At 39.2% G+C, this 121896-nt stretch overlaps 3 protein-coding genes across 7 annotated transcripts; 2 read left to right on the top strand and 1 right to left on the bottom strand.

Moving 5' to 3' along the window:
* Positions 1-1073: 1073 nt before the first annotated feature.
* On the bottom strand, positions 1074-22877 carry RMND1 (required for meiotic nuclear division 1 homolog). 3 transcript variants are annotated; one of them, XM_055811328.1, is made up of 12 exons: positions 22747-22877; positions 19314-19831; positions 14638-14746; positions 11599-11674; positions 11193-11232; positions 7689-7789; positions 6271-6377; positions 4198-4262; positions 3243-3319; positions 1971-2091; positions 1622-1795; positions 1074-1190 (listed from the first exon to the last, which is right to left on the bottom strand). In XM_055811328.1, the coding sequence occupies exons 2-11, from the start codon at positions 19815-19817 to the stop codon at positions 1724-1726; spliced, it is 1272 nt and encodes a 423-aa protein (XP_055667303.1). In that variant the 5' UTR covers positions 19818-19831; positions 22747-22877; the 3' UTR covers positions 1074-1190; positions 1622-1723. The 3 variants fall into 3 exon arrangements, with proteins under 3 accessions (XP_055667303.1, XP_055667305.1, XP_055667304.1); XM_055811330.1 differs by lacking the exons at positions 1074-1190; positions 1622-1795 and adding an exon at positions 2335-2980; XM_055811329.1 differs by lacking the exons at positions 1074-1190; positions 1622-1795 and having other exon boundaries at positions 2073-2186.
* ARMT1 (acidic residue methyltransferase 1) lies at positions 22846-33456 on the top strand. The gene is made up of 5 exons (XM_055811327.1): positions 22846-23005; positions 24545-24650; positions 25187-25428; positions 26871-27036; positions 28050-33456. Exons 1-5 carry the CDS (start codon positions 22956-22958, stop codon positions 28815-28817), a joined length of 1332 nt encoding a protein of 443 aa, XP_055667302.1. The 5' UTR covers positions 22846-22955; the 3' UTR covers positions 28818-33456.
* An 8015-nt stretch (positions 33457-41471) lies between these two features.
* CCDC170 (coiled-coil domain containing 170) lies at positions 41472-88452 on the top strand. 3 transcript variants are annotated; one of them, XR_008748281.1, is made up of 14 exons: positions 41473-41591; positions 45466-45493; positions 48923-49054; positions 52343-52599; positions 56811-56955; positions 58794-58979; positions 67688-68005; positions 74698-74898; positions 76658-76831; positions 78051-78293; positions 79170-79406; positions 85416-85628; positions 86302-86338; positions 87431-88447. XR_008748281.1 is itself a non-coding variant. In XM_055811325.1 (13 exons), the coding sequence occupies exons 2-12, from the start codon at positions 45479-45481 to the stop codon at positions 85593-85595; spliced, it is 2088 nt and encodes a 695-aa protein (XP_055667300.1). In that variant the 5' UTR covers positions 41473-41591; positions 45466-45478; the 3' UTR covers positions 85596-85628; positions 86302-88452. The 3 variants fall into 3 exon arrangements, 2 of the variants coding, with proteins under 2 accessions (XP_055667301.1, XP_055667300.1); XM_055811325.1 differs by having other exon boundaries at positions 86302-88452; XM_055811326.1 differs by lacking the exon at positions 79170-79406 and having other exon boundaries at positions 41472-41591; positions 85416-88452.
* Positions 88453-121896: the final 33444 nt, after the last annotated feature.

Raw genomic sequence — 121896 nt, 5'->3', positions numbered from 1 at the left:
AAGGTAGAAGAGAAATTTTGTGAACCTTACTTTAGTTTATCATTCTGATGTAGCTTCATGTGACCTCAGATAAAGTCTAACTAGTTCCCCTTTCATATAAACACTTTCTATAATAAATGTATTCCCATACAAGTATGTAAACACATTTTGTGCAACATTAAGTACACCTGCCAGGTATATTAAAGTCATGCCAGGTAACTTCAGGAGAACAAGTAATAACGTTGTTTCCAAGCTTGGGACAGTGTCACAGCTATCTAAGAAGGAGCTGGGGAAAACAAGCAGAATCTTCATCATGAAAACATCATGAATTTCATGAATTTTCATGAAAGCAGAATGCACTTCATCATTGCTCAGAAGTGCATGAAGTAGCAAAGTACTTGGCATCTTTTTAACTGTCAAGGGGACAAGGCAGTAGAGTCCTTCACCAAATGAACAGTCAGCACAGAAGGGATTCATCCTTCTGTCTTTGCTCATTATGAAGACAAAGCTACATCTCTCCCTGCATCAGTCCTGCAGACATATGGGCCTACTCACTAGAAAAACCTCCCCTAGAAATATGTCATGAGTATCTCAAGCTTTACACTAGCAAATCTGTAGATTAAGACTTCTCTAAAATCACTAGTACAGCAGCTGGTAATCATGTTCACAGACTGATTTATTGTTTTTTAATTTGAATAAGAAGGTGTACATATTTATCAAGGGACACAATTCGACTATTTTCCAGAAGCATCTGATAGACAAGAATTTTCAGGTTTTGTCAGTCTTGAGTTTCTTCTGTCATCAGAAAACAACCCTTGCAAGTTCAAACAGAACCTGTGGAATGGCAAACACATTGATACGAATTTTTATTTGATTTAATAATCCTTAGAACAGCTTATACTGTAAACAACGTAATCTGAAAAATAATTATAGCTGCAATTCTAAAGTTACTTGCAAAGAACTGAAGACTAATCCCCTTATACAGTACATTACATTAATAAAATAATCCTAATTCTCAAATTGTGAAGCATATAAATTGCACCTGTTCCAACATTTTCAGTGTGACAGTGGGGAAAAAACCCACCACTACCAACCTCTATGGTGATGAGTATGACTATCATCCACTCGAGGCGCAGAGCGTGCTTTTCATTCAGGTGATTTCGCATTAGATCTGTCAGGTCCATGCAGTGCTGAAGCTTTTCATTCATTACCTGCAAGAGATTCCAAATGTATGGCAAATCTGGATTCTGTAAGGGGAATAAGACCACTACACAAAGGAACACAATCCACAGAAGGGCTTCACTGAGCAGAACCAGAAAGGTGTTGACACCTTTCTGCGAAAGAACAGAACAGAAAGTCCTGTAAGGCAACATGCACAAGCAAAAGAAATTTCAATATAAATGAGCCTGTTATTTCAAGAAGTTCACAAAAATAATAGAAATTTAGATATGCATCTGCAGGTATTAAACTGCTTCTGGCCGATATCTACTCGTGGAAACAGGCACAAGCAAAAGATGCAGCTTATTGGAATGCCTTGAAAGTGACTAAATATTTACGGTTGCTGTACCACCGGAAGAGGTAGTTTTAGTGCTTCTTACTCTGGTTCGGCAGTAAGCATCATGTCGTCCTTCAATGAACTGACCTGAATGATCATGTCAGTAAGAAGACTGCTTCACATCTGGTTTTTTTGACTTGTTTTCTTGCACGTGTTTCAGAAGAAGAATTAAATCTCCTCTTCTTACAACTACTTAAAGCCTAATTTAGTGGCTTGGGAAATACACAATCCATTAATGTGAGGCAGCGTTGTTAACCTGAACTGGATAGAAGATGTGAGTGGGTTACAAACGTGGAAAAGGGGATAGTATATAGGATCCTATTATTCTTTATTCAGTTTCTACAATTCAAACATTCATTCCTGGAGCAGTCTGTAACTGTGCTGAGCAAAGACAGCTGATCTGAGTGGAAAATTCTCCTAACAGTAAGACACCTACCTTAACTCTGCGATTAATGTTGAGGAACTGACAAGTCTTGTCATAGAGCTCTTCCAATTTTTCTCTATCCCAGTAGAAATCAGGAGTTATTAGCAGATCTGAACTCAGATTTATACGGTGTCTAAAAAGAATGGGTACTACTGTAGTTCAAACTTCCTTTTGGTGAATATAGGAGCAAATATTTACATAGCAGTTAAAAAAAACAGAAAAAGTTTCCTGTAATTTTAAATAAAAAAAAAAGTATGAAAAGAATCTCCTTTCATCATAAAAATACAATAGTAGTCATTGTTTAAAATTGGTCACATCTGAAACTTTTATAAGAATACTGTACTGTGTAATACTTTTGAGCATAAATGACTTTTACCTGTGGCAGTGTTGCCTCCTCAACTCCTCACCTTCCTTGGCTTCTGCAGTTCGTCCTTGACTATGCTAGTAACTCACTGAAGCTGAAGTGGTACCCGAATGAAAGTTGCTGGGGAGCTCCTTAACAACTTGACTGTATCTCAGAACTCCCAAGTGTGACTAGTACTGCATGCTGGGTATGTAAGCACAGCACACCTTCCAGGACCAGGCTAAAGTTTCAACATTATAAAGGCTAAGACCTAAAATCTCCCACTTGCAACCTACTGCTCACATAAATCTTTGGACACTTAGAACATCACTGTTCATTACAGAACAGTCTTTCAAATAAGGATATAAAATCCAGTGTTTAAAACAGTAATCACTTTTTAAATTTACCTCTTCACTGATTTTTGAGTTTTGTGAAAAAGTTTATAATGCTCTGTGTTCTCAATGGCCAAACTTCACTTGAGAGGGGAAAAACCCCCAATAAATTTTTACAATGTAGCAGTGGTTTCTGACCAAGTTAAGGGAAGAACAGAACTCACAGAAAAGCTTTACTAACTCTAGTCTGTAGTTAACAGTTCTGCCTACCCCTGTCCTTCCTCCTGGTATCCTTTGCATACTCCAGTATCTACTGTAATTACTGGCGATGAGATGTGTTCCTGGACCTAGGGAGGGAAAAGGGTGCAGAATGTGGGCATTCACAATATGCTGCTTAATGTCCTTCTAACAGACACCACAGTGTGAGTGGTGAGCCAGTGGGTCCTCTGACCACCATAAACAGCACACACAGTCTCCAGCCAACAGAAGGTTGAAGGAATCCTCACCCACCCCACCGTGTTTAGTGTGTATTCTGGTCTTTGGATCATGCACAACTTAATTTTTAAGTTCTGTGTAATACAGTGTCTTGGGTGTAACCAGGAAAGTTACCTTAATGCGAAGAGTTCTCCAATTTTCTGCATTACATCTGCATGAGACAGTTTTACCTTCCTTCGTGACTTTAGTATCTGCAAAGTAACAAGTTTTTTATTGTTGGATCAAGTAGCATGTACCAGCAGTTAAGAAGTATGGAGTTTTACAGCCTGATGTATGTATATGAGTTAAAATCTGGATGCATATCGTAATAAAAAATTAATGCCTATCACAATAACATTGGAGTTTTATTTGCTTAGTGCCTTACTTATCTAGCTTTATAAGAATATCACCATGCAACTGTTCAAACAGGTTTTTCAATAAATCATTGAGTACATCATCGGTACCTATACAAAATCCTGGGGTATTTTCTATGAATCATTTCCTGAACGAGATATCATTCGGTTTTTCTTCCTACTATTGTTATTTTTAAGCCATGACGGTGCTCTTTCACCTTGCCACTACTTAGCCTTTTTACAGCCTCTTTCCTTACAACAAATAAAAAAAAAAAACCAATTATAGTTTCTCTTTTGAACTCTTATTAATCTCATTTTATATGTGACATCATGTGGGCTTTGTATTTTAATTAAGTCTCAGGAAAAACTCTTTTTAAGTCACTCAAACCTCTTCATTATATGCGAGTTAAAGCACATTACTTTCAGCGCAAGCTGCCAGACATTGTGTTTGGCCAGGTTTTTAAATGCTGCTTGTCCTGTTACGTGTACACATTCAACAGTAGCAGTGACAGTGGCGCAACATGGGAAACATTATTCCAGCAGATCCCCGCTCCCAACCCTTTAAAGACTGATGATTTCTTGTCCCACCACTATGCAAGTGTTCTGAGCTTCTCAACATTGGCTTCATCAAATGCATTAAGCATTCAGTTGCTTTTCCCATATCCTCAGCTGTATCTGGACTGATCTTTTACAAAGCACATTAGAAAAGGAGAGGAGAGCTACAAACAAGACCTCACCTCGGGAATTGACTGGATAGATTCCACGAAGTTATCCAACAATGATTCCCAAATAGCCAGCTTTACTGCAACACAGAGGTGACAAAAGCAGAACACTGAGATGCAGATATGCTTTCAAGTAACTTTGAATCTGCTGACGTGCTGCTTCAAGACATGTTGATACATACGGACATTATTTGCAGCAAGCTACCGTTAGTATTATACAATCAATGCCTGTACATGTACAAACAAATCCAGGCTGGGCACGGACACAGCACTGCACACAGCGCAGCTCTTCTCCAAATGATCAGTTCAGATCCTGGAGAGTTTTTCCTTCAGCTCAAAAGTTACATGTTTGTTAAGTGCTCTCCTGTATGTTCAAAGCTTTTGCAAAGTACGTTCCAAGGAGGCTGGCGATAATGAGCCATCATGCTCACTTCATGTGGTGCCACTCAAAGAGTCCCTGCTGCATTTCTAGTGTCCCCCAGAACCCTCACTCTCCATTTGTCCAGTGTTTGATGCAGCATGCTCAAACCAAGTTGGCTTGCGTAGATACACCACCTGTACTTGCTGAAGTTCAGTTCAAACTTAACTCCCATTTTGTTTTTTGGTGAATACACTGTTCACTGAAGATGTTAACATCTATAGAAGCTGTTCAGCGCAGGCCATGGCAACATAAATTCTACTATGCCTCAGCTTGAGCCTGGAAAGATGTTTCTACAGGAAGATGATACAACTCAGGCCTTTGTTCTTTAGTCCACAGATTCCCAGACAAGAATAAGGTAGCAACAGATCAAACGTTAACCCTATTCACTCAGAAAAATTAATCAGGAATGATTTAATTGTCAAAATGAACTCCATTGTGGTAGTAATCAATATTATCATCTAGTCAGGACACTGATAGTAAATCCAATGCCAAGCATTTTTCACAATCATCTTTTGAACAGAGAGGCCTAATTCAAGCCAGTGACTTAACTGACATTTAATTTAGCCCCTGACAAAAAGCCAATAGGCATTTCAGCTATCACTGATTATTTGACAGAGGCTGTTTTCCGCTGTGTCATGAATTTGACTTCAACTATACTTGCATCCTTTATTTTTATTGAACATTATTGAACTGTTTTCCTTCATGTGCATGTTTCACACTAACATAAACTGGTACCAATTATATCCCGGAAATAAATCACTTGCTCAGTTATGTGGCACTACTCTTCCATGCATTTGCTTTATGAATAGGAAAGCTATAGAGAACATAAGTTTTTTTCTCAGTAGCTTTTCCTTTGACAGTCAAGAACCATTTAGTTATGCTGTACTCCTTGATCAAGTGGCGTATCAGTTCAAAAATATGCATTCTGTGTTTAAAGGTGCACTTCCCAAACACTGCAAGAATCTTGTAATTTACCCTAAAAGCAGTAGGGGTGGACAGAACTGATGTCCTTTAAAGGTCTTTTCAAAGACAGCCTTACTGCTGCTAGATTGTACTGCCACTTTCTACCTCATTTGCAGTCTGAAGCAGCAGAGAGGGCATTTCCTCAAGCAGCAGCACTGCTGCTGAGCCTGGCTTCTTCCCAGTGCCCCTTGCTATCTCCTGCCATGGCTAGTAAGCCTGGAAAACACTATCTGTGGCTCTGGTCCACACCTGTATACCAGTACACCTCCCCAGCTGGGAATCACTGCTCTACATTACTTCTTCAGCTGACATCTTGCTTTTTCTGTTAGAGGAGATGATGTCAGGATTAATTACCTAAGATTATTGACAGGTTTCAAGTACTGAACTTTATGCTCATTGCTGTCCTAGAATAGTTCTCAAGGGTGGGGAACAGAATGTTCAGCGGAATGAGTATCTTTTGCAAAGTATGTTTCTTAATGTGCTTTGTTCATCTTTAAGGTGATTTCCATTGAATAATTCCAATTTATAGAAAACAAGGTAAAAACTTTGAAAATGAATCCTCCCACTGAATCACAATCAATCTTTGCAGTTTGCCTAAATCAGACACTGAGCCTTCTCCAATCTGTCACTGTACAGGTCCCACTTACAATGACATTTCACAAGATCTGTAGCATAGGCTGATATTACAAACAATATTAACTTACCAGAAAGGCAAAGGGCATTTGAAAAGGCAAATTTCTGCAGAACAACTTCATCACTATCCAGCTCAGAATTTAATAAGATTTCTCCTTTATGAAGCTTTGACTGACCTCTGTTAAAATAGGATTGAAACATCTTCATTGACTAAGCCACCACCAAAGGAACACTTAAAGAACAATCAACAACGCAAGAAAGGTTGTTTGTTTATATAAAGTATGCCATATCTTTATGGATGTCATCCCCATCCTTGCGTTTTACTCACATTCAACCTGACAGTAACCAAAATAAATCACTAAAAATTAGTTACTCAGTCTAGTATCATGACCAGGTTTTCTAGGTTTAAATGAAACTGCAGCACGCTATGATGGTAACTACAGCATGACTATATACACAGTTAATTTAGAGTAAGCAGGATGCTGGCCTCTCTCTTGCTCTCAAGCTCCTGTATTATCTTTCTGTTTCTGTTTGCCTTTTCTTCTGCTACTTTTATGAATGTCGCTCCCTCCCTGCTATGATGTTACTTTCCCCAAAACCTCTATTTTGCATAGTGGGCCAGGAGCAAAGAAAAAGAGGCATGAGAGTCCTTCTATTTATCATGTCAGCCTCACTATGAAACTTGCATTAACACAATGGAATATATCAGGAATCACAAATTACACAATTGGATAGTACATGCAGTTTTCAAATGGCCAGGAAGAAAAACCTGCCCTCATATCAGGTTACCTTAAATAAGATCAACCTCATTAGCTCAGCTCCTAGCGTTATAGTGTCCTGTCTACGAGATGTTTCTTGGTGCTGTTGGAAAGTGACAGAATTTATATAATCACTTACATAGAGAAATATTTCCATACAGATTATTTGCTCCTCATGATGAAAAAACACTATTTTACAAGGCAGGACAACTTGCCAGGTTTATTGTTCCACAGTATTCAAGTTATGGTTTTCCTAGGAAGTGAAGTGATGTGCTGAGTTACATCCTTTATATGGACCTAGAGGCCACTGAGGAAAAGCTTACACAGAGAATCCTCTTTAAAATCAGGCTTGTCTCAATAATCCTTATTTGTTTTTTTGGTTTGGTTTTTTTTTTTTTTTTAAGGTACATAGTTTCTGTTTGGGACTGCTGTAGAATGTTCAGGTGTATGGGCAGGGAGCTTTGTAATTTACAAAATCTACTATATAACCAAGTCACAAAGGCCACTGCATAAATGCAAGTTTAGCAGTACAGCAAAATTTGTCAATTTGGACATATTGTTTTCTCCTTTCCTTATTTTAATCATTCGGGGTGGGGGGGGTGGTGGTGGGGTGGGGCGGGAGGGGAAAGAGTAAGAACACGTATATTCTTACTAGATGCTTTCATGCTTTCACTTGAATTTGTCTTAGGTGTCTATTAGCTTTTATATAAAGAGTGCCTGAAGATACTTACTCTCCTATTCTATAGTTCATCTCTTCATTCTCCCAGTAGACTAGTGCAACTTCGTACGGCTGGATTTCATGCTGTTCTAGTACTTGCATGATATTCTTCATCTATGAAAAAAAGACCACTGCGTGCACAGGAACAGTTACCACGCACTATACTATCACTCTACAAAGATCTCGTGTCTAATAGGTTGATGATAACTCTTCATGCTGAAGTTATTTAAATAACAATTAATAGGTTTGCTAAGGAATTAAGTGATAATTAACAGTTTACTTCTGAAGCTATCTGTAGCTGCGTGGAAGAATTTGTGGCTATGAACACGGAATCTGTAAAGACTAAGATGTCATTTAACAATGAGCTGTTCAAGATTTTGGCAGATATCCTAAAGATTCATTCCCACACTCGGATAAGTACATCAGGTGGCTGTCTCTGCCGAAATTACTAGTTTGCTGATAAAATCAATAGTTTGGTTTCAGCTACCAGAGGTTGGGTTGTTTTACAGAAATCCTTTACTGCTACAGAAATCTGTAAAAATGCTTTCAGCTGCCCACAATCAACCCTGTAAACAGTTAAATGTGCAATTTTACTTGGAGAAGTAATCTCATTGTCATTTTATTCTCAAGCACACTAAAACCTGATGCAGGAAGAAAGAACTCTTTTCCTTCACAAAACTTTCTCCTCTGACATCTGTCTTAGGATCCCTCATCCTTGTTTTTTTCTATGTGCTACAAGGCTCCTCTCATAAAAATCATTCTGCAATTAGCTCAAATTCTGAACCAAAAAATAAAAGCACTCACCTACAGGTTTGTAAAGGCATTTAGTTACATAACAGTCAAAAAAACCCCTCACTACCACAATACACTTCTGATACATAAATTCTTTAAAGAGGTAAATCTTCTACTAAGTCATACCTAAAACACTGTCTTCAAAACAACAGATAATAGTTTACCTTTTAGTGCAAAACTGTATGCTAGTAAATTGTTCATAAAGTGTATTCTCCAGTTAAATACTCTAAAAAAAATCTGTTGGATCACCTGCAAGAAGGATTTTCTTCGCAGTGCTAGCTTTCTTACTTGCTTTCAAGAAATTTGGCTATACTGGCTATGTAAGACACGTTAACATTTTTCACTAACCCCCCTCCCCAACCCTACAGCTGCAACTGCTTGTTTCATAATCCTGAATTTAATATTAGTGTGACTAGTACCTGCCATATATTTCAAGTCTTGTGATAAAAAAGGGTATGAAAAATTGTTTTGATTTTTTAAGCAAGGAAGGGTCTGCTGTTAGACCAGTCAGTTTGGCCAACCAGCTATGCTGTGTCCAGGGACAGTTCAGCAATGCAAACCCCGCTAAAATAATGCCAGAGTTAATAGCCAAACCATAATGCAGCATGCCAAACTTCAAGAGTGTGTTCAATTGAACTGAGGTGCTCTAGCTGGCTTTGTGAAATCATTACTAATACAGTAGTAATTACGCTGTTAATAGACTAACATTCCCTTCCAGAACTACAACCAGCTCAGGCTTCCCAGGGCCAGTACAGAGCAAGATTTAACAAAGCTTTACAGACCGCAATCAATTCTGTGAAATTCATGTGTCTTGTAATATGCGTACTTCCAAAGTTCTCCCATTGCTCTGGATAACGAGAAATTGTATTTCAGTGGCAGCTTTCTTTTATCTAGTTAAAAGTAATACAAAGGCTTCCACTAACTTGAGTTTCTTCTAGGCCCAGCCTAATTTTACAGAAGGGACTACCTGTCACACAGCACACTTAATGAGAAGAGATGTTCTGGATTCACTAAATACAAACTCTTGCTATTGCAGGCAATCACGTCACACAATTTCCTTTTAAGAAGAAGATGAAACTCCACCTCAAAGCTAGTTTTGCTTTTTGCCTGTGTTATTTTTGGTGGGGAAGCTGTTGCTGTACAACCTCCCTATTCAGATATTTTAAAGCACTATTTTACATTTTGAATTTCTATTAATGATCAGTCTGTATCTGCTAGTTTGAAGTGTTTTTTCTTCTCCTAACAGTCATTCTGGAGTACTTTTAAAAAGCAAGTTTGTCCACTCACAGCAATTCTCTAAGTTTTGTTTTACTGAACTACTTTCAGTTTCTGTTCTACAGTTTGATTTTCTTTTTTGCTTCAGTTCATTAAAACATGTGCATAACACCTCTATTTGAGCAAGTCATTTGGAAGTTAAAACTTTGACTATGATTTCAACGAGCAGAAAACGGCAGTTTTCCTCCGCTTTTATAGATAAAGCTAGCAAGGGACCAACTAAAGGTACTAGCACTGACAGGAAAAACGTGGTATCAAATTTTCAAAGGTACTTAAGCGTGTACAACAAACCAAGATTTTTTCAGAGTACTCCAGTGGTAGAGGTGCCCAGCTCACAAAAATCAACAGGAGTTAGTCAGCTAGTCTTCAGTAATACCTATGGATCAGTACTGTAGTTACGGCCATAGCATCCCAAGTGTGCTACAGGCAAGATTTGAAGGGAGAACTAGTATCTTTTTGTAGGCCAGCTGTCATACTGACCCGCCCCAAAACAGACAGGAAATGAGGAACATTTCAGGTCTGAAACAGAAAAAGCAAACTTGAATCCAGAAATTGTTCACATCTGGAAACAAATGTTCTGTGTTTTCATTTACTTTAATGAAAATCCTCCTGTGAACTCCTGTGAATCTTAGTATCATCTATTCAATAGACCATTTAATTTCACATATTCTGCCTACTGATAAGATTAAGACTTTTCCTCTTTGTATCTGGACTCCATTTTTATTTAACCACAGTACTAAAAATACATCACAAAACCTGTTAAATAACTATAAATATATTCATAAAAAAAGATATGCCTGTGGCATACCCCTCTTGGTCAGCAAAGAGCACCCAACTATTATAACAGGTTTGTCATTTCAATTATCAACATATTTTAGCAATTAAATCAATCAATATACATCTTTCTTCAGGAAAATTGCTAGCTGCTAGAAACAACAAAGCATTAAAAAGTTGCTTACAAATCTTGCCTCTTGCAAAGTTCTGCAAACATAGGTTTTGAATAGTTTTGACTTGAATGGACTAGAACAGAATGATACTTTTTTCCTAACACATTTTCTGTTATATTAGTGCCTTTCAAACAACCATTCACAGGTTGATTTTTCTGATCTACTTCCTCCAGATGTAGAGCTGCAAGAATTTTCTTATTGTCAATCTCACTAGATTAAGCTTTCAAATTCTTGGCCTTAAGTAGAAAATGTTACCCACTTTGTGTTACACATAATCTTTGCTCATTTTCTGCAGAAATTCAAGTTTCAAAGCTGATACATCAGCAACCCACACACTCAAGGGCAGCAGCAGGCAAGCACCTGCACTCCTTAGGAGAGGAATCGGTCCTTTTCTTTCACAGAATGATCCAAGCTCCCAAACAAAGCCCAAGCATGCTGAGCTTTGTGGGACTGATAAAACACCTGCTTACGAAGTTTTTGACAAACAGTTTTGCTTTACTTACACTCTTCTCTTCCACATTCCAAAACACAACAGCCCCTTCCCTGTGAATTCAAGGAAAAAACTGATGTGTAATCATACTGTTTTAAATGTATTTCAATGAAATTGTCAGATTGTACTGGGCAATTTTTGTCATTCTGAATCATGAAACTTAATACTATCTTTGCAAAAACAACATAATAGTTGTTTTTTAACAATACCTTAATTAAAAGAAAAACAAACCACAAGGTAAGTTATTTTTTAACTGTTGAAATAATTCTGATTTCCCCCCCACCAATCATTCTGATTGGGCAGTTATTCCTCCTTGAATTTCATGAGGTAATATAACGCAGATATCTAACAAGCTGCACTACTTCTTTCACACCATTGCTATTAACAAAATGACACTTTGGGCATGATTTATAGCTTACCTGAAAAAAAAAATTATGCCAGAATCATCACCTTTTGCAGAGTGCTCAGTACCAACCACCAAAACATTTGCAGCATCTAGTTTGAAATACATGAAAAAAATTGAATTAGTCAAACTTTTAAACATGATAGCTATTAAGCATATAATTCCAGTTTAACAGTTACATGCTAACATGTCAGTCAGTCCCAGATTTTATTTTTCTGATGAAAATGTTTTCAAGGGAACAACTACAATATGAAACTACACCGCTTCTCTGAAGTGTCACGCTCTAGACAGACTCAGCTACAATGCTGAACTTCACTGCAATCTTTCATTAATGAAATGTGAGTTTTGAAGAAAAAAAAAATACTTAAGGGAAAACTGATGCAGGGCATAGTAAATAACCAGGAACAGAACACAGCAGTGGATGTGCAACCTGAGTGGACTGTGGAAGTTGCCCACAGGTGCAGTGATACTACCATTCAAATCTGCTTGCCCAGATCTCTCTCTTTTCTATATAGTAAGGGACTAATCTACACTCAAATTCTGCTGACTTTGCTTTCACAGAAACACGAAAGAGCACACCCTCAAGACAGGAGAGGGTACACCTGCATTTTCCTCCAGAACAGAAGCATGCTTTTGAAACAAATCTTCCAGCCACCATCATTTACCACACTTCTGATGTGTTAAACTGGATTTTTTTTTTCCACTAAATTAAAATGAAAGAGGAGCTCAAAAAATGCACCTGTGGTACTCCAGCCACAAGGTTTGTGTTTTTTTTCAAATTGTTACATTTGTTACATGCATTTATTACAAAGGACCAGACTTGTGCCAAGGTAGGGACAATGTCCCAAAACTTACAAAATGTGCATGATGGATTCTCAAAACAGGGTTTTGTTTTTTTTCCTACAGGTCTGCTCCACTGTTCTACTTGCTAATATAGACAAAGTTTTATAAGTCCTGATGTGGCTTTGACAAAAAAACATTACTTTCCAGCATTACTCATGTTGTTTCAGAACTAGTGGAAGATAGACCAGCAAAACTCCCTATCTTCTATTATAAAGTGAGACTCCGCAAACAGGAATTTGCAGGGCCTAACACCTAAGCCTTGAAAAGTTCAACCTCTTTGCAGAAAGATCACAGGTCAAGTGACAAGGCATCAAATTCAGCCCATGTACAAATTCCACCCTCTGCTTTACTGCTCAAGCCATACAGGCCAGGTAGACTGAGGCCGCAGCGAAAGATGCCTAAATATTGCACGCTCTTTTGCCAATACCTGAACTGAGACCACACACTTGGTCTGCATGAACTCTTTTAAAGACTTCTCTTCCACTTGCTGTTCCAGTTCAGAAACGCATCATTTGATGAATCAATAGAGCAAGTTTTGGGTGTGGAGTTTGAGTTCACCATGGATTTGCCTGCGTTTTCTCATTTGCCTTTTCAAATATCACCCTTATCTATTTATCCACTCAAGATGAAACACAATTGAAGAGAATTTGGTCCATTTTGGTCCATTCTAAGCGGAGGTACAGGATCTGCCTCCAAAATGTCTTTAAAGAGGTTGAAAACAAGAATAATGCTTAAGAAGAACACTACAAAGCAACAAATCCACACAATAATTGCTAATTTGGATTTCTGTGTGATAATATTTTTTTATTTTCCAAGATTCAGTGTTTGAGCTGCTAACCAACCAGTCCTACACACACAAGCCAACTACCACAACACATCAGATCTGCTGGCATAATCCAACATCCTTTCACCATTACTTCCTCCAAACTTTTGATAAATAGAGTACCTATTGTGAGAAGTCAAAAACCACACCATGAAGAAATGAAAAAACTGTCAAACCCACACTCCCAGGGTAAAATACCAGCAACAGCAACATTTGCCTTACAGTAATTCACAGTCATACTAGGGATTGTACGAAGTTTCTAACCCAAAGCTGTGAAACCACTGTTGGTTTTAATACAAAGGAACATGAAGCCTATATGCTAAAGCCCCTTGTCTTTTTGCCATGTTCAACTTTCTGAGCAAGATGATCGTTGGTAAATCTTGTCTTTGAAAGAGACCCACTAGAGCATTCTTGCACTTGGATTATTAAGAGTTTGAGAGACAGCCAGATATTTGATAACCTCTACTGAAGTGCCCATAAACACTACCTGTCATTCTCTTGGTTTCATATAATCTGTTTATTTAAAAAAAAAAAAAAAAAAAAGATTCTACTGCCAACATATGAAAATCACAGCTGTTCTAGGGCATAAGGTTCCTTAAGCTATAAAAAGCTCCATTTGTTTTTCTCTTGTAGTATATATACTTCAACTAGTTCCAAGCCATACTTTCCTAAGTCTTCAGGGATACTCTGAGCGGAAATCAGAACCAATTATTTTGCTGAAGCCTAGCTAAGTGAAGCATTCAACAATTGCTAGGATATATTTGACTCAGTAAAAAAACCCAACAAAACAACCAAAACCCAAACAAACTATCAACTGCATTCTCTTTACTAGAACTAAGCATTTATGTGTATATCTTTTCCATTTCACTTAGTCAGCAAGATTCTCTCTCGCATGCCTTCCCCTCCAACCCTCAGTGATTTACATTAATAGAACTGTGGGTATGGAAAGAAGATGCAACTTCAAATTACAAAATTTTTTTGACAGCTGAAGCACTACGGTGTCACATTACTGGAAGATTAATTAAAATAAAGAAAACTTTCAAAATCTTTTCAGTTAGCAAATTTCCATAGAAATTCTTTGTACCAGAAAAATTTCCAAATTTATTTTCCTGCATGCATCTAATTTTTCAATAACTCTAGTGTAATACTAATTTTGAGAAAAATTATCATAAGATTAACAGCAAGTGCTGGTTATACTGCTATTCTGTAAGGTTTAGTTATTTTTTTTTAGGCAAATGGAATTTTTAAGCAAAGCAATATTTTAATAGGCAGTATGATATATTCCTCGGTATTAGCAGAATAAGAATACACAGTTATAAAAATTATATCCTCATCCATATTTAATTTCCCAAGGTATAACATTACTTTTAATATGTTTCAAAAATCTACCTCTAGGCAAACTTGTTATTTCAACATATCCATGTGAAGTCAGGTCATGACACAGATTACCAAGATGATATTCATCTGCTGTTGCAAAGGCTGTGCACTGCATCAGATTCTGCACCAAAGGAATAAAGATTTGAGTTAGGGCAAGGCTGAAGCAAGATGTCTGTAAACAACTGTTTGCCTCAAATTTATCATGTGAGTGACATTTTTAATTTATTAACTCTTTTCCACAGTATCATTGCCATGCTGTCCACCTAGTGCACAAATACTAATGAGATTACTTGCTCCCTGTTAAGTGGCAAAGCAAATCACAGACTGAGATCAAACCAGGTGACATGAACAAGTCACACCAAAAACTTCGTTACAGAGCCACAAAGTGAACCTTTCTTCCCTGAGTGCCAACCAAATGCTTTAACAGTAGAGCTACACTTGCTACTCCTGTCCCATCCTACAGCTTATGCCATACTTGGCTGACCACTGAAATAAAAAACAAGATACCCCCAAAATCAGCTTTAATTTTACAGACAAATGGGTGTTCAACTATCCTAGCTTGTTTATCAAGCAGAAGCTCCAACTGCAATCATGATGTTCTTCCATGCACAAAGCTCACTGCCCAGCTAACTCCCAGGGTATGAGCTGCTGCAATACTGCAGCACAAAGTCATGAATCTCCTGGGCCAGTTGTAGGTGCTGCAGATCTACAATGTCCCCGCCTTGAGCTGAATCTTGCACTAACAACATAGTCTCAACTGGCACCACAGTCCAACAACAGCCAGTTTCCCTCAATATTCCACAGCCTTAAATAACTAAAATGCCATATTCAAACAAGTAACTGGAAAAATGATGCTAACTTGCAACAAGACTGACTCATGCATGGCAAAGAAATCAGAAGTCATCCGTGCAAAGATTTTCTTGATTAATCAAACAAATCACAATAAACCGATTTACAAATTCCACTAATTTTAAGTGGATTTCTTTGTTCTGATACTGTGTATGTCCCATGATGATGTTTTTCAGTACAATGTAGTGGAAGATATCCAGAAAGCAATGTGTCTCATTGTGGATCAGTCACTTCCCAGCTTTTTGTAACTAATACAAATGGGGATGTAACTAACAACAAATGAACAAAAGAACAGTACTCATCTGCAAGCATTTATACCCACAATACACTTCAACTTAAAATCCAAATTGTATTCTCACAGCACTCCTGCAGCATCAAACAGCAAGGCTTAAAAAGGTGTTGTACTCCTTGGGAGGCCTGTTACCAGTCATCACATTCACAACCACACATTTAAACTTCTTTTTTAATGTTAATATTCTGTTACCACTTCCAAAGCTTTGCTTACACATCATCTTAATCCAGTAATCGCTAACAGAAAATATGTTTTAAAATTACAATATTCATTGTAATTTTATAGGCCTATTTCCATGACTGTACTGTGAGGCTGAGTTAACAGGGGAACAGAACTGTTTTCAGTTCCCTCGCTGCAATACCTTTGAAAAGTTGCAATATCACAATTTTGTCTGTATAAATCCATTTTCAATCTCTAAACTGCAATGCGAATTATATATTTCAGATTCTCCCAGACAGCTCTGGTTACTAGAAGTATACATGTCCTGCCATGAAACCCTTCTGTCAAGAATTAAGGGCGCAAACTCTTATCTAGCTAGTGTATAATCTGAAAATATCTATCTTGCTCTATGCTTCCCATAGTTTATTACTTGTGCTATTGGCTATTGTTCACTCCAAAGCAGGTACACTAAAGGACAGACCTTATGGCTGCAATTTTAGTTTCAATGTAAAGATGACACTGAGTTAGAACCAGAAGTTTTCTGCTAGACTACATGCCCGAAATAGCATTTTGGATATGCACTAGTTTGTTTGGTTTGGGGTGGGTTTTTTTTTTGTTTGGTTTTTCACACTGTACTGTTTTACTTGTACTTTTAATAAAATCTCCAATGTTACCCATCAGATGAATTGGGTGTAATTTGAGGTTAAGATATCTAAAATACATGTGCCCACAGGCATGCTAGATACCTAAGCTTCCATGATAGCTGGAGAAGATAGAGCCAGGAAGTCTATACTGTAACGAGTGATTGAGCTAATCCTAAAATAGACCTGCTTACTGGCTGATTAACCTTAATGCCATGCTTTCACCTGCACATTTCAAAAAACCAGAATACAAAATCTGTACTGGCGCTAGAAAGAAACTCACCACCCTCCTCCTCTCTGCCTACAGCTGGGGCTTCATTGAGATTCTATTCAGAGCACCGCAACAGCTATCCTTAGGAGTAGCTATCCCAAGTACCTTAAGAACTCCTTTTCTGTACCATCACACCCCCAACAACTGTACAGGCTCATGGAACCGTCATTCTCCTTACCTCATCCCTTCCACTTTAAGCATACACAATTTTATAGAAAGAAAACCTGTAGGATGAGCGTAAATCCTGATATCACCATAGGAATTAGTCTTTATCTTAAGTGTAGTAAATACTATATCTTTACTTAATTTCAAGCTCTTTCTATACTATATGTCTGTAGCATTAAAAATTAGCTCTGAGGCTTTTCAGGCCATCAGACCTTACGATTTTAAGTAAGCTGAGTAGTGGTACTCACTGTCAGACTGACTAAACCAGTTAACTGCTTTCAAGTAACTCCTCCACCTATCCTGAAAAACTGGTCTTACCACCATTTATCACTGCTGGGGCTCAGCACTCTGCCTGTAAACAACACATGAAGACCAGGAGTGAGGAAGACCTCATTCACAGACTGTTCTGCAAAAGAAAGGTGTCAGCTGTCAGGCCCTCCCAGACAGAAAACACCAGAGATCCTCGGGGTTCATCTAACCGAGAACCTTTGGAGCAGGTCTAGGAGCTAACGTTCCAAGGGGCAGAGCGGTAAGGAGAAGAGGCAGCAGCCTGCCCCTGGGTACCTGCCCTGGCAATAAGCCCTACGTTACTGCAGGGTTCTTGGCTGCCTCCACACGTGCGCAGAAAGGCAAGAGCAGCTTTTTTGTGACACCAGGATTTAGAGAAAACTGACTGTGTGGTGAAAAAAACCCCTCAAGAACCCTCCATTTGTGCTACTTCTATTAGTCATCTTGCAGAAATCAGCCACATCTGTAAGTTCTTTCTCTATACATATCTATAATGAAGTACACAAACAGGTAAAAAAATATGTTTATTCCAAAATACTGTCAGCCTGCGGTCAAAGTGACAGTCTGTCTGTACCCCTGCAGATAGGGCTGTATCTCTGACCAAACCATAAGGGGTTTATTCAAAAATATCTTTCTGTTATGTCTGAATTTATGTGATTTCTGGCACAGCATTTTGCCCTGTGGAAGCTTCCCCAGAAAGCATATTATTATTTCAGTGTATCAGCAAGTATTTTCTCCATTTCTTCACAATGGAAGAAAGTAAAAATAGAAGTGCATATTACTTGCATACATATATATGAAAATGTCAAACAAAGAAAGTACTTGTATTCTATGCTGCCACTTAAAAGCCTCGAGAATCTGAGAAAATTGTCACTTCAATTCACCCAACAACAAAAAGAGGAAATTTCTGAATGTAAATGTCATAGTATGAATAACAAACTTGAAACATTACATCATGTTTCAGGACTAATATTATTCACTTTCTTTTTTCAAAGCAATGGGAAAATACAAGTGGGAACTAAACTGTCTATAATGAAGTCTTTATGTTACATTAAAGCATATCCCTGGTCATCATACGGAATATTAAACAGAAGCATAGATAATGAGAAGGCAAGCATTAAAACTTCAGTTTCTGCGCTCACGTTCAGTACATCATGTAATATGACATATTGTGCAATGTGGAAACTATTTCTGAAAGCACAATACTTGTTGCAGTCTCATCTATAATACTATTTTATTAACAATACCCTGGAACTCAGCTGTTTTTGCAGCTTGAGGCCAACAGCAACACTTCTTACACCAGGATTTTCCTTGGAGATTTTCCTTGGAGATCTTGTATTCAAATGATCTTGGGTATTGAGGCTTGCAAAGAACTATCTTAGGGAGAAACAGCCACAAATGCACTGTTCCACTTACTTGTACCCAAAACAGTTTGTTGCTGCAGATACTCTGTATACCTAGGAGTCTGGAGATCAAGGTGCTATTTCTACACATGGACTAATTTTCCTCAAGGAACACTGGCTACATCTGCACCTCTGTTTCCCATCTGAAACTTAATCTGAATGTGAACTTAAACTATTTACTTTCATCATCATTTCTGTTCGAGTGAAGCCTTAAAACTGGGTAAATTGGACAAGCAAGGATACCTAGGGCAACTTAAATTATTCTGAAAGCTAGACTTTGTTTCTCAATATTAAAAGTGAGAAGCACTGTGACAGCACTGGTTAAAAATTATTTTTCATGGACTTCATCTTCTCTCTTTAATAACTACTTATCTTCCCTCCAGTTTTGTTTACACATTGACATTAAATCTCTATTTTATCTTGAAAATACCAGACACACTAGTTTCTACCAAGCTTGTTTCTGTCTGCAGCATTCCAACACTAGGGTAAATAATTAAATCCTCCATCACTAAATAAACATGTTCATTTTACTAAAACATTACTCTAAACCCAAATTTGAATCTAAATTAAATTGATGAAGTTCCCTTAACGTTATACAGACTATAAATTTTATACTTTACCTCCATGTCTGATGGTAGTGGCTGGTTAGCTCTGGATGGCTGCTTGGTCCTTGGTGCCTTTGGTGGCCTCTTAACTGGCTGGTTACTGTGTTTTGGAATAATTTTTCCAGCTGATACAACCGAGTAAAATCTTGATGATATGTTGCTAAATTTTTTAATATGCTCTGCATTGAGCTTGTAGTTTTCCGTTATGGCCACACCAAAATGTTTCCAGGATGGAAAAAAACCTTCCCCACTCTGATAATAAACATTTTTTCCCAAAGCTGATCCATTTCCTTGGAGCAGCTGCCAATTCTTGATTTGTACACATCGACTTGTCAAATAAGGGGAAGTGCTTCTCACAGCATACACATTCCAAGATTTTGCTGTTCTGTGAGCTGTTCCGTCAACTTCATTATTCTGCTTCAATAGCAGACGTCCAGTTTTCTTAAAGGTTTGGCATTGGCATACTGTTGTTAAAGTGTGGAAAGATCTAGCTGGAAAGTGCAGAAGTTTCAGTCTCATAGCTTCCCTCAGACCTGTATTTAAAACAAACAAAATCACCCATCAACCTTTTGGAAAAAATGAAAAACAGCATTATTTTTCCCTTATCTAAAAGGTCAGCCATACTCCTTCTGCACGTGTTAGTACTCCTAAGCACATACATATTGGTGGGATTAAAGAGCTTTTTTTCAATGCTGTGGAAATAGTCTAATTAAAATCAATACACAGTATTGAGCTGCGTGCTTGCAACACATGGTGAAAAAATAGAATTGGCTGCTACATCAATATATAAACAGGCATCTTTCTGTTGCTCAGTCTGCGTAGCTGTCTGCACTCCCAGTAACTCTGCCGACAAAATTACTCATGAGCAAGCACACACCTTAAAGAGGACATCACATTCTGTGAATCATTAGTTTATACGTAACAAAACCAACAATTAGATTACTGTGTGGTTATATGGGAATGTCACCTATGGAACACACACACTGATCAACATCAGCTCATAGTGCCTTATCATAAACGGCCAAGCATGGATCCAGCTCCATTCATCTGTCTCGACTAGAGTGAGAGCCGAGTCAATCAGGTTACGGTCTCGATCCTGCTAGTATACACTGGTGCAACAGGGACCTGGCTTGCAGATCTACCCATGCTGACAGAAACGCGACAGTGTCCTTACTCTGTTATTCCAGACTAAGAGTAGGTTTATTATATTTACACTACATTGCATGAGCTGATCAAATAAACTTAGTATCCACAGGCCACAGACTGAACACCTCAGTGGCTGTTTCACTTGCTGAAAAATCACAGTGTCAAATCCCTGCCCCCACCAGCTTTTATTAGCCAAGAACATTTCCCTTGTGACATAAAATCCATCTTCAGCAAGTTATTAATAAAAAAAGTCATTAAGTTGTGTAGTTTGAAAAAACTGCCGGTTTCAGATTATTTTTCAAAACTGTGTAAAGAAAGATCTTCAATACTACCCATACACTACCTAACGTAATAGTTCAAACAAGCATTTCCTTAAGAACAAATCATTGTGTGCTGACTGGAACAAGCCCTCCATCCTGACAAGGGTACCTAGATGCTAGCACAATATACACTTAACTTGAAAAAACCCCAAATCTCACCCTGACATAACTTAACGGAAGGGTAGTACACCAACTCTGGTGAACGATATACAATTCTAAAAAATAAATAAATAAATAAATAAATATATAAACCACCTTTAGGCTATCACAGAGTAATTAACATCTGTCATAATTTTATATACTCTTCACTTGTAGCTTTTTGCCAATTTAGTAAGCCTCTTATTTGCATACTTATTAAAATAAGCTGTTGCTTTTATTTTAAACTTGTCCTGTATTTAAAAAGCAACCCAAAAGACTCTGCCTGGGACAAGGTGCTGTTTTTAAAGGGCCTGTTACACCTGGATAATAGAGAGCTGGCAAACTCAGCAAATACAACCCAAGGTGGTGGAAATCCAGGACGAGGCAGTAAGTCTCTGGTGGTGCGGGGTAACTAGCAGAAAGAGACTGACAAATGCCAGGTAGATCCATACTTTCCCAGCCAACAAAACCTTGTGTCAAATCACAGCGATCCCAGGGGCGATTTTTCGACAGCACAGGCTAGTAACAAGGAAGCAGTGATCATACATAACGAATCCCATCGAGGAGCCCCAACGCCACATTTGCAGCAGCAGAGGCACCCAGCCAGCTAGTGCGGAACCGAGCAAGCCAGGAAACAAGCAGGACAAAGCGCTACCACAGGGCAGCGGGCGCCATCTCCGAGCAGCAGCCACAAATCTGCACTTGACTTTCCAACGTCCCTTTAATACAAGACACACTTTATTCACCCCCGTTGCCTTTCAAGGCCGGGAGCCCAAGCTTACTGCGGCAGAGCCAGCAAGATGGACAAATAAGCCGGGCCCGCTCCACGGCGGACAGACCGGCCCGGCCCAGCCCAGCCCCGCCAGGTGCTGCGGACCCCGCAGCGGCGAGACGCCCGGGCCTCATCTGCCGCCGCCAACCGGGCGCTGCTCTCCTGCGCCTCGCCGCCGGCACGCTCGGCTCCGTCCCTGCCCCCACCCGGCGGCGGCGGGCCCCTCACCGCCCCCGGCGGTATGCGCGGAGGAAAGGGAGCGGCCTCGCTCCCATTGGCTGCCAGCCGGGGAAGCGGGAAGGAGGCGGCCGGGCAGCCAATCGGGAGGAGAAGGCGTCTCGCCTCCGCAGGAAGAGCGAGGCCGGCCCCGCCCCTGCCCCAGGCGGCGGCCGAGGTGCTCAGGCCCCGCCGCGCCGTGCGGCTCCCGGGCGCCCCTAGCGGGCCCGGAGAGGCACCACCCGCTAGGCCGAGCGTCACCCCGCGGGGGGCCCGGCCCCCCCTGTTCCGTAACGCTCGGCTTCCGCCGCTGCTGCGCCACCGCCGAGCCCTCCTCAGCGGAGCGGCCGCGCGGCTGCGGCGCCACAGTACCCGAGTACGGGGCGAGGTAGGCAGGAGAGCGGCCCGGCAGCCGGCCTCAGCCCTGGCCCCGGAAGGGGCATTGCGGGGGCGAGGGAGGGGACGGGGCAGAAAACCACCGGCCGCCCTCCCGCGGGTAGGGTCTCCTCAGCCCCGAAACCGCCTCCCCTCGTTCGCCCTACGGCCGTGCCCGTGGGGCCCTCCCACCCGCGGCAGGATCGGAGTCCGCGGGTGGGGCGGGCGAGACCGCCCCTAGTCGCCACGGCCCCCTGCGGGCGCTGCGGCGGGCCCAGCCCGCAGGCGTCCACGCCGTCGCCCTCCGCCGCTCCGGGGGGCGCCGGCAGGGGCCACGCCACCCCCTGGCCCAGCACGAGCTCCCACCGGCGGCGGGAACCCGCCAAGGGCAGCCGCGCCGCCGTCCCGCCCCTCCCCACGGCGCCCGCCCGCCGCCGCCGCGGGAGGGGCGAGGCGGTTCCCGCCGCGCGCCAGCACTGACCTGGGGGAGGGGGCGAGCCGCTCTCCGCCGCGCGAGCCGCGGCCCCGCCCACCGCCCGCCGAGCTCCGCCAGGGCGCGCGGGCCGCCAGGCCCCGCCCGCCGGCCCGTCGCCGTGCCGCGCGGCGGGCGCGGCCGCCTCGCCAATAACGTCCGGCCTGCCGCACCCCACTTCCGGGGGGCGGCCCGTCGGCTCGCGGGGGCGGAGCAAGATGGCGGTGGTGCCGGCGCTACCGGTTTCCCTCTCGGGCAGGTTTAAAGGGTCCGTCACGGCCTGGCGCGCTCGCCCCTGGCAGCGGGGTGGGGGACAGGCGGGAGCTGCGGGGCTGGCCGGTGCCCGCTGCCCGGCGGCGGGCTGCTCTTGAGCGCTGGGCCCCCTCGGTCGGGGCCCTGGCCTAGCGGTGGGTGCCGGGGGCGGGCGCTCGGCCCGTGCGGGCGGGCGGGGGCGGTGGCAGCAGCGCTGCGTCGTGGGCGGGCCCGCTGGGTTGGGGCTGTGCGGCCGGTAGGGGGCGCTGTGGGCGCGGCGGTGCCGGCGCCTCCTGGGGCCGGTGCTGCTTCGCCGCGCCCTCTCGGGGCGCTGCCGTTGTCCCTGGCCGGAGCGGGCCGTGCGGGGGGACGGGGACAGGGACAGGGACAGGGATAGGGCCAGATTGCGTTTTTGTTGTCAGGCTGTTCTGGGTTCCCCGCGCAGCAGCGGTACCGGTCCGGTTCCGAGGCGGGGACTCGCGGGGTAGTGGTTTCCGGGTAAAGTCATCCCTCACGCCGGTCCGAGCTCGCTGTAAGGGTGGTCGCGTTTTGCCCCTTGTCCTTCTATAAACAGTGTTCGTGGAAAACGCAAATCAAGTATATAGCAGAGAGCAAGTAGCGTGGATTTTCTTGTCGGTACAAAACATGCTACAACTTTAAACAAACCTCTTTTAATTCTAAATTTCCTTGACTTTACACCTGGGTAACTGTGCAATCAGTGAATTTGTTTTGCCTAGAATTAACTGCAGTTTTCACTCTTTTGGCAGGGCCAGTCATTTAGCCCTTTCCTCTTTGAAAAGACTGGCGACCAATTTGAGATTTTGTTTGGTTTTTTTATTAGTGTCCACTGGTTTAGCACATAAACATACTTTCAAGACTGTGGTGGTTTAACCCCAGCAAGCAACTAAGCATGGGACAGCTGCTTGCTCAGTGTCCCCACCCCCAGTCCCACTGGGGGTGGGGGAGAGAATTGAAAGGGTCAAAGTGAAGAAAATGCATGGGTTGAGATAAGAACAGTGTAATAATTGAAATAATATACTACTAATAATAAATTGTCATGAAAAAGAAAATAACAAGGAGAGAGAGAAATAAAACCCAAGAAAAACAAGTGATGAAAGCGCTTTACCACTAACTGACTGATGCCCAGCCAGTTCCTGGGCAGTGGTCCCCCCAGCCAACCTTTGCCCCAGCTTTATGTGCTGAGTATGATGCCATATAGTATGGAATATTCCTTTGGTCAGTTGGAGTCAGCTGTCCTGGCTGTGTCCCCTCCCAGCTTCGTGTGCACCCCCAGCCTATTTGCTGGCGAGGTGCTGTGCGAAGCAGAAAAGGCCTTGGTTCTGTGTGAGCCCTGCTCAGCAATAACAAAAACATCCCTGTGTTATCAACAGTGTTTTCAGCACAAATCCAAAACATAGCCCCATACTAGCTACTATGAAGAAAACTAACTCTATCCAAGCCAAAGCCAGCACAAAGACCTTACATTTATTTTAAAAAATGGAAGATATTTCATCATTCCCTCTCAATAATAAAATTTTGATCCTCTCCTTTTTAGATCCTTTGCATATTTTACGATTAAAGACAGACTGCCCCAGATCCTTACAAGAGTTATTGATACTCTGCATCGACATAAAAATGAATTTTTTGAAGAACATGGTGAGGTAAGAGTAACATCTCTTCTTGCCTGAGATCCCCACCCCGACCCCTGAGACCCTTTCTCTGCCTTGTTTTTACTGGTTTCTTACTGCAAACATTATTTGTCTGTCTTAATCTTTTTTTCTGTTGTATTTTTTTCTTTATCATCTCTTTCTTGTATCTGTTTTTCATTAATTTTTTCACTCACCTTTTTCTGATCTATCTGTTCTGCAACTGCTTCACTGTCTCAAGGTTTTTGTGTTGGTGCAGTGTTCAGTAGACTGTAGCATCTTCTGAACATGGCAATGTTTCGGTACTCTTCTGCCCTCTAATAAGCAAAAAGTCCAATATAATAAGAAGTCCCATGAGTGATTCGTTTTAGGATGTCAGGTGTAAAATGAGCTTCATTTACCAAAATGTGTTTTGGATTTAAGCTCTGATTTGTTGGAGACTCGTATTTGGCAATTAAAACTTATCACTTACATCTTTCACGAAAAATTGATCTGTGTCTCTACAGGAATAAATATTCAGAGTAGGAACTTTTGTTCTCCACTTATTTCAGAAGGGTGTTGAGGCAGAGAAGAGAGCTATATCTTTCCTCTCCAAACTGCGGAATGAACTGCAAACAGACAAACCAGTGACCCCTTTAGAAGATGAGCTGCCTGATGCTGCGCTGTGGAACCACTACTTAGACTACCAACGAAATTTATCAAATGGAAATGGAGAACCGAGCTGGTTTCAGTCCCCTTGGTTATATGTAGAGTGTTACCTGTATCGAAGAATTCATGCAGCATTAGCACAAAAGTGAGTATTCAGTTGCTTGGTATATTGCTCTGCAAAACATTATTCTTTCCCATTTTTATGGGAAATTTAATTTAATTTAATTAATTTAAAATTAACACTTTTTCTTCTTCCGTGCAGCAGCATTTGAAGCTTATTAGGTTTCTTAATTCTTTGGTTTCAGCTTGGTCTACATGAAAGCTCTTAAGCTTGACTGTATAGCTTGACTTTCTTGCAGACTAATGTGCATTGTAATATGAAAGTTATTTAGCATTTCTAATAGGTTTGTTAGTCTAGAATTATCTCTTAAGACATATGTTAGTCTAAAACACAAGACTGCCGAGAGCCAGTAATCTGTTGGGCATTCTGACTTGTTTTCCTGCTTGAAATCTGAAGTTACCATTTGAGAATGGTTTCTTAAAGCAGTAGACCCAGCTTAATCGGCCCCTGTTGTTCATTCTACACCATCTTCTTAGTTACAGCAGTGTTTGCAGACCATATGTTGCATCAAACTTTGGGAGCTGATCCTGGTTAAAAATAACTTGGCAGGAAAATCTTCTGCTGGTACTGTGGAGGGGTGCCAGTACAATGTAATGGGGTAGGAATGATCAGCTTAAGTTCCCGCTCCTGCCAAAATACTTGAAAGCTCCATACGTGCTGGATTTGCCCATAGTATTACAGAGGTGCAAACACAGTAATGGGACTCTGTTTCTACTGCTGTGTTGCATAATTTGAACACTTGTAGCAAAAACTTCAATATGAGATGGATCTGCTGGGTTGTGTTAAAAAAACTCAGCAGATATTTTCATTCCTAAGTTTTAAGTTTCTTGACCTTCGTTGTTTAGCTGCTCTTAAGCATATGCTTGGATGAAAGTTCAATCATTTGTCAAAAGGTGTACATTCAAATATGTTTCATAATAGATGAGGCTATTTTTGACATATTACAAGAACTGAATAGTTTTGTCATCTTTGTCATGTTAATTTTCTGAAATCCTACTTAAAAACTTCCCTAAGAATAACTTCATATCACTGTAAGAGATTTTGGTATGGAACATACACTTCAGCGTGCACAAATGTGCTTAAAATTGGGCAAGCAAATTCACTACATTAGTTCACTTGTATGTTACAGTTTTAATTCTCTGTGTCTGAAGACTGGAGTTCGAAATTGTTACTGTGTGTGCAGTTCCCAGAATTGTGCAACTGAACACTTGTTCACTTTCAGAATATGTTGGTAGAAATATAAAGATGTATTGTATACTGTCTGTTTCAGTGAGATATGGTATCAGGCTGTTACTGAGATGTGTGAAAGTCTAGTATGACAAATTAGAAGTTTAAAACCTTAACTAGGGCCCATAGTATGGCCTAAAAAAGTTGAGCTTTGAGCTTGCATTTTGAGGTGCATTTGGTGTGCTGCCATGGAAAATGTGGCAAATGTGTTAATATATTTGTTCTCCTTCTACATTTAGCCCGCCTATTGACAACTTTGATGTATTTAAGGAAGGAAAAGCTCAAAATTTCTTTGAATCCCAAGAGGCTGTTATTGCCTTATGCACTTACTTTCAGGAACTTCTTAAAAATATCAAGGATCTAGATGAAAAGCAACTTCAGGAGGAACTTTTTAAACTGCTGCAGGTAAACTAGTAGTGCTTAACATATGAATTTAAAACATCTCTCCTATGTAACAAAAACTTGAGGTTATAAAGAACCTGAACTTCACCTGGAAATTAAAATATAGGCCTTTTGTATGTAAAAATATGAAGAAATTCTGACAGCTATACTGTATTGCTGCTGCTCTGGAAATACTTAGATTTTGGTTGCTTGTATTAAATGTGACATTTTCATTATACTGCTGGTCTTCATTTTGTATTTGAAAACTCCTTCAAAACCAGTATCTCTAAAACATTTTAAGACAAGTTCCAGGTAGCCTTTTTGTTGTTTAACTATTAAATTGCAAAGCACTTCATTTTATTGATGCTCAGAAAATTTTTAGGCTTCTTTGGAAAAAAATGTTAGAATTCAATCTGAGCCAAAAGTAGTTTAAAAGCTTTTAAACTTTTATAATACATATATATACACATATCCAATATAATAAACTTTTATAATATAATGGAAAATAATACCTTTGGGTAGAATACAAAATATCATGATTACAAAAAAGTCCCTTAGCTAGCAACAATGCATACCAAGTGTTTGATGAATCTTTATAAAGACCCCATCAGTGTGTACTTAAAATAAAAGTTCTTACTTGACTGCATGTAATAAAAAAGTAAACATGCTTTTATTACTCCTTTCTTCGTGTACCCACTGATATTTTCTGGAATTACAGTATGGAGAGTATTTGTGTTTTAAGCTTTGTGATCAGTGTATTTATGCTGATCTAAATCTCCCACCTTTGCCAATTCTGATGCATTTTTCTGATGCATGCATAAATGTACAACATTGTTTGGTTTCTTCCACAAAATCTTGTCTATATTAAGATTTCTGCGCAAGAAGTTGAATTTTATTAAGGCTTGGAGGGAAATGTGGAGTTAGTGCCTGCATGTCTCTAAAATGAAAACAAAGAAACAAAATTTTTAGTGTATGTGAAGTTTAAAATATAACTACAGTGAGACTTAGCAAATGTTTCTTTTTTTCCCTCCTTCTAGGTGTCATTGTGGGGCAATAAGTGTGACCTTTCTTTTTCAGCTGGTGAAGGCAGATCTCAGAAATCTAGTCCTTTACAGTCCCTGGAAAACATGATACCTTACATCTTAGTGAATGATATGGAAAAACTTTGGTCACTGCTTGTAAACACCAAAAAAAGAAATACAGAAAAAAGTAATGTTAGAGTTGACATAATCCTGGATAATGCTGGATTTGAACTTGTAAGTGATCTTGTGTTGGCTGACTTCCTGTTATCATCAAAGCTAGCCGATGAGGTCCATTTTCATGGAAAAAGTATTCCATGGTATGTGTCAGATACCACAAAGCATGATTTTAACTGGACTGTTAAACAACTGCAGTCAGCTAATCATATGTGGATGTCTAGATGTGGGATAAACTGGGAGGGGAATTTGAAAAAGGGAGTTTGGGTTTACCATGATCACATGTTTTGGACTTTGCCACATGACTTTTCCAGTATGGCTGAAGTTGCTCCTGACTTGTATGCTGATCTACAGAAGTCAAACTTGCTTCTTTTCAAAGGTGATTTAAACTATAGAAAATTAACAGGAGACAGAAAATGGGAATATACTGTTCCGTTTTGTCAAGCCTTGAACAAGTTTCATCCTGCACCTCTCTGTAGTTTGAGAACACTAAAATCTGACACTCAGGTTGGCCTAAAACCTGGACAGGGTGAACAAATTCAGGCTTCTGAACCTGAATGGATGGTAAGTGGAAAATATGGGGTGGTTCAGTTTGATGCTGCTCTCTAAATGGTTCCTAATACTCTGAAAGAGATTCCGTCTGAATTTTAACTACTTTCTCTGTTCCGTGCTTCACTTCAGCAAAGATTCTTTGTTTGCGCTTTTTCCTCCAAAATGATTTGTTGGTTTTGTTCAACAAAAGACTTTGTTGTACAAAAGTTTACAAACTGTCTTTGTATACATAAATCAGTCTGCATTTCAATATATTTTGTTTTCCTAATGTCCTGTGTCAGCAAATGTTTAAGATAAACATTTATTTGTCCATAATATTTTTTTTTTCTTCATCAGTGGGTATGAGAGTTCATGGCTAACAAGTGAAAAATCTGCTTCAGAAACCAGTTCCTCAATCCCACATTAGCATGTATTTACTTATTTCAGGATAATTTGTGCTCCATATGCCATGTATTGCATGAAAGTTAATATTTTAGAGAATGCAGAAATCAATTCCAGATAGGTTTTTTGGAACTCATTGTAGGATCATATTTTAAAATTGTTGAAAATTGAGTTGACTTCTACCAAGATTTTATTACATAATTTGGTTTTTGCTTGCTTCATGTCTCCATGGACAGGTAACTTTTGATGTTTTTTATATAGTTGACGGTATGTTGAGAGAAAAGTTCGTGGGTGATACCTTATAAATACTGATTTCAAATTTGAAAATTAAATTTTAATTTTAAAATACAAGTAGATGTTGCTAGCTCGTTGCCTGTAGGAGGGGAGTTGTCCCACCTGGTGGGAAGATCAATGGCAGAAAGGACAATCTCACATTAAGAATATGGAAGATATTGTTTATCTAAGAACCTCTACCAAAAAAAAGCACACAAAAAATCCCACCAGACAAACCAACCAGCCAACCCAACCGGTTACATTGATTAGATTTTAAATTTAATACAGATTTGAATTAGAGGTGGCCTGTCTGCAGTGTTTGTGTTTCAAGCACTACTGCCCCTTTCTGTTGTGATAATTCTCTGTCAAAAGTATTTTGTTGTTTTTTTTTTTAAGAAGGATGCTGTCATTTGCATGGGGGAAATACAACCCCAGTTGCACTGAGAAGTATATGCTAGAGAAGTGTACACCATACAGGTTGCTGCTAATTGGAACTGTTAGATGCCCATTTCTTCTCTCCTACCTTGGTCTCAAATTCTTCAGAATTTTTGGGAAAATTTAGGGATGGTTTAGTGAGTGGCATGAAATGAAAGTGGAAATGCATTATCCATTTATAAAGGAAAAACTGAAATTGAGTCTGTCAAGTCTTAAAGTACTTCTGAGGTTTGAAATAAGACCTCTGATAGGGGACTGATGTAATGCCAGTGATAACCACAGGTTTGTTAGAAAACAGTGACAGCATAGAGTCTGACTGGGTTATGTCCTTGTCTAGAGCTGCTAAAATGCAGTGAGCTTGCCCCTGGTAGCCAAGGTGGCTGTGTTGTAGAGATCAGGAGTAGACAGCAGGAAAACTTCTATCTCACATATGTCTTGCACAGTGAAAAGGAGAGCTCAGAAGTGGCCCTATCTGAATACATTCTGGAAGTGGTGCTATGGCAAGGGAGCTGGAATGACTGTGTGGTTGGTAGAAAGTGGATTTAGAAAGACTTTTGCACTTATGGTTAACCTAAGACAAGAATAAGCTTTGGCAGGCCTAAAGAAGTGGGAGAGGGGGAAGTATTTGATACCTATTTCAGGCTTTGAAAATGAAGCTGGATTCCTCTTCTGGTCAGTGAAATCACTGAAAAAGCATGTCTTCCAAAGTGGAGAGAATCAGCTGCTGCTTATTGTGTTCATACAATAAAGATCTGTACAGTGAATAAATAAGCTCCAGCTGCTGATGACTTTGGTTATTTTTGGTTGTGTTCTTCTTACATCTGAAAGTATATTAATATTTCAAAGTTGCAAAGTCAAGTAAGTATTCAAAAACAAAGATGCTAGGAATTTCAGGAGGCAATGTGATATTGTAGGTAGGGTTCTACTTTTGAGACCTGGGTTTGGTGTTCTCATATCTGTCGTATCTCTGGCTTAGTACTCCTAAAGTATGAATTCATGCTCATCCTTAGGCACCTGATTAAACTGCGTAAGTTAGAAACCCAGTCAAGAGCTGAAGGTCCGAGTGCTGAGGGTCTCTGACTGGAGAGAGCTCAGGGGGCTCCTGTGAATCTGGGCACTGGAGCCTGTTTCTCGTCTGTGAAAATGCTGTTAACTTGTTTCAAATGCACTTTGAAGCAACAACTTTGGGTCAAGAGCAGAGGGATGGAAGTTGTTGAACACATGCAATGCAAACTTCCCGCATTGTTCAGAGAGACAAAATGATTACAGGAAGAAATCTGCATTGCCTGCGGACAGATTGTTTGTAAGATTTTTGCTGTGTGCTGGCTTAATTTGCTGGGGAGGTTTAAAAGTGTGTAATGGCCAAGAAGAGAAAGGATTATTTCACTATTGAGGCCACCCTTGAACAGTAGATTTGTCTTCTACACAATCTTTACACAAACTGAGAAACTTGGTTTCATTTTTCACTGGTGTTTAATGTGTGTCTCTGCCCAGGTTGCTTTCGAGCTGTTATTTCTGGGAATTCACGATGCAGATCAGTGCAAATGAATATTCCGAAGTTATGATAAATAGAATCCTACAAAATGCTAAATCACCTAGGAGATGCAGCAGTAATCACTCAGTATTACTGAATCATCTTATTGGAGATTGTTGCATTAATGTTTGTGAGGAAGTAGGGTGATTTCATGAGTACTGTAAAACGTAGTTTAACTTAGATCAGCATTTGAATGCTAATGTAAGATATAATGTCATGCTGAAAAAAAAAGGAAATACATCAAGTTAGTTCTGTTCTCCAGTTCATTAAGTGACCACTTTTGATCTTTTGCCCCTCACAAAGAGAGGTTTATGTGGTAATATACTGTGTGGCTACATAGTTACGTGAGGAAAGTACAGCCATAACTGCAATTACAGCTATAGAAGTCAAACAAGTATTTGGAAATATTTGCTATATATAGACAGAACTGAAGGGGCAGCATACTTTTCTGTTTCTTGGGTTGGCTATGTTTTTGCAAGAATTGGATTGATTCTATGATATAAAAATAAATGGTGCTGTAATGCCAGTGTTACATTCTCCCATGCCACAAAGAAGTAGTGAAGACATATTCCAATGAGGCACTGTGCTCTGCTGTTGCGTTCGCTACAGTTTAGTAGGAGATGCTTTTGTAGATACTCAATTACTTGTGGAATACAGCTTCATAAAATGGCAGCATGTGCCTACTGCATTTGCGTGGAATTTGCTGTTATACAACATAAAGCATATGTTATAACAATAGCACATGCTATAATACAACTTTTTTTCTTCTTGAGTATTCAAGAAAGTTGCTTCTGTACATCTGTGTTACAACTGATTACCCAAAACACTTACACAGCATAACTCAGGAGCTGCCTGTTTGTGTACCCAAATTCTTGAGATTTTATTCATTTCATGTGCCATTTGAGTATTTGTAGCAAAAACATGGGCATTTTCAGTAATTCTGAGGACCACAATAGACCAACATCTTTTGACTTACATTTTTTTGTTCTACCTTTTGAGAAACTCTACTTGTAAATCAGTTTTTGATAGCAATGATTTGATTTGTGATGAAACAGGAGGAAAAGTAATGTCACAGGCACAGTGAAAGCCACTATACACAAGTCTGAATACCTGATAATTCATTAAAGAAGATATGATAATTCTGTATGTATATAAGGCTTCTTAAAATAAATAGATGTGGAAAGTAAGTTGATTGTATGACTGGAAATGGTTGCAAGAATATTGAAATAAGATACACAATTTTGTGCAAAAGTCAAACATCGTTATAATATTTTGGGGGCTGGGAAAGCCAACTTAAAATTATTCAGGTCTTGGTTCCTGAAGTTGTTTTCTCTGATACAGATGTTATACAAAAACCTGTAAACCATACTTATCTAATGAGGTGCAGGAGATGGGTATCATAAAATGTTCCTCCTCATCAAGATTAGGGCAGTATTAAGGAATTTCCTACCTTGTTACTTTATCAATATTCTTGTCCAAATTTCAAGACTTTAAAGCATTGATTGAGTCTCTTACAATGTATCTGGTAATTACGTAAGGTTGGTGCAGCTGATGGTGTTGTTATCAGGATCACTTCCCAAACTGATAGGTGTTCCATATGTTGTCAACAAAAATGGAAATTTTTTAGTGTTACGCTTGCTGTAACTAAAATATTTCCAAATCACTTTTTTTTTACACACCTTACTGATGTCCCATGAACCCTAACTATTGTTGAAATAGTTCCTTTAAAGTTCATAGTGCACTTCCATTCATGGTTGAACTACTTAACTACTTGGTCCACGTGAAGCATGTTTATCTCCTGTACTCTCAGTCAGTGTAGGAAAAATGTTCACTCTATTGCATGATAATTATCACATGAAATATTTTTAATCTAAAACCCCTGAAATCATGTCTAAAATGGAATTTTGTATGGAACTTAGTTTTTTTCATTAAACTGTTTGTTTGCTTACAAGCATTCTGTTTACTCAGAATTACGGAACATAAGTTTGGGATTATTTTTATTTAATGTCAGTTCAAAATCACCTAAGACTTACCTAAGAATTTTAAAATAAAACTGAAAATGTGCTCGTTTAAGATGGTCCTTTTATTTCTTTCCAATATGGTAGTTGCAGAAAGCACGTGGGAAAAAATTTCCTCTACCATGTTTTCTTTTTTGTTTGCGTTTTTTTTTCTTTAAGTTTTCTTTTTTGGTGTGATTTTTTTTTTTTTTTGCAGAACAGGTTTTCAAAATTCCAGTGAATTTTTATTGTGGCTGATACAGATATATTTCTATTTCTATTATACCTAGGAGGCCACTTACATAGATTTATATGAATAAATTAATCCACATTCTGTCTCAGCTTTACAATTGTGAATCCTGCAGATACATTGTGAGAAGGGTTTTAATTTTAACTGCTTTTTGAGGTTTGCCTCATTTGGCTTTGTTTACACTGGTAAATATAAAATGTCACATTATGATCATATACAGTGAAAGAAAATATTCAGTGCTTGTAGGCTGCTTTTGGTTTATCACTTTTCAGTAAGCTAAATAATCATAGTCTTTCAAACTTACTGTGAACAACAATTTTCATGTTTTTAGGAATTTCTTTTATCTTTCTTAGTATTCCACTTACTTCTTCCAAGTCTTTAATGAAGTAAAAGATTAAGAGCTGAGCAGAATAAGGTAAGATATATCAAGGTATATATTACGGGCTTTTTTGTTTGCTTCCTTAATGTTAGCTACCTGATTACTGTGGTACTATCATGGTAAGACTGATGCTTTCTAAGTGACTGTAATTGATAAAGGGTCTGATGATACCATTAGGTGCATCTTTCCATGTGCATTTCACACTGAGTTTTGCCTGCAATTGTGGTATATCATTCAGTGATTAATTTTAAAGGAGGACTTGGTTGTTACCGAATGTGGAGATACAGTGCCTGATACCTGGGCACACTGATGATGGGAGGCGGAAGGCGTCCAGGCCTCCTGTTCCCTGTATGGAAGTGGCTGTACAGAAACCCTGTGTCGTCAGTGCAGTGCTGCTTAACCCCGACACCAGGTGCAGGAGCATCTCACCCCTGAAGTTCAGGTACCTGCAGAGAAAGGGTTTCTGCCCTGTTACCTGTTAATGTAGTGAGTACTGGGTTAGAGGTAATCACACAGAGATTCCTTGAAATAGCTGAGCAAGGCTCAATCTTTAAAATGCTTGTGTGTATTAAAATAACACAGCAGAGAAGGACCTGCAAGCTGGTGAATCCATGCTTTCCTTCAATGGTGTGTATAGAAAAGTTGTTCAGGAAAATGAGACCTGGCTTTTAACAGCCATTCATGGCCTGAAATAGGTTATCTGCCACTTCCCAAGAAAACTGGCTGTCATAGATTGGGAAATGTACTGGGTTCTACTCCTAGATGGCTTATATACATCTATAATTATTATTTTGGTCTAGGGTCTATGTAAAATACAAAACAACTCTGGAAAAAGGCTTAGGGTCCAGGAGTGACTCCCTTTTAGCTAGCTGAAGGATCCATCCTTCACCTGCTCTTCCTCCTGTCTGGTGACTCTTGTGTTACGTGCCTAATGGCCCTATTTCAGCCCAGGGAGTAGGTGTCTCCATGGCCTAAGGTTAGGGAATTAGGAGATGGATAAAGTTCAAATTCCTCCATGCAGAGAAGGGCCTACAACTTGCTGTGAGAGCTCTGGTATCTTTACATGAATTAAAAAGTATCCCTATTTCTACGTAATCGGCCATGTTCTTGCTTTCAAGCAGTCCTGAACTAGAGCTACACTGGGATGCCTTTGGGATGTGTTGGATATGCAGCTTTGACTGCATCAGGGGCATTAGATTTGGCCCTTAGAAGCTTTGCTGCTACTTTTCTGGATTCTTAGATCCAGATGGGACATTAGCAGGAGCAAGTTGCCCAGCGCAAATCAGGGAGTTTCCATACATATGTGGAAACGTAAGTTCCACATACAGAGAATTTCCAAAATAACTGCATTAATGGAGTTTAGACTTTCAAAGCCTTTATATCTGGTTTAACTTCCCCAAACTGAAAACCACCTAATATTGTCATCAGCAGCTTTTGAAGAAGGAACTCTTAGATTTTCGAAGAAAGTAATTTGTCATAAATTGTCTGGATTTTTTTTTTTTTGTTACCATACTTGTGTTTCAATAGCTGCAAGTATCATTCAACGGATTTTTTTGCCTTTGCTTTTGTTTAATGTTGTGCACTTACTGCTGATGTCCTGAGCTGGAAAGCAGCTGTGCAAAGTGTTTTATTCTGTGTCCTCTCCTTTGTCTCCACACAGAGATAGAGATATGTCTGTGCATAAATAATTTTTAACCAAATATTTGCTTATATGGACATTACCTTAGCACTCATCTTGTTTCTCCCTCACTAAAATGTAGCTTTTGCTTTGGATATAACACTTGAATGTACAAGTAAAAAAGTTTGACTAATTTCTAAAACTTGAGGATATATTATTTTGAAAGAGTAAGTACAGTGTTTTTACACCATGAAGCTTAGCATTTTCATTATTTCTGTTTGCCTTGTGTTTCAGAATTGAACTTTTTGGTTTTAGTCCATGGTTATTCTGCCCTTACAAGATAAGAAGGCATCTAGCAATGCTATCATAAAAATGTTTGGTTACTGTTTTGTCATCCAAAGATATTAAATATCTGCTCGTGGGCAGGCTAAACTGTTTTTTTGCTGCATAGGAGATCTTGAGGAAAACCTCTCCAGAAGTGACTTCTTTTTCCCTGACAGATGGGAAACGACTTCCTCAGACTGAAACAGAACAAGGTCTCAAAAATAATACATTAGTCAGGATGAGTTTGGTACAGTGCCCTGGGTGATGCTCTCTTTGTGTTGAGAAAGGAATGTACTCTGAATAATTAGAAAAGATAAGGTGGGCACCTGAGGAAGATAAGCTGAACAAAGAAAATTGAAAGGTCTACTCCACCTAGATCCCACCTATTGTGAATGGAATGATTGGGTGTCAAAATATACCTTATGTATATTATATATATATATATATATATGTAAAGATGTTGTGTAACCTCTCACAAAAACTGTATAAAATACCTAACTTTTCCCTGCATAGTTTGGAGCTAGTTTGTCCGGTGCGAATCGGCTAGCTCCCCGACGTTGCACGAAATAAATACCTTTGCTGCTTAAAGACAAAATTAGTCTCTGAGCAGTTACTCAGTGCCATTTTGGCATCAAGGCCTGAAATGGGAGGAATCATGCCTAAACAGATTCTGTGTTAAAATCTCACTTCTTTCCCAAGTCTGATTAGTTCCACCATATGCAGGCATATTGCATTTTTACTACTTCTCTTTGTCCCCGTGGGGGATTCCAGGGTTGTAAAACCAGCTGATTTATCTCTTACCAGAAGATTTACTGACCCCACAAGATGTCTCCATTGGTTTAGCTGAGCTGTGCAAATTGACTTAGGATGAGGACAGTGTTAAACTCGAGGTTTCAGGGGAAAAAAGGGACTCCCGTGTTGGTTAGGCAGAGAAACTGCTGCACTCAGGCTTAAGCTTGTCCACTATGAGATTTACAGTAGTAACTGGTAACAGACACAATTTACACACATACAACTTACACATCTTGATAAGTTCATGATACCGTCTCTCCAGTTTCCCATATGAGCCTATTTTTTCCTGATAATACAATTGGATTAATACCTTTCCCACCTCGAAGTCTGTAAATGTGTTACGAAGTTACCTCCAGGGAGGCAGTTATCTCCCTTTGTTGACGGAAGTTGTATTTTCAGCCATATGTTTAGGATCTCTACATCAAATTGTCTGTCACTGGTCAGGAGCCAGACTTCTGTGTCAGCTGGCAAAAAAGAAATGAGAGTAAGTCCTGTCTTGACTTCTTTATTATTTTTGAAGTAGGTAAGCTGAGAATAAGACACACTTCAAGAAAACTTTCTTTACCACATGATGTGATATTAGTGATTTGAGGGGGTGGAGGAGGAGCACAGCTTGGTGTTGGGACATTCTGTGCTTTTGGAGTTGATACTTTCTGGAAGGCAAGCAAATGTGAACCTTGGCAAGTTATGCCCATGACTTTCATGCAAAGAATATGAGAAAATGTGGCTGTTTTAGTTATTCTAGCTAAATTTGTAGATAATGAAATCCTGTGGACTAAATTTCCCCTGATTCTCTTATGGAGAAATAAATTTCATCTTTTTTAAATGTTGCTAGTGTACAATACTTTTCTCTCGGCTACAGCTGCTCTTAGGTAATAGGTGTCTGAAATGCGTATATGCATTCAGGAAATAATTTCAAATTTGTGTGCATGATAAAACACAAATACTTTACTTTCTCAATACTGTGTTGATGTCAATGGATTAAGGTTAATAACAAAGCTTTTTTGATAGTGTTAGTAAAAAAAGAAATTTTGTTTTCAAAGCTAATATTAAATGCTTTTATTCAGTCTTTTAATCAATTGTTATGATGTATTTAAATTACAAGATCTGTGAACACTAGAATTAATGAAGCAAAAGTTTATTTTTCCCCTGGATTCTGTCCCATGACTACCTGAACAAAAACACCTGTAGTAGTTTGTCTCATTTTCTGATGAGGCATTTTGAAAAAAAATAATAACAAACCCCCCCAAACCAAATCAACAAATGAACTTCAGTACAGGTTGTAATAATACACAGACCTGTACTGCAGGCTTTGCATACAATTGGGGCATCTCAGAGTTCATTCTGTGCTTGGCTGTCTGTGTTTCACAATATTTGCAGGAAATTCAGCATCATTCTGACTTAACCTCTGTCAGATTTGCTTGAGATTTGTTAAGAACTTGGAAAAAAAATTGTTAAAAAATTGTCTGCATGCTTGAACACTGTGATTGCACTTGGTTCTTTTGAAATTGGTTTAAAAATACAGTGCCAAAAGATGCATTTTTTGGTAGTGTTTTTGATTTCTTTAACAAAAATATTTAAAAGCAATTCAAATAATAAAAATAAGATCTCATTAAGGAGTTAAGAATTCCATTCTTAAGAATGAGTTTGGCTCTGAGACCTTTGTGAATTCTTTCTTGAGGAAATAGTGCTGCAGGGACCTCTCTCCTACATCAGGTCAGTCTCTTACAATGTCTGTGCATCTGTACATATCACATAAGTGGGGCTCTAATGTTACTTATTTCAGTTTTCTTTTTATTAAGTTCTCAGAAGTCCACAAACTGATTTGCTAGCAAAATACAGATACTGACATGTCATTTTAGCCTGTGGCATGCTACATGCTTTGAAAGACAATCTAAGCTGACTTGTGTCACTTGCTAGGGAATCTCTGGGTCAAGCGTCCAGAAACATGGAACTGTTTGGGGTCCTCAGAACAATTGCTCTCCATCCATCCATATCCCACAAGATACAAAGGATGTCTCCTTCACTGAGTGAGGAGCAAGCTATCCACATCATCATGTGACTTTTAGCTTGGAAATTATTTTGATATGTCCGTTCTCATTTACTTACAGAAAATCTAATTAGGAGCAGATATTTAGGAACCTGCAAAACTATCTCAATTGTTAGATTTTTGAGTGTAACAGGCACTGGAATTGGGGTTTCATATCCTAGATCAGTTTTAGCATAATTCCTCAACACTGAGCTCTTTCACAGAAGTGAAAGATTGTAGTAATTTTTAAAATTATTTTCTGATTTAAAAATTACAGTGACTTTACTAGGTACATACGTTCAAGAGATTCTGCATCATTCTTTGCTCAAAAAGGCTAACATCCCATCCATGTATTTTCTCTAACACAACATGAAGAATCTGATTCATGAAAAGGACTCCTTGAAATTATTTTAACTAAAAATTGTGAAGTAATCTTTCCTAGGTCATTATTTCCTGCCCCTGTTAAGAAAAAAGAAACATGGGGTCTTTTTGAGAACTCTACCTGTAGTATTTAGTAAACAAGCCTAAAGCATTTTAAAGTGTGTCATCCTGTAATAAGATACTTTCTTCTTAGTTGTAGCTTGAGGAGTGGATATTGCACCCCCTCAAACTGACCCATTCTTTTTTCTGCTTTTCTTCATCCTTTTTTTCTTGCCTCTTTTGTTACTCTTGCTACAGTTCATCAGATTCATTGGGGTTTTTTTAAAGCCAAATAACTGTAGATCTGCAGTAAGATACAGCTGCGTAAGTGTTCTCTCCCCATCGCCAAGGGCATAGAAGTGGCTGAAGTATAGCTCTTGAACCAGCTGTGGCACTGCAGGACTAGTGATGGGGAAGTGCACTCAAGCACATGCTTGAGCAAGTTAGGACAAAGTTTCACAATCATTTAATCCTGCATCTGCATGCTACTCCATTAGTGGGACAGGTTAGGCTGTAGTCAGATACTGTACAAATACAGGATGTTATTTTTGTCCAAATGTACAGAGAACATTAAAACTTATGCCAGATTTAGGTCGGCTTTATGTAAGACCACCACTGCAAATTTAACCTGTCAAATAGATTTGAATTGTAGAATGCTGGATTGGCATTTTGCACCGTGTGGTGGTAGCAGCTTTGATCCACCACGTTTGAAATTATAAAACCTTTTGATTGGGCTCCCTAGCCAGCAGCATTTTTAGGTACCTCACATAGTAGAACAGTTGGAGACATAGAAGGGAGGGGGGAGATCAGGAAATCATAAAAATATTAAGGCTTTGTGTAAATTGAAATTTGTACCACTTTGGGATACACTTTGGCTCGTTAACTGAATGCATTTTATCTGGGACTAGGGATTCTCTGGGTATTTTTGAGCCGTACGGAGGCAGCCTGGGTGCACAGCTCCCCTCCTGCCAAGGTCCCTGCTCTTCTCGCCGCTTTCTTGCCTGGCTCCTTTGAGAGTTCAGCACTGCAGAACGAGGGTCCGTCCTCCCAGGCTGCAGTCACTGGGTTCAGGGGATGTCTCACACGCTGCTCACAGCTACCTTCTCTGCACCCCATCCGCTCTGGCAGCCCTGGATAATTTTGATTCAGAAACACCTTACTGGTTTCGCTCTACCACAGCAACACTGAGAGAGAGTGTTCATGTAGACGGTCCGCCACAGCAAGGAGCAAGTCCCCCCTGGTTTTTGTAATACATTTTATGTACCCCTGTGCCACCCTGTGTTGCTGTTAGCTCACCCTTTGCCTGTGAGGATGAACTGGAAACACGCCACCAGGTAACTGTCATCACCTCATGCACTGATGGCAACTGTGCCGTTCCCCAGGTGTTTGCTGAGGGGAGGCAGGTGGCTCCTGCCGGCCCTGCTGCCCTGTCTCTGCCAGCCCGGCTTCCTTCCATGAAGCCATTTTTTTTCCCCTCCTGTATGAGCTGACTGGCAGATTTCAGCCGAGGGATGGCATAGTCTAGCTCTGTGTTTTAAGCAATGTAGCACTTGAAGTAGGGTGATGAGCCACACCGGCGCCCCTCGGCTTGGGCAGGGGTCTTCCCTGCCCTTGGCAGGAGCAGTGAAATGGCATCAGGCACACAGACAGGACCGCCCCCCCCCCCCCCCCCCCCCCCCGAAACTAGCCCCAGTTTTTCCATTTTGTTCTCTGGAAAACATGAATAAGTCAGTGTTCCCAAGAAAGGTGAGATGCTTCCTGACTTGTGGGTGAGTGCGGAAGCGGTGCGAGATGGCGCTTGTCGCCGGCGGCACCGGGGCAGGTGGCCGAGCAGCTCTCACAGGGCCTGCAAAGCAGTGTGCAGCACCGGTACGCCTGAGGGTTTAATGTTCTTTTTCTGCCAGCTGCGGTTCCTCTCTCCCCATGTTTATCTGCGGTGTTTGGAAGGGAGGCGAGGAGGCCGAGGCCCCGTTGCGGTGACCAGGGCTGCTTCGCGGGCTGCGGGAGGGAAGGGGGAAGCGCGGCCCAAGCAGGAACGCGCTGCTGTGCGCGTTTCTGCTCTGCCGGCCGCTGTTCTGACGTTTTTGAGGGAAGTTTTGAGGCAGTTTTCTCAGGTCTGTGGAGTTTTGTTGTGTCATGTCTGTCTGATGTGGGAAAAACGTTCCTGTGGGCACCGCGCTCCCCTCCGGGCGACCAGCGCTGCCCCCCGCCTCCCCCAGCAGGAGGCCCCGCTGCCGCCCCCCGCTGGAAGCCCCGCGGCCGGCCCGCCCGGGCGGAGAAGGGCGCCGCCCGCTCCGCGTTGCCAGGGGGACGGCGGCACCGCGGCGGCCGCCTTGAGCGGCGGCAGGGCCGGCAGCGGCGGGTCCCCGGCCGGCTGAGCGGGCGGCAGCGCGGCGGAGGTACCGCTCCGCGGGGGGGCGGCTCGGTCCTGCGGGGGCGGCGGCGGTGCCTGCGGGCGGGCGGTCGGCCGCGGCCCGCCCTGGCACCGCGTCCCCGGGGAAGAACGAGGGGGCAGGCGGCCCGGCGCGGGGGAGGGCGGCCCCGGCGGCCGGGCCTGGCGGGCTGGGCCGCTGCACGGCGCCCCCGGGCTCCCCTGAGAGCCCCGCGGCTGGCGCGCCCCGCCGTCCGGCGCAGGGCAGGGCGGGGCGGTGGCGGCGGGGAAGGCAGGCGGGGTGGAAGAGGGTTTTGATGTGTCTGGGGTGGTTTTTCGCAGTTCCCTATCAGAGAACGAAGCCCTGACTTTGGGAAAATCTCCAGCTCCCTCCCCCTCGGTCTCCCAACAGCTTTCTGCCGGCTGTTCCGTGGGAGCTGACTGAGGCTGAGTCTGGCTGGAAAGCCGCCTTGCAAGTTATCGTTTCAATTTAAAATTTAATTTCGCTTTTTTTAGGAAAAACAGCTTCTGCAGCCGCAGAGCTGTACCTGGCGGTAGACTCGGTTGTAGTTCAGTGAGCTTTGGCTGATGGTTACAGCTTATCTTCACAATTTCAAGGGCAAAACTTTTTTCTTATTAAGTGTTGCAGAAGGGAGTATCTTTCATGCAGTAGGAATTTATAGTTATCTAAGAATTTCTTCTTTGCTTCTTACTTTGAAACAGGTTTGCTGGCTTTGATGTGAATTTAAAGGAGATGCTTGAGGATATTGCTTTGAAGGATCAAACTCTTTTACTAAAGATATAGTAGAAAACTTGTAACAGTTTCGTATTTCAAAGGATAGACAATTTATCAGTGCATGAATAGCTAAGTATATCCATAAAAATTAAACATCAATTTTCTAATTGTGCTACATTGTTCTGAGACAAAAAATACAGAATTTTTGTAGACTGTCATAGCAAAATCAGCTGCCTGCATATTAAATTGAACAGTTTGGACCCAATTACTAAATTATTGTTAGTGCTGCTTAGTTACAGAGTTGACAGTAATCTGCTCCACAACCTACCCAACCTGAAGTCAAATGGTTTGTCAACGTTACTTTTGTGACTCAGAAGCACATTAGTAACTAGATATTTATAAGTTGTGGGTTATAATTAGCAAAACACACTATAGCACTGGTCTGTCTTAATTGTGTATATACCAACACACTTAAATATATCTAAAATATTTGCCTTTCATTGTAGTAAAGTATAGAAGGTGTTGTAGGAAAACTGCAAGTGTTGGCATTGCGTGGTGGTCTGTTTTTTAACTCTCTCATTTCAGCTATTCCCTAAAAACGTTACTTAACTCTATTCAGCACTGATAAAGTAGAAACAGTAGAACAGCAAGTGGTTTGCAAAAATCCCTGCATAAGTGCTTAATTTTGTCACATTTTTCTCCCAAATTTTGCCTTAGCAGTTACCCTTTTTATTATTTTGATATTAAACACACCAACTCCTTCTTGTTACTCATTTCAAAAAAGCTATGAGATAAAGTGTCAGGGGAGATCCAAATTCGTTAATGTAGCCATATAGGCAAAGAACGAAGTAAAACAAAACATGTTAATTAATACATTTGGTAGGTGATACGTCTATGTAATTCCCTTAAAATAACTGTTGTCTTTCATCACATTAAATGCCTTTATTATGTTTAGATGCAAATTCACCTCATGCTAACAGAGAGGAAAATGAAAGATGAAAACACTTTAACTGCTGCTTGTAGTAGTAGAGGGTAAGACTAAAATTTTGATAGTCATTAAACTTGCATTTAAGCCCATTAGTCAAGCTTGAAATTGGCCTCTTCAGTAGACGAACAATACCAGAGAGTGATTTTTATCTTTCAATAATACCTTTTAATGATTACTGCAAAGGGAGGAGGGCAGAGCAAAGCAGTACCCTTCTGAAAGGAATTTAGAAAATCTCTTTGGTAATTTTTTGAGCTGTTGGGAGCACTTAGTTTTATCTGTTTCTGGAACAGTACACTACTAATACATGAAACCTCCTTAGGCATGTAACAGCAACAAATAAAGAATTTTTCAGAACTGCACACACAAACTGCGAGCAGTAAGTCGGGCCTAGTTACAGGCAGAAATCAGAGAGGGGGAAGAGGACTTCGCTGAGCAGGAAGCGAGCAAAAGTGATTGGGTATTTTGGCATTTCATAATGTGAAAGAGAAACTGACAGAACAGATATAGCTTTGAAATGTAACTTACAAAGTTTGATTTATGTTAATAAAGCATTAACAATACAAATATTTTGAGATCTGTTAGGCAAATTAGGCAAAGCATTATCTAGAAAGAAGTCAACTTTACCCAAAATGTACATAGAAAGTGGTTAATTTGTGAACAGTGTTTTTCCCCTAAGTGACTCCAGTTCATTTTAGTCTGTTTTCACATGTGTTAATGAAATCTGACTCGCTCTGTAATAGTGGCTCACCCTTCTCACGCTCATTGTGTGTAGCTGGTGTGGCTATTTTGAAGCAACACACATGCTGGCTGGCTGGCGCTACTAAGAAAAATCTGCAATAGCCAAGTGCTACCTACCTGCCTTCCCTCCATTTCACTCAGAAATGAATTCTCTAAAAGTTGCCCAGTGCCTGATTTTCACGTAACTTGCATACGATTTGCTTTTAATCCTTCAAATTTTATGAAGAGGTATATGCTAAAACTTGTCTGTCTTTATACTATGATAAATTATTTTGTAAAATAAACTAAAATAAAATATTCCCAGCATGCTGAAATAGAATCTTCTTTTATTTTAGATCAGTTTGTACAAGACAATTTTGAACATGGCCTTGTAGAACATGTTTTGATTGTTTAATCAGAAAATTAATCTAGTTAGGTTACGCATGGCAACAAACTTAATAAGATTCTAGCTGAAGTTAGAATAGTTACAATCAAAACGTAATGGGTAAGCTCCTTTTTTTCAGCAGTTTAGCCCATAAACAAATAATTCCTTTTGATCCCCATTGTCCTGAAGGGCACCTTAGCCTACCATAGATCCAATAGCAAATCTGGGGACTAACATTTGCTTGTGATTTCTTAGAGAGAGAAATTCTGCTTGGAAATTTTTCAACTGCACGTTCTTCTCAGTACTACATGTTGGATGTTATCTTCATTCTGGCTGCAGCAAATAATATTAACAAACTGTGTTGCTGCATTGAATAATAATAATAAACTGTGTTGCTGCATCATATTTTCAAAAATTAGAACAAGTTTTATGCATGTATACAGCCATGAATCTTAATTTGTCTTAGGAAGACGTATTACAGATTCATGATATCTCATTTTGTTTGTTTTCAGAATATGAACTGTTATGACACTGGTATTTGTAGAAATTATTGAATAGCCCGCTGAGTCCAACTAGTGTATTAAGTCCCATATAAAGAGGTACGTAAAAAGGGCCCACTAGTCATCTTAACACCTGAAGAGAAAAATGTTGTAGTTCAGTTAAGATGTATCATGTGCTTATTGCTCAGATTTTTAAAAAAATAATTATCAGTGTAAATGAGAGCTGAGGGATAAAAGGAGACATGAAATAAAAACTTGGAGCACATGAAAAGCAGCGGCAAAAGGAAGTGATCACTACACAAAGTGTGACTGTGCAGCTGAACCAGTGAATGTAACCTAGAGAAGTCAAAGATGTGTGTTTTAGTTAGATGTGCTTTTGAATACTGTGGAGGCCATCAGTGCTCCTAGGTGACTAGAGAAACTTTCCCATAGCATTCTGCTTTTATGCCCTACTTTGCTGAGGTACCTGACAGAGTTTAGTGAAGCAGGTCTGTGAAAAATTAATGTCATGTGTTATCATATTGCAAATCTATTTAATTTTCAACCTCTCTTCCCTTCTCCCCGTTTGTTCTCTAGACGCAAAAGAAGAATGGAGTCAACAAAGGTTTGTGAATCATTGTTTTTCGTATGCCAACCCCAGCGTGCTTAGGTGCTTTGGAAATGGGAAAAAATCCTTGCCCTGAGTAGTGTCCATCTACTATGGGCAAGAGGCAATGCATTGGCAAGTTACTCAGGGTGGTGCTCAGTGCTTACTTAAATACTTACTGAGGGCTTTCTGTTTCAATAGAGATTTTAAAAAATATAAGGTTGTTGTTGGTTTTTTGGGTTTGTTTTTTTTTTTTTGGGGGGGGGGGGGGGGAAGGGCAGTGGCAGTGGTAGCAGCATTTGCCAGGGTTGCAATGAGAAATGTAGCAGGGAACAGAGGAAAAGCTGACAAAAGCAGAATGGGAGTGATCTGAATGGTTGGCCAGCATCAAAGTACATGGTGAGGTATAACACTACTGAATGTTGTTGAAGTGCTGTTTTTTCTGAATCAGGTGAAGTTTGCCAACTACAGGACAGATTCCAGGGAGGTGAAAGCAGTTATTTGGTAAAAATAAAACAAAACCCCCACAATAATGACCTTATGTTGTTGATCTAAAGAACACCTATTGCTAATAAAGCCAAAGTTGCAAGTAGATACTAGTCTTAAGTATTGTAAATATAGGTTTAAGCTCTGTTTAGCATTTGAAGTGAAATGAAAATTTATTTTCTTGCAGGTAAGTGGAAAGGGATCAAAAAAGTTAGCATGAATGGGAGAGACACCCAAACCCTAGACTATTTAGTGCTGATTGAGTGATAATATATTAAGGCTTCTCCTGTCTACTGCCTCTTATAACACTTTATTAATTCCATTTTCTTAACAGTAATCAGTATAAACTACATAGTACTCATGAAACATTACAAAACTGATTTTTTCCAGAGATACATAAGTGCCACATCTGCATTACAAATTTTACCCTGATAGTAGTCACCCCAAATTAATTTTATTGTTATAGTATGATTAATGCTCAGATTTGTGAATGGCTGCTGGAAAAACAAAGGAAACTATTTACTTAAATATTAAAGCACGCATATTCCCTGCTAGAAGTATGATAATCATACCAACTACCCTAGCATGGTGTCACCATATATGATGAGCTTTGTGTTTACTAAGGCACTGGAGGATGCAGAGATCTGTTTCTGTAAATCTCACTAAGACTGTAAATGAGTAGTATGGTAATTCCCATTGAGTTTTGCACCTGGCTTCATTTAAATGTCTTTTAAATTGTTCTGGATGTGTATCTGTCTCTTTAAAGTAGTAAAGTAGTAGAGTCGTCATTTTAAAATCTAGATTTGTGTGATAAATGTAGGTTTCAGAAGTTCCAGCTGTAAAGGGTTTTCTTATGTTCATTATTGCTGCTGAACAGGGCTTCTTTCTTCACTGATGCTTAGAAATGTTTTTATTTCATCAGTTTTGAGATATATTCTTTCTTTCTGTGAAGTCATAAGTGGTTGTGTTTTTTTAGAGAAGTAAAAGAAAGCATATGTCAATACAGTAATATAAATATAATAACATACATAAATAAGACACACAGTTTTAATGTTTCAAGCTCCATCCATGGTTTTGGAGCCCTGCTGTCCTACAGAATGAAAAAAACCCTCTCTACATCAAAGAATTTCACACAGTTGTACAAAGTGGAAAAAAAAGTGGAGTGAAGCAAAAAGGAAGACAAAGTAGCAAAGAGATGGCACATGCCTTCCCTCACTCCCTCAGAATGGTGATAAAGTTTTGAGAAAATTAGCAGCCCTTTTTATCTTGGAGATTGTGTGCTATGTTGTACGTGGCCCTGAGCTGTGCTACATGTATCAGTCTGGTTTGATGAGAGGGGCAACTCCTTCCTGAAAGAGCACAGCTGAGCGTCTTCTTGGGGGGAGACGGATATGATTAAACTTGATGGGTCTAATCCGGTGTGTACTAGCTCACTGAAGAAAGATGAAAAGAAAAGGGTTGACAGTATTATAGAAACTAATATGAGGTAATTTATCTTCTGCTACAGTCCAGACTAGTAATTTTTGCCTTAGTCCCCAGGAATTTCTGTGCATGTTTCTTGGTAAAGTCTTAATTTACTAGCTGTTCACCTATTTAGAAAGCTGTTAATTTTTTTCTATTTAGCATGGGTGATACAAGCTGAACTTGTAATTTATTTCAGCCTGGAAACCAAGGCTGATGTAAAAAGCATGAAGTGTTGTCTCCGTCTCCACTGGAATATCTTTTTTTAGCAGCAGTCATTAGCTGGGGGGAGATTTGCATGTTGTAATGTGTATCTAAAGCTCTAGGATTGCAGTTTTGTTTCAGTCCTGTGTGGGACCTGATGGAACAAAAAAATCTCATGTTCTGTCTTCTGCCATGTGTGCTCCCAGCATCACCTAAACAAAGTTCTGTTCTGAAGATGTTATTTTTATATTTCGTTATTTTGTAGTCACTATCAACTGAAAAAAAGTTCTGTCTAATGAAACTCCTATCAAGACCTTAGGTCTGAATTTTCATATTGAAAGATTTAAGTAACAAAGGCCAAGAAATCCAACACATTTCTGCTTTACTGTAGAAGAGCAGAAGCACACAAAAATGAGAAAGCTTACTATAGTCTAAAAGGCACAGCTAAAAGAGTTGTACAAGTGGTGTGAAGGAGGTTATGCTAGAAGTACAGAACCAGTGCTTGCCCTCTACCAGAAGGGCTTGAAAAAGGGTGAAAGTCAGTCATAAGGTGATTGCTGGGCATGAGAAAGCATCATTCAGAAAGCTGAAGTTATGTCATGTCCAAGTGAAGAAGTTTGAAAGGACATTTAGCCTTAGCTGGTTAGAAACAAAAGTACAAATGGGCAAGCCAAAAAGTGACTTTGAGGAGCAAGAGGGAGTGTCTGAATGGTCTTGGCCTCTTCAACTTGGTAGAGAGACCATGGAGGGTGACATATGATAGAAATTGCAAAATTATGAGTGGCACAGAGAAGATTGATATCAATTGCTTTTTTTCCTCCCCATTTCTTCCAGAAGAAAAATGAGGGGGCATGCAATGTAACTGAATTCTAAAAACCAAAGTGGTTCTTTGTGTAAGAGACACTGAGGACTCCCTTTGGGTTAAAGTTTACATGGGCTGAAGGAGTGACTGGGTAAATTTGTAGAAGAGGGACCTTTTGAATGTTGCTAAATACATAGAAATTGCTGGAAATACTCTGAGCTGAAAACAGTGGGAGGCCATGGGATTGTTGAGGGGGAATATCTTACGTGCCTATATATGTTAGCACTGGTGTTGGTAGCTGAACTTGCAGATGAAAGTGATGACTGATAGAAAAGTGACTGTTTATCCTATTTTTTAGTAAGGGTCAGTTACTCTGGGAATAACATGTTGTAGAATGCATGTTGAGCAGCTTAATCAAAGAAAAAAGGACTAAAGCAAAAATGTTCAAAAAATGTGTTGTCTAATGTTTGGTTTTTTTTATGCTGTCTTCCCAGGAATCATATGATCATGTTCTTTTGAATATTCCTGTCACCAGAGAGCAGATGAATCAGTATCGAGCTGCAGCTGAAACTGCTCAAAGTGAACTTGCAGCACTTTCAGTGAAGTATGATTGTGCTCAGTCAGAGGTATATTTAAAAATACTTCCAAATCCTTCTCCAAACCTGAAGATTCTCTGTAGTCACTTTATGCAGAGAATAGAAAGCTTGAAGAAAGTCCAAAGCTTTTTGCTTTTGATACAAAACTTCTGTTTCACGTAATATTCTTAGAATTTCCATGTGCGCTTTATTCAGCTTGCTTCTGTGTTCAAGGACTGAGTGTGAGTTTATATTTGAAAGATTTGAAGCAATCTAGCTTTTTATCATCATCATCTAAATGCTATCGTTTTAAATTAAACCTGAATGTTGATATTTCTAAATTGTGGTTCTATGAAAGTTCTGATAGATGTCCTCCTGTTGTTGCTGATGAGTTAAGATATAGCAGCCCATCCTCACCCATTTCCCCACTATCCAAGTTACAGCTCCCCGCATTTGCTTTGCTTTTATCACCAGTGAAGTTGTGTTTGAACTAATGAAATTGATTGTAACTAGAGAGGCTGAAGAGCATGCACACATCCTTTTCTTCTGTTTCTGCTGTGCAGATGGTGTTCTCAGGAGAGAGGAGAATTTTTAGAGTTTCTGTATTTTCACATGTAATTAATTTATTTATTTATTTAACATATGACTGGCTGAGGTTGATTTGATCCAATTCAGCAATGCAGGCAGTGATCAGTATTAAAATTGAGTTGAATTTTCATTTAGGAGATATGAAATGCTTACACTTATTTACATATGTAGATTTGGGTGTGTATATTCATGAATATACATAAATACATAAAATTTGATAGAAACTTGTGAATGTTCATCCAACCAGTTGTTTAAACACATGTACATTTTACAAAAATGTATTTCTTTTGCACATTGTAAAGTGCTTTGTGATATACTTGCATAGCATCTAAACATTAAAAAAGGCTCTATCAATGAAATAAGATTTATTTAATTGTGGATAGCTGAATATGGGAAACAGGAAGAACATGTAGTATTATAAGAGAATGAATTGTTAATACAGTATATGGCCAGAAATACAGGGATAAATGTCCATCAGCTGAGCTTGAATTTGACCAGTTGATACTGAAATTACCGCTGAGTTCCCCTACGTTTAATGGCTATGCAGGATCGGTACTTTAAACTTCAATTTTAAAAAGCCAGAATCTCATGTTCTCATAGAAAGAATTTATTACTGGAAATGTTGAATGGCTTTATTGCCAGCATGACTGACTGATTTATAGATTCTTTCAGCACTGTGCTTGCAAAAGCACAGTCAAGAAAGCAGCTGTTCATGCTCTTGTTAATAAAGACCTCCCTGACCCAGCTGAGGTCAGAGCCTTGTTCTGCTGAGTGCTCTGTAAAACTGATGATATGGGATTATTCTTGCTTTTTCTGCTATTGGAACTGACCACAGAGGAAAAAATATCATATTTTGCAGATGGGGAGTTGAACCACAGAGTAATTTTAAGGTTATGACCCCTTTAAGCTACCATAGCTTGGTCCAGCTGCCAAGCAAAGCAATCCTATTGTTCCTTCAGCTGCTCATTTCCTTCCCCACACTACTCCATCCCTTCTGCTGGCACAGATGTATGTGTAGCTTTATGGTGAATGGTTTTGTTGGGGACTGATGCAATTGAAAAATAAAGCTTTTCCTTCTGGGTTTTTTTTTAGCGAGATCGGTTTCCCAATCTTGTTTCACCTTGTAGCCATGTAAGTGCTTCTGCTAGCACAAAGAAGAGGGTGGAGTATGGAAACGAAGCCCAGGAGCCTAGAAAAAAGGAGAGCTGCTTTTCTTAAAATCATTGCTGCTTTATGTCAGCTCCAAAGTGTCTGATAAACCAGTGCTTGCAGGGGAAGGTCATCAGAGACTACGCTGCTGCTGCAAAAGTGATCCTCCTACCTGACTCCTCAGTGTTAGCCTTTTCTCTGGGATGTGGCCAGCTCTCTTTCCTCATGCTCCATTGTAGAAAGTGAATTCTTCTCTGTCAGCTGCGTTAGTTACATTGTTTTTGGAGATGTCAGAGAAACACCAGAGCTGGTGCAAGGGAAAGGACAGGCATGCATGGCTTGGAGCAGGAGAAGCAGGACCTCTCTTTTCCAAGGCAGTCACCATTCAGCTGGCTCACCAGCCTCCTGGAATTTCTCTGAGTATCTTGGGTTTGGTTGCATTGGAAGCCTCTGACAGAGCAGTGGATTTCCTGAGGTCCTGAATTGCAGCTTAACGTCTTAAATATTTATTGCCTTAAAATGTTTGCCACAAGTTAAAAGACCTAGCACATCATAATCAGCAGTTCATGTGGCTTACTTATTTGCCCGTTAATTTTATGTAGTAGGAGATAAATGTTTTGGATTGCATCTTGCTGCTTATAATTGGAATTGTCAGGAAAGCTGAAACATGCCTTAACACTTCTTGTGACAAAAAAAGCCACTTTAAATTACTTCTTCCTTTTAACAAAATAAAACACACTGAAATTTTATGTGCCTGGTGTGTCTGCTTCAGGCTCAGTCTTTTAGAGAGGCTTGTAGCAGAAATAGTTCAATTGAAAACAACATTTTGAACTAAAAGAGAGAGGGGAATGTAAAGAAAAACGACTGAACTCCATGAACTGTTGGGAAGCTCTAGCATCACCTCTGGAACAGGTCCTTGATATTTGGCAGTGATGTTCCTCCTCCCATCCTTCCTTAAAAGGCTCTCTTGTTGTTTCTCTGTAAATCCAGCTACATTTGATTGGATTATCAGACCAAAAAATAACTATTTGCATAAGATGAGAAGAGGTTGCCTACAGCACAACTCTCCAAAAATGTCTTTGCCTCTGAATATGCTGCAAATCATCAAAAGGGTTCACTCTTACACAACAGAGTAACAATTCCCTGCAGCTATAGACCATCTGTGGAATTGTGCACCAGAACTAGAGGCAGGGAGGAGGCAGACAAAAGAGGGAATAGTGGTGTTAGTAACTGTACTGTAATGCAGATGCGTAAGGGAGGTGAGTTAAGGTTGTGCAGCAGAACTTAAGGTGGAGTTTTGCTAAATTCTGATTTTATAAATAAATTTATCTTCCTGTAAGAGATTACCTTGAAAAGTTGTATGTATTACACAACAGCAGATTTTGTTTTTAAAAACCTTTTTCTTGCTTTTTGCTAGTTATACAAAAATAAAATTTTGTACCCTCCACTCAGTCTTGCATGATAGAAGACTCTGAGTCTTTTGTTCCAAAACGTGTTTCTTGTCACATTGCTATACATGTAGTGCAGTCATATATTTCAGCCTGGGCAAAATTATTCTTCCTTTTTTTTTCTTTAATTGATTTTTTCCTTTTCTATCTATAGCTTCTTGAACTCAAGTCCAGAATGGTCTCCAAAGAAGCCTCTTTTCAAGAGCTGAAGGCGGAAGCTGAAAGCTACAAGGAAAACAATGCTAGACACATGTCTCGCCTCCTGTCTTTGCAAACTCGAATTCAGGAGATGGAGGAAGAGGCACGTGTGCTCACCACTTCTAAAAAACAGGCTGAGCTGACAGCTCAGGTGGCATCTAAGGAAAACTGGGAACTGAAGGAGGAGCTTCATGAGCTAAATGCCAAACTTAAGTAAGATTCATGTGAGACGAGAAACAATTTTTGTTCGGGGTGACAGAATGATACAGTTGTCAACACAGAAATATACATTGGTGGACAGACTTTATTGCAGATCTGAATTTTGTTACAATGCCTTGCACAACCGCAGTGTCTATGTGGAAGGTATTGAAATTTGAGTTTTGGTTTGAGTTGTTAGCTCATAAATCAGGTTTTGAAAGTTTTGTCCTTCAGAGGAGAAATGATGATATGAGTCAGCTTGGTGTAACCTCATTGTTTACAAAAAAGGAGCACAGAGGGCTGTTTGAACACAGTAGAAATGATAGGTATGGTTTCCTCATTCAGGTATTTCCATGTACGGCACTGAGGCAAGCCTTGTGTCTTTCATAGCACACTTGTGATAGGCAGTACCTGCAGCTATGGTCTAGTGCCCTGGTCTGTCCTTATCATGTGGCATCTTTTGCAGACATCTACCTGTCACCTGACATGCTTCATGGGCCATGCGATAGTGAGTGACTGTGCTGCTGCACCACTCTGGTCTCTTTTCCCCTCTTCTGTGTCATGGCTGGAACTGGAATTCCAGTGTCAAGTGAATTTCTTCCTTAGTGTAAAGCTGTCTGTTAGGAGCAGTATAATCAGAAAATATGGTATAGTTCCTAGTTAGTAGCATCCTGAGGGAAGCATGTTCATGTTTGGTTAATGTTTGTGCAGATTTCAGAAATGCTAGCTTTCTCTGAGTTTTCTTGTGCTTTCTTCTGGAGGATTGCTGTGTGGGGTTTGTTTGGGTTTTGGTTGTTTTTCTTAATGTGCATACTGATTCCACAAAACTTATTAAAAGATAGTATCATTAGCTATACTGTCAGCGTAGTGTGTCAGAGTACTAATCTATCAGTTCTGCCTAACTGCTAGTATTTCAGGTCTGTGGGATGGAGACTGATAGCAATGTTGATCACAAATAAAATTGATTGGTGTGAAAATATTCTGAATTCTAAAATTCCAGAATCAGTGTCAGTCATGTTATATTAATAGACACCTTGTAGACTGTTGTAATGGATCTTTTTCCACCATTACAAGGCAATATCCATGTCTCTCTCAATACAGTCTAGTTAAGAGCAAGGTGAGTGTTTACCAGATGTCTGTATTTCCCAACTCGCTATTTCACACAGCTCTTCCAGGCTTTGTGCATTAGGAGTGGATAATTAAGTTATTTTAACATTTAGAGAAATCCATTGCAGTGTACTTGTCTATTACCAGCTGATTTGCAAAAAGCCCTGTCTGGAGAGTGCTGATGTTGACCACCAAAGATTTTAGATACGATCCAAAAGTAAGTGAGGAGATAGTTAAGCCAAAAAGTATATTATGTATCCTAGCAACATAGACAACATGACAGTCTCTGACATAATGATTGTTAAGATTCTTTGAAAAGCTACTTCTGGGAGAAAAAATAAAGAAGAAAAAAAGGAAGAAAATGCTCCTATCCTGTTTGCCTAACACACTGGGAGAAAACTGCCAAAATACTAGTATCATACTCGCCTATTGTTGCAGTGATGTGATCAATTTTATGTAGCATAAAACTGTGCTGTCACTCCCAGTGCAATCCTGGCTGCTCTGTTTTGCCCATGACGCTTGTGTCAGCACTTCTGTTTGTGTTGCTGTGTAGTGATTGGGACCAGGGAACTGCTTCAAGACAGAAGTGAGCAAAATAAAAAGCTTAATTTCCAGCTCTACCAGTCCCAGGTCTGGTTCACTGTGTGCATGGAGAGTACCACTAGAGTGCTGGTAAAAGGGGAGGGACAAAGGGAAGTTGAATCTGCTTTTTGGAAGGAACAAACGTGTTGGATTGGTCATGAGCCTACAGTGTATGCTTTCAAAGCTTTTTCTCATCCTCAGCTAATGGCTACATGTGTCACTTAATGAGCTTTAGTCGCTTAGTCTGGGCACCTTAGTAGTACGTGGCACATGACTAGTCCTATATTAGGTATTTGAGAAAGATTTTCACTGAAAACCACTAATAAAAGGTAAGAGAAAGGCATGAAATGCACATTTACATTCTATACCTAGGGATATAGTAAAAAATGTGTAATGAATTTTCTGACTAGTTTCCAAGATGTACACGTCTCTGATTGAAAAGGATGTTTTCTACTCAACATGTCTATTGCCAAGGTATTTTTAGAGCTTGAACTGTGAAAAGCTTTTTTTTTTTTTCCCTTTTTTTCCTCCCCTTCTCTTTGCTCATTAGTTCTGAAGAGCTAGCAAAACTGTGAAAGAGCTGCATTCTACTTTTTTGTACCTGATTGCCTATTTTCTAGGTGCTTAGACCTTTATGGCCCCACTGGAGGTAATTATGTTATTTGCAGAGTTGCCAAGTACATGCTTTGTACTTCAGGTTGTTTATTTTTAGCAGGTATAGTTCTGTGTGTGGTGTGCCTTCATTTTTCAGAGCCACAGAACAGTTTGCAGGGTTGATGGTCAATCTCATACATATAGGCATGTATGTACGACATGTCTGGAGCCTCATGCCTTTTCACTTCTGATATATCCCTCCTCAGGACAGCAGCTCAGTAACCATCCCACAGCTTAATTTTGCTGGGGCTATAGAGGAGAGGGAAGTGCCTGGAGGTGAGGAAGCTGTAAAGCACTTGTTTCTTGAAGGCCAGTGCCTGCTGCAGAAGGCAGAGTTCTTTTGGTTTGTGCTGTGTGCTGTGCACTAGCACATGGAAATACCCTTGTCTTGTCCAGAGCAGTAATTAAGGTTTTCCATCATTCTCTGTTATTTTTCTGCTCTCTTCCACTTTGCAGTGTTGACAGCTGTGCTAATCTCCCTCCTAAGGCAACATTTTAAATTTTTTCATGGACCATCTCTTTTGCTTAGTGATTTATAACCATTTAATGCATGTGTTTGCACTCATTGTGTGTTTCCTATAAGAGTCTCATGCTGCTTTTTGATTATGGAGTGATGCTCTGTTGCCTGGAGGGAAAGAAATCAGAAATGAAAAAGAATGAGTCCAGAAATTACTAACGTGCCCACCTTGAAAACTGAGAATAGTTATATGCTCTAATAAGCAAATGAGTTTTAATAAAATATTTCCTCTAGACAGATGTTTGGTGCTACCTCATGTTTCGTTTTATTCTAGTATTCAAATCTTTGTGAGAACGCTCAGCAGTTTTGTCTCTTGCCACTCTACCACTAAGTACCTCTCTTATGGGTGTTATCTGAAAGGTATTGGAATTGATACTTGGATTATACTAATGGTCATTTTGAGCTTTATTTGGTTGGCTATTTTTGTTAATCTGTTCCTTTGTAGCTTTTCAGAAGTGATGCTCAGCATTGCAGCATCGTGAGCAAGATTTGAATCTATGTATTTGCTACCTGTGCAGACTGTGGCAATGCTTGTTTGCTGGGCTTGTCTTTGTCCCTGGCAATGGGAGGGTTGTAACCACATTTATGCTAATGAGTTAAACTGACTGCTCTGGTTGTTTGTTCTTATAAAACGTTCACAAACTGCTGGTAGGGCTGATGACAGATGTTTCACGTGGGTATGTATCTGCATGAAAGGTGCCTTCTGAAATTGATGAAATTGATGATAAAAAGCTGCCTTCATACTTTTGTGGTAGTCCCTTAATATTTTCTTTTTTAATCTATCCCTTTCATGGGTAGTGTTACACTGCAGAAGACTGTATTACAGCAAAGTTCTGTCTCCCATCTCTGCTGGTAAACACTTTGCAGGTACTTGTACTGATGTCTTATGCTTCTATTAGTCCAGTCCTATACTTCTCTTTCCCCAGAATTTGTTCATCAGCACTATTAGCTTCATTAGAGAGAGGATGTGAAGTGCTTTTAGCATATTTTACTAGAATTTTACCACTCTCTTCTCCCTTAATTTTTCTAAGCTTTTGCTTGCAGCCTCCATTTTTCAGTATCTTGAGAGCACTGTTTATTAACATCACCTAGATCTTGTGTTTTATTGAGATATTGTGCTGAGAATGAGGTTGGGATCATAGAAGATTCTTTGAAGTGCTAATCAAAAGCAAAGATGAAGAAATGTTTACACTTAAGGAAATAAAAGTTATATGTATGAACAGATATAAAGATTTATATGTAACTTTTAATATTCATTTTGTGGTATGCAGAAGCTAGCAATAATCTTGAGATAATGTCTTTTGCCTAGAATTCTGTTTCAGAGAACATTCATCCTGATGTGTGGTTTTCTTTTCTGTCCGATTAGTAAAAATTTGAATGAATGCAAAGAAAGCACGACTCAAGTTTCTAAAATCCGCAGAAAGTATGAAGAGCTCCTTACACAGCTGTCTGGATTCTTGGACACAGACATCAGAGAAAAAGAGAAACCACAGGAACATTTAATGTCAAAGGTGATTATGTGTAGGCAAGGGTTTCTGTATAGCAATTTAACAGAAGAATATTTGGTTGTTAAATAATTGTTTATTTATTAAAATAAATAATAGTTATAAATATATTATTTATTAATAAATATTTGTGGTAAATAATGATTTGCAGACAGTGCTATCATTTAAGACATTTATTTAGTTTTTTTTCCCCTGTTGGGCTGATTTTCAAAGGTGCTGAACACTAACAGACCTCAGTGAACTCGGTCTGCTCTTACTTGCATAAATATTTTATCAGCCTGTATTTTCCAAGTACAACCCTGATTAGATTCTTGTTTGAAAGCTTTTCTGAAAACCTTAACACTGGGAGTCACTAGGTGACATGTAAACTAGATCTTAACGCTTATCTTGAGCTGACATACCATTAAATAGAAACATCTGAAATGGCACACCCTAAAACTACCTTAACTATGCTCTGTAACAAATGCTGTAAATAACTGTGTGGGTTTTTTGAGACTTAGTCACAAAACTCTATTATTTCTCTTCAGAATACTTCTGAAATTTCAAAAACTAAGCTTCCATTTAGAAAAGAAAAATAATTTTTATACTCTTAACCTTTACTGATGCTGCTGAAGGAGATTTTATCCTAATTTTATGTATTCTCGTGTTCTGTCTAGTCTTTGCTGTCCTGTTATTTCTTACCTAATATGCTCCCAAGTGATGTTGGGAAATTCTGTTTCATTATATTAATATTATTATAAGAGTTCCAGCTATAAGGAAAACTTAAAAAATGAAGATTATCTAGTTATGTATCACATTGATTTCTTAAAATACTTGCCCTCGTAATAGTACAAGCATACTGAAATTGTAACAGATACTCTAACAAAACTTGGCTAGTTGTCATTAGGAGCAAAGATGTTTGTGTTAAACTGTAACTCTTACATGCTTTAAGTTGAGGAAATAACTGGATTTTAAGGGAGAAGTATATGTTGATGTATTGTTTTAGCAATGTGGTAATAAATCTAGTTGGAAAATCTAATATGTGCTGAAAAGTGTGTGCATTAGGGAAACTTAGCAGCTAATTTTTCTGTTTGGGGTCAAGGCACGTCTATTTCGCTTCATTTCCCACATTCCCCCACATCCCCATAAAACAGAATTGATCTGGCTTAGTTTTAACAAATGTCTTACCGGTAGGAGTCAGGATACAATTGTTACGTTATGCACTCTTTGAAGTGACCACATTCATGTATTCCACTTCTTGGAAATAGCATAATGTATGAAACCAGTCCTAGAATCCTCCTGGAAACAACTCCTTTTTGCAAGGTTTTAGTTGCTCAGAACAGCAGCCCACCAGGTATTTGGCCCTGCTCTTGAGCATGCTTATGAAATAGTTGTTGCTAACTCAAATCTCCCATGTCTAAAAAATTTCAAGCATAAAATGCAGCTTTTATTTTCTCATTCCAAATGAGAGGCACATATTTTAAAAAGCCAGACTGAAATGGTCTGCTTTTCACATGAAGTTAGCTACATGATCTGTTTTCATTTTCTGACCTGCTTCAGGTCGGGCACAGACATGCAGTGACAGTAGCTCTCCACCTGTTTAATAGATCATAGAGATTGTGTGGGAGTAAATCTGAACCACATTACACTAAGGTGTGGGCGTCTGGTGGGAATATGGTTCTCTTTTTAGTTTTCTTTCTACTCTTTTTAGAAAGGAGTAGTAGAATCCAATTATAAATTTGACCTAGGGGTCACCAGAAACACCATGTCTTTATTTGGATGATTAGGAGCAGTTATACTGGGATGAATATATATCGTTGTGAAGTGCTTTAAAAAAGTTACTAGTATTTTAATTGTTTCTCTAGGTCTCTGAAATCTGTAAAGAAAATCTGACACTAAAAGATCAGGTTGCTGCTCTTCAAGAAGCTATCAATACCCATGAGATGGAATCAAGAGCTAATAGAGAAACTATCATGAGGCTTGTTTCAGAGGTGACTAAGGAGCAAAAGAAGGCAGCAGGATACTATCAAGACATGGAAAAACTCAGTAAGGTACATAATTGCATGACATGTATGTTTGTCTGTTTTTCAGATGTTTTCTCAAAATTTCAAATTAATTTCCAATAGGAATTTTATGAGAAAAAATGCTTCTGAAAAACTGGTGACTAGGGTCTTTCCTAAAAAGGACATTTTTCTCAGGTTATTTTCAACTTTTTGAAAGCTTCACAATATATGGAGATTAAACGATAACATTGTGTAAAATAGATCTGGATTTAGGTTTGATGCCTTCTGGTGATGCTTGCAAACTTGTATTTTTGCTTCCTTTGTATTGTAGCCTTTTCTGTGCTTGCACAAACATGTAAAGAAACAGACTTTTATACAGTTAATGAGTATATCTGAGGCACGAGCATGGAACCGTGAAAAAATGTTCTTTTAAATATTATTTATGTGATAATACAAGTTTTCTGAGGATTCTTCTACTCAGTTTCTGTAAAAAGTCTAATGAGAAATTGAAAGGAATTGATAAGACGCTATTTTATTCTTTCTCTTAAGGAACTTGAAGTGTCTTGGCTTCCAGGTGCCCTAGATTATCTTTTCACTGAGTTATAAACTTGTGTTTCATAACTGTAAATACTCAGTTGGCTCATATCCAAGAAGTTGTAGCCAGCAGGATTGCTCTTGCAGGAAAGCACTGCTTTGCTGTGGGGAACCCATAGAGGAAACCTGTGCAGCAGGAATGGTGGGGAAATGAGAAATGTAATTTAAGCTGCAAGTCAAGTATTCACCAAACTCATCTAGGTATGATTTCGAAAGGAAAAGGATGTAATTTAAGGATTTACTTGCTCCAGAATAACTCACCATTAAGAGGTTTTGTACACAAAGGACAGGTGAACAAAGTGAGCTTCTGTAGCAGTTTTCCTTATTGCTTTGTACTTTGAGTGATAACTGTGGAAAGGGAGCAGTTTACTAAAACCATAATGAAAATTCCCTGCAAGTACTAGAGCAGTGTGGTTAAAGCTGATGGCCAGAAAAGAAATTAGGAGAAGAAACAGACTGCCACATTGCAGCTGAGTTGTGTGTAACTGAGTTTGTAGACGTTTTTGACATAAAGGCAACCTTGTGCAAGTAAGTTTTCAAATGTAATATTACACACCACCCCCACCCCCCCCACCCCGCATTACTTTTTTTCCTGAACAGAATACCACCACCATACACCTTAAAGGATATAGTGTTCTGGTTTGGTTGTAGGCAAAACGCTTAGGAAATGAGAAATAGCTGACAGTGTGCTCTGGAGAAGAAAGAATTTCTTGTAGAGAAAATAAATGTGAAGAACCACAAGGGTCATAAATTTTACTAACTGTTGAAAATACTTCTTACCAAGCTGTGTAAAATTTTCTGAGACTCAAATGGGCCTGAGAGAACCTGCACCAAAAACTTAACAGGTCCTTTTTGAGAACATTGTGTTCTCATACTTCACTTCAAACTCGGGTACGTGAGCAGAGTGTAGCTTGCTCACTAACTAAGCCAGAATCAGGAGATGTTTTAAACCAAGATGAGGGCTTCATTTGTGACTTGTTTAGCAAGTTTGCTCTGACTGCCAAAAATTTTCCAAAGTTGAGCTAGTTTATGAAAAATATTTTCCTATCGTTATTGTGGATATGCCAAATATATAATTTATTTAACCCATTTTACAGATTATTAGTATTGCCTCTCAAATGAAGTGTATGCCATCGGGGCTTATATTTAGATGCTTATATCTAGATTCTGCAGATTCCTCCAGCGCTGTTCCAGTTTATCTGCTTAAATTTGCAGATACTGAGTAAATCTGTTGAGAAGGTTTTGTGTTTCCAAAAGCCTATTAAGAAATTCAGTAATGAAAAAATAAGTAAAAACCAAAAAAATGCTTTAAATCCATATATCTAAAAACAGGCATCCCCTGTTCCCCTGATGGGTGTCTTACTAGGTTCCAAGAAGGGCATTCATGGTATAAAGCTGGTTTGACTTTGTCAGATTCTTTGCTGCACAGTTTAAGCACATGAACAGAGCTGTACGTTTGCAACATGTTCCCCTGTGATGGTGAAAAGCGTAAATCCATACTGTTCCTGTGCCAGGAGACACACACAATTTTCTATCAAAATTCTTCCTAAGTGTATAGAGGCTGTCACACTGTTCTGCCCGTCTTCTCCAGCAAGTCTCAGCCACCACTCTGTTCCCTGCCACCTCTGAATCATTGCCAGTTTTTCTTGCCAGGTAGTTCTTCAGTCCTGCTACTTGGGATTTCTGTGAACTCCCTCTCTTGACCAGGTGCCTTTCTGTATGTCTCAGGAGGAGGGAGCAATCTAATGATCAATTAAACAGATTGTAGAATCTGAAATTCTTGATGAAGAAAATGAAAGCCAGTTGGTTATGTTTTAAGGTTAATACGTGACAATAATTCAGAATGTTCTTTAGTATATTTGATACTTGAGTATTTGGTGCAGGTAGCTGGTTTTCATTTGAGGAACATTAGCAAGCGAACGGTATCTGCAGCCTCGCTGCATCACAGCAGCAAACAGCAAACAGAAACTAATGTAAGTAACAAAAGTAAGCCACTAAGCTGTTTTTGTTGTAATGTATTAGTTTGCTTTTAGAGTTCTGAACTTCTCATATTTCTGACTGAATATTCCAAGAGCTTGCTTCTGCAATTCTGTAAATATTGTGTGCACCTTTATTCTGGCAGTGCTGGATATCAACTCCACATTTGATGGAAAATAACTTTTAAATGTGGCCCAGATTTCTAGACTGAGGATCAGAAGATCTGATCTTTTTTTATGTCCAGATGGTGGTTATTAGTTATGATAATTATAATTTACAGAATTATAACATTCTATGAGAATGTCTGTAGGTCCTTGTAAAATGTCTTACTTGCTCTAACCAAGTTTCTTTCTTGTATTTAATACATCCCTATATGACACTTATTTAGAGGTACAGAATATGATGCCTGTATTCTTCTTCCAGATGAATTCTTACACCAGCTACATCTCCGGTTACCACTGCTAAACCACAAGGACTGTAAACTAACTTGCTCTTATCTCTCATCTTCTCTGATGATTCAACCTGGAAATATTTGTGATGTCTGCTGAAATCTCTCCCTAATGTGTATTTTCTTAATGATATCTTATAAACAACGACAAGCAAAACCCCCCTGTGTTCTGAGAAACTCATTACTTCATCTATTGGGACAAGAAAAACCTAAACCCATTTGGTTGTGTCTCCTACAATCAAAGTATTTGGGTATATTAAAAATGTAGGCATGTTTATAGAGTTAAATCAGTTTCCTTAAATAATAATTACATATTTTAATTAACTATATTTTCATACAATCAAATGATTGTATAATGAATTTATACTGATTACATACTACTTAGATTTTATTAATAACATAATTTACTACAAGTCAGTAGTAAATAGAACCATGGGATTGTTTAGGTTGGAGAAGACCTTTGAGACCATTGAGTCCAACTGCAAACCTAGCATTGCCAAGTCCACTGCTAAACCATGTCCCTAAGTGCCACATCTGCAGGTCTTTTAAATGCCTCCAGGGATGGTGACTCAGCCACTTCCCTGGGCAGCCTGTTCCAATGCTTGACAGCTCTTCCACTGAAGACATTTTTCCTAATATACAATGTAAACTTCCCCTGGTGCAACTTGAGGCCATTTCTCCTTGTCCCATCGCTTGTTAATTGGGGGAGAAGAAACAGACACCTACTTTGCTACAACCTCCTGTCAGGCGGCTGTAGAGAGTGACAAGGCCCCCCCTGAGCCTCCTTTTCTCCAGGCTAAACAACTCCAGTTCCCTCAGCTGCTCCCCATCAGACTTGTGCTCCAGACCCTTCCCCAGCTCCGTTGCCTGTCTCTGGGCATCACATTTGCTAACTTCCAGTTCACTGGGACCTCCCCAGTTAGCCAGGACTGCAGATAAGTGATTGGAAGTGGCTTGGTGAGCACTTCTGCCAGCTCTCAGTACCCTTGGGTGGATCCCATCACACCTCATAGACTTGTGTGTGTCTCGGTGCTGTAGCAGGTCACTGACCATTTCCCCTTGGATTATGGGGGCTTCATTCTGCTCCCTGTCACTGTCTTCCAGCTCGGGGGGCTGGGTACCTGGAGAACAACTGGACTGAGGCAAAGAAAGGCATTAAATACCTCAGCCTTTTTGTCATCATTTGTCACTGAAACAATTTGTCATGCTTTCCCCCCACATCCAGTAAAGGATTATGATATACAAGTTCAAACATCCTTCTCTAATTACCCTCTTAAATAATTTAACCTAAATACTTTGCTTTTCAAAAGTAGATGAAAGCCCAAAAGCCCAAAGTTTCCTTTGAAAGATTAACAAGGGCATTGGTTAACACACAGCTGCTCCAAGAAATAAAAGGGAGGAGATGGACTTGTGGTTGTGACAGGGGTTGTAGAGTGATAGATACTGGTGAAGGACTGCAATTATGTAAGAATCTGCTACGACAGGTGAAATAATTGTTGATTAAGCTGCGTGAGTGGCCAGTAGCTGGTCAGGCATACAGAAATACTTTTAGCCATGCATCCTTTCAGCTTCCATCAGTCTGGGACTTCTGGATTCAAAGGCTGCATCTCCACGTTAACAGCTGATGCTGCTTACTGTATGACACAGTATGAACGTTTCACATAAAATCTCATGAAAGGCCTTTAGTAAGTAGCCCTGCCATTCTTAGTGAATTTTGACTAAAAATAATCAGTATTTCCTCCAGTTCTGTACATGAGACAGCTGTATTGCCACCATCCAGGTAAGGCTGTGGACACTGTCTCTGTGTGTCTGTTGCTGTTAAAGGTCTGAACTCCCTGGGCAGAGCCTCGGATGTCTCATGAGCTTTCACGTCTGTATCCACCTTCTTACAATGTTGTATTTCTCTTTCATTGGAAGTGAAAAACTTGTGTTTCATTTCTCTGGTTTTTTTGCTTTTCCTGTAGCAAATCTTTGGTTTCATGTTTCCATAAATTCCTGATTGCATTTACTATATTTTAAAGTTCTAATTGTTCTTAAATCTGAGAAAATCCCAGTCTCTTTAAAGTAAGCATGACAATGTCACTGTTACTAAAAGTGTCTTTGAATTTCTTTTCTTTTGTTCTGTAAACACAGTAGGATCTTGACTCCGCAGAAGTCAGTGGAACTTCTGCCACCAATTTAGGTGGGCCTGGGATTTCCCCTGGAATATGTTAGGTACAAAGCTGATATTAAGTATGAAAATAGATTTCATAAGAGTAATCTGTCTTACAGTTTTTCTGTGAAAATAATAATTTTGTTTGATATTTTTTTAAAATTACATGGAGTGTGCACAATCGACACAATATATTTTAATAGCATAACGTACATATTGTTGTAATTTTGATGGATAACTAATTCAGGAAGAGCTATAGAGGCTGGTCTAGTTGATAACCTCTTCATGAAAAATTTTGCAACAGTTTAGACAGATCAGGAGAGAATGAGTTTCTCTGACATCTTTGGTGCAGCTTCCCTGTTGCTTTAGCCATGGCTGAGATGATTAGTGGAGTTCAGGAGGAGAATGTCCACATAGTTTGTCCACAGGGCTGCTGGGTGATGCAGGCTGTGTGGTTTGGTGGCTGTGGTCTATGTACAGCCTATGGGGAAACATCTCCATTTTAACCTGAACAGCAAACGATGATTCAGTTTCCCTTCCAGTGGGAAATTGTTTTAGGAGCTACTGCATCTGTAGGAATAGTGAAAGACAGAAATGGATGCTGTTGGTTCCTGAGAGATTGTTAATTAAAGCTTCACAGCTCTCCAGAGGGCTCAATGGTAGGGGAGCCTTCATACCACCCTCTCTTCTGCAGGTGTTTTGTGGGAAGACCTTTGCAGAGCTTCTGAAGCTGAACATTGCCAAACTTGCAAGAACCCGAGCTTGATTCCAACATGTAAATCACTAAGAAAATGTGATTGATTACTTTTTAGTATTGGAAGCCAACAGATTTTAAAGATTCATGTAAATAAAAATACATTTGCTCAGCAACTTAAAATGGAACAAAGCCATTCCTAGGGCCAAAAATTTCTGTACAAAAAAGAGAGTTTTTGTACCTTCTTTGCTACTTTTTTTTCCTTTAGAAGTTAAGATAAAAGCTGGTGTTGGACATAAAAACAAATATTATAATAACCTCATCTGCAAAGCCACAATAGTTGCTTTTTTAGTAGGGTGTGGCATACTTTTGTAATGTCATACATGCAAAATAATTAGAGAAAACCCATTTTTACAGCCTCTTTTAATATATTGGATTAGATCAAAATAAAGATTTTAGTTTTTGCAGTGTATGGTTAGGTAAATGAGCAATTAAATTTGTGTTTACTTACAACCATAATAAAATGCTACAGTGCTTTTGGGATGTGAACCTGTGGTGTTTTCTCTGAATCTGTTTCAGTTGTGCTGGTGAGGTTTTTTTGTTTGCTTTTTTTTGTTGTTGTTGTTGTTGCTGTATTTTTTTTCTTTAGGAAGAGAGAACTGGAAGAGGTAATTCAAAGCTCTTGAAAACTAAGTTTAACTACCTGAATCACTTTGGAGTAGGTAGTGTTCACTCAGATGTTCTAAAGATATTAAAAGGTGAAATAGATTAATTATTAGTTATAGTATGTAATCTGACACTTAAAACTGCCTCTGAAATAGTGACTAATTTGACTAGTATCCACTTGTACACTAATAATGTACAACATTATTGTTAGATTATTTTTATTATATGATTGTTATATGATTATCATTAATATCATGAATATCATTAGATCATCATCATTATAAGATGAAACAACAGGCCAACAGACCTTTTATATGTATAGGACATTCTAGTTGGAATCTTGAGAAATATGAAAGTATACAGTATAGTAAGAGTTATCACAGCTTTAAAAAAACGCATTGTAGTTATTAAGATCAATAGAGTGAGGATATGTATTAATATGTATTATTACTGAAAATATCTTATGCCTTGTTTCCTCTTTTGTCTGTCTCTTTAATGTGAATTATCTCCCTCATTTTGTTTTGCAGTGTTAAATACAGCTCCTTTAGCCATTCCCTATAAAAGAGCCCCTCCCTCTGCTTAAAAGACAGAAATAATTTTCCCCAACTTTGCAGCTTGAATGCATTTTCTGTGAATGCAGCTGACCTAATATTGAACTCATGAGGGGACCTTGCCAGTGTCTTGTGCAATGGTCTGGGTACTCTTACACCTTCACTAGTCTAGTGCAGGTAGGGTGCCACCAGGTGAGCCTGGTTAGACTGTGTCCCAGCCTGAGTGGGTAACTTTAAGTACAGCGCTATGCTGTATGAGCCCTTTTGCTCAGGTCTTGGATAGCTGAAGAACCTTTGGTTCTGCTTTCTATGTCTGCAGGTGGGCACAGCCGTGGTAGATCTGCTCCATCTCTGGTATCTAACAACTTGTCACTGACATAGTCTACCCTGCCTAAATCCACCTAATGTCTAATTCTTTTTTCTTTGAACATTAATTTCCATAGTTACTCTTGTTTTCAAAATTTACGATCTGTCAATGTTGGGTAACTTTTTGACCCTACAAGTTGCATACTGAAACATTCATATAGTTCAGAGCCATGGGACATCAGCCATGAATGCTGAGGAGCCAAAGAGAAAACACAAGCTGTTGCTGTTCCATCCTTTCAGTCTTCTGTGGTGGAAATTGTTTTATCTGTCTGCACTGATCACTTGGGGTTTGCTTCTACGTGGGATACCACTTTTACATGTCACAGTCCCTAAATTTCCTGGATAGTGTTCAACACACATGCTGACCTTGCCAAAGCCAGGCAATGTAAGTTCAAGAGAGAGGTTTCAAGGAGGATTGGTCAGAATTTTTATATTTTGAGGTTTACAGCTTTTCATTATGTAAATTGCTTGTCTTTTTTTTTTTTTTTTTAATGTTTGGGCATCAACAGGCTTGCAGTTCCTTATTTTATATCTTGATCTTTTGATTCAACTGTGTTTGCAGATACTCACAATTTGAAAAAAGATCTAAAATTTCTTCTTTGAGGTGAAATTGGTATTTGAGCACTTGCATCTTCTTTTATTCTGTCTTAATGTCATAATCTTTTTTTGTTTGACCCCTCGCTCCCCATTTCTGTGTATAAAGAAGCTCAGGAATTTTTGTCACATTCAGGTAAGTTGATCCCGAGATCACCTCTAATTCTGCTCTTAACACTATATTCAAAGAATTCGCATTCTTTTGATCAGCCCTGAACTGGTCAGGCAGTTGGACTAGATGATCATTGTAGGTCCCTTCCAACTGAAATTTTCTTTTCTGGCCTATCCTATGCCATGCCATGCCATGCCATCCCATCCCATCCTTTTCCCTCCAAGATGAAATACTTTGGCTTTATTTGTGTTATATCTTGTTCATAATTTGTTTTCTAAGTTATATTATTTGAATGAAAAAATAAGATAGCAATAGTTTTACAATAAAAAAATCGGGTTTTGTCTACCTACAAATTTTATCTATGTACTACTTCTTGCAGGCTATTGCAATAGATTAGTCTATACTGTAATTGCAGGAGGCTTTGGGCTTTCATCAGTTTCAGTGGGAGTTCTATGAAGCCCTGATGTCGAGCCCATATGAGCCATATGGGTCCTACCTTCTCTATCTGCAGTACCTGCTTCTCATTTATTCCCTGCTTTGTGTGTGGAGGGGAGGGGTTATAACAACTTTTAAAGCCTAGTTTAATCTTTCATGTATTTTAGGATCTTGATAGCGCTATAATAGGGAAACGGAGTTTGGAGATGGAGATCAGAAGCCTCCAAGATAAACTGGCTACTAACCAGAAAGATCTGGATACCTCAAAGCGGGAACTGCACAATGTGAAGAAATCTTTCAGTGAGCTGGATGGAAGCTTGAAGAGCAGCAGAGAAGAGGCCAGGACTGCTCAGAGCTCTTTAGTGGCTTTTAAAGAGCAAATTGCTACCCTGCTCAGCGGTGGATCTGCGTTAGTTAAACCTTCTGAGAAGGCCATTTTGGAAAGGATCCAAGAAATAAATTGCAAGGAGGAAAGTAAAGAAATAGTAAGTCACCAACTACTGCACTTGCCCAATGCATGTGCTTATTTGGATCCTTTTTCATTAGAGTGTTGGTTCCCTCTGCTTAGGTTTTGAAATTACAGAAACCTTTAATTTTGTTGTCTATTGATCTGAGATAATAGGTGAAAAACATCTATGTTTTATTAAGTAGGAAGAGGTCAGAAATGAAATTAATAATAGATGTTGTTAACAAGAAAAGATATGGACAAGCCTCTCAAGACAATGGAATTTGGTTTCAGTGCCACTTAGTGGACATCAAAAGTGGCTGTGTGGCTGCTATAATTTAGTGGAACATGTGAGCAAGTATGGATTTGCTGCTACAATAGTGACTTCAAGGACTCATTGACTTGTTTCTCAAGGCAGACATAATTGATGAGTTGCCCCAGGAAACTTCTTTCCCTCCAATCCTCAAAACCTGCACCTGAAAACAAAAAAATATTTTTATGTTTACAGTTAAATGTTGTTGAAACCATAACTGTTCATCATTCAGGACAAAGGCAATGGGAAGGCAATAGGAAGGCAACTGGGTATTCTAATGTTCTGGCTCAAGGTGTTCTGGCTGGTAGTGTTTGCAGAGGTATGTCTGCATGTACAGGTAGAGAAGGACCAGCTCAGGAGGAAGGTGAGCCAGAATACAGTCTCACTGATGTCAGTAGCCTGACACTGCACTGAAGTTTCTCACTTGCTTACATGGGCATAAATTAATTTTGTCAGTGAGGACTATTATACAATTAAAGGTCACACACTAAATCAAAAGCTGTTTTCACTAAGCCACCAAAAAACCTGTGTCCTTGCCACATTTTAAAATTGTAGCATCTTCTGTTGATGTGATAGTTTTTTATGTTAGTAAATGTTTTCCTATTCTGTCCAAGATTGGAAATAGCGCTTGAAAATATCCCAGTGTGTTTTGATTAAACATTTTGTTAAAAACTACAAAACAGCTCCCCTATACCAGAGAATTAGTATGCCAAATTTCAGTGAAAACAAGCTTTGTGAAAATTATTCGCATTTGAAAGTGATTCACTGAAATGGAAGCATGGCAGCAACTTTTTAATGTAGAAACTCTTTACAGTTTTGCTATATGTCATGGAGTATTTGTTTCTATAAGCAACACACTTTCAAATTGAAATCCAATGAGAATTTTATGTGTGTATGTGTCTGTACTATTTGGTGTTTTGGCATACAGTTCACATTGTTGAGATGCCGATTATTTTGAGAACTGCTGTGAAAGGGACATTTAAGTTGACTGGTAGCTACTGAGTGAAAAGGTTTTGCTCCTGGAAATGATTTCAGGGGACCTGCTGCTTTTGTAGGATTCAGTTGCAGCCAAGTCCATTTGTGTGCTACACTGAGCAGCTGTTAGTCTCTGTGGATATACTATGGTACATTCCTAGTGCATGCTGCTTAGTTCTTATTGTTCCTGATTCTTTAATGTTATCTTTACATGCTAGGTTGCCCACTTGATCATCCTGTATACTGGTAGTATTGGGGAGGATTCAAAGTCAATCTTTTCTTGCAGATACAAACTTCTCCAGCTGCTTGAGAGGAATGTGGCTGGTTCTCCAAATAACAGCATTGATTTGAGAAGTCATGTTCTGTTAGAGAACTACTGTAAAATATACAATAATCAATTCTTCTTCTTCTAAAAGCTGTGCTTATTCTTATTTTAGAGGTGAAGAAACTGATGCCCAGAAAAACAGATATTTTTCCATAACAGTGTTAAAATTCATTTATGTGGGTGCTATGCTCTAACCTCTCTCTCCCCCTCAGAAAGACTTGTTGACTTTTCCTGTTGACTTTTGCAATGGAAAACAACTCCCTTTTTTGAGGGGCGTGTGTCTGAGGATGGAGACAGATTTGGTTTTCAGAATTATTTTTATGAAAATTAAATATATGTGCTAAAAGGAAGCCTTTATTACTAAGACAGAGCATGTATCAGCTCCAGTCTGCTGCTGCCTAAACCTTTGCTTTGGAATTAAGATGCTGCTCTTACAGTTGCCAGCTTTTGTTTGTTTATTTTTGTATAGTAAAGGAGCTATGACAGGTATATCTAGAATAGCATTCTGCTTCTGCTAGCAAATGCAGCAATTGCCTTCTATACTTCTAGCAATACTCCCCACCCAGATGCCAGTCTTTTCTAAAAACAAAAACGTAATTGGAGCTCTGTTTCCTGAACCATAAATATTAGCTTTAAATTTAATATTGCTTGGTGAATTTGGTCATTGTAGTTGAATGATGAATGATGATTTTGTGGATCATTTTATTTGCTAAATATGTTAAGTGGTGAAGCTTTAATGTTTTACTGCTATGATTCGTTTGGAAAAAAATTATTTGCATGGCTCCAAAGGGAACTATAATTACTAAAGCAGTGCTGGCACATCTATTCTCAGAATTTCTGCATGAAGATTAGAGGCTTTGGAATAACAAAGCAAAAAATGCCAATATTATACACCTGTGAATCTGTTTCTAACAGGACATGGACTTTGTCATCAAAAAGTTGTTTTATAGTGAACTGTTTTTCTTTCTGTAAATCAGAATTAAAAAAAATTTTCTAAGCTTCTATTTCTAAGGAATATAAATGTTGATATATATGTGTCAATCAGATTCCTATTGCATCTCTGGGTGAATTTCTTTCCAGGATTTGGATATAACATCAGTGTTAGGCTATGTATGCTTTACTATCAGTCAATCAAGAAAAAAGTTGTTTATTCAGGTACTATTTCTTATAGACTTTTTAGTAAACTGTCTGGCCTTAAGTAAAAGACCCGCAAAAGTGAGTCATTAAACTTCTTGGCAGGCTAAATTAGCCTGTGGTGTTGCTGGTGCCCGAGCGAGCTTGTTTCAAAACAGCCTCTTTGTGGCTGCAACCCAGCAGCAATGCCGACAGCTGGGGATATGAATCCAGCAGCCAGCCAGTACCTTGCTGATGGAAACTAAAAATGTGCTAATGAATGTGATAATGTATAACAAGAGGATTACAATTAGGTCTTTCCTTTCCCTGAAGAAAGATTGTTTCATTTTTGTCAGGACATAGCTGCAAGCAACTTGCCTTTGCAAACTTCATTAGTGGGATCAGGAAAAGACAATGCAAGAATCTGGGAGAAAAAGAACCCTCCCTGTTTGAGTGTTTTGATGCCTTCTCTAAACAGGTTTTCATGGTTCATTTTTAAATCATCACTGCAGCCCCTCTGGGAGTTTTGTGTATACACTAGAGGAACTGGCAAAATGTTCATCTTTACATTCGAGCCTGATCAGCTATATCTGGTTTACCTCTGCACATGCACCTGTCAAACAGAGTTGTGAAAAGTTTAGATTTTAAAAGACTTGTGAGAAAATCATTCACTGCAACTGCTATATTTTCTGTGAAAACTGAAATGCTTTTGAAGATTATGTCTCCTAATGATGGAGATTTTGGTATCTGAAGGGCATCTGAGTGAGTCATAATCTATATACCAACCCTTAGCATTAACATCAGCAAAAAATTTTAATTTCATTTTAAAAAATATCAGCTTATACTCTGACAATGTCCAGTGATAGGTATTCTATTGCAGGATTAAGAAACTGCTTTGAATCAGTGTCCTAATGATCATTTCAGCAGTTATAGTAAGATGCGTATCGTCTGCATATGTTTGGACAGCTCTTGGGTGATACTGTCATTTATTACTTGTAACGTACCAGAGGGGTTCAGGGACACCTGGAGTCCAAGGCAAGCCAGTGTTGCAGTTCATACAGTGCTCAGCTCTGGTTATGAGGTCTCTGGGTTCAGGTCTTTTCTGTTTCACAAGTTTTGTTGCAGAACTGTAGCAGCAAACTAAATTCATAAAGTCAAGTTTCTGTTGACTACCTACAGCTGATCTGATTGTAGATGATATTAATCTTACCAGGTTTTGTCATTGCATATTGATATACCAATATCTTAAGTGCCAAAATTTATTAGACTCTACTCCAGCTCCTGTTAAGATCTCCTGTTCTTGTTTCTTAATGATTTATGGCAATGTCATAAACACATTTTTAGTTTTAGGGATTTATCGATTTTATCCTTCCGAACAAAACATTTATGTGGAAAATAATTTGGGAAATTAAATTAAACATTGATAAAAGCAGAATAATATATGTACTGACTTAGGGCTGACCAAGAAAACCTCAAACAACTAGAATGTGAGAAATCAGGAAAAAAGTTGAGAAAAAAATGAAAACCATAATTATGCCACTCTATAAATCCATGACTGCTGCATTCTGAGTAGCACACATAGCTATGATAATTTTGTTCGAAGAAAGCACCTTCAAAAAACACTGTGAAGGGGCATGAGAGTGTCTAGAGGCTTCCATGCAAGGAAAGGCTCAGCAGACATGAACTTTTCAGCTTGGAATGGTGTGTGTTATGCATAAGGCAAAATACAAGTTGTAAGTACCATGATAAGAGATGTGGCAGCTCTAATGCTTTTCAGCTGCTAGGGAAGAACATTTGTACTAGCTGCACATGTGTGTGCATATATGGGTACGTATAAAACAGTGGAACTTTAAGATAACATCTTACCAAACCAGAACAGTACAGCTGATTGTCAAGATAATACTAAGAAGATGAGAAAATTAAGTTGTTATGTTGGAAAGAGGAAAAAAAAATTGCCACTAGGATGTGAAGGACCTTCTGACTTCATCGTACATGCTGCTTTTTTGCACTCATCCTAAGTCATCCCTATGCCTGTCTCTGTGACTTTTGGGCTGTTGAGGGAAATGCCCTACTGACTGCACAGCTGTAGCCCACTTTCTGTTCTGGTGTGCTGTGGGGCTCGACCTGGTGCTTGCACATACCTTCTTAGCACAAGGAAAAGTAAAAGCTAGAGCACAAGAGAAAAATAAAAGTTCAGGAAAATTTTACTTAGGCTTATTTAGTTTTATATAGATCTGTATTATATAGATGAACCCTGCTGTCCCCAAGGTAGGAGCTACCACTGGAAATGAGTATTCTGTAACACAAGAAATAAAAGGTCTTAGTTTGAAATTATCTGGTAGCCACAATAAAACAAAAAGCAGGAGGTGTTTATTTGCAGGCTGGCTGATCAAGCTGCACAAGTCATTGGCACAGGAAATTGTGGAGATCAGAACTGCAGGACCGAGAATGTCGCTCTTTTAAGTCACTGGTACAGGCATGGGTGGGTAATAAGGGTGCAACTCTGCTTTAGCAAATCCCTGAGCTGATGATTGTCCCTAAGCCAAGGATGAAGGTGACTCCAGAAAGTTCTGGAGGATAAACAGAATTTGGTAGTTTTGTGGTCCCACCTTCTGTGGCATCCCTCCTCTTCTTCTGTTTATGGACATTTGAGGCCTGTCAATGTCACATGTGGCTGGGCTGTGCCCAGAGCAGCTCTGCAGTCTGACAAAGGGGCTCTGGGTTCTTGGGCAGCGGAGCATCTTTGCAGGCACATTACTGAAAGCTTTTTTTTCCCCTGCTGAGTGATACAGGATGCAGCAAAGCATAAAATGTGTGTGGCTTCTTGCATTTTTATTATTGTTTAGTGTTTTCTACCACTATATGAGCAGCAGCAATTTCTCATTGTTTTTTAGGCGGTTTGGGTGCAATCTATTGTTTGTAGTTAATTGCAGCCTAAGTTGGAAACCTTTCTGTGCCATTAAAATTAATTGGAGTTTTGTGTGCTTGTTATTAATTTTATATTTATATTTATAATTTTTTATATATAAATATAAATTTATATAAAATATAAACTTCTTATATTTATATATATTTATATTTATAAATATATTTATATTCATTTTATTAACAGGAAGCAAACAGATGCTTAAAATGAAGAGACTGGTTTGAGAAGAATGTCTGAACACTGAGTTACAAATGCAACATAATTAATTATGTAACCAAATAATTATATGACAGTAAGAAGAGGAGAGAGGGAAAGAGGGAAGCAAGCAACGTTTCGGCTAGAACTGTCTTTCAGTATTTGACAGTAGTATAATCAGATGCTTTCAAACATTTGATTATATAAGTAGTTTACAATTTAAAATCCATTACATTATATGTAGGTGTTGCAAAGTTAACAGTGTAGAGCTAAAAATGTTTTCATAATTGTTAGTCTGGTTTCTTGTTATGAGATTTTATCCTTTTAGCTTTGGGCTCATGCTAGATTACAGGATTATAATTTTTTTTTAAGCAAAATCTTTTAGTTAAACACTCTTTAATAGTTAACAGTTGGGAAGAACTCCTCTGAGACTTAGTTATCCATATCTACATTCTCACCTACATGTTGCATGCATTTTCTAAATAATTTACCTGTTTTTTCCACTCAGATCTTTGATAGACTAGTGATTTTATTGGCTTATTTTAAAGAATGTTCATTGACCAGGTGTTGCTGGTTTGCTAACATCTTTGGAAAGTTTGTGTCTAAATTAGTTTGTATTAATTTTTAATAATATTAGTCCCTTTTAGTCAGTTGACTCATTTTAAATACAGTTTCTGCTCTTCACTTTGGGTGTCTCACATGTCACCACTTCTGTCATTTTCTTCTGGTGGTTACAGCAGATTTTTCTGTCTTTTTAAATGCATACACTTTAAAGGTAGATATTTTACCCTCTTTTTAATAATTTGAGGATGCATCTTTCATATCTTTCTAACGTTTCTACACCTGCCTAACCCCATATGTTTTGTTGGTTTGCTTGCTTCCTAGATGGTATCTCAGCTTGAAACCCAAATAGCTAAATTGACTGAAGCTTTGGAAAATCAGACCAGATTGCACCAAGAAGCTCTGGAGAGAAGCAGGAAAGCTGAAAAATGTTCTGAGACTTTCCAGGATCAACTGAAACACTTGGAAGAGGAATTACTGTCTGTAGATCTGATGCAAGATGGTTTGAAGCTTGAGAAGCAAAAAGTAGTTCCATACATTATTTTCTTTTGCATAGAAGTCGTTAAAGACAGAGATATGACTAATTGTATTGCATTGATCAGCTGGGTATTACAGTAGTGCAACTAACGCAAATTAGCAAAGTCGGGCGTCATCTATAAAGTAGCAGTATCTTTCACCAACAATTCTAGCTGGAAAAAGTAGCTAAGCTTTTGAGTTCAAAGTCCCTTTAACACAAAAAAACCCCAAACATACCCCAAACCCCAGATTAAGTTCTCTGTAAATAGATCAGAGGTCCTCCAAGGATTCTCTGATCTCTCTTTCTCTAATATATCACCTAGTCTCCAGTCTTTCAAGACCTTGCAGTCCTTGATACTTTTATATCCTTAGACCATCAAGTCTACCAGGATATTTGTATCAATTTTGTGAATGAGCACACTGTTAGCCTATAATACATCCACATACTAAGAGTTTGAAAAATGACAGTACCTGGAAAGCTAAACCAGCCATCCAATACAGCTAAGACAAAGTTGTAGCATGTTACCAGGTCAAGATCAATGCTTAGAAAGTTGAATTTGCAAAAAATCAACAATGTGGTGCTGTCTGTTTTGCATTAGTCTATTATACAATAACTTTTATGAATGAAACATCCACCACCACATTGGAAGCAAACCAGAAAATGGAGATGTTCTTCCCCGCTCTGCTTCCTCTGCAAAGAACATGTGGCCCTAGTTCCTCAATTTCTCTCTAGATTTTGATGCAATAAAGATATTTTGTTGTGATTTTTTCCTGATAAAGAACAAGTTCAGTGCTTCTGATGCTGCTGTTTTTAACTTTTTGAACCAGAAGCATCATGAAAAAAAAAAGAGATTCTTGCCATGTTTTATTGTCTTGAGCTCAAGCCACAGTTATGGAATTGGTTTGTTGGTTGTTTTCTCTTTTTTTTTCTTCTTTATTGTTTCTTTGCAAAGATTATTGCCTGCAACAGAAGTAAGAGAAAACAAAGGCAAACATAGATTTGGCGAGGACAGCTTTGGATTTTGCAAGAGAGACTAATTGAGACCAGGAACTAACAAAATTTTTAAAGACCTAGGGAGGCAGAACAAAAGGAGAAAAAACCAGATTAAATAATAATTGCTATCTGCATGTGTCCACATCAGTAAACCAGATGGAGATGCAATTAAAATAATCTTCAAAGCAATTTATAAACCAATAACTGTTAACTGTCAAACTTGCTGTTCCAAAGAAGATCAAAAGACTGATGATGTTAACATTCCTGCATCTCCACAGACTACATTGGATCTCACCTATGGCATTCCTGGTACCAGTTTTATCTGTTTTAGAGCTCAGAGCAGTGAGCAATCATAGCACTTGCAATTAGCTGGGATGTAGCTGTCCTTTCTAACTTCTCCCTGCCAATGCATGGTTCGTGTAAAGCAGCAGAGCCACAGACAAGAACTGAAGTAAAAAACAGACACATGTACCTTATGCTGTTCTACCTGCAGATGAGCAAAAATCAGTCTGGTCTTGCTAAGAAGATAAATACAGTAGGTCCAGGGATTTATAAAAATAAATGTTGACTAAAACAGGACAAATGGAGAATTTGCAATTGTGTCAGAAGCGTGTGCAATAAACATACCCTTTCAATGCATTATTTCTTGTGGATAATGGATTTAGCTTTGTATAGTTCATTGCTGGTGTAGGGGGAATTGCTTTTAAATTGTACTTCAGGACTTTTAATGAAGTTTTACTATTCTTTTGCCCACTTTTCCACATCTTATCTTAGTATCTGAAATTTCTGGAGCAACTTAATGAGAAGATGAAGCTGGATAGCCTGGTAGTAGAAGTTGGATTTGATATGAATGCAGCTGCAATTCTAGCCCGCATAGAGCAGTTAGTGAAACTGGAAGGTGATGCAGTGATTGAAAACAAGACTATGGCATATAGCTTAAGAAGGAAGGTAGGCAAAAAAGACATATTGTTACTGTTTTTTTCAGAGATAAACATTGTTACAGCTATATTTCTGTAGTGGCTTGCTAAAGACAGCAGCTTGGAGCTTCATATATGTACAAGGAATTTCAAAGATGTCCTTTACATAAAAAGAAGATAGTAGATGTTTGCAGACTCTGCAAACAGGCTGCATATTAAAACAACTAAAACCACCAGTTGGTTAAATACGTGATACTGCTTTTCACAACTTCTTAAACAAATGCGTGAAGTTAGTGCATGTTTATATGTGTGTATGTCTGTCTACTTTTTAATACATTTATAATATACTTCTGTAAACAACTACCATCAACATTTATATCTAAAAGGGTCTGTTGAGAAGGGGAGCATCTTACACAAATTTCTCTAGAAACTAGTAGGATGTTGGTTGTACTTCGCTAAGATTTTCAATGCTTGCAAGAATAGTGCTCCTTTAGGAGCAAATCTGTTCAAATTTGTTCAGACTCCCCTCCATCATCCTGTTATGACAGAGTGAAATCTTCTGGTTTTAGCCTTATTAGAATGGTTTAGAGCTTAGAATCAGGTCTCTTTAAGGTTTAAAACAATACTGCATTTTTTCTGGAAGCAACTGCCTCTCTAGCAGGGAGTATAGCGTAGTATGTATGTTAATACTTCCCAGATGTTCTAGAATAACGCCTGGCAGCTCAGTTCAAACTGAAAACAGGTAGCTCCCTGAGCACCAAAATTACAAAACTAAGCTGGTGGACCTTGTATTGGAGCAGTGGGTGAAAGCTTTCTTATTTCTGTATGTTGATTCTCCTTCTTGCACACTAGCTTTAATTAGCTGATTAAAGGTGGAAATATCTTAAACTGCCACCACTAAACCCACTGTCTCCTTAATGAATCTCTACTACCTTTTGCATTTGACTACTGTCCTTAGACAATCTCAGAGGTTATGAAAGATGCATAAGTATTTATGTTCAAATAGGGTGCAGTCTGTATGTAAATTCATTCTAAAAGGTAGTGCACAAATTCAGAGATGGAGAAGCACAATGAATTGGTAATATAAGAGGTATCAAATATATATGTTTATACTTCTTTACAGAGTTTTCAAGAGAAGAATAGGAGTTCAAGTTAAATATGCAACACAGGGATTAAGTTTGCAAAACAATCTGTAGTACCATTGTGTTTCATATGTATTTTTTCAAATATGTTTGTGTTTGGAAAACTAGTTGAAGAGTCAAAAAGAAAAACTTGAAAGCAATGAGCTGCACATGAACCTTCTGCGGCAGAAAATAGCCCATCTGGAAGAGGAGAAGCAAGTAAGGACCGCCTTAGCTGTGGAAAGGGATGAGGCCAATCTTGCTGTCAGAAAGTTACATAAGATGATAGAGAGGTTACAAAAGCAGCTTGATCTGGCAAGGGAGAAGAATACTGATCTCAAAGCCAAGCTGTCTGAAACTAGTGAACTTAAGGTGAGTTAAAACATTATATTTGTGCTTCTATCTGTTTTTCTATTCCAGTTGGATTAAGCTGGAGTTGATTTACAATAAATGTGTTCATGGAGAACTGCTCAAATCCATCTAGGTGGGGAAAGCACATATAATATTACAATATTTTGGGTGTTTTGCAATGTGTTTTGATATACGAAGTAGCATCTGTAAAGCATCATGTAAACTTTCAGACTAGTGTAAGAAAATATGATTTATGCAACCCTTTCTTTCCTATGGATGTGATTGTAATCTTATATTTTCCCATACGTTGCTCACAGATCTATTCTGATCGGTATGGGGGAAAAAAAGGTTTTTTTTCTGCATAAACCAGGCTAAATTTTCATTGTTTCTGTGGTTTATTACATTGCAGCAGTAATAAATTACCTGCTTTAACGCAGGTAAATAGAAGTAGTTTGCAGCCTTGATAGCTTGCCACCACTGGAAGAAAGGAAGATTGATTCTATGTGAGCTTTTGTCATGTTGCTGATGGAGTGAAATAGAAAGTAGGTGCATGTTCCAACCGAACAATTTTTACCAGCAAAACATTTGGCAACTCTTTTTCATACTGTTTTCCCAGAGGTTAGCAGAGCATAAACTCTCATTATGGGCTTTTGTCTGTCCAGTTACCTCTTTTCACAAATTCTGGAGATAATTAACTGTCTTGGAACAAAACCCTTTTTTGTTAATCGAGTTGCAGTTGTCCAGTCTCCTTTAACAACTTTTCAGTTTACACATACATGTGATCAGGAACCCATAAGAAACCGCATTAAAGTGCTTACTCATGATTACTCCTAGTATTTTTATTATTTCTTTCTGTTAGGTGAAAAGGTGTGCATATTTAACGTTATGTTATTGCAGATCAAAACTTTGGAGCAGAACAGAACAATAGAAGAACTCAGTAAATCTCAAGGCAAATTGGAAAGAATGAAAGAAAAGGCTGAGAAACAACTTACCTCTGTCAAATCAGAACTTCTTTTAAAGGAGCGTAAAGCTACTGAAGATAAAGAAAAAACCAAAAATATGTTAGAAGCAGTTACCAGTGAGATGAAGGTGCTTAAAACAACCCTTGCAGAATTAGCAAAAAGAGAGAGACAGGTATGTGTATAGGTATTTGACAAGTGCTAGCTGTCACTTGGAATATAACAATGTGGTATAGGTGGAGCAGCTGAACTTTTGTGAACATTACCAAACAAGGAAATTTTAGCTCACCCTTGTGAGCCAGTGGTGGGTGTGATTCTGAGAGACAAAACTATTGTTCAAGTTATATATGGGAGTAATTAATACAGGCATTGTTTTCTTTGTTCATTGCAAAATATTATATCACCTTTTGGAGAAGTATAAAATGTTTTAAAATCCTAGTATCTTTTTAAAGGTATGTTTTCCCCATATATCTTAGGTATAAAACTTACCAACTTCTCCTGCATTTCCTTTTGTTTCTCCTCATCTGTCTCATGCACTTTCTCCTTGCCAATTGTATGAGATTCAATAAGGCTAAGGGATAGGGTAAGAGGAAATGTGCTCAAGCTGCGCCAGGGGAGGTTTAGATTGGATATTAGGAAAAATGCCTTCACCAAGAGTGTTGTCAAGCACTGGAACAGGCTGCCCAGGGAAGTGGCTGAGTCACCATCCCTGGAGGCATTTAAAAGACCTGCAGATGTGTCACTGAGGGACATAGTTTAGTGGGGGACTTGGCAGTGTTAGGTTTGCAGTTGGACTCAACGATCTTAAAGGTCTTTTCCAACCTAAATGATTCTATGATTCTGTGTTACCATGTATAGGCCATAAATTCAAAGAATGTTGGAAAAGGTCATAAAATAATAATAATAAAACACCAAACAAACCAAATCAGAATTAACAGACAATATTGAATGTAATTATTTTGGATCAATTTGTGACATTTAACTTTGTTATAGTTTAGGTAAGAAAACTTTTGGTGGTAACTCACCTCAAGGAGGGAGTAAGGAGGTTGTGGGAAACACATTAGTAAATGTATTCCATTCTAATTTCAAAAAATTGTGAAGTATATATGTAATTGCCCTGCATTTTGTGTTTTGTAGAGACGTTATAGATGGCATAATTATTGAAAGCCAGTGGGATGTTTCTTTAGAGTAAAAAATATGTAATTTTAAATTCCTTATTCCAACTGCTTAGAACTTTGTTAGTTTTTCCAGCTGAAATTTTTGTGTTACATGTAGGAATGACTGCATGAAATTTAAAGATGCTATTTCAAGAAGTCAGTCTAGAAAAACAGACTAACAACCCAGGGATCTTTCTTCCTGGAAAGATTTAGCACTGTTCTATTTTATAACGATCATTAGAAATTTGGCAGGAAAATTTAATTTCTTCATATATCTCATGAAGAAACAAAGCATCCTGCACACAGAAGAAGGTATGAATTATATTCAGGAAAGTATTCTGTGGAGCCATACATTGAAGACTTGCTTAAACCACACAAATGCTGAATTTTTACTGTCTGAACCTGAGGAGTTTCAAGCCTTTTGAATACTGTTGCAGTATTCTTTGGCCAAATTTGAAGAACATGGGAAAAGTAAGCAGGCTACAAAGTGCAGAATGCTCAAGCACAGCATAGCGCTAGTTCTCAAGCTTTCTGGGCTAGCGAAAGGAAAATGCCAGCTTATGATTCACCAGCATCCATAGTCATCTGCATCACAGGAGCATTTGGAATCCCTGCAGGTGGAACTATACTGCTAAACTGGGAGCAAAGCTGTTTGCAAAACCAGCCTGGCACTTGTGCAATGCTGATTAGCAGTAATGGCATTTTGAGAATGTGAGAATTGCCAGTAATACTCATAGCATACTCTCCTGTATCTTAACAGTTTCCTTAGCTAAAACCTGTCCTTAAAATAAAGCTACTGATGCTAAATCAAAGAATTTGTTCTAAACTCTTTCACTCATTAACGTGTGAGTTTTTGTCCTGACTTTTCCCAAACCCAAGGAGAATTCCTTCCTTATCCCCAGCTCTGCGTGGTTCTTCACCTGCTTTGGACTTGCTCATTCCTCATTCTTGGGGAAGCTAAACAAGACCAGACTTCTCTCACTCTCTGTAAAAGGTAGCAAATGCAGATGTTACATACTTGTCTGAGCACGTGTGTATGTATTTGATCTGAATATAAGCACAGTCATGTCATCTGTGTATGTATGTGTGTTAAGAAAACTACTAGAAACTGAAATTGCTGTTACCTGATGGAGTTGTTGATGTGGCCAGGCTGACTGCTTGTACATGCATTGCATGTTTTTTTCAGGCATAGTCTGCTCTCCATGGATATCACTACATGTAATGTTAAATAACATCATAATATTGCATGGCTATTTTCCATGCTATCAAAATTAAAAGTATGAAGAATTTAGTTACTGACAACTGATTAAGACATTGATTTTTCTTGATTGATTGTCATGAGGAAAGGCAGAACATACTCAAGTGAAGTCAGAAATTAAGGTCAGATTGAAACGATTTAAAATGAACTCATAATTGGGATTTAACACACTGTTTCTGATTGTTCTTTGCTCTTTAGGCTATTAATTCCTACTAAGTTTAAGAGGAAAATTTAGCTTTGGCATGTCTGTGTTTTGCTCCTTTTGTAAAAATATTTTAATATTTAAAAGAATGCACAGAATCAGAGCATTTTAATTATTAGAAGCGAAGCCCTGTAAGCAGGGTGTAATAACACTGCCAGTCTGCTTTAGGATTAACAGTCAGCCTTGGTGGCTGTAGGGAATAACAGCAAAGTGTGCCAGTTCTTGGGTAGAAGTATAAAACCATTTAAAAAAATGATGTTCAAAGCATTATTAAATCATACTGCAGAGTGAAAACCATGGAGAAGTGAAGCTATATGTGAAAAGTCAAAAAGCGGATATTACTAGAATGGATATGTATTGGCGAATTAGTCGGGTAATTGAAATTTTACAAGAGTAAATGTAAGTTAACAGATATCCATATGGGATTTTCTTTCTCTGTGGGGTGAATAGAAAACCTTCGTGACTTCATATATCATTATTTGTATTTCTGAATATAAACAAATGTCAACATAGCCCAGATTCATTTTAGTAACATTAGATAAAAGGTATGGATAATGACTGTTGACAAAAGGATGTTCACAGGAACTGATAACATCAGTATATGACCATTGAGGTCAACTACAGATTAAAATCTGAATATATTCTATTATTATATTTATTTGACTCAAGTCCTTATTTGCAGTAGTACTTGGAGTAAAAATATAAATGTCAATGTTTTGGTTGCATTTTTGGTGATTTTTTAAAGGATTTTTTCCAGTCTTAGTTTCCCTTTTTTTTTCTCTTTTCTTTCCTTCTATTGGAATAAGACCCCTTCTACTTTCTTGTAGGTACAGCATAAAAAACAAAACGTAGTGTCTGTTTTTTATTTTTCTGCTCCCCCCTCCTTGTATCTTGGGTTAATGCTCTAAATTGCATTCATTTCTTCTCTTTTACTTCATATAATTTTACTCACTATATGGAAGGTGCAAAGAAAACTTATCATGAATGTTTACTGCAGTACTAACCTTTGGTTTTGAGTCTTCAGTGATTATCTTTTATTATTTCTCTCCTTTATTCCAAATTGTGATTATCTTAGAAATATTAACTACTATTGAAGAAAGCCTTAAATAGACAGGTGCTACTTCTGTTAGCTTCTAGTATTTCAGCAGAACAGTTATGTTCTTAACGCCTCTGTTGCATTGTTTTTAAAGCTGAAATACATTTCTCGTCTAATTTTTTTCTAGGTCCTGTATGTTTTAGTGCAAGATTTTAAGAAGTTGTTCATTATGTGCTTACAGCGCTGTATTCACTTAAGAGTATAACATATAACTTGCTCCATGTGAGACGTGCAATAGCATTCTTAAGATTGTCCAGCTTCTATCATCTGTTGCTTTTGTTTGGAGTTTTTAAAGTTCAGATTGATGTCCTCTGGTGGGCCATTTTTGCATCCAGGAGTGATGGTTCTCTTTGTCAGTTTATGTGAGGAATTCCTCTTTGTTGTCAACCCTCTTTCTGCATTTTCACTGGACTACAGCTTTGTCTGCACTGTACTTTATAAGCCACAATATAATAGTCATAAAAGTTGTTTTTTGTCTAAGTATTAATCCATTAAAGTGGAAAAAAATCCTCAATTTAAAATTCACATCAATTAATGCCTTAGACTCTGTGTGCTTTTTAGTTTAGGTTATTTCCTGATGAAATTTATTGAATTCTTAACATTTTTATTGTCCATTCGGTATAGTTGTGACCTGCTTTTCCCATCAGAAATAAAGAGATGGTTGTGTATACATTTTAATTTGTATCTATTCCCTCTGGCAAAATGCTGCCAGATCAATAATCTGTGTCAGTGCATCAAATTTAATTTGATTGCATTTGATCGATGGTTGTAGTGCAACTTGGTTTACTCACAGTTGTAATTAAGTTGAACAGCTTGCAATAGCAAAGATATAAGAACAAGAAATTTCGTGCAAAGCGCAGACCCTAATGTACTCCCAGGTGATCAGTTGGATTTGCTGTGCAGGTGTCTTGTGGGGGTTTAATTCATCCAAAAACTGGATCTTTGCAGAGGGCTGCCTTGATCTTTTAACATAAAGTCTGTATGGAAACAAATTCCAGCTTTGCTGCCTGCTTGTTCTGTCTGTGATCCAGATGTTTAAAAAAATCTTCAGCTTCTGCTAAAATGTACTTGCCTAGCACACTGCCAGGGCCCCAAAACAGTGATCTTCTGACCTGGTGTTGAAGAGCGTATACGGGGATTTGTTTTTTTTAGTGTTACATTGTTGCAACATTTCATCCAAGACATTGCACTGCCTTGGTAAGACAGCTGGGACTGAATTCGCAGATCCTCCTGCCCTGTACTGTTTTGGTTTCCATATTTGTTTTTCTGAAATGATGGCAGCCCCATAGGGTTTGCATTGGGATGAAACAAACTAACTTTGGCAAAGTCTTGGAACTGAGGGTTTCAGGGTTTTTGCAGCTTGCCTCAGAGATGTTATAACTGCTTTAGAGTTCTGCACAGTATACTTGGGGTTGGGCATGTGTTTCAGGAGTGCGTTTATCTCCCTTTTACCATTAGCCGTCAGCATGCTTGGTGGTGTAACGGTGCTGCCCATCAGATCTGAGCTGGCTTCTTGGTTGTTTTGATGTTGCTGTGACATTTTGAGTCTCTGCCATGCCTGAGAATGGGGATCTTGATATTCAAATAGGTAGCAAGACAAGCATATTTCCTCAAATAGGAACATTTTCCTCTTTTAATTGTGTGTTGGTGATAAGGACTGTGTAATGTATTGCCTATTGAAAAGGCACTGAAGTTTGACTTATAATGAACCATATAATGAGTTGAGAAGAGTAAATCAGCATACATGTTCATCTGATCTTAAGTTTTTAATCTAGTTGCTGGCAGGATCACTAGTGATGACAATTCATTGTGGATATCTGTCCATTTGGAACTGCACAGAGAAAGCTGGTTTCTTTAATTACTTTACCAAATACCCTTCCTATGATATATTTTCAGCAGCTAGGCACGGAAGAAAAATGAGCTTTTGTGAGGCTGCATCTTGAATTTTGGCTGCATCTTGATTCCAAGTCAAAGCCAGACTGAAGGATGTGCCAAACCTCCACCATTCTTCTAACTTCTTTCTGCTGTAGTTTCCACAAGAAAGTGCAGAGTGGAGGGGAGAAGTGGCAGGCAGTGGTCAGGAGCTTGAGGTCAGGACCAGCACCTTAGGACATGCTGTGGGATGTACCCAGCAGAGTTTCCATTTGTCTGTATAGTTTGCAGTCATCTGGGTCAGTTTTTGCTGTTGAGTCAGCAGGGAAGATATGCCTGTGAAGGGTTCCAAAGAATACTTGAAACTCTGTTTCATGTTCACGATCATCAGCACCTCACCTATTTATTTGAAGTTTGCTCCAAAAGACTGTTTCCATCCTCTTCAGTTCTCTGTATTGAGCAACAGCAGAACTTCCTATATTTTCCACTGCTAATACAAATGCTTGTATTTGTATTATGCATATCTGTGTATGTTTTTCCTGGCATCTCCTTTGATTGCATTTGATTTATCAGTAATTCCTTTCTGTTTGCTCTTGCAGCTGGCAGATTTCCGAGAGGTGGTCTCACGGATGCTGGGCCTCAACATTGCCAGCCTGGCTCTTCCTGACTATGAAATCATCACACGTCTTGAAGGGTTGATTCATGCTCATCAGCACCACTACTTCCCTTGTGTCTGCCTCAAAGACATGGCAAGGGCCCCAGAGGAACACTCGCAGTGAAACATACAGCTGCTTCACTGAAACACACGTTTTGTAAGAAGATAGAACAAAGTGACATTTTCTTTTGTGCTTCCCTACCTGCTAGGCATGCATAGAAAATAGCTATTTATTTGTGTTCCTTACCCTACAGATACCAATTTATGCTGATTTTTAGTGTTTCAGTAGGGAGCCTGAGCTGAATAGATAGAATAAAGCCAGTAGCCTAGAAATAGCAAACAGAAAATCCCTGGGCAGCATAATACCTGTTATGAAAATGATAGGTAATATGTGAACAATGTATAGCCCTCCAGTTTCATTGCAGACATTGAAGGCATGGGCCACCCGAGGTCAGTGCAAAATTTTGGGAAGCACTTGCTAATCAGTGTCGGATTCAGTGACATCCCTTGTGCTTTACCTCTGGGTGACAGAGGTGAAATAAAGTGGGGGTTGTCCTGCTACTGTTCCTCTTACTAAATGGGACCTCTCTGCACTTTGATGCATAAAGACTTGTAGCTTCAAGACAGTTAGACAAAGGACTATCACGATTTTGAGACAATGGATTTTTTTCTTCTGTTGTTTTCCTTAGTCTGCTCTTGTGCCAAAACAAAAAGTCACACTTTTTCAGCAAAGGCTCTTTCACAGGGTCTAGTAATACGCCTGATGTAGATATATTTGGTAAAATTGCATGTTGCCCCCTGTCATGATGCCTTGAAAATTTTTCTTTCAGCTGCTGTATTCCTTGGGAAAATTAATCCATACACGAAGTAAGTGGCAGTTCTGAGTTAATAAGAAGTTATTTTAAAATGCTTATCCACTGCAGAAAATAGCTGAATTACTAGTCTCTGTTTTCAGAAAAGCAATAATGAGGTGTCCAGAACTACCTCTGAATCATAAAGGCTGCTTGTCTATCAACCTTTCCGAGTGTTGTTAAACTTCATGTTTTTCTGAAAGAAATTCGAACAATAAATCTGTTTTAATAGCACACTCAAACATAATTCTGTGTTTTCAGTGATGTACCTAGTTATATCTGACCATTTGTGGACTTTCAACAGTATCTCAGCAAATGATAACCCACTCACTAAAACTGAGCACACTATTTTAAGAAAAATGAAACTTTTTCAAGTAAGTGTGGTAATTTTAGTATCTGGCTAGGAACTCAAAGCATTATATGCTTTCATTTTACTTACCTCTGAAGAATCATTTTTCAGTGACTTGTTAGTAAAAAACCAAAACACACTCAAGCTTTTGCAAAATCAGTCATTTGAGGAGATATGGTAAATCACGTATTCTTATGCTCCAGTGGCTACCTGGATTAAAATCAATTTCCCTTCTTGTTTTTTAATGTAACATTGTTTTTCAGGTAAAGTTTAATAAATGGTATAAAGGAAAAAGCTAGTATTGAATTATATAGACTTAAACTTAGGACAACACCAGAATTTCAAAGTAAAAGATTGAGTTATAAATATTTTCTGGCATGGTAAGTTGGTTGGAATCTAAAGGTTAGAAATGGACCGTAATAATTTTCTAATTCTTCATGAGCAAATACAAGTAGTTTCAGCTTGTGTTTTGCTGCCTCTATAGGCACTTCTGCTTGAGTTATTACTAAACAACAAAACCTGTTTCCTTCATCCACATTAACTAATATTATACAAAGCATATTTTACCACATTTTGCAAGGTAAATAAATTGCATTACAAAATTAGGTCCACTTAGGCCAGATAATACATTCATAACTTTAAGAGTCTCTGAGTGTGCCAGTCTTCAAATAAGTGTGCATATTTGGACATATTTTATGGCTGTGAGGTGATTTTCTAATGTCTGCCAGAAGACTTGAAATCTCCTGCTGTGCTCTGCAGCCCTGTGTCCTGCTGCCCTGTGACCAGCCATGGCACCAGCAGTGAAGTTCCAGCCCTACAGAAGGCACCAGCAAAGTTCTCTGAATTACTTCAGAAGAGGCAGGTTTTCACATGAAGTTGGTAACAAAGCTTGGTGAATGCCTTGTGAGTTAAGTGAGCAGAAAGCAGAATAAGGGTGCTCTGATTCTTTTTTTTTTTTTTTTTTACATAGTGGATTTGTATTTATTGAAATATTAATGCTAATGTTCATCAAGGAATATGACCTCTTAGCTGGCTATCAATATTCCCTGTGTTTGCTTTGCTTTTGGAAGAGTACTGATATCTTTGTTCATTTACCCAAAGCAAATAATAATAATTAAAAAAAAAATAGCAAGGAGGAAACTTGATGTGAACAAAGTTCAGGTGATTTTTGACCTGTGTAATTTAGTTAACCCCTGAACAAAGTTTAAACTGACTTGCAATCCTTTTTTAGGGATAGTTTCACAAAGCATTGAACCTAGTATTCCTTTTGGAAAAAAAAGAAAAAAGAATTTTGAACAGGCTTATGAATGTTTTCAAAGTTTATTTCAAATGCTTTCTCCTGTTTTACACCCAGATGCATTTGACACATGATAGGTCTGATAGGAACCTGAAAGTGTGTATTAAGGCTGTGTCAGCAGACACCTCTCAGTCGATTCTTTTTACTAGGTTTGTTTGTATTAATAAAGTTATGGGATTAAGAGTTTGCTATCTGTTCATAATGACTTTTATTGTGGTAAAGGATACTTGATTTATCAACAGAATACCTTTTTTTTTTTTTTTAAAGTAACGTGAAATCACAGAATGGTACAGTTTCAGGGCTAGATTTTTTTCTCAAAATAATAGCTGAACCAACTTCAATGAAGACAACTTCATTATTCCAGAGTGACAGTGTTAAAAAAAAGGCAAAACTCAACAAATTAAAATATTGCAATTGTAGATATCGAAGTGAAATAATAATGCCATAAAACATTGTAATGACAAAGTCACAATTGTGAATAGAAAAATGAATGTTGTAACATCATGAGTGTATTAAAAAATATGCAACTGAATTTTGGTCTATATGGAATATTGTTGGTAATACATTCTTCCAAACACAGTAGAGCCATCATTAGAACATTAATGTAGTAGAACCATGATTCCTCAAAGAAATTAAGTGCAAACCCATTTAAATACTTTGCTGAATTAAGATTAGAAAACAAAGACAGATCACATTAAATTACTTTTTGATTTATATTGCTCTAGAGATTATTGTTGCTGCATAAAGCAGTTTGCTTACTTTTCTCCCATTTTCCTAGGGCTCTAAAGTTACTGGATTATTTTGTACGTTATGATGGTGGAGGGGAGGGGAAATACAGATGACCCAAGTCATAACAGTTTTTAAATAAAAAAAAGTAGATGGGGAATGAGGCACATTTCTAGAGAAAAGGACTACTGGATTACATATTCTTCCAAACATTTTTATATGAAGTATAAGTATTTTTTAAGAACACGGATGCTGACTGTTTCTGTTTACCATCAAAAAGAAAAAGGGGGAGGAATGGAACAAAATGAAGTGAAATTATCTATGAAGTTAGAGAAAAGGCATCTCTGATATTACTGAAGCACAGAAAACAAAATTAGTTAACTATGTGGAAAATAATAAAAATAATACAGTTTGCCAGAATAGAAGTTGGCAAGAATGTTCAAACATAATCCTTTTCAAATGGAAGATTTCAGATGGCTTTGGTTTTCTGTCAAAACAAGTAAGAATCTTCTACAGCAATGGGTGTTTTTTCTGGGAAAAAAAGGATAAATTTATTAGACTTTACTCATAATTAGTCAGGAATAACTGAGTCAGAAATGAAAGCTCTACAAAACAAGACAATTTGCTTGAACAAAATAGATGACTTTTCTGACAGTTTTAAAGTCAACTAATGAGCGCTGAGACAAAGAAAACCACTTATTTTCAGAAGGGATTAAATAAGAAGGTTGAGATGTTTCCTTATTTCCGCCCCCCCCCCCGCCCCCCCCCCCCCCCCCGTGATTACTTACATTTTTAATAAATAGGAGAAACAAGGAAAAGAAGATTACAGTGTGAGCAAAGGGGGTCCAAACTATTAACTTCCAAGAGGTCTTGAGTAGAGAAATCAACTGCCAGATGGCTTTTGGTAATGCCAGGGGTGGGACTGGAGAGCGGGAGGCCTAACCAAGCTGGGAGCTGAATAGGATTAGGTCCCTGGATATGTGTATGTACGCAGGTGTTTTTATGAAATGATGATTTGCGCTTTTTTCATTTGGAAATGGAATGTTAGTATGTTGGGTGGGGAAGATGTGTGCTTGGTTATAAACCAAATATTCAATGCTATTTTTAAATAGGCCATTGAATGCAATTTAATCTGAGTAAAGAACCTCGATCTACAAAATATTCCCACTACCGCACCTTAGTCGTGACAAACGCTCTTCCGCGCATTGATTAAGAAACCTGAATTCATTCCAAAAGAACAAGCTTAGTTTCCCCTTCCAAAATCAGGATGTTGCCTGCTTGGGTAATCCTTCCCACAAGGCAGCGCAGCCAAGCAGAGCACCCCGCTGCCGGGGCTGTGGCTGGTGCCCACCGCCTGGCTCCCCATCGGTCACCAAGTGCTCCCCTCAGCCACGGCCCTGCCCAGCTGGGACACTGCGCTGCTGCTCAGGCCACGCGCTGGGGGCTCTGGGTATGAAACAAATACGTGGTGGTGGCTGCGGGGTGCTGGAAGCCCTTCCCCAGTGCTGCTATAGAAGGCAGTGATGTGCCAGCAGAGCTTCCTCAGACCTTTCCCCTTCTGGTCGTGTTTTCCTACTGTGAGGAAGGGCAGGCTGTGGCAGGGCATTAGGGAGAGCCTTGCACATGGGGTGGTAAATCTGGGCAGATCAAGAAGCCCACCTCTGGTCCCAACAGGGAGCATCTGCAGCCTGTAACCTGTGCTTTGATTGATGGCCAGGCTCCTCGTGGGCTCAAGCTGGAAGAGTGAACAAGTAAGAAGCACTAAGAAAAGTATTTTAAAATGTTTCTTCTGTGAATCCTTCATACTGCAGTAACAGTGTAAAATATGCAGTATAAATTGTAAAGTGGCAATATAAATTGATATGGGCAACCACTTTGTCTGGCTTCTTGCCCTTAGGGGTGGTCAGAAACTCACGATAAACCCAACAGGCATCCCAAAGGGCAAGCAGAAGTACAGTACTGGCAGACAGCTCTCAGACCTTTGAAGTCGTCTGTTGTTTTTTCTTAGCCTCCACTGTAAAATTTGCTGTCATCAACAATGTATTTCTCACCTTGATCTCTCACAGACTGCTCCTCTGCAGCGAAATCTCTGTGGCCTACCTTGTTCTTCACCAGTGAGGTTTCAGGTCCATCCCCTGCAGGCAGCCCCAGTGTCGGCCAGGTTGTGTAGGGCTGCTGGAGAAATCTGCCCATGCTCTTGCTCTGCTGCCGATTTCTTTCCTTCAGCTCCGGCAGCCTCCCCCTGCGCCGTGCACCTCCTCTACAGCCAGGGTGCTCGGACCTCTGCACCATTGTGTGGAGTTCAGCAGACACCAAGATACAGTTCACTGTCTCGTGTAAGAGTCTTTGAGACTGCTGCAGACACCTGCAGATGCTTCATACCCCTTTTGGGTGGTTTTCTGGGGCTGCTGGGGTGGGGGCAGTAAGCATGCTCTTGTGTGGGGAGAAAGAGCAGAAAGGCTTTGGTCTACGAAACAGCGAGCCTGTGTCAGGCAAGTGACCGCAAGAGGACAGATATGAGCTGCTGGCTCGTGGCTGGGGAGGTGGAGCTGCAAGAAGGAATAATATGAGGGTAAAATGATGGCAGCAGGCAAACCAGGTGTAGGTGCAGATGCTTGTGAAACAGACTGCAATTGTTTTTATAGCAGAAGTACTATGGCCATCAGCGTAGAAGTCAAAACCTTGCAGGTCATGGCATAGAAGTCCCTTAGAGCTTTCCTTGGAGATCAGGCCAAGCCAGGCTGTGCAGAAAAGTGCTAGACTAGTGCTGAGATTATCATACTACTACCAATGTCTAATAATTTTGATATTGCTTGTATTACAGACATTTAGAATAATACTTTTACGGTCTCACATCAGCATGTGACACCTCTAGCTAGGTCTGGCTGCCTTTGAGAATATGGTTTGAGAACAGTTGAACAGAGGATACACAACGGTGTTGGAGAGTGTACAGCAGGGATGCAGAAGTAGTGGGGCTCATATAGGGACCCAAATCTGATGACACATTGATGACATTTAGCTGCCTGAGGGTTTGTGGAACGAGGTAGGGACAAGAGAGTATTTGAGATGCATCTCACAAAGCCGTGTACCTACAATTGATTGATTCAAGTGGCTAAAAATATGCTGGAAGATCACTCCCCTTTTTTACTGTTAGCAACTATTCGTCTCAACAGCTCAAGACAGCAGGCCGTGGAGAGCATAGGAATAAAAAAAAAGAATAAATATTTGAAAAAGCAACCAGTACACAGAGATTAATTTAGACTAATGACCTAAACAGAAAATAATGTCATGGGTTCAGGACTGCGCAGACTAATTCTCTGGTGGTAAATCTTACTGCAAGACTTTATAAACTTCTCTGGACTTGTGGATGAGGTTCAGGATAGAAACAAGAGGAGCTAGTGGCCCTTGGCAATCTGCTTGTGATGTAGAGGGAAAAAAAGAGGCTGGAGCAGGAGGGAGAGCTGGTGAAGTGCCTGAGGACTGCTGCCTAGCTGGTTTTTGAATCAAGGTAGATAAGCTTCCTTTCAGCCTCATGAAGGTCTACAAATGGCAACGCCTGCACCAGCAAGTGACAGAGATTCCAAATACCCCCAGTTAGGGTAACAATTTTTTACAACAGCTTTTTTATTCTTAAGCAGTGTGTTTTCAAATACTTCTAATATAGTGATAGTGGCTTCCTGGCTTGAAAGTCAAAGAAGAGGTTGTATTTCTCCAGAAATGTTCCCTTTGTGGTTTTCCTAAGAAATTCTTGACTGGTTTGGGACTTCAGTTAATATATGTGTCTGTAGCACTAGTATCATTGCCTGTGATGCAATGTGATGCTTTGCTCTTATTTACAGGAGTGAAGTCTTCCATGCCAGCTGACAGAATTTATTCATTTGAAAACTCAAGCCAAAACAGTTCAGTCCTTCCTAAGAACAAGACTAATGGAAACCCCATAATTTGCCTATATCCATAAATAAAAATCTGGCAATTCCTAGCAATTCAGGCCAGAGTGTAAAATTACCTTTCTTATAATGAGTGTTCCTGACTGCTCCGGGCTGGAGCAAAGGCTGACACATCTCTCTGCTCCCAGTGCTCTTTTCATTAGAAACAAGTGGGAGTGGAAGGAGTCGTCCAGCTCAAAGCCACAAGGGAAAAAAGACAGACTTGGGAAGGAGCTAGTTATGGCAGGTTTCACAGGGAAGGGAAGTTTCATGGGAGATATACAGGAAAGGTGGGCTGCAAGGAAAAAAGAAAAAAAGCAGAGGTGTGAATAGCTGGGTAGGGATGTGGGAATGAGTGTCTGGGAGAGGTGAAGCCTGGGAAGCGAGCAGTGGGTAGTGGTGAGGATGGGAGCAGTTTGAAACTTCCTATTCATAGACCAGGATAAAGGACCGGGGGGAAGCCAAGGAAGGGAGACTGAAGCTGAGACTGTTGGGTGCAGTAAGGGGAAAACCCAGGAACAGTGTGGGAAAATCAGCACTCACACATCCAAATGAGGGAGGAAGAGTGACAGGAAGATTATACAAAACAGTGTTTTGTTTTGCAGGGACTCCCTTGCTTTGTGTGCATCCCTGCGGTCACTACAAGTGCCTTCTAGCAGGGATGCATGTCACCAGACTACTGCTTGGCGAGTGCCTTTTGCTTCCTTGTCCACCTCTCACAGGTACTGCCTTGAGTCAAATCTCTTTGCACAGACAGCACTACTCCCAGCATTTCACTGCATTTCGCAGGAGACTGGATGTGCAGCCTTTGTGAAGTTCTTCCACTGTGTTTATGTACACGCATTCTGCATATGGGAAGGACTTTAATATCTGGGTTTGGGAGGTGCAGAGAATTCAAAATGGCTGTTGAAGATCAGTTGGAATTATGAGGGTGAGTATCCTCTGAAATGCAGGAACATGAGTTTGAAAAACAGATACAACCAAAACTAAAACAATCGGCTTCTGCCCTCCAGCAGACTTCAGCAATACTGTCAAAATGAGGGGGGTGGGTGGGTGGGATTTCTGTCACCTAGCACTTCTCAGCTTCTTGGTTACTGTAATGGCAACAGCTGTTTCATTTTGAGAATGTGAGAAATCAATGGGAAATCCCTCCCACTTTGCACTGCCACCACCAGAAGCCTTTCATCCATTACTACTCAGCAGACGACTAGGCTACAGTTTCACCTCGTGGTAGCAGGGTGCTGCGGTTTGACTCTCCCCATCAAGGCTTCTGGTCCCTGCCTGCCCTCCACCGCCTGGCCTTTGCAGGAGCCGAGTTCCTGAGGATACAGCTAAAATACTGAGGAATCTGTCTGGAAAACTGCACAATGTTCAGAAGGTGGTCTTTTAGATTAATAAGATTTATAGTGAAGAAAAGTCACTTTTCTGGCTGGTAGAGTTCCCAACCCTTCCCTTTCAGGTGGTGGGAGAAGCAAGAGTAGAAAGATGTCGCCTTTGACTTGCGGCCAGTGTCTTGGTGAGTTTGCCTAGCTCTGGCTGGGTGAAACACTCCACCGAAGGACATTATTGATCCCAGAAGGTCAGAGGAACTGCAGCTTTGGATAGCAGCTGAGAATCCTGTGACTCCTCTGTACAATAGATTAATTTGTTTTACAGTTTCTATATGAAACAGGATTTGAAACGTCTTTTCTATGTGTATTCAATGAAAGATAATTATAGTTGTACCATCACAAAGACTCCACTTAGCAAAACAAACCAGTAAATTTAATAAATTAATGCTTCTTACAAGAAGAAAAAATTGCTGGTGACTACCACACATCCTTAACAGCATCAACAGCGTAGTTCACACAGTATACAATTACTGTTTGTACTACTGTTTCAAAAAAGAAAATTTCATGAATGCCAAGTATTTTATTGTTCCATTTTACAAATCCCAGTGCTCCAGTAACTAATGTCCCCTTTGCCATCCCCAATCCTGCAAGTTTGCCAGCTGCTTAGTTACAAACATGTTTAATGGCTTAGCCTTTGTATAAATCAGACTGTGATTATCAGAATTATTCCAAATTTTAGAATATGTAAGAATATGGGGATTTTTAGTACTTTGGCCTTTATCTCTGTCATACTTAGCCCCCCAAAGTACATGTACAAGCTATTTTTTTGCCAGAGAAAAATGTATTTTTTTTTTAGTAATAGGAAAATGTTCCTTTCTGCTCTATGGTCCAAGGCTCCAGTTCTGGAAAAGTTAAGCATTGAAGTTTTTATTCTCTGTCTAAAAAGAAGGTAATTACAGTTGCCCACCAACATTTAGAAAGTTCTTTAAAATTTTCGTAGATGAAGCACTAGAGTATTACAATTTTATATTCAGTTACATAAAAGACTCCCTATAATTTATTGAACTTTTTCTTTAGAAAAACTTGGAAATATCACTCTATGTTATTCGCTTCTAGTTTTTCTTTTGGCTTAAAGAACACTGTAATGAATTTTTTTTCTAAGATGGGTTGTAATTTTCACATCCCCAAAATTGCAATCTTTTAATGTTAAAAGAATCCTTGCTTAAGCTGTTCTGAAAAGTCTCTTCTAGGTGACCACATACTTTCAGTGGTAAATTGAGCTACCTCGGAGAATAAATTTCTCATCACGGTACACTTTAAATAAGTATTTCACAAATGAGACTATGCTTGTCTTACAGTTGTAGTCAGAAGTTAACAGAAGTTTTACCATGCTGCTGTTTCTTAGCTAGGCACAGGTTAGTGACCTTTTTCTTCAATGGTAAACAAGAAAATCTTTCTCATGATAACAGTCATATGTTATCATGTGAGCGAGATACATGACAATATGTGTTCATATGATATTATATGAGTGAAAAATCACAGCAGCAGTGCAACCACCCAAACACCTGCCATTCCTTCTTGTGCTTTGGGAAGCTGGAATTACGTTCCTGGAGAATGATATAGGTTTACAAGGTACTTGAATGTGATACTAACCAATATTTCCCTTTTAACCACCTTGGTTACTTTTTGAGAACCTACTGTGAGAGCAAGTCTCTAACTAATGAATACCATAGTAACGCACTCCTTTAATCAGTGCCTATCCTGTAGACCTGTGCAGGTTTATCATCATTGCCCATATGTAAATTAAATTAACATTGCAAAGAAAAGTGTCAGAATACAAAAATACTATGATATGATGAACAGAAAATGCACAGTGTTGTCCAACAAATAATAGTCATATTGATGATGATAACAAAATGATAATGCTGACTTATTTCTAATAAACACATTTTTTTGGCAAATGTTTTAAGAATAACTTACTAATAGCTACAAAGATAATTAGACTATATTAAAATGCAGTAAAAGGAAGCATTAATAATTACTTCTGATTTATTAATTTCTAATAATAAGACTATGCTCCATCATAGTACTTTCTATGGCAGGATCTCAGATTGCGTGACAAAGGACTGCTGGCCCATTGTTTCTGCCTTTACAGACAGAGAAACTACAACAAAGAGAACTAACTTGCTGAAAAATGCAGCAAAGTGCGAGGTGGGTGGATCTCTGCGTCCTCTGATTCTTTCCTGGTGCCAGGCCACACATCTGTGTTGCATCTGGACCTGACACTTCACTGCTTTTCCTGGGCTCCTTTTTCAGCTGCATTTCCTGACATGAAATTATTACAGAGCATGGATCTTCCCGCAGTACAGTAAAACCTCCAATTTAGCTAAAGGAACTACCTGTTTGCTTCACTGAAACAAGATGCATTTCTTGATGAAAGATATGAAAAGCAGTTCAGCTCAGGTGCAGTCTGAATGCCATCGCTCAAACTCCAGTCTGTTTGTTAGATCATGTAGAAAGGAGACTGGAATTAGGCAGGGGTTGTATTTAGGAATTTTAATATTGCTTTCACCATCCCTTGTAAAATGTCTGGATATCATTATCACAAATATTTGTAAATAATCCTAAATAGAGGGTGTTTATCAACATCAGTGGGGCCAGAAGAATCAGAAATATAAACAGGATGTGATAAAATCCAGTTTATAAAAAAATTGGTATTTATGCTTTTTATACTTCTAAGAGAAGAAATCTGAAACAGGATTCACAGTTTAGTGAAAAGAGGTTTTTCTGTTTGGTTGGTTGTTTTTTTTTGTCACAGACAAGAAAATGGAGACCAAATGATAGAGAAATCTATCTTCTAAAAAAGCAAATATGTATTGGTGAGTTCCATACCATGTAAAAAAGTGACTCAGTAAGCATTTGTAAGTGTAAAGAGTCTTCAATACATCTGAAATGACTACAAGCTTATATAAGGAGTGCTCTGATAAATATGAGGAAAAAAAATACAGGCATTCTTAAATCAGAAAATCATTTTCAGAAAATTCTGGAAAGCTTCGTATTTATATGCAGAAGTGTCATTGAAGGAAGCAGAAGTTGGTTTATATTTCATAGTGGAGTTTACAAGCCATGTCCAGCAAAGAGGGGGTTAATTCAGGAAGCAATTAATGGCCAGGTGATAATGGACCAAGCAGCTGTGTGTGAAAGAACCAGATGAGGAGAGTGGGGGAATAAAAGCCAAATGCATTAGGAGAGATGGAAGGCAAGGGGGCCTGATCTTTGGAGAGAAGGGAGGGATGCTCTGGGATGTGAGGAGGGCAGCAGCGGGTTGGGCAGCACAGGTTGTCCTGCCTTGCTTCAAGACGTGCTGGCACTAGAGAGGAAACTCTCCTGTGTGGGATCATCTCAGCTGGAGCAACCTGCTTATTACCTACATTAAGGGACTTTGAATTTATAAGTAAGAGTAGTCCAAATATTAAATTTCAGATATTCTGATTACCTCAGAATATACTTGTGTTTGTTTCTCCTGGAAGCTGACATAATTTTCCAGCTGGGATGTCAGTTTTGACAGTTCCACATGAAAACCAACATAATTTTAATGTGAGCTCTGAGGAAAAATGCAGAAGGCCCAATATCTTCAATTTAAAGAGGGGTTGCATCTTTCACCCCAAAATATGCCTTAAAAAAAAAAAAGAAGAGTTGTAAAACCCCCTAAGTATCAGCAAGGAGGAGGTAAGTGAATGCTGGCTTGGTCCCTTAATAAATGCTGTAGGATGGGTGAGAATGGCTGGCCTGAGGGGTCAGGGCGCTGGCACAGAGGTGTGCAATGACGGAATAGGACCAGATTGCAAAGTGATAAAGTGATGCTGGTGCAGAATACCCACCCAAATTACTGAAGTCTCCACATGGATATAATGTATATTCCTTATATACAGCCAGTCACGTGGTGGTAATTGTTTTCTAATATATAACGATTCCCAGTCACAAGACTGTGGTGTGTGCTCATCAAATAGGATAAGGTGATGTTTGCCACATTGAGCTCACAGTCAATTCACATGTAAAATAAATCATATGGTGCTTTATTATTGTTGAAATCTGGCTAAAAATGCCTGCTTGAAACAAAGGACATCTTCCAGTCGTTTGTGGTGCCTTAAAATGCTTTCATCCTCCCACTGAAGGCATTTCATTTAGTAATGGTCAAATCTTCTTTCTCTTTAAAGACTACTAGTAAAGGAATGGTAACAACTTGCTAAAAGATTGGTAAAGAGCATACTGGTGGGCTGTAACAAACAGGCAGAAAAGGAGGGGCTTATTTACCAAAACCATCATTAGGCTGGAAAAGTCTGTCACATGAACTCGTGGTAGTGGCTGTGATCAAGATGTGACAGGACAATTGGTGGGACAGATGTGTCTGTGCCTGGAGAGAATCTGATCATTCCCACCACAAGGACAGAACTGAAGCGGATGGATTTCAGTTTTTTTTTCCCACCTGGAAGTATGTAATAATGTGTTAGAGATCTGTCTAAGGCTGGTAACATTTTCAACAATATAAATAGCTATAATGGTATTTTTCCATATTGTTTCTATCCTCAGCCTTGCAGTTAGAAGCTGTAGTTCAGTATTTTATTTGTAGTTACTTTTAAAGTCTTACACATAACAGAGTAACTCTTTAAAGAGTTTGTCTCTTTAAAGAGCCACAAGACCAGCTGAAAAATTAAAAATGAAGGGAATTATATTCTAGCACTAACTTAAATACTTTGGCTATTGTGGAATTTCTGATTTAACTGCTTCTAAGTGTTCTTTCTTCTGCTCAGAAGGCTAGGTAGTCCAAAATAAGTGAAATGTAAAATCCTTTACATTTTCAAGTGCAGTTTCTTTAACAGATTATATTACATGTGTACTTGTATGTTTTAGACTGTTAGTAAATATTAGCAGGAAACAAAAATGAGTGCTTACTGCAGATGCCATATTTTATTGGCTAGGCTAGCACGAAGAGCTATTGTGAAAGAGGGAAGTGTGCTACCAATGTAATAAATAACATAGGAAGATGAATGCCAGTGCATAATACAATTTAGGAGTTCTCTGTGTGGGGAAAAAAACTGAGAGCTTTTACCTGATATGTTTTCAGAGATGACACACACATTTGTGGGGATTTTCAGCTCAAATAGACTGGCTAACAGGTACAAAGTCAGCACGATGCTGCTGTTCAGGCAGCAGGCAGCAGCTGTCAGTTACACATTTCAAATTCAGAACAACTGATGGGAAAATATTGACTGTAAACAGTCAAAAAAATAATGAGACAAAATGCTACCAGTGCTGTGGCTATCACAAAGTGAGATCTGGAGGCTGTTGCCTAACAGTCTCATGTTGGTCCTTCCAAGGGTGCTTAGCTGGTGCTTCAAAAGGTTGAAAAACTGTTTAAATTGTTGGTCGCTATCACAGAAATACAGATTCAACATATTTTGCATGATATATCAACTAGCTGCTTTTTTCACTGCCATATGGTTTAGATCATGTATCAGATGCAAAGAAGTGTGTCCAGCTGCTTAGTGCACGTACCTCTGGAAAGAGCAACATCCTGAAAAGCTCAAGGCATTCAATCCCAAGGGTATCCACATTTGCCCTGTTAAGGCCAGGTGAATTTAACCTGGAGAAAACATTAAACTATGATATGTATCCATGAAGGCATCAAAAAGAGTTCAGTTGTAGAGTCTCGTTCCTTGTGCTAAGAAAATGTGGGAATTAATAAGAGTAGCCCAGTTATTAGTGGGATAGACATTTGCTTTGAGTAGCATGCATTTCTTAGTCCCTGTTGGAAATAGCATATAGGACTGGGTTCTACTTAATAGCTTTGGTATAAATTTTCTGAATGCAACTACTGATTTAAATTTACTTTAATTTTATTGCTAGTAATTTAGCTAAATACCAAGAAAAAGAAACTTGATTCTAGCAACAACAGCAAAAGGGTATTGAACTGGAATAGGGCCTGATATACCGTTAACCAATTAACATTTTTATTCTAGGGCCAAGAAATACACATTTGCCTTTAACAGAATGACCGACCAAATTGCTGTCGATCAGCCAATCTGATAAAGGTCAGCTACTGAAAACCCAGTCTGTCAGCACACAACCTAAATGATCTGGGTAGTCATAAGTGTATTTGTTGTTTTGAAAGGAAAATACACCATTTTCATCGATGTACCTGTAGTGCATCAATTACAAACCTTTTCGTAAAATTTTATGGTGGAAATATTAATATCAACTTTCCTAGTGATACTTCTTGTTCATCAGGGGTCTTCAGGTATCTTGACAGCACAAACTTGGTCTAAATAAAATGGTGTCTTTTAACCCCTTTAAAATGTTGTTTACTTTTAGTTTAATCAAACAACTCTTTCCAACCATTCACCTGGCTGAATAAAAATGACAGGGATGGGAAAGAGGGATATGGAGACTATTCCTAAGATAGGCAATTATTTTATGTAGAGATCTAAATTTCAGGTTGTTGAATAAAACATTAACCGCTTTATGTTTACCTAAATTTGAACAGATTTTAAACTGGTTTAACTTTCCATAGGGATCTGGCCTGGAAAACCTAACCGTGGGATGTGCTGCAGCAGAGCCGGTCAGTGCTCTCGTGGCTGGTGCTCACCAAAGGGCAGGGTCAGTGCTGGGTGCCACAGGCAGGGCACAGTTCTGGAGCAGCTTTCCTATGCAAGGAATTTTGTGCAGGAATAACTTATCCGTACAAAGAAATCCCCTTGTGTTCTTGGTGAGGGAGCTGATTTATTTGTCATGGTCTTCTTTATATCCCTTTTAAGAGAAGAATTAAAAAAATGTCATCCTCTAAATGTGATTGCCTGTGATACCATCAGCTGGACAAAGGTTTAACTCCGGAGTCAGCTTGAATAGTTGCATCACCATGCTGATCTCTATCTGTCCATGCCATGTCTGTCCGGAGGGAGTACTTTGTGTCTCTTGTAGCATCCCTCATACCAGGGAACAAACAGTATTTCAAGATGTATGTAGCTCTTGTTTTTGTAGAAGTTTCAGAAACCCACAGCCCCCAGAAAAACTATCATGCAAACCAGATGTTCTGTCTTAACAGGTAAATTATGTATTTATTCTTTTAGCATCCATTTTTCTTTTTTAAAGTACCAGAATTATTTGAAAGAGTGAAGCTGATCCCCCCTGCTATGCTGTGGGTGCCTTTAGCCATGTCTTTTGTCCTCTCGCTTTCCACGGTTCTGGCATCTGTTATCTGCAGTCACTTCTGTTATATGGACAATGGTTTTTACATCCAGCCTCTCCCTTTCAAACAAAAGTGAAAACCACTCTCATGATTTTACAAAGATCTTAAAGGACTGAAGATTTACTCTTTTCAAGATCAGATATAATCATCTTTTAATAGAGATGAGAATTTCATGTGTGGTTTCACAGAATAAATTACATAAACGCAGTGTGAAAGCACTGCACAAAAATTCTCACTAATGATGCTGAATATATCTGCTTATACAATTCCTGTAAACAAATACGGTTACTGAAAATGCCTGCTAATTCTTTCATTGCTCAAATGATGCCAGTTTCAGTAGCTTGAAAATACAAGTTTATTGTCACTTGTTAAATCCTGATTTTTATGCTTGTTTTATTTTCTACTTCTGTTCCCTTATTAAGCTGGAGATCAACAGAAGTATTTCTGGTTTATGTGCTTGTTTGTGAGCAGAATCTTCGCTAATGCCAGCATTACTGTAGAGAAGATGTTGATACCGATAGGCTGCCAAACAAGCAAGATGGTATTTTCCCCCAGTTTATACAGTGACACTGTGCTATGAATGCATACATGAGTATATATGCATGTATCAGCAGTACTTGTACATGTATGTATACATGGCACTGAGAGAACAGTGTGTGTGAAGCTATAGTTTTATCTAAGGAGATGTCAGCCTCTCTATAGTGGCTTGGCAGGAGTCAATCTGGCTGTATTTTGGAGCCTAAAGCCTACAGTTTTAGCCATCACATCAATCTCTTTCCTTCAGTGTTCTTGGAGGACACAGAGGATGTTTGTCTGGCAGCTGGAAACCCCCAGTTTTCCACTGTCTGATAGACCTTTGGGGTTTTGTGCCATCTTTCTTCCTTTCTTTCCCATCTTTGTCCTTAGCGTCACCAAAGGGATGTGGGGAGAGAAGCTGGATGTTGGCACCGTGATTCCTGTCCCATGAGGACTTTCCCCACACGCTGTGATGGAAGCGTTTGGTTACCCTGATCCATCTAGAAGAACTTTGTTCCTCAGACTAACACACCTTCCCGATTGCAATTGTATCACCCTCACCAATCCCAGAGCATGTGGCCTCTCCAAAAAATCCTGAAGTGAGTAAGATAAAACGGCAGCAGTGCAGAAGCTCCTAAAGTGTTTTTTTTTTTTTTTTTTAGCCTGGTTTCTGATTTCCTTCTAAGTGTGTGTGTGTAAGAGTGATGATGGCTGTTGCACACTTTTCTGAACCTAAAAAGGGAAAAGAAAAAAGCAGTTTTGGACTGGTGTCAGAAAATATTACTGCTGCATGTCGTGTGGAGTATGATCATTTAAAAACCCTGGACTTCTCTCCTTTTCTGTGTCATGGCCTCCATATCTTTTGTGCATATACTCTGAGCAGTTTTAAAATGTGTTTTTCATAGCTGACCTATACTTCAATACAGTTAGACATGTCAGTCTTCAGAGTGCAGCTGCTGAAGAGCAGAAAGAGCTACAGAAATGATCTAAAAAACATTAGAAAAAAAGAAACAAAAAATACACTGCCATGTGGCTGTGTTCTGCCTACTTGGTGTGTGTGTGTGTGTATATATATATATATATATATATAAAATGTGAAACTGTATAGCGGGGAGACTGATTATTAACTGCCTGCATGGCATAGTCACATTTGAAATGAGTCGAGTCTGAATACACCTACCAGTGATGCCAAAACTCAAGCCATTTGGGAAACATCAAAGTGGCTGGCAGCTGTGTCTTGGGGCAGGGACTGACATTTTTTGAAAATATTTGAGAAATCTGTTCTGCGGACTTTCCTACACTGACAAAAATGAAGGTCACTCACAGTGAGGATGTTCAATCAACACATAATTGAAAGCATGCCGCAATTCTTTATGATTTGAGTTGGTTTGAATTGTGCAAACACAATTTCTGAGCCAGAAATATCTAAAAGAAGAGTAACTGCTCAGACAACAGAACCAGAAGAAATGGGATGAAACTAAAGTCGGAAAAGTGTTTTGTGTATTGAAGCCATTAATGACAATAGAGAGCCTGACAATACTTCTCCAAGAAATGGATGGTTTTTAAGGTGGCTTTAGAAGTGATTACACAGTAGAGGGAAATTTGAGGTGCAGAAAATTTCTGAGGAAAAGGAAGCATAGTTTTACATCCATTTTGATGCGATGAAACTGCTCAAGTTGGATAAAAAATAAAATACTTGAAACTACCTGATCCAAAAGATTCATTTAAAAAAATTGGCTTGTGCTTTCTTGCCTTTTTTTTTTCCATTGTCTGTATAAAAACAATATCAGTATTTTATAAAAACAATATCAGTATTTTTCTGACTGCTTTTGTGTATCTAATACAAAGGCCTTAACTTGTGCACATCAAAGTGATGTCTGCTAACTTCCATAAGGTTGTGCTGGGTGATGTCTGATAAACAGGAGGCCATAAGTAATATTTCTCTTTTAAGGACTCTTTTTCTCATCTTTCTTCTGCATGCCTAACGTGCACTTATTTTATGTCTCAGTTCTGCCTATTACAAAAATAAATGTAGGTGATACTTTCTTTACCCGATTAAGTTGAGGCTGTGACAGTAAGAAATTGTTTAGGAATCTTCAGATGCTGGGGCACCAGAATCCAAGCTGATACATGGGCCTTAGCCCACCTGGTAGCTTCAGGTATCTGTTTTTTGAAGTTTTTGGATGATAAAAGTGTGTTCTTTGTGGGAAGGCTTGGCAGAGGAAGAAGTTAAACTACAGATTTGCAACAATAATCTTGGGGTGGTGAGCCTAGTCTGAATAGTTTTCAGGAAAGAGTTCAGAAGTGAAGGAAGATAAACTTTAGTTTTTCTTCTTCATCCTCTTCTGGACTTACCTTGCATTGAGCAGATACCAGATAATATTATTATGAGATGGAATAGGTATTTCTTGCTCTTCATCTTTTTCACAGATCTAAATCCAATGAAAATTTTTATATTTACTTCTTAATAAAGAAAGGAGGAACCAGAGTAAGGTATTAAAAATATGATTTAAAAAACTTTCTGAAAGAGATATTTACTAGGTCATTTGTGTCAACAGTAATGTCTTGATAACAGCAAAGCTTATCAAAATATTAGTGAAATAGACATGTTTCTATTAATTCTGTAAAAAAAAAAGTAGTAATTGTAGAACTGGTTTTGTCTCACATGAAAACATTTCCCCTTCACAGTAGTTTTCCCCTGAAATAGTGAAAGGCTTAATGCATCCGTTTTTATGAATTGATTGAGTGGTTGTCATCTGTAACAGCTACATTTGTTGCTCAAGAGGAGCAAAATGAAACTAGCAGACAGCAGGGAAGGCAGAAGCAAATTAGATTTTAAAAATCTACGTCAGTTCTGATCTCATTTGCACTTTGCAATACAGTTGTCAAAATCTGTTTCTTAATAAGTAAAGGAGCACAGCCTGACTTTAGAATATGCATTGCTTAAACAAGATTTGTTCTGCTTTTCTCCTTCACAGACTTCCTCTTTCTTAGAAGCAAACTTTTTCAGAAAACAGGGGGCAGAAATGGAAGCACCATGACGGTGGGGAAGGGCCCTGCTGGCAGAGGAGAGCTCATCCCTTCCAGAGTCATGTCACAGAAACCCCGTATTTCTTAGTGTTGGGATGGCAAGGGATGACAATAAAACATGTGTTTTCCAGGGGCATAGTAGTTGCCTTAAACGGTTTCAGGCCATCTCTGCCAGCTGCTGTATGTTTGCTTCCAGTATATGGTTAGGTCTCAGTAATATTTTTGTTTAACTCAAATAATGAAAAAAACCCTTGTGTGAAACTGTTTCTACACATGAAGATTTGTAGTGCTGGGAATAAAAATCATCATCTGGACTTCATTAAGATTTTCCTGGCAAGTAATAAATGCTGAAACATGTTTTGATTAAGTATCTTCAATAGCTGCAAAGGTAAGTGAGTTAAAAGCAGCTAGCATTATAGAAATAGGTCTACACGGTCTCTTAAAATTTCTACTGTTTTTTCCAGCCCTCAGCAAATGGTGGTGCTAGTACCTTATTTTTCATTCACTGTTTCCTCATTTCATGGTCATATCAGCCTCTTGGTGACTGCCAATGAGCAGATCCCATCATAGCTGAAAATTCAGGAACATGTGCAAAGAAGCCACCCAAATGGGCAAGAAATTTGAATATTCTCTCTCCTGGCTTTTTGCTTTAAAATGAGAAGACTGCAGGTATGAATCTGTCAAAGTAGGTAATTAATTTTTTTGTTTCTGTTTTGATTCACATCTGCTGTGACTTAATTGCATGTCTATATGTATATGTACAGAAAGTAAATGTACGTTTTTTCTGTGCTGCACCAATTGTGCATTTGTGTTCTAGACTATGAGAGCAGGACTCTCTCAGTCTGCTTTTGGGAGAATTGGCTTCTGGAGCAATAATCAGGAAGATGTAGGGTTCCCTTTTCCCAAAGCAGCAATGACAGTTTATTTACTGTACTTCAAGCAAAATACATTGTGTACAGCTCCTTGTGAAGTTCCATGTTGCAGAAATGCAGAAATACCCATTGGCATCAAAATAGTCTTTTACATTGTGCACTGGGTTGGGGAAGTACCGATGAGATAACTTTACCCTTAGTAATACATAATAACTATTGTCTACATTCAAAGTGTGTTTATTGAGTACATCAGAAAATGGTTTGGAGAATTTTCCAGAAATTACTGATGGCTTAGAACATTTAATGTAGCAGCAAGTGTGCAACTACTGTTAATTTCACCATTAAAAATTACAAGCTGGAAAAGCCGTTATGAGTTGTTTTGAGAGGTTTGTGTTTTATCACCAGCTTGAAATTGTGTTTCTGGCTGTTAGTCACTGGGCTGCCAAAATTCAAGTGGCTTGAAGTGTGGGAGCTACTGGATCTGCAGGGCAATAACGGGAAGGAGGTTATTTTATGGCTGATCTCCCTGCATATGTAGTGTGTTTCCCTGTGATAAAGTGCTTATATCAGCCCCACCTATTATTAAAGTTGTCTGACACTTCCCATTACAGACTTTGTTTTCAGATGCTTATAATGTAGTCAAACTATAACTGTCTGAGTTGAAATCTGACTTCTCCTTATGCTGGGCTGCATGACTGATGCAGGTCTTTGGGGAAAATTCTAGCTTAAATGCTTCGTGTAGAACTAAATCAAAATTATTCCCTTGATTTTTTTTTTTAAATAAGAATAGAGAAGTTGTTTTGCACAGTGAAGATAATCTCTTCTTTGTGGAACTCTAAATGTAGCTGTGGGATCTTTGATCTGCAGGTCATCATTTCATGATCTCATTAGTGAGAGGAGAGTCAGCGTAGGCTTTGTATTAATGTAGAAAATGTGGACCCTAATGGATTTTTCACGTATGCTGTGGGCTGCCAAAGGTATTTTCAAGTCCTGCTTGGCCCTCATTAAAGGAAACTTTCTTGCCTGAGTGCATCTGCGCTTTCTGAGTGGAGACTTGACTTGGAAGAGAAGTGGCCATTGGCTAAAGTACAGCTTTTATCTCTGTGAAATCAGCCTAAATCTGGCAAAGCTGTAAGCTGCTTAAAGAACACATAATTCAAAAACGCTCATGCTTGCTAGATGTTTTCAGCCTTATTCCCTAAAGTTTATCTCTGCATGCCTAGGCTGGGACGGTGCAGGGCTGAGAAGACATCTCCTGTCACTGAATTCCTGGGGTGCTGCTGGCTGTGCTGGCTCTGGACATCACTATGACCAGGGGCACTTTTCCTTCATTGGCTGTGTTTAATAAAGTTATAATATAAAATTATGAAATTGAAAATAATAACAGAGGAGAGCCTGACCTTGGCCAAGGGACCAAGGCGAGAGACTGCAAGGAGGGATTTAGTTGTAGAAGACCATGAAATACAGGGACTGGAGGCTTATGGGGCAGTGGAAACTGGGTATAGGGATTACTCTGCTGGGTAAAATGCCCCAGGATTTAGGAGCTGGAATCAGCTGGATAGAGATTAGGGTAAGGAATGAGGAAGGGCGTGAAGGCATAGATAGACAGAGGCTATTTTACGAAGTATGAACAGAAGAAATGGGGCCAGTGAGCCATATAGCCTAAGCAGGTATTTCTTGCAGGAGAGACTGGGAAGGTAAAAATTTTTTTCCACTCGAGTGTCTATGAGAAGATGAATTCTGATTAGAAGGCGAAGCAGTAAAGTCCAAAACTGTCTAAGAAAGGCAAAATGGGAAGAGTTATGTTGAGGATGGACCAGTCTAGGAAAGTCTGTAAGAGAAGGGACAGCAGATGGCTTTGTGGTGGATCCGTAGTTTTTAGTTCTTCACATGAATTGAGGGTGTCAGAATGCAGCACATAATTGAAATTTTGCACAAGGAAGCGTAATAGTTTTTCAAACCAAAAAACCTATACACAACATCTATTTTAAATGCATTAGCAATTCTGCAGCATCAGAGACTCAGAATGAGTAGATTGCAGAGATAAAATATCCCATGCAGCCTTGATTTTGGTCTTGTTTGTTTGCACCCTGAAAATAAAAAAAAAACCTCTTTGCCTAACACATGCACAAAATAGGAGATTGAATACTCTGTGGGAGGTCATGTCACAGTCCTTTTAATGTTATTGTAAGGCCAACAGCAAAGGATTTTAATAAATACATCGCACTGGCTGGTACTTTCACTAGAGAATTATCAAAGAGGGCACTTATTTAAAACAAGTGGAGGGGAGAAGGTGACAAAAAGCTGCTTGTTCTAACCTAAATAGTATGCCAGATTTTAGAACAAATTATGAAAGAAATAATTTTAAAAACTGAACAGTTCAGTTGGAATTAAGAGGAAAATGAAATTGATGTTAAGATGTATCCAGCAAAGTAGCAATGAAAATGTACAAATGGAAACAATGAAGGCAACTGGTTTCAGCTTTTATGTTTCTTTACTTCAAATGCCTGATTTTGCAACTCCGATAATGTTCTTTTAATTCTTGTGTTGGAGGAAATTAGTTGGTTTTCTCCTCAAGACAGTCCATTAATGTTATAGTATACATGTGGAGTGGATGACAGTGGATCAGCACTCAAGAGTGAAACTGGCAGTCACTCAGCTTTTCCTGTAGGATACTGCCTAAAGGTGTGTAAAAGCTCTGTATAGCTACCATGTCAATTTGAATTACTACCATGATGTCTGCTGAATACTTTTTTAACCACGAGACTGGTATTTAATTACAACCCACTAAAATATGGTGCTTTCCTCAGCCCCCGCCCCTCTACCTTCCCCCAGTACTGACAGGTGTGCATATAGTTTTATTTTACTTCTTGAATCTGTTGTGAAGAATGAAACGTTTTCTGTTATCTAATTTTTCACAAGTGTTTACCTCTATTCGTATTATTTCTTACTAGGTGGTTTGCATCTGTTTCTCTTAGAAGATTTTGCCTGCTTAATGAGCAGAAGACGAGCTCACTGGTAGAACAAAACCCTCATGTATTATAATATTCTTTACCTGACACTGGCAGCTTGCACTCGAAGGGGAAGGTTTATGCTTTTAAGTTAAAACACCCAGCTTAGGTGCCTATTAGGAATGGTCTCTGGTTGTCCGCTCAATGGAAAGGGTTTAGTTTGTAGTTTAGGACCCACCTCTTTCACTAATTATATAGGAAGCTAAAATGAGACATACATATCAATAATAAAGTTACATTGTCAAAAAAAAGTTCAGCAGCGTGTTATCTTTTGGTAGTCATCTGTTACTGTCTAGTGAGACAGTCTCGTTCACACTTACCACTGCAGAGCTGTCATGAGAAGGCCTTTAATGATGAGCCTTGTTTTCATTAGATGCAGCAGCCAGTGTTCATATATTTCTGCTTGTGAAATCAAATTCTGCCACAAGCAAATCGAGGGTGTGTGATTTAATAATTTATGAGGTGAAACGGTTATAATTTTGGAGAAAATGCTGAAGCTTGAGTTCCCATTCGGTCACAGTAATTGTAATGGTAAGCAGAGAGAAACAACAACTCCCAGATATGTTTTAATTAGAACAAAGTTGTGACTATGCCTATTCCTAAGAGCAAATTCTGTTTGCACTGTGCTGAGAACCCCTTGATGCACTTAGCAATTTGGAAATTTTGAATTCAGAATAAAAGCTTCAATTATGTTATTTTTGCACTTTGTGTGCCTTAAATAGAATCAGCAAAAAATGAATAGGCAAGATTTAATTTTTTTCAAACCAAGTAACATACAAATAAAACCATATGATGACAAACAATAGCTCTTGTGTCCTATTCCTGCTATTTGCAGGTCCATATAATGGTCCTTTGGCTAGCTAACAAAACTCATAAAATGCTTTTAGGCAGCTGTGTCCCATTAAAGCCACATGTTACATCAATAGGAAACCATAGAAGTGCAGAGTTGACAGGGATTTTACTTACTTATCTCCATAGACTGGGAAAGGATCAAGCATACCATCCTGGAAGATATTATGAGCCCTCAGGGAAGGAGATTCCACATCTCTTTAGACAGACTATTTTGGCACTTCCCTTCTCTGACTATTAGACAGCTCTTTGTAATATCCAGTCCAAGTTATTTTGCAAATTTTCTTTCTCATGGTGGACATGGTAAACTATTGATTACTGTCCTTTAGTAGTGCTCTATTACTTATTGCAAGATTTTTGTCATATCTGTTCCCAGCCTCCACTTCTTCAGAGAAAAGAAACCCAATTAGTAGCCTTTTTTATCTTTTCATCACCTTTTCTGTTCAAGTTCTCTAATACTGTTACAGTCCCCTGGATTCTGATCTTTTAACGCTTTTCTTGAAATTGGATGACATTAATTCTTCATCTGAGGATCCATCAGTGACAAATACAGCAAATTAATGGCTTCTATGCATATATGGGATGCTTTGACTGCCTAGCCAAATATTCTGTCTTGTGTTTGTGCGTTTGATCTGATTATATTCTATAACAGTACTTCATAGTTAAGTTTTCCATAATGTAAAAATAATATAGAACATAGACATGAATACCTGCCCCTTGGCTATGGTCAAAGTAAAAGGAACTGTAGAACACGGATACAGGTCTGACTTAAAAGAGTTATCTTTTCTTAACAGTATTTTGGTTAAAAACCTGAATTATACACCTGCGGGAAGGAACTTTGTTAGCAGTGTCTCTTAAGAGTCGAAAGTTTCTCAGTTTTCTTCATGCTTGGAGATAAAATGAGGAACAGTGAACTAGGATAAGACTCATCAGCCTGAAAATAGATTAATTGTGGGGTATTGGCTAGAAATCTGCAAAGTTGTGAGTGGCATTGACTATCATTTCTTTCAGTACACGAAATCTAACAGAAACCAGGTTCAAAACAGAGGATTTATTTTTTTTTAAATTATTTTTTATTCTTTTTTAATGTAGCAGGTGATAGACTTTGGAAGTTCCTGTCCAAGTATGTTCTGGATAATTCACACATGTGATAGTTCACATATATTCAAGGGCAAATTGATAAGTATGTGGAAAAGATTATATACATGGTTAGTAAGTGGGTAAACCAAGGTCAGTAAATGGATAAACCAGATCCATTTCAGGAAATACCGTGAGATGGGAATGGCTAGAGGGTAGTAATGTACTCAGAAGTGTCATATGTAATTGTTCACTGAGCATCTGCTTCTCATCAGTGCTGGAGATGAGACACTAGAAGAAATGGACCCTCTGTCTGAACCAATGAACCAATTTCAACGCTGTCATGCTACCAGAAACCAAGGCAGTTTCCTAACAGCATTGCCTTTTCACCAGAAGTTTGAAAGAAAATTTTCTTTTTCCCCCACCCCCACTCAAGGGGAGAAATACTATCTCCCTTCCAGTGGCACCTCTGTACATTATTTCACCAGGCTGACTTTTAACCTTTCAGGAACTATTCCAGTGTGAAAGCGTTTAGGCAAACTGGGTGGCCCAGAATGAAATGAAATGTATTAAATACCATTATGATTTGGTGGATCAGGAAAGAAAACGGTCCCTCCTTCAGTAAGTGTTAGTATTGCAGTTTAAGAGGTAACAAGAAGCATACACTAAAAATTAAAAGAAGCCGAAGAGAATAAACCCCCAAACATATCAGTTTATTCTGTGCAAGCTTCATTCAAACAAAGGACAGCATTTCAGTTAGGTGTAACTGTGATATAGATATATGTGTAGGTCCTAATCTGTTCTCCCAAATTTTCTCTGCAAAATGCAGATAGAATGACAGAGGAAAGGACGGGAAAGAAGGGAAGGCAAGGGAAAGAAGATTCTGTTTGAACTGTAAAACGCAGAGAGTTTCAAAAATGAAAAGAAAAATGTTTCCTTATTCACTAGTAGATCCTTTATAATCTGACAAGTGGCTGTGTCTTCGTGTATAAATCACTTGTTGATAAGTGAAAAAATATTAAGATAAACTCTCTAAATGAAGGCTGGAATTGAAACTAGCTTCTAAAATAAACTCACAACCCTCCCTTTACCTAGCAACTCATGTCTGGATGGTGTACCAGTGGAAGACATCAAATTTGCCGTGAGGTCAATGGCATGCAGCATTACCAAAAAGAGACATCTGTGTTTCAGACCTTGGAAAGGAGATAGCACTTTAAAGCATTTGTCTGTGCTCGTTAAGCTTGTTCATGGGTATGGAGGAGTTGCATACAAAGATTCTTTAAAAAAATCCAGAGAAAGTAATTTTTTTGTCAGTGAAAACTCAGAGAGGGCAGTAAATCGTTCAAAGGAGCAGCCTGGTTTTTTTCTGTCTGGCATAAAGGACTGACAGATTGGGCCTGCTGAACAGCACAAGGTAGAATATTCAGACAGAATTCATGGAAAAAAGTATATTTTTAAATTCAGGACAGAAGACAGAGCTCTGGATGGCTATTCCTCGGCAGTGAGATAAGAGAAAGATTGTTGGTGGCTATATGGAGGTTGTGGGAGATTTCAAATCTGGAACTTGAGGTCCTAGAAATAGCAAAGCTGCTCGCATCAGTGCAATTTACATTTTAATCCTGCCTATAACTGAATTCAAAGTATTTAATATCATAATAAGAAGTTGTTCCTAGGCCACTGTTTGATTGAGGATTAATGTAGTCCTCTTTTGAACAAAACAAAAAGTTAAGAGATGAAAAGCTATTTCAGAAGGTTTTAAGTATCTTCAGGCATATTTTCCATAGTTTTGATTATTTTTAAGTGTCTGACTTGCTCAAGAGTTGGAAATCCCAGGATATTGGCTGATGACTGCTTTGGAAGACTTCTTCAGAGTCAGGAATATTTCATTAATTGATAAGGATTATTACTACATTATGCTTCTTTTCATTATGTTAAATATATTTTCTTCTTCCTTGGTACCTTTTAAACTTCTGAACACCACTGAAGTGCTCTTAAACATCACTTAGTCAATATAGATTATGTGACTGTTTATATCTTTCCTTGTAGGTCACCCATGCTAGCACCTTTTTTTTTTTTTCTTTTCTTTTTCCTTTTTTCTTCTTTCTTTCTTTTTTTATTTTTCTTTTTTATTTCATCATTTTTTTTCCTATTTTTTTCTCTCTTTTTTTTTTTCTTCCAGTGGGGACTTTTCCTTGTCAACATCTTTATGGCAAAAAGTTCCCCCAAATTCATATAATGTCCCAAAGCCCTTAAGAGAATACTGTCCCATTGCAGATGTCTGCAATATAATGTGGTATTTCTTTGGTTTGTTGCTACATCCTACAAAAGATTGAACCCTTCCCCCTACAAGCTCACAGTTCATCAGAGGAACAATGCTTGACCTGAACAGAAGGCATCTCAGACCACGCAGTGAAAGCATCTCTTTGCTATCTGCTTCTTGATTTAGCAGTCTTGGGTTAGCTAAAATCTTATAGGCTTCGGAGTAGCATGGACTTTCAGTGAACATTATTCAGCTGGTCCAAAAGACGTACTCTCAACAAGGTATTCCCATTATGCCTCAGTGGCCAGTTCCTCCCTCCTCCCATCCCTCCATGTGCCAGGGCACCCTGTGCAGGGTGCAGCCAATGCTGTCAGGTACATACTGACCCCTCTAGAGGTAGCATAGGATGCTCTCCTGGTTTTCTTTTTCTTTTTTCTTTTCCTCTTTTTTTTTTTTTTTTTTTTTTTTTACTGGGAACATTGACAGAGTTTGTGGTGAGCAGGTGGTAACCATGGACAAGCTGGGCTGAATCATCTTTAAACCAAAAGCAAATGGAAGGTGACTGGAGAATTCAAGATGTTTTTGCCATCAAGAGGTTAGTGCATGGCTCACAGATCCAAAGAGGAGCACCACTATGCAGCAGGAAAACTGCACTGTGCAATTGAGCTATGTCCATTCACACAGGGTTTAAAGAAAAATATTTCTTTTATAAGCTTGCAAGGGCATTAATGCAATAATTAAACAAGTATGCTGTCTTCTCAGTCTTGTGGATGTTAAGTAAAATGTCTTAAAACTGACCCTATTATAGATTGCATTCTCTGTTCTTTCCAAATGTTAACTAGTCATAGCAGTGTAACTGTAGATAACTTATTTCACTGAATTTGGCAATGTTGCTATCCAGGTCAGCTGCAATTAATTTTTAAGTTATGATTTTTATAATATATCAAATGCCTTTCTTACTGTCACTCCTTTCACTAATTTTATAATTGTTTTTTTGGAAAGAGTCAGGGATTTCTGGCAAGCTTTTTCTCTTATAATTTTAATACTGTTTGATTCACATAAAGCTATTGCTAGCCAGTAAATATTTTTTTAGTGTTTGTTCCATTTGTTGTTTAATGATAAAGATAAATTTACAAGAAGTTTACCAGAAATAGTCCTTGCTTTTCTCCTTTCTTTGGAAGGAGTACTTTGCTTCTTTTTATCCTTCCTTTCAGTATCTCCCTAGATATTAATAACTTTTTGAGAAGATTGGAAGCTTTTCTCTACAGGATAATTCTCAGAATTTGCTGTGGGGTTCATTGCCTGGACTCATGTACAGATGTTATAAAATTTCCACTTACCTCCTACTTTCCAGCAGATCTTTCTTTCTAATTATACAACCAGAGAACTGAAGAGTCTGTAATCTTGGAAAAAAGTGATCCTATGCCCTTGGGGAAGCTGAGATCCAGTGTGTTTTAGAATCAATTACTGCAGTATCAGCTGCTTTGCTGGGTGCTGGGTAGAGGGTCATCATCACTGAGCTTGTAGCTAAAAGTACAGAAGCCTATGGTGTGCGTTCATGCTGTTCAGACATGGTGAGTTGGAGAGCAAGCTTGGCCACAGTAGTGCACTCTTTATTACCAGGTGCTTAGGTATGGCAGGTGACACAAATTATGCAGAGTGACTTGAACCTTTTCACAGTTGTTATTTTATGGGTTAAAGCACTCTCATCAACTGCAGTTGACCTACATTGCTAGATACTTTGCCGCGGTTTTCAACAAGTGAGAAGTATTAACATCTGTGTACAATGACCAGTCTTTAAATTCTCTGCAAATACTGTCCTCTGAGATTTTACTTCCCCATCCCTGATGAATAGGCATGATCAGGTTACTTCTGTGTGCACAGATCACTCTGGAAATTTTCCGAGAAATGCCAAGAAGTGCCAAGTGTCTTTTGGAACGGTTCTGCTGCTACATTAGCAAGCCAAAGATTGCTTTGGCTGGCTCAAACAGTGCCCTAGGGTACAATCTATCAAGTGTTTATCTCTAATAGTTGGTGTTTAACATTATCCTCAATGACTAATGGATTCGAAAATTCTTTGTTGTTACCAGTTACGCAAGCACATCATTCTGCTTTTTCTCCTAAGCTGTTCTTTTCTTCCTAATTATCAATTTTATCATCTCCAACTACATTTGGAAAGCAAACCAAAAAATGTCCTTAAATCTGGCAAAAATCCACAGATTTCCCCCTGAATTCTTCAACATTTTAGCATTTCTCTGCACTTTACCCTCCACGCAATTAATTCTTTCCTCACTGTCACTATTTTCTAGTGCTCCTGGGAGGAGTGGAAGGAAGGGGAGGAGCAAAGAACAAGCACTGATATATTTATTTTATTTTCCCCCCTATTTCAGCTCTTTCTCCTTTCAGCTTAATCTAAAATCCTGGCACACTTCTCACAGATGTTCGACCATTAGCTTAAAGTAAACAGAATTCTTGTCAGCCTTTTCATTCTTCTTCTTTTTCCTCTTCCTGTTCCCTGCACCATCCATACTTTTTTGGTCTTTTGACCACAGTGCAGAAAACTCTCATCCTTCATGTTGCTTAAGCCTGAGTATCAGCTTTGGTTTGGACATCCCTGCTGATGTTCAGTCTAAGTCTGAACCACTACTCAATATTACATACTTTAACTAAAATTAAATTAAAATTAATAAAAAGTAATTAAGTAAATTTAAATTAATATCTAATCTTATCCAGGCTCTTATACTAGACAGTAGTGCATACTTATTAGATTTTCAAGCAGATGATTTGTGTTTTCTCTCCACTGAAGGCATCTCTCCCATGCAGGAGGAGTTCCTTGTTCCCAGTGAAATCCAGAACACTCTGCTACAGAGCTTTGGGATCTGCCTTGAAATGCTCTCTCCTCTGGGACTTAACTCAAATGCACAGCACAGCAAACACTGACTCACTGTCTATGTGGTCCAGGCATAAGAAGATAAAGCTTCTCGTGGGCATCATTGGTGCAAAGGAGCTGGGCTGTCTGCCTTGATAAGGGGGCAGGATCGTAGCATCACTTAGACTGGAAAAAAGTCCAGCCATTAACCTAACACTGCCAAGTCCACCACCAAACCATGTCCCTAAGTGACACATCTGCAGGTCTTTTAAATGCCTCCAGGGATGGTGACTCAACCACTTCCCTGGGCAGCCTGTTCCAATGCTTGACAGCTCTTCCACTGAAGACATTTTTCCTAATATCCAATCTAAACCTCCCCTGGTGCAACTTGAGGCCATTTCCTCTTGTCCCATCACTTGTTACGCAGGAGAAGAGACCAACACCCACCTCACTACAACCTCCTTCCAGGTAGCTGTAGAGACCAATACAGTCCCCCATGAGCGTCCTTTTCTCCAGGCTAAACACCCCCAGTTCCCTCAGCCGCTCCCCATCAGACTTGTGCTCCAGACCCTTCCCCAGCTCCGTTGCCCGTCTCTGGACACGCTCCAGCACCTCAGTGTCTGCCTTGCAGTGAGGGGCCCCCACCTGAACACAGGGTTCCAGGTGCGGCCTCACCGGTGCCGGGTACAGGGGGGCGATCACTGCCCTCGTCCTGCTGGCCACACTGCTTCTGACACCAGCCAGGACGCTGTTGGCCACCTTGGCCACCTGGGCACGCTGCTGGCTCATGCTCATGGCTGTCACCCAGCACCCCCAGGCCCTTTCCCACCAGGCCCTTTCCAGCCGCTCTGCCCCAGCCTGTAGCGCTGTGTGGGGCTGGTGTGACCCAGGTGCAGGACCCGGCACTGAGCCCTGTTGAACCTCATGCAGTTGGCTGGGCCCATCCAGCCTGTCCAGGTCCCTCTGCAGAGCCCTCCTGCCCTCAAGCAGATCAACATTCCTGCCCAACTTGATGTCATCTGCAAACTTAGTGAGGGTGTGCTCAATTCCCTCATGCAGATCATGGATAAAGATATTAAATAGAACTGACCCCAATACTGAGCCCTGGGGAACACCACTTGTGACCAGCTGCCAACATGATTTAACTCCGATCACCACCACTCTTTGGGCTCAACCACCCAGCCAGCTTTTAACCCAGCACAGAGCGCACCCATCCAAGCCATGAGCAGCCAGTTTCTCCAGGAGAATGCTGTGGTCAATGGTGTCAGAGGCTTTACTAAAGTGTATGTAGAGAAATCACAGCCTTTCCCTCATCGGCTAAGTGGGTCACCTTGTCACAGAAGGAGATCAGGTTAGTCGGGAGGACCTGCCTTTCACAAGCCTGTGCTGACTGGTCCTGATCAGCTGGTTGTTCTGTATGTGCCCTGTGATGGCACTCAAGATGATCTGCTCCATAATGATCCCAGATAAGCCAGGAATGGCCTTTGCCTTCAGTAATGCTGGGGGTAAGGGGAGGCAGGGAGCTGGGAGTATTTAGGAATGCTGGTCAGGGGGGAGCGGGCAGCTGGAGGCAGAGGACAAGGGGTTACTGGGTGTGCTTTGCCCTCTCTTGGGTGGGGAGGGAGGCAGCTCAGGACAGGAGAGCCGTGCCATGAGCGAAGACTGACCAGTTCTTCAGACTGCTGATTCTGGAGAAAAATTGAGCCAGGGTATGGGCTGGAAGGAAACAAAAAGTGTGGGAAAGGTTAGGAAGAGGAAAGCAAGTGGCTGAGGGGCTTAAGGAGTGTGATTTGGGAATGAGCTTGCGATGGGATATGGAGGGACTTGAAGGAGGGTAGGACTTGTGACAAGTGGCAGATGTGGAGACTGCTCTGTGGTGAGCTACCTCAGACTTCTGTTGTGGGTTACACATATGGGAACTCTGTTAATTAAAAAATGGGCAGAGTCATCTGATTACATTATGTTCCTCTTTTGTTTAACATGAGCTTCTGTTCCTCACAAATGCAGAGATTAGTTAGAAAATTTTGCCGAAAAAGTAAAAAAAAGTGAAAATAAGTTAAAACCCCCCAAAAACCCTCAAACCTGGGACATACTTTTTTTGAAATAAGATATGACTTTTGGCTATTTAGGATTTGTAGCCATGTGGAATGACAATTCTGGGGGAAAAAACACCCAAAGATTGGGAACATGGAAGAATGAGGAATTTGTTTTCAGATAAGAAATATGCTTGAAGGGAAGGAAACAGGGCATAGGGGCAGAATTACGTCATCTAACTGTGCCTGCCGAGTTGCACGCACCTTGCTCTTGGTTTAGCTTTTTGGCCTGTCTGACATAAGCTATGGTAGTATTGGAGAACGAGCCTGTTACTACTACGCTAATTAAGATTTCAAAAGCGGTATTTCTGAATTCTGTATGAGTTAGAACATAAGGCTGGGCAGCTTGTTGATCTGTAGAGTAACAGTTTGTCTAAATAAGTCAGTCGTGAGCTCTGAGTTTATGTCCCAGTAACTGTAGCCTGCCTGAACTCTATACCTCACTTTTACCTGTAAGGTCACACTTAAAAAAACCAACAAACCAAAACCAAAAAAAACCCAAAACAAAAAACATTAGGGCTTACTTAGCAGTTCCCTTTTTTCTCAGTTTTCCTGTGAGTTTAATTTTTAGGCCTTTACTATCTTTTAGGTAGAATTTAGCCATAGATTTCAGTGCAGACTTGCAAGGGCAAAAGTGAATCACACTGCTTGGTTTGCCTGTGCCAGAGCCCTGCAAGAGCAAGGCAGCTGCCAACTCCACCCACCAACCCACGAGGGAAGGAATACCTGAGTGGGCAGAGGCTACTGCTGGAGGAAGGTCTTGCAGTTAGTGCTGACCAAGCTCACCTGGTTATTTTGGGCAGCTGAGGAGCAGCAAGGCTGGTTATTTAGGGCTCTACATCAGCCTCTCTTTTTGCCTTATCCTTTCCTTAACCCTCCATCTCCCTGAGTTCTGCCCGCACAGTTATCCTCCCTCTTGCAGAGCACTCATCTGTTTCTGAGAAGGCTTCAGACAATTTTGTTACAGGGTTGGGGTGAAAAACAGATAACTGAATTTGAGAAAAAAAAGATTGAAATGAAAGGGTAATGTTATGGTTCAAATGGCACACCATCAAAAGATTTGCTACCTCTGATAGAGTCCTACATAAAGATAAGTGTGTCAGGGTTGCTCTTGATTGAGTAAATTTGCCTGAACTGTGCTTCATTGGATCCATTTATCACTCAGCAGCCTGGTGGGATTGCTGCAAGGACAGAGATGTGTAACAAACTCAGAGCAAGGTGGCTGTTATGTTCATATAGTGTGAATTAACCTATCAGTATTTAATAAGGTTAATACACTTCCCCCCCACCTTCAATTCACTTTCATTTCATACACAAAGATACAAATGAAGAAAAAGGATTTTTTCTTTTCTGTCAGCAGTGACTACTTAGAGTACAAGATTCAAGGAATATTCTTGGCTTGCATATTAAAGAAGCATGCATTGCTTTGTTGCAGAGACTGCTTCCTACCACTTAAAGAGTGCAATCCCAGAAATTTAGAAGTCAGTTTGCATGTCCTTATAAATTTGTTATGTTCCTTTTTATTTTTTGTTTTTTTGGTTAATATTTTCATGGAATCTGAAAATGAAAAGATTGTAATTTTTTTTTCAAAAAAAGAGCAATAGTAAACATAAAGGCAGTTCCTTTTCTTCTATCCTTTTTTATATATAAAGAGGTGTCAGATTTTCTCCCCTATTTTTAATAGGAAAAAATGGTTTTAAGATGTATTAAAGTATAGAGTGTTTTTAAGGATAAATTTGCTGGTGGTTTCTGCCAAATGGTTCTGCAAAGCAGGACTGAGACCAGGACAGGAGAACCTCCTTTCATTTATCTTTCTTGTTTCTCTGTTAGGTTTGGGCTTTTTTTGTAGATTTTCTCGAGTGTGCTTTGTGAAAATACAGCATGTTAAGCTAGAGCTAAGAGGAAAGTCCTTGGGTTGCTGTTCTTTTTCCTCAAATAACCTTTCCCAAAGACATACATGTATTGTTGCTTATGGTTTACAGAAGCTGCATCTGGCTCAGGAAGCCTCCACAGATGAAAATAGCTGGAGGTTGGCCAAGTATGGGGGGATGTCACGGGTGCTTACCTGTTCCTGCTCTTTCCTAGATGTTTGCTTACGGGTGGCGTCGGAGACTTGCTGCTGGGTAGTTGTCTGATCCAGTACAGCCTGCCCTGGCTACTGTCTGACAGCCTTTATTTCTCTGAATATGGAGGACAAGGTTTGCTCTCCATCACTCCTTCTAGAGGTGACTCACATGTGAGGGCTTCTCAGGAGCCCTGCCTGGTGAGGAGGAGACATCCCTGGTGTCCAATTGGAAACTCACTTTCTTGGGAACCAGGCACTAAGGTGCGTGTGCATGTGAGGCTCAGCTGTTGGCAATTAATTTTGTCTGATCTTCAAAGGGAAAATGAATTTAATACCTTCAGTCTATCAAAAGGAAGAGTGTGAGAGAAGCATTTCATGGCATCACCTGACTGCTAGTATACTGGTCAAATCTAATCATTACAAATAGGGTTTGGTTCAAGCAATGAGAGCTTACTCTTAGGATTTTATGCCACAGTCTTCAACTGGCTACAGGGAAACTTGATGTCTTGTGCTTTCAGTTTTGCTCATCTGTGTCCCAAAGGTTTGGATATTGTTTGATATCCAGGGCACAGAGAGCTGGGCCTGTGGAAGCTACAGGTGGAGACTCAGAGCTTTGCTGATGTTCATGGTTTCCTGTGCTAGCAAACGGATGTGGTGCAGCTGAAGCTGGTGATTCTGTCCTGTATGAAAATTCACAAATGTGGATGTTTGCTGGTTTCTGGCTACCTATATGCATTTGGCTCCTCATCCCACTTAGGAGAAAGGCTGTTGCTTCAGCTCTGTTTCTGGGTGATAGTATTGTATTTCCTCTTTTTGCTCACAGATATCTTTGTATTCATGGACAGGGTGGGGTTTGGTTGTTTGACTTGGCAAGTTACAGGTTAACCTGTGTACTGTGCGTGAGTGTGCATCACAGTTCACCCCCTCCTTTTGAAGAGGACATAAGCAACTAGTGAGAGGCAACGAAGTCAAATTTAAATTCAGGGAATATGAACGAAGTCTTGGAAGGAGAAGAGAGAGATATTCCTTTTCACTGTTTTCTCAGTTCCTCCATTGAAAACTCAGATACCACATTTTTTTCCATGAATCCTCTAACTGTTCTTTGCCTGCAGACCCTCTCTTATCCTTTAACACTCCACTTCTATAATATAAAAATAATAGGGCTGAAAAGGGTGTGGATCTGAAGTGGAAGTATATGCCCCATGCCAATGGAAGGAGACATGGGTTGCTGTTGAAAATTCAGCCTCTCAGGAATAGAGGAAGGGTCTGGGTGGGAGAGGTGTCCCCCCTGCTGGGTGTCCTGGCTGCTGCACTCATCCTGCCCTGACTGTAAGGGCAGAAGAGCTGGTAGCAGTACCAGCAATGCTGGGAAAGAAAGAAAAGAGTTTTGGAGACTCCCCATAAGCAGGTAAATAAATGTTTTATAAATTCCTATTATTCTGTGACAATCAAAATCATTAAATCAAAAGTTTTTTTCTGCTAAGTGTTGCAGACTATGCCATGTGTTGGAGGTTGTACTGTGTGTTGGTGTATTTCTATTGGCCAAATTATTTTGGAACCTCAGATGATTGTTCATTTTAAACAGATCCTGTTCTCTAAATATTAATCTTGTAGAGGCTAAGTTAAATAATGATAGAAATAATAGAAATTCCTTTTGACCTAACTGACATTAATGACTAGTGGCAATTTCCTAAATATGCAACCTGAGTTGAATGCGCTTTACTACTAATGTGCTGCTGTATTGCTGGAGTAATTTGTGTTTATTTTCTAACTGCAAGATAGGCAACTTCTGCAAGGATTGTCTTCTTGCTGTACATTGTTCTGGGTTAACTGCATGAGTACTGAAACAGTGTGTGTAGTATGAAGTACTTTAAACCTAGAATTAGCTAGCTAGTACATTTAGAGAAGGATGAAATTCATGGCAAAAAAGCTCATTTTGCTTCTCAAAAAATGTTTATAAAATTCATTCCAGTTCCACCAATTTTTCCCCAGTTAAAATATGAAAAAAGCAGCATGAAATATCATTAACTTCCTGTTTTGTTATATTAATGGTAAAA

This window comes from Falco peregrinus, chromosome 7 (genome assembly GCF_023634155.1).
Source record: "Falco peregrinus isolate bFalPer1 chromosome 7, bFalPer1.pri, whole genome shotgun sequence".
In the NCBI taxonomy this organism is placed as follows: Eukaryota; Metazoa; Chordata; class Aves; order Falconiformes; family Falconidae; genus Falco; species Falco peregrinus.
The sequence above is the reverse complement of the archived record's forward strand: the minus strand, read 5'-3'. Positions and strand labels throughout refer to the sequence as shown.

Excerpts from the sequence above, each read along its gene's own strand:
- ARMT1 (XM_055811327.1), top strand. The coding sequence starts at position 22,956 with ATGGCGGTGGTGCCGGCGCTACCGGTTTCCCTCTCGGGCAGGTTTAAA. Across the intron at positions 23,006-24,544 it reads CTCTCGGGCAGGTTTAAAGG|ATCCTTTGCATATTTTACGA; the intron begins GTCCGTCACGGC and ends TCTCCTTTTTAG. Across the intron at positions 25,429-26,870 it reads CATGCAGCATTAGCACAAAA|CCCGCCTATTGACAACTTTG; the intron begins GTGAGTATTCAG and ends TTCTACATTTAG.
- CCDC170 (XM_055811325.1), top strand. Across the intron at positions 52,600-56,810 it reads GAGCTAAATGCCAAACTTAA|TAAAAATTTGAATGAATGCA; the intron begins GTAAGATTCATG and ends CTGTCCGATTAG. Across the intron at positions 76,832-78,050 it reads CATATAGCTTAAGAAGGAAG|TTGAAGAGTCAAAAAGAAAA; the intron begins GTAGGCAAAAAA and ends TTGGAAAACTAG.
- RMND1 (XM_055811328.1), bottom strand. The coding sequence starts at position 19,817 with ATGAGACTGAAACTTCTGCACTTTCCAGCTAGATCTTTCCACACTTTA. Across the intron at positions 6,378-7,688 it reads ATGAACTATAGAATAGGAGA|AGGTCAGTCAAAGCTTCATA; the intron begins GTAAGTATCTTC and ends CTATTTTAACAG. Across the intron at positions 4,263-6,270 it reads AAATGCCCTTTGCCTTTCTG|TAAAGCTGGCTATTTGGGAA; the intron begins GTAAGTTAATAT and ends TCTGTGTTGCAG.